At 42.1% G+C, this 121,622-nt stretch overlaps 3 protein-coding genes across 5 annotated transcripts; 1 reads left to right on the forward strand and 2 right to left on the reverse strand.

The window, feature by feature from the left end:
- Window positions 1–3,301: 3,301 nt before the first annotated feature.
- Window positions 3,302–68,201, forward strand: UTP20 (UTP20 small subunit processome component). 2 transcript variants are annotated; one of them, XM_035128257.2, is made up of 62 exons: window positions 3,302–3,515; window positions 4,459–4,539; window positions 7,101–7,167; window positions 8,768–8,900; window positions 9,236–9,424; window positions 10,048–10,129; window positions 12,700–12,837; window positions 13,557–13,712; window positions 14,180–14,326; window positions 15,125–15,259; window positions 16,010–16,087; window positions 16,190–16,368; window positions 16,670–16,825; window positions 19,384–19,472; window positions 19,727–19,832; window positions 20,348–20,498; window positions 20,945–21,007; window positions 21,608–21,766; window positions 25,395–25,471; window positions 26,468–26,547; window positions 27,422–27,665; window positions 28,426–28,638; window positions 30,824–30,914; window positions 31,658–31,743; window positions 32,194–32,319; window positions 32,981–33,147; window positions 34,022–34,230; window positions 36,436–36,579; window positions 37,668–37,747; window positions 38,641–38,867; window positions 41,592–41,736; window positions 43,146–43,233; window positions 44,202–44,345; window positions 44,933–44,983; window positions 45,074–45,226; window positions 46,258–46,413; window positions 47,821–47,961; window positions 48,455–48,592; window positions 49,693–49,832; window positions 50,424–50,503; window positions 51,190–51,497; window positions 52,317–52,456; window positions 52,661–52,817; window positions 53,201–53,302; window positions 53,849–54,016; window positions 54,294–54,460; window positions 54,887–55,028; window positions 56,039–56,155; window positions 56,813–56,983; window positions 58,207–58,335; window positions 58,573–58,683; window positions 58,863–58,942; window positions 59,650–59,719; window positions 60,873–61,055; window positions 61,389–61,520; window positions 62,201–62,333; window positions 63,063–63,259; window positions 63,503–63,574; window positions 64,906–65,163; window positions 65,546–65,672; window positions 66,577–66,722; window positions 66,871–68,201. In XM_035128257.2, the coding sequence occupies exons 1-62, from the start codon at window positions 3,471–3,473 to the stop codon at window positions 67,024–67,026; spliced, it is 8,400 nt and encodes a 2,799-aa protein (XP_034984148.1). In that variant the 5' UTR covers window positions 3,302–3,470; the 3' UTR covers window positions 67,027–68,201. The 2 variants fall into 2 exon arrangements, with proteins under 2 accessions (XP_034984148.1, XP_034984150.1); XM_035128259.2 differs by having other exon boundaries at window positions 51,193–51,497.
- A 67-nt stretch (window positions 68,202–68,268) lies between these two features.
- On the reverse strand, window positions 68,269–79,561 carry ARL1 (ADP ribosylation factor like GTPase 1). 2 transcript variants are annotated; one of them, XM_035128265.2, is made up of 6 exons: window positions 79,424–79,561; window positions 74,864–75,001; window positions 72,309–72,390; window positions 69,984–70,095; window positions 68,745–68,923; window positions 68,269–68,600 (listed from the first exon to the last, which is right to left on the reverse strand). In XM_035128265.2, the coding sequence occupies exons 1-6, from the start codon at window positions 79,425–79,427 to the stop codon at window positions 68,570–68,572; spliced, it is 546 nt and encodes a 181-aa protein (XP_034984156.1). In that variant the 5' UTR covers window positions 79,428–79,561; the 3' UTR covers window positions 68,269–68,569. The 2 variants fall into 2 exon arrangements, with proteins under 2 accessions (XP_034984156.1, XP_034984155.1); XM_035128264.2 differs by lacking the exon at window positions 79,424–79,561 and adding an exon at window positions 78,714–78,930.
- Window positions 79,562–79,865: 304 nt separating this feature from the next.
- NUP205 (nucleoporin 205) lies at window positions 79,866–121,283 on the reverse strand. Its single transcript, XM_035128261.2, has 43 exons — window positions 121,219–121,283; window positions 119,229–119,371; window positions 118,805–118,976; window positions 117,989–118,133; window positions 117,594–117,753; window positions 116,245–116,473; window positions 115,805–115,969; window positions 115,444–115,619; window positions 113,113–113,229; window positions 112,440–112,577; window positions 111,248–111,398; window positions 109,746–109,951; window positions 109,280–109,462; window positions 108,298–108,348; window positions 103,486–103,695; window positions 102,929–103,028; window positions 102,420–102,557; window positions 101,951–102,140; window positions 101,022–101,142; window positions 100,426–100,507; window positions 99,762–99,926; window positions 98,450–98,574; window positions 98,036–98,150; window positions 96,933–97,082; window positions 96,050–96,124; window positions 94,824–94,981; window positions 94,209–94,289; window positions 93,160–93,351; window positions 92,380–92,647; window positions 92,064–92,162; window positions 90,897–91,045; window positions 89,578–89,769; window positions 88,352–88,473; window positions 87,194–87,332; window positions 86,886–87,012; window positions 86,549–86,625; window positions 86,267–86,395; window positions 85,979–86,105; window positions 85,348–85,514; window positions 84,672–84,795; window positions 83,065–83,193; window positions 81,938–82,011; window positions 79,866–81,394 (listed from the first exon to the last, which is right to left on the reverse strand). The coding sequence occupies exons 1-43, from the start codon at window positions 121,244–121,246 to the stop codon at window positions 81,242–81,244; spliced, it is 6,042 nt and encodes a 2,013-aa protein (XP_034984152.1). The 5' UTR covers window positions 121,247–121,283; the 3' UTR covers window positions 79,866–81,241.
- Window positions 121,284–121,622: the final 339 nt, after the last annotated feature.

Raw genomic sequence — 121,622 nt, forward strand, 5'->3', positions numbered from 1 at the left:
CTCCCTCTTTTACTCTAGGCTTCCCTGTCTTATAAATCTGAGGGCTACAGGTTCTGCATTAAATTACCCTGTAAGGTGTTTTTAACCTGGTTTCAAGTGCTTTAGCTCCTTATGAGTAAATGATGACACCTTGAACTGAGTCCTGAAGCAGTCAGTGCAGTTCTTTGGGAGAGGCAACACCTGCAGTAAAGTGCTCCAGTTAGCAGTGCAATTGCTGTACTATTCTGCATCAGCTGTACCTTCCAAACCTAAGGGAAGCCCCCCCCCCCTAGAGCACACTGCACTAATCCAAACTTGAAATTGCCAATGTCAACTCTGGTGACAGTTCCAGTTGCACCCCATATTATGTAGCACCAGTAGCACCCCAAACTCTGCAACCATTGTCTCAAGATCTGGGAGCCACTCATTCACTCCATCCTGCTGACGATTAATCTTTTGTTTATCAGCCTTTATCCAACCTGACTCAATGAGAATTAGAGCTCAGTGTCTTTAGCATACTGATAACACCATGCTGCAAGGTACTGTAAAGGTAAAGGCTGTTCCCAATGACTCATCTTGGGAAGGAATTTTCTCTTGGCTGTTGTAATAGTGTTGAAAGATTTGTCTTTATGGGTGGGTCTGTATAAGGAAGAGTAATATGGATAAATAAATACTTATTTCCAACCTTATGAACACCTCTGCCTTCTGTGGGCAAGGTTCACTCAGTGATGCTTTAAATAGGTAGGGGTGGCCACATGGGGGTTGTTCTGGCTTTATGTGATTTTTGCTTATAGATGTGATAGCCAGGAATATATCCTACGTGTAGGATGAGATCTACCTATACAGTATTATTACTGGTAGCAGTAGTATATTGGTTCAATAAAAGCTATTGGTTTATCTATTTTGTATTTGTTTCTCTCTTCTTAAAGCAAGGACATTTAACATTGTCATAATGCCATTTTCTGAAGGTGTGCTTATAAATCTTTTGGTACATTCCACTCTAAGAAAATATATGCTTGAGAAATAAGTCTTATTATGTGCTGAAGCTGCTCACGTTCTGGGACAGAAAGAGAGAAAACATAGATAGCATTTAGTTAAGCCCATGCTTCATGCCCTTCTTAATGCTACAGGTTATACTCATCTGAACTTTATCCTTTTGGTTTTAGATCCTTGTTTGTATAAGGTTTTTAGTTTTACAAAAACTGATGTATGATTCAACAAGTTTCTTAACTCCAAGTTAATGTAAGCTAAAGAGCTGACAAATGTTCACCAGGAAACTAATTCCTTAGCTAAATGTTCACCAGGAGCTAATTAGAATCAGCAGCTCTCAGGGAAAGATAGTTCTTTCTTTCTTCACTTGACATTAGTGGTTTTCCATTCTTGCCATCCTCTGATGTCACAGCAGTTGTGTGTGTCTGTTTATTTTTTAAAAAAGACACTATGCCCTTTATGATTAATCAGAATAGAAACAGATGAAAGTACACCCTGTCTTAGAAAAATAGTGCTTCATATTTACAATGCAGTGTTTGCTGAACACTTCATGAAAATCTCCTTTGCTAAACTTGACTTTTTTACTAACTCTGTGCTGAATAATTATTGCTACTACCAACTCTTTATTTAAATTATTTTATTTGAAATGGAACGATTGTAATCTTCTAAGTATTTGTATCTGACATGTAGTAAGACCTGAGCTTTGCAATATTGGTAGCTCATATTTTCAGCAGCAGCAGCAGCAGCAGCAGCAGCAGCAGCGAACCTAGAAAATGAATGTGACTGTATTAATTATTTGTTTAAGAAATCTAGACCATTATTTGTCTATGTGGATATCATGGCAGTATACAATAAGTATGAATAAAATAAATCATGCTATGGAAAGTACAATATAAAACAATAATTATAACACAATCAGAGGCAATTAAAAGAAGTTTAACAATAAGAGTAGTTCGGCAGTGGAACAGACTCCCTGGGGAGATTGTGGACTCTGCTTCAGCTGAGGTTTTTAAGCAGAGATTGGCTGACCATCTCTGAAGCATGCTTTAGTTGAGATTCCTGCAAAGCAGGGGTTTGAACTAGATGACACTTGACGTACCTTCCAACTCTACAATTCTAAGATAAACATATTAGAATAAATGCAAGCCTAACCATTCCTACTCAGAAGTAAGTCCTATTGGATTCAATGGTGCTTTCTCCCTGGTAAGTGGAGTTAGGACTGCAGCCTTCAGGAACAATTGACCTGGTAAAGTCAGCACCAATTGTGCTCCTGCAGCCCTGTTCAGATGACTGTTTAGAAGTTGAGGTGGTAGTACCCTATAACCATAGTCTGTGGACATATTAATCTTTGTTGTGCCAGCATGGTCTCTGGTTAAACTATTTTTGCATGGTTTTATTTTTGTAGCCCTTTAAGCAGGGCCTGCTCAAGACATTTCTGCACTTGAGGCAACCACAAAACAGCTTCCTGTCCTTCCCTACCAGGGAAGAAGGGGTGAGTGAAGTTCTACATCAGGAACAAGGAGGGGAATAAAGATCTCCATGGGATCTGCTGCCATTGTGGATCCTGCTGCCTGAGATGGTTACTTCACCTTGCCTCATGAGTGGGTTGGCCCTGACTTTAAGCTCTATGTTCAAAAGGCTAAAAGTAGATTCCACAAGGGTTTACTTCTGTAACTGCAGTAGACACGTGAAGATTTTGATATGTCAGCTAGGCAAGACTCATGACTTCCAGAATATTTTTATTCAACAAACAACAATGCAATAAATATTTCTTTGCAATGTGTGCTATCTTCTCCAGAACTAGAGTAAAATTCATTTTGCACGCATGTTTTCCCCTCCCCATACAAATGTTACTCTGCCAGTAATTGTGTGGTAGCTCAGTGAGAAAGCGCAAGCAGCCTCCAGTTGTTTAGTCATTCAATATTCTTCTTTCCAGTTCTTTAAAGGAAACAGACGGGATAGCGGAAGAGCAAGGAAATGCCTCTCCTATAACAATCAGATGCAGGTTTTCCAACATAACCAGATACTGTACTCATGTAAGCAAATAATACACAACCCCCGCTCCTCAAGATGGATGGAAGGCATTAGAGGAAATACAAAACACGCGAGAGTACGACTGATGGCTATTTAGGGAAGTATATACTGTACAGCCGCAAACAGCTTTTCCGTTCCCACTTTTAATTTGTAGGACTCTTTCTTTCTTTAGCTCTGAAGCAAACTATTTTGCAGCTAAAAACTCCACCTCCCCGGGCGTCATATTCCTCCCGCCCCTTCTAGTTTCCACAGACCAATCAGCTTTCATTATTTCCATTTTCCCCATGCCTCACGTGACAGGATCATCCCAGGATCCTTTAGCCAAGATGGCAGCCCCCAGCTAATAGTGCCGCACGTGTGTATATGTGTCTCTCTTTTTTGGAAAACCGAGCGGACTTCAAGCAGCTACTTTTAAAATTTTCAATCTACATCATTCAAAAGGTAGTTTGTTGCTAATTCACGGAGGCATGAAGACCAAATCGTCCTCTCACAAGTCCGAGAACACGCACAGGGTAAGATACGGGACGGCGGGGTCGGGTGGGGTGGATCAGAAACCCGGATCATTTAAGAACTCTGCTTAGCGCTTCGGTTCGCCGAGCTGGCGAAATAGTATATTTGATATTCAGTTGCATATCACTCTAAAAAGCAATTGGAGCAGAGTGGTACAGAAGCAAAAGAAGTTGGAGAGCAGCGCAACTTTTTTGCTTTCCTGTACAAGTTTTGGAAATCTGTAGTTACTGCAAGCAAACAAACTGCACCACACAAAAAAACCTTCCTGCTGCTTATGCCCAGGGCAGTCCAAAATAGTAACTGTGTGTAGCATTTGCCACTCATCTGCTAACAAAACACCAGGAAAACTATCAGTGTTCTTAAAGTATTCTGCTTGGTTCTAAAACCTTACCTTGTTCTACTATGTAGTTTTGTGAAGTGCTGCAAGTTTTTCAACTTATTTGTGATGTGTCGCTGCTTCTAGCACACTGTAAATTGCAAATAATTCTTAACTATGAATATGGAAGATCCTGCAACAGTACAGAAAATTAGACTACATTTTCTGATTTCAAATAAGTTGTCAGTCCCATTTGAGTCAGATTTCATTCAATTCTATAGGCCAGGCACCCCCAAACTGCTGCCCTCCAGATGTTTTGGCGTACAACTCCCATGATCCCTAGCTAACAGGACCAGTGGTCGGGGAAGATGGGAATTGTAGTCCAAAACATCTGGAGGGTCGAAGTTTGGGGATGCCTGAAATATATCTTTGCAGCAAGGGTTCACAACTCAAATCCTTAGGGGATGCCTGCTATAGGCTGTACCATGTCACTATGTATGAAATATCATTGGGACAGCCATTATAGGATCTTACTCTTTGGGAACTTCTTGTAAGCCTGATGTCTCAAAGATAATTGGGGGGGGACCCAAGAAACTCCTGTTTATTTATTTATTTATTTTTTTTTACAGTTTCTCACCTTCTCAGAACGCTTAAGCAATGTAAATATTGACATTATTCATCGCATTGACAGAACAGGGAGCTATGCTGAGGTAAGATTAATGTAGTTGTTTTTCATCTGTCTAAGTGTCATCTTATTCAGTGTTGGATGTGAGTGTTGAGGTGCTGGGAGCTCAGTTACAGGATGCTGCCTAGTTCTGAGCCAGGATAGGGTCACCTGACATGGGATGAAGAGGGTGGTAGACATTGTACATCCTCTCATCCTTTTGATCTAGTTACCTGCACTGGGGTGGCTAATTTATTAGCTGCAGTGCTAATTTACTTTGAATTCAATAAAGTTGTGACCCTTTTAAAAAAATAGATCTTCTTGCTGGGAGCAGCATACTTGGAACTGAAACAGGCAGTCATTGATAGAATAGGTGCCTGATGTGATGTGTTTACAATTACCATCACTGGTTATGTCTGAACTTGTAGCAATCAATACAGGGACTGCCACATCTGAGTTCTTGCTTAAGTATCTCCACTACTGTATATCAGTTTGTTAGGCCCTGACAAAAGCTCTACGATTGCTCTAGAAAGCCCTTATAAGGAATAACAGCAATTTTCATTGTACAGGTGGGGAACTATTACAGAAAGAAATATTGTATACCATCATGCCACATCTCAGTCTGAAACAGTACATTGCATGCAGATTCTCCCTTCCGCTGCTGGTGGTTGGGCTGCTGTTAATGCAACACAAATGTGTTATATGGGGATCTTCTTCCTTTCTCTTGCTGTTCTGTCATGTTTGTGGTTTTTGAGCAGCTTTGTGGCCAGTCTGAGAGTTAGGAATTATGAAATATATAATAAAATAATATGAATAATGACCTTTGGTTTTGTCAACATTTCCAGCAAGATCAGCCCTTTCAGATTAGGCTATTGCTCTACCAGTGCTATAGTAAATATTTTTTTCTTTCAAAATCAACAATAAATCTTCTGTCTTTGTATTTGTTAACCACTGTCTTAGTGTATTGAGAGTCATGGGAACAAGGTCAAGCTCATTGGGTTGTATCCAGTGAAGTTGTTCTGTTCATGCAAGGACTTATGCTTGCACAGTGGAATTTCCCCTTCCTCCTCCCTGTGTGCAAATTCGGGTGAGGGGCACAGGAAGAGGAAAGGGAGGAAAAGTTCAATTGTGCATTTCAGTCCTTGTGCAAATGGGATGACTTGTTGGATACAGTCCATTGTACAGTATGTTGCTCTTGTCTTGTCCATTAGCCTTTTTTCTGTATTGGTGGCAGCCAGGCAACCCATTTGCTGAAACAGATCAGCAATAGTATTTGAATTTACCTAGAGTCCTTTGTAGGGGGAAAATAATAAATAGCTTTTAAACTGTATATGTAAGTCAGAGTTACTTTTATTTTCAAACATGTTTTGTTTCTGGAGATGTGAAAAGAATGATTCAAAATATGGGGGAAACTTCAATGCATACTTCATTATCTGACGAAGTGTGCATGCACACGAAAGCTCATACCCAAATAAAAACTTAGTTGGTCTTGTGCTACTGAAGGAATTTTTTTATTTTGCTTCATTTTCTTTGTTCACATTATTTGGACTGCTTGCAGTCTGTAATGATAAATATGAATGTGTGCTTAAATTAGGCACAAGTTTATACAAAGGGCAGAAAACCTTGACATGCTGACTTTCTGATGAGAGATTGTGCATTTAGTACAGTGGTACCGGTACCTCTGTTGCGGACCCGATCCGTTCCAGGGTGCCGTTCGCACCCTGAAAAGTCCGCAACCCAAGTGGCGCTTTTGTGCATGCGTGAAGCGCGCAGAATGTTTCTGCGCATGCCTGTGGGATGAAACCCGGAAGCAAACACTTCCGTGTCTGCCGCGTTCGTATCACGAAAAAATGCAACCTGCAGCGGACGCAACATGAGGTATGACTGTATAGAGATTGAGAGACTCCGCTGTGACTTAGGATGGCCCTGATTAGAATCTTTCCTCTACCATCAAATCACTAGGTGTCCTGAGATAAGATGCTGTCTCTCTACCTTGCCCCATCCCATCACCTGAAATGGGACAGTAATACCAATTTACCTTACAGGGTGGTTCTGAAGTAAGTTCAAGTAGGTTGAACATTCAAAGGTGGTTCAAGTAAGTTGAACATTCAAAAATATCCGCCCTTCTGTGGGCAGCATTCCAACACAGGATCATCCATTTGCAACTTCAAGTGGTGTAATCTTAAACAGGTCTGTTTGTCCATTTGGGGTGCTGAATGTATTGAGTTGTTATTTGCACACATCACTTCTAATCCAGAGAAGGTATAGAAAGTTATCTTGTCTGTACAGCCCCTCCCTCCAGCTCCACTGTTGTTGGATCATGGCCAACTGATTGTAATATGTGATTATCAGTTGTATAAGAATTGGCATGCTTTCACAATTTCAGTTATTTTCAAATGTTATAATTATTTCTAGGTAACAGCTCCAGTTTTGCAAACACTTGTGTAACTGTTTAAATGAAATATGGAATAATTCAGCTGTGCTTCATACCTCATAAATATTGCAGCACCCTACGAAGGCTTTTTACTTAAGCATTCCTTCAATAACCAAGCCTGAAGTTCTCCATATGAATATATATTAACTAATATACATTATTGATTTTCCTAGGAAGTTGAAACATATTTTCATGAAGGACTTGAGAAATGGAGGGAGCTGAACCTTACTCGCCATTTTGGTATATCTTTTCCCCAAAATATTTTGTATTAATACTTCTCATTGTGTGTTGTATAAAAGTGTTGCTGTTTTGTTGAAAATGTATGTAGGGAGTAAGGGTTTGCACACAATCTATCAGTTAATATACAGTTAGTGATATGTATAAATTTTGAACATGGAGTGCAATCAGATGAATATGCTGTGCTTTTCCTGTGCTGATTTTTGTGAAATTTTCAGTGCTAGATTAGAGGTGGCAGGATGTTTTGTTGATGTTTCCTGCTGTTTAACTTAACGTTGATATAAACAGGACAAGTTCTTCAGTAGCCCTATCCCATCAGTGGTGCATCAGTGCAGTATCATGACCTGTGGTCCACGTGGGATGATTAGGGGCATTATACCAGCATAGGCTAGCTCTTCTACACTACACTACACTTAATGGTACAGCATTACCTGGAGAAGAGAGATTGGGTCAGGCTTGGCAATGATGTGCTAAAGTTCTTTTGGCCAGTGCTGTACTCACAACACTAGTGCAATGCTGTGTACCTGACAGTGCAGCAAAAGTGAGACCCCCTCCGCAAAATCTTTGTGTTAGGGAAAATTACAGGATTTCAGTGGGAGATCACAGGATATGCACAGAATGGAAATGAAGCTGTTTGACAGTCCCAGAATGTTTGCATACACAAATAGGATGATCACCCCAATAACATTGTAAGCATAACCATTATGCCCAGTAAAAAGAGTTCCATATGTCTTTTTTCTCTCTCTTTCCTCTTCTTCCTTCTTGTTTCCAAAATAGATATTTTTGTTTTCTTCCTTGTGGAACAAGTATTTTCCCGTCATACCTCCCAGCCATAAGCTTTGCCACAGTTAATCCCTTGTTTGCTCACAATAATCAGAGTGTATATATGTGTGTATAAGAGACAGAGATGGAGAGAGAAATTGGCACAGAAATCATTTGACCTGACAAGCCACTTTTAAAGCTTCATGCACAGTCAGTTCCTTCTTTCCCAGAAAGGTCTAACCTTTGAGCCTCTGTTTGAATAGGCTGTTGTCACGCAAGTGAGCCATGCTAGGAACTGTGAGGGGGTGTCCCCATTATGCAATACAGGTCTTGCATGTTGGGATTGTACTCCATGGGTGTATGCTTTTTAATCACCTGCTGGCTTTGAGCCTTTTAAGCTGGGAGCCTTGTAATACGAGCAAGAGCTGGAAGGCACGGGTAATGCATGCTGGCCATTCTTTCTATGGCCTGATGCTGATGCAATCCTGTATACACTAACCTAGGAGCAATGGATTCAAGCTACAAGAAAGAAGATTCCACCTAAACATTAGGAAGAACTTCCTGACAGTAAGAGCTGTTCGACAGTGGAACTTGCTGCCAAGGAGTGTGGTGGAGTCTCCTTCTTTGGAGGTCTTTCACCAGAGGCTTGACAGCCATATGTCAGGAATGCTTTGATAGTGTTTCCTGCTTGGCAGGGGGTTGGACTGGATGGCCCTTGTGGTCTCTTCCAACTCTATGATTCTAAGTCCTGCTGAACTCAGTAGATTAGTGTTCCTGAAACTCCATGAAATAAATCATTAAGGTGTGGTTTTTGTGTGTGTGGTTTTTTTTTTTTACACAGTGACATTCTACAGGCAGGTAGTCAACAAATGCCAGTCTTTCAACCAGCTGGTGTACTATCAGAATGACATTGTGCAGAGCTTGAAAACCCACCTGCAAGTGAAAGACAGTCTTGCTTTTCAACCTCTTTTGGAGTAAGTACCTACTGCAGTATCTAAAAATACCGCCTGAGTTTCTGTTCATAGGGGAGAAAGGCCATTGGGTATCTTTGGGCAGTTAACTGTTTCTCAGGCCTAGGCTCCCTTTCCTAGAGGGGAATGATACTAACTATGCTCATCACACAGGACTGTAACAAGGTCATGTGATGAACTTCAGGAGTACATTGGGCCATACAATATACAAATACATTCACTTGTGAGCAGACCACGGGACAGTGAGATTTCCCCCAGAGTTATTTGAAATTGTCATGGGATGTGTGTGTTCGAATTATAATGTGGCACCACTGACATTTTCCTATACCTCAATACAGCTTAGTGGTGCAGCTGGCTCGTGATCTCCAGACAGATTTCTATCCTCATTTTCAAGACTTTTTTCTGTCCATTACAAAATTGTTGGATACCCAGGACACGGAGCTGCTAGAATGGACTTTCACCTGTCTTTCTTACCTTTACAAATACTTATGGAGGCTGATGGTGAAGGACATGTCCAATATTTATGGGTAAGCTTATCTACAATAATAATAATAGTAACAACAACAACAACAACAACGCCAGTACACGAGTCTTATTCTGCATCATTTGCACTCTTCTTTATTTGAATCTGGATCTTTTATTTATTTGAATCTTTATTTTATCTGAAGAAGTGTGCATGCACATGAAAGCTCATACCAATGACAAACTTAGTTGGTCTCTAAGGTGCTACTGGAAGGAATGTTTTTTTTTTTTTGTTCTTTATTTGAGTTAGACTAGAATGGGTTTTGGTCCCTTTCAGCTCTGATTCTTATAACCAGTGTGATAGCTAGTGGCCCTGATTCTGTGTGCACACAACGGCAGCATATTTCTTTCCCTCTTCTAAATTTCCTGGGAAGAAAATGATATGTTCATTGGGCAGTGTGGTAAGGGAAGCAAGAATGCCTTATCATGTTTACTATTGGTTTGTCTGCAAGGCTTTGTATATATGCTCTGCCACTGAGCTATGGCCATGATTAAATCAGTATAAAATATGTGTTAATAAATTGGCTTTGCATCTAATGATGGATTCTAGGAAGCATTGCTGGAGAAATGAATTGATCCTGCATGTTTTTTAGTTTTTTATTTGTATGTTTGAATGTTGTGCTTGCAGATTGTACAGCACCTTGTTGGCTCACCATAAAGAGCACATCAGAAATTTTGCAGCAGAAAGCTTCACCTTCCTGATGCGGAAAGTAAGTGATGTTGGGGCGGGGGCAGGAGAGTGTAAAAGAGGAGTGCCTTCTGTTCAGATCAAGTTTACTACTGCAGCTTTAATATTTAAGATAATACGAAGTGTTACTAGGCATCTCTAGGTTGAAGGAAATGACTGTCATCCATTTAGTTCAGTGTACCTATGAAACTGCTTTATAGTGTCCCACTTTGTATGTCACGGTAAACCATAGGCAAGGGTTTATCATGGGTGCACCTTTCTGGGCTGTGTTCTACCTTAGTGGAAACAACAAACCATGATCCCTGACTCAGCATTGCATCCAAACCAGGAATTATGGTTTGCAAAACCAGTAAGTCAATAACAAACCTTTGCTACCTATTCTGGGTTGTTTTTTTTAAAGGAATGAAACAAACCGCAATCCCTGGTTTGACAGAATGCTAACCCATTTGTCTCCTCCATGCTAGTTAGACCAAGAGAGGAAACAAACAGACCAGAAAGGTACAGTCGTGGTAAGCCATTAGCTATAGTTTATTGTGACATGCGAATAAAGCCAATGAGTAAGACCATCTAGCCAGCATTGTTACCTTTAACTAGTAGCAGCTGTCTGAGGTTTTGCCTATATCCTGTTCCCTGACCTTTTTAAATAAATAAATAAATAAATAAATAAATAAATAAATAAATAAATAAATGGAAATGCCATGTATTAAACATGGCAACTTTTGCCTGCAAAGAATATAATCTGTCACTGAGCAACGGCATCTCCTCTCTTGTGGATGGAGTATTCTCGGAGAAATAGGGCGAGTTCCTACTTTAGCCATAGGCTTGTTAGGTGATTTGGTGGTCTCAGCCCCTGTTGCCAGCCTTTCTACTTGTGTTCCTCTGCTGATGAAAGGCACATTGGTCCAGCTTCTGTGAGTGAAAAAACCACACACCCTTTTTCAGATCCCCCCTCTCTTCTACAGCTCTTCCTGCCCTGCACCTCCCATGCCTTGAAAACTCTGGAGCAGATTTGATGGGTGGACGGATGGTTTCAGAGGGAAGGGAATACAAGTGAAAATTGCCCTTTATTTTCTGCTTGGTGCAGTTTCTGCTGGATCAAACAGCCTTCCGTCAGCCAAAAGACATAACTAGATGCAACATATAATTTTTAGTATTTAAAATGCTAATACTGTGCTAAGGTTGCTTCTGATACATGATGTCATTAAACCTTGCAGCTACCCAATCATTATCATCTCCCCTGTTTCACCATAGGGCTGAAGAATGTGGGGCTTTGAGGTTGTTTCTTCTCTCAAGTCCATCTCATGCTTTAATGCCTCAGCTAGGGTTTGAACCAAGAGTTTCCAACTCAGGCACTTAATCACAATGCTAAGCCAGCTCTGTACTGACCTGTTTCACAGGCTGTTGTAAGGGTGGGTGAATCATCCTGCCCCAAATTAAATGGCCTTAAATTGTTATCTTTTGGATGCAGACAAAGTACTACTTCATCGCTGGTCTTTGCAGGCTTTGAAGGAGCTATGTTTGAAGATTTACTACAACACATTTAGTGGGAGGTGGTAAGGGTAATGGATGACAGGCATTGCTCTGCATTGGCTCAGAATAAAGAGTAGTCAAAACTTTTAAAGACTAGGATTGGTTACACTGAGTGTTCCAAACTGAGACATGTTTACAATGCCCAATTTTCTGTTAGGACTCAGCATAGTAGAAGGCGCTAGGTAGGTTGGGTTTTTCTGCCTGTTATAGAACAGTGACTGTAACTGTAGTGTTCTTAGTAACTGGTGCAATTTCTAACTATACCACATAGCAGAATAATAAGAAAAAGCAAAACTTGAAGTAACTTTTCTGACATTAGTTTACTGGTCAAATGCTGAACCACTTCCCCTGAAGAAAACAAATGTTTGAAATGTATTGGGAAATCTGATGACCAGTTTCTAAATAAATCCTCTTGCACCTATCACCTTCATGTTTTCTCTTTGAGATAGTGCACTCCTTTACTTATTGTTGTTAGGATGCTATTTAGGCTGGTCAGTTAATGGCTTTGGGCACCTCACTGGTTTATATTTTGTTCTGGCAATATGGTTGCCACTGGGGAGATGAACCATGTTTTGCTCTTGGCTTGCATTACTAGCTGCTCATGGGTAAAAGGCTTCTCTGTATGTGTGAACTGATAGCAACTCTGCTGGGGAACTGGTGGTTTCCACAGCACATAGCCATCGGTCTGCAAAACATGGACAGCTCAATGTAAATGTAATGTACCCATGTGGACTGGGTGTCCAATTAACTCTTCTTCTCAGCATCAGTTGTATTGTGGGGATAACATATGAACCAGCCTTGCCTCTTGGCCTGACCTGCTTAATCAGTGTAACATTAGAAGACACTCCCAAGTTTCTGAGAAGGACAGGTAAAGTATGTAACTAATACATGCTATGGTGCTTGAAATCTACTTTTTCCCATTTAGTTTGTATACATTGTAGCACCAATATAAAGCTGGGAGTGTAAAGAGGTAAGAGTAATAGCAGGGATTTTAATTAGCCGTTCTAGGTAGTATGTTTGAATTAAAATAACTGGGGCGCAAACTGTAATTTTGTTTCCTAGGTTTCAGACCAGAATGCTCTCTTAAACGTAATGTTCCATGACTTGGAAATGCACCCAGAAAAAGTAGAAGGTGTCGGACAGCTGATTTTTGAGACGTGCAAAGGCGTTAGGAACATGTTCCATTCCTGTGCTGAAACGGTAATCAATCCAGTGCATGAGGCAAATGGAAAATTATAAAATGCCTGATTCGCTAGTGAATTTTTAACTTGCTTCCATAGATGATTGGTCTAGGTTGTTTTGCCCTAAATTCCCCCTCCTTCCCCAATAGACAAATAGCAAGTCTATTTCACACACTTCAAGAAGACTTTCAGGGTATTATATCTCTAGTTCTTTTTTTCTTTTTTAAAAATTATTTAATCGGTCAATACTTGGCACAGTTTCCATAAGGAGAAACTGTGTGTGTGTGTGTGTGTGTGTGTGTGTAATATATGGGATGTGGTGTAATGGTTAGAGTGTTGGACTCTATGACCTGGGAGAACAGGTTTTAAATCCCCACTCAGCCATGAAGCTCACGGGGCGACTGTCAGTCTCTCAGCTTGCCCTACTTCATGAGGCTGCTTTGAAATAAAAGTGGAGAGAACCATGCATACCACCACCTTGAGATCCTTTGAGGAAATACAAATAAATGAGTATGTATAAATAAATAAATAAAATTTTGGATAGAAAACTTTCCTAGTTGCTTAATGCTAATCTTGCATAAAGGATCAGGTTGCCATGAAGCAGCAGTAGCCTCCTTTAAGCTGAAAGTTGTTTACTGAAGAGTAAATGAGTTTATGTTCAGGGTTAGAGTGAAAAATATTTTTTATGTGAACTACTTAAAAACATTAAAGATGTGTGTAAACCCCCCCCCCCCACAGGTTATAACATTAATTCTGAAAAAGCTGGGGCCACTTACAGAAACAGAAGTGACCCTCTCCTGGAACTTGGTTGGAGAAGCTTTCGAACATATGGCAAAATCAGCTGCTGGATTCATCTATAAAGAACATTTCAGTGTATTTTTCAGATGCTTGCAAGTGAGTTGTAATTAATTAAAATAGAAAGGGGCTCTACCCTCCTTTGAATTATGGTGGTATGTGGTAGGAGATGGGAAAGTCATGTGGTGTGTGTCATGTGTTGAGCTGGCAGGCATCTAGAACCATGTTATTTTACTGTTGTCAACACACTCTGATTGATTTTAACAATGTTGCCTGTAGAATTGGGTGGAAAAACACTGTCCTTAATATATTAAATTTATCAACGACACTTTAAAAAAGCTGCTTTTAATTGTGAATAACAAGCAAAACTTTTATTTTGTCCGAGATACCCATTCTTCATGAACTCCCATTCATGTGGTCTGAGTAAAGGGGTGGGAAATAAGGTCACAAACCACTGAATTGCACTTTCTTGGGGAACCTTTTGTCTAGTTAAGCAGCAGCAACAACAGCTATGGAAACGTCTGACTTTGGGTGCAAAACCTTTTTTTTTTAAATCAACCACACAGAAATCAATACTTGATCTGCAAGAAAAGATAACGAAGGACAACTGCTGTGAAGCTTCTGAACAGATTGAGAGGGTATTGCAAGTGTATTTGATGTTAGCAGAATATGCACAAGGCTCCAAAATTGTTCAGCCTGAAGAAGTTTGTAAGGTCAGTAAAACTTTCCTCTGCTAGAACAGATCATGTACATCTGACATGAGAGAGGATATGAAGCAAGGGGGAAGCAAAGCAGGAAGCAATGTTTAGCTTTTGAGGTTATTTCAAGGGTTTGGATCTAGTGGTAGAGAGGGTGCAGCTATGAGTGAAATTTATTAGTCATCTTCAGCAGCTTGGCAAGGATTCTGTTGATCTAGATTAACTGTTGGTCTATGACCAACAATCCATCAATGAACTGATGGATTCATTGTTGATCTTCACTTTCTTTTTTTCTTTTTTTACAATGCTATGACTATTTTGCTATATTGTTGTGCTATGTCAGAGATACTATTCAAGAAGGAAGAATGCCTTAGTGCAAAGGAATGTGGTATCAGAAAGATTTAGGGATAGGCGTGACTCCAAATGTGATGAACTGTGGCCTTAGGCCCCACTACTATACTGTTTTAGGTAACTAATGAAGACCTGGACAGCTTTTTGAAAAGGCCTTTGATTAATTCTACAAGTTTGCCAGCTCAGTTCTTATATTTCTTTGTGCTGCTTGAATGTTTATTCTGTTGTTGTTGTTTTTTACTGTCTGTTAGCAGCTTTGAGTCTCCTTCAATAAATAGGCAGGATGCATTAAAAAAAATACTGTACAGGTCACTTTTGACTAGTCTTATAAGTCAGAGATTTCATTTAAGCAAAGAACAAAAAGCTTCTAGCACTCATGACTTCAGATAGAAACAGGAATTCTAGTTCTTCTTGCCGGAATTTCTAAGTGTGTTTTTAATTGTTCATGTTTTCATTTCACAGACATTAACAAAACTGATAGAAACACCTGACCTCTCAGTGCCCTGTCGTGATACTCTGCTTAAAGTTATTTCTGTTCTGTTTCTTGATGAGAGTGTCTTCTTGCCTGATTCATTGGTCAAAGAAATTGTTGAAAAGGTAACAAAATGTTAGGCTGGACTTGGTTGAGTATTACGGACATTCTACTTTTGAGCACCTGGTCTGCAAGACTTGGTTCATACATTACCATTTTCTGTGAGTGAATATATGCAAACAGGCTCACTTTCCCCATACAAGTCTCCTGGAAATAGGAAGAAATCACTTTTCTTCTGGCAACCAATACAGGCAGATGCAGCTGGACGTAAATGCCAGAGTTTCTCTCCTCCCAGCTGAGCAGCTGAACTGCTAGGATCAAAGTAGTAGTTGGAAGCTATTTGCCATAAAATTCTGAGTCCATGTCTTGAGCGAGTTTCGTAGGGGAGACCCATAGCAAAGTGGCAGGGTTCCCCAGACCCCTCTGGTAGCATAAGAGGTCTGCCTGAGACCTTCAGTTGGAGTAGATATTACAAAGTTAGATGTCTGAGCACAGTTTCATATTGTCCCACATGGGTTCATATGCACAAGCAGCCTCATTGACAACTGCATTTATAGAGATGTGCGTGTCTGCAAGTTTTGCATGATCAGTGAATATTTTTCTGTACGCTAATGGAGTAAACACTGGAAAAGACACCACGGATAAGGTGGTTCCCCATTTCATAAGTTTTGTGTCTCAATTTCCTTTGGGAGCAAACAGAATTTTGTAGATTATCTTTCGGAATCAGAATTTCCATTGTCCTTCAAAGTAATCCCAATGAATCTGGAACCAGGTCTTTATTTACTTCAATTTACTGTTCATGTGCTTTTTAATAGATCTTCAGAGGTGGATTTGAAAGGCGTTCTTTATGGGATTTTTCTAAAGTTATGTTTCCAATGGAACAATTTGAAAAGGTAGGTGAAGCGTTTACCCCTTTTTCAGCAGCTTGAAAACTGCATCTTAAGGGACAGGAGTTGGTGTGATCCTTGTCTTGTATTGTCTCCTCCCCTTTCCAGCAATTTCTTCCCAGTCTCCTTGAGTATTCTGAGCACTGCATTTGTGGAGAAGATGCTCTGGTTCAGGAGGAGGCCTTGGCAGTTCTGGCTAAACTCATTCTAGAGAAAGCAGAACCTCCCACTGTTGGTTCGATGGCCTTTGAGAAGTATCCTTTCGTTTTTGCGGAATCCGCTAAAGGGTATGTGACTTGAGCAGTTGCTTTTGAGCTGTATCTGTGAGAAAGGAGCAGGTTGCAATGTTCTAGTCTGGTCACTTAAGTATTTAAACATACTTTGGATTAATAAAACTATGCTACTTTTAAATACCAAGGGTGAGGGAACGTGTGGACATTTCCCATTTCCCTCAATCAGCATGGATGGCCTAGTAGTCAGGGATGATAGGAGTTGTGGTCCAGCAACATCTGGGAGGCCACATATTACTTATCCCTGCAGGCAATCTTATGTATCTGTTGTAACGACATACAATCGATTTAATTTTAGATTGAATAGAAGACAGTTGCGAAGTAAAAGAACCGAAGAGAAAGAACAGAAGACTGTTTTGGATCACATTCTGACTTGCATTCAGATACCAGAAAACAGAAGCACGGCTGATCTTTCAAAACCTTGGGCAGCTCTTGTGGTACTTCCTCACATAAGGTGAATATGTGAGGCGCTTACTTACTAACTTGTTTCTATCAAAGTAGGCCACATGTAGGGTCACTGATTTGTAGGCGTCTCTCAAAGCAAACAAGTGCAGTTATTCTTCTGTATGTTAGGCTCTCGTAACGAATGAGCTGGGGGTGTCTACTGTGACGTTGGAGGGTATAGAAATAAAACCCTGCTTCTATGGAAAGCCCAAATGGCCTGGAAAAAGAACACTTTTGCATCTTCCTTCTAAAGATTCAACACCGTTTTGCGATAGGAATTTTTAAACATTTTTTTGGGTAGCACAAAGACAGAGGCAGTAACACTTCCTAAAACCTTTTGCTGGAATAAAGTGATTGTGCCAAAAGCAAAAAAGAAAGGAAGGAAGGGACCCAAGAGTTGCATCCTTTGCAACACTGCAAACCATCTTGGGGCACATCTTGATTCCACTTGCTGCTTCATTGCTGTCCCATGATATATTGCTGACTCAGGCGATATTTCCAGCATTTCCGGTCAGGCCAGTTTTAAGCTGTGGTAAAGGATTAATCAAAATGAACTCTCTTCAAATCCAATGATGTACAGTTAAAATCAACAACAACAATGAAAACTTGTTTTGTATTTCCATATCCCATTATTATTCAAGGGCATTTATGTCGTGGTTGTTTCTGTTGCCATGACAACCACTTTATTCAGGTTGCATTATTTTGAAGTATTGTGGCTAGGGCTTTTTGTGTTTTGTTTTGTTTTTTGAGGGGAGGGCGAAGAATGCCCCTAGTCACTTGGAATAGTCCTGAAAATGTTAATCTTAGTTCGCGAATTGTAGGATAAATTGAAGATGGGTAGAATTTACAGCGAAAGATAATGCTGAAACTGTAGAACCAGGTTGTCAGTTAATTCATCCCAGTTAGCCAGTGCAGCAAGCTATAGTTATTGCCACACCCAAACTTTGAAATTCTCTGTCCATGAGATCAGTTTTGCTCCCATCCTTTTTTTGGCCTTCTGCCTTTGTTCGCTACAAGGTTGGCCCAAGAGGCTTTGCTGCCTGAGGCGAAGGGCTTCATGTGCAAAAAACAAACAAACAAAACCCCAGACTGTACTGGCAGTCATACCTTCCTTCTATGTTGCTAGTAAGACAGCCTGCCTCAGGTGCAGTGGGTGATGTTCTGCAAAAGGTGCAAGGCATTTGGCAAATGGAGTCTGTTTCCCAACACTGTGTCACTGTTCTCCACCCCTCAGCACCTCCCACTTCAAGGCAGTTGCCTCATTCTACCTAACAGTAGGGCCAGCCTACTTCTCTGTTTAAAAAAGACCTCTTAGGTCTTTTTTTTTTTAAAAAAAAATATTGCTGTTTCTTCAACTGTTTTTGTTGCTTGGTCGTCTGGTTTTTTTTGACTTGGTGATTTACGCTTTGGTTGTTAAAAACTTTTTTATATGCAAAGGCGAGGTATAAATATTTTAAAATAAATGAAACCTGACTTCAAGCTCATTCATAAAGGTGTGCAAGTTCCTTCTCAAGTCGAAGTAGAAATTGAAGTTTACATAGCAATGACTCGAAGCTGCTGGCCTTACAGTAGCTATTGGGACCCTTGTTAGGGCCGAAATAGATCAAATGGCATTCACACAATTAGCCATTATACAATTGCCTTTTAAAAAGTAAATTTCAGGAGGCTTGATCTGGATTGGGATCCTGCTGTGTGGGTATGGGAGGTGTGAACCCTTTGCCCCCTCTTGTAGTCACAAGCCAGAGTGGGCCCCTGACACTTGTGGTTTGGATTGGAAAGGGGGGCGGGCAGAGATTTGCCATGATCTAGATTGGGACTGCAATGGAAAGGCGGCAAAGGATTAAAGCCCACTACCCCACTTCAAGATAGCAAACCCCATGCCTGCAAATAATGCAGTTGCTAATTGTGTGAATGGTGTCATGGAGAGTTTGATTGCATATGCTTAAATCAGCACGGTAGTAATATCAGAATAATGGAAATACAAACAAACCATGAAAATATCATGCGTCCTCGTCTTGCCATCCCTTGAGTTCTGTGAGCTTCTTCAGCCTTGTTAAGCCTTAATACATGAATTTTTAGATAAAGTTCTCTGTCCCCTGAGGAAACTATACCAGTGAAAACGGGAAAGATATAGCTGGCCGCTATATCTTTTAGGATGCATGATACATCGTAGCACTTTATTATTGGACTTTTGGCACTTTATATTGGACTTTTTGAACATTGCACTTTCTGAATCTTACTTGCCTTTTCAGATACATTGTATATGTGAAGTATATGTGAAGTTTTCTGGTTGCATATATATTTAGTATTTTCACGGTTTGTTTGTATTTCCATTATTCTAAATCATTTGTCTAGCCCTGGTTAGTCAAGACACTGGGTGTGTTTGGGGGGGGGGCTAAACCCACTTATGTGGAAGTAAATTCCATTGAAGTTAGTGAGACTTGATTCTGTGTAAACACATAGCATTTTTTTTATTTAATTAGTACTTAAGGATGCATACCTTTTTCTAGGTTTTATCTTATACACGTCACTGCAGCTGTGTTACATTTGTATCTCTGTATCTAACAGGCCGCTTGTCAAAGAGAAAATCCTACCAGAAGTTAAAGGTTACGCTGAGTATCTCTTTACTGCTCTTGAGACAGGACAGCCTTCCAAAGGTGAGTTGTTGAAAGTAATTTCTCATTATTCTGCAATGGTGGGTAAAACCAGCATTCTTTGAAAGTGAAACCGATCTCTGCAGAAGTTCTCATTGCAGCTTGTTCATGGTGCACCGAACCATCATTTAGCATTACATGGGAAAGCAGCCAGTCTTTTGCATTTTGTATAGACTTTTAAAAATTAAAGCGCTCCCCAAGGGTGTAGTCACAAAGTATGGATTAATATATAACTTATTCCTGTTTTGTTTTCCCAGGAAGCCTGTTTGTGGTCTGCCATGCTGTGAGCACACTGCTTAGTTTAGCAGAATCCTTGGAAATTCTAGATCTGTTACCAGTGGAACGCATAAAGACTTTGTTGATGTATGTAATGGGGAGATGGAGTTTGCCTTTTATATGGAGCAATATGTTGAGCTTGTGTGTACTTGTTTAATGCTGTGTTTTCCAAAGAGTGCATACATTGGCCAGTAGTAATCATTGGGTTGAAGTGTTTCTAACCATATTGCCAGATCAACAGTTTGCTTCAAGTTAAAGACAAATAACACACATTACGTATTAATATTTTACTTTACCATCCATTTTTGCTTATACAGCAGTACCTCCGGTTGCGAACGGGACCTGTTCCAGAGGTCCGGCCGCATCCTGAGAAATTCGCAACCGGAGGTGCCGCTTCTGCGCATGTGCGCAGCGCGGTTTAGCACTTCTGTGCATGTGCACGGCGCATAGAGTGCTTCTGTGCATGCGCGCACTGCGAAACCCGGAAAAATACTTCCGGGTTTGCCTGAAGGATATGTAACCAGAGGTGAACGCAACTAGGGGTACCACTGTACAGTATTTAATTATATATTGACTGATAGTAACATGCCTCTTTTCCCCAGGGCATTTCCTTCAGACCCATCTGCCTTGCTGTTGGCTGATCTCTATTGTACAAGATTGGCATTATGTGGGTACTGTAAACATCTTTCCCAAGAGAGTCTGATGGAATTGCTTTTAAAATTGCAAGCCAATATTTCAAGCAGTGTATCCAAGGTAACATTTGTTTTCTAACAGTTTCTTGCTGAATGCATTGTGTTTCCAAACAGTTACTATTGAGGTAGAATTCCTTAATGAAGAAGCTGGTCAAGGAACATCTGTCATAGGACTGCTGGCTTCTCTATCCCCTCAGCTGAGAGACCAGCCAATTTAGGAGGTTCTTCTCAATGAACTTCCATTCCAGCTGGTCGTTCAAAGAAAACGAGTTCGCTCCCCCCCCCCAATCTCTTTTACTTATGAGCCCCATGTTTTAGATTTTAAGGCTAAAAGATGTTTGTAAGATATTTGTAAGCTGCTTTGGGAGCTTATTCTTGGCTAATGAGTAGGAGCAAAATACTTTACGTAAATAAATGATAAATTAATACCTTTCAGTTGCATCCCTTTCATTATACCTGATTTTGCAGCATGAAAAATGCAATGAAATGTGATTTCCCTTTTGATAGGTACGACTGTTGACAATAAGGATTTTAAATCATTTCGATGTCCAGCTTCCTGTGGGGAGTGAGGTAATATTTCATGTAAAACAATGCTGTTTGGGTGCTACCCAAGCAGCTAAGATTGCACTGGTAGATAAAACATTGTATAGTTTTACTATTACATAATTTGTTGAATGTTGTTATGGGGTTCTTCTTTTCTAGGTAATTTAAGATTTAGAGCTTCTGCTTAGTGAGGGCTTAGTTATGCAAAAGTTTAGGAGAAACATAAGAGTTTTATACATTTGAGTTTTTGGAGGGGAGTGGTCAAGAATAGGAATATCTTGAATTTAAATGAAGAGTAGTGTGTTTTTCCTGGTTGAAAATGATTATTTGGTGTCACTACTCAGCACACTCAATTGCTGGGTGTGTTGTTTTCTTACTGTCGTGCCGTTTTTGCTGTACATTTTTTGATACCATATTTATGTGAATCTAATACGTCATCAAATCTAATGCACACCCTAATTTTTGTGACGTCATTTGTCCAGAAATTGTGCACATTAAATTCGAGTGAATATGGTATATTTGATCCTCAGCGGACTTCTAACAGCTGTGAGGCAACTCTTAAGATTCCACAAAGCCTTGTTTTACATAAATCTTGTAACACCAGCTGTTTCTTTTGCTTTTGCTAAGGATATGGGCACGGGGGAGCTGCAGTCTGTATTTGCCATATTGCTTCAAGCTGAACTTGTGCCAGCAAGCATCAATGATTATCGTGAGAAACTGCTCCACTTAAGGAAGCTGAGACATGATGCAGTCCAATCCCTGACCCCTGCGGGGCCTTTACAGGAGGTAAAATGTCCTTCTTGAAGGACATGCTACAGCTTTTCCCTTCTTGCTAAAGGTCGTGTGCAGATTGAATTTCCTTTTGTACTTCATCATAATAGGCTTGACAACATGTGGGCGGTTTAATAACTGGTTTCAAGAAACAAATTAGCTGTAGTGGCTGAGATCCAGTCCTGCATTTCATGCACAGAACAAAGGTGGCCCTATTTTTCTCCTTTGTTTAAGAACACAGGGGATTCCCTGCCTATGTAAAACTGCGGAGACTGAATTATGTTTCTGAATTGGCTGTTGCTAAACAAATGAAAACTATTAAGGGAGATTTGTTTCTGTTAGCAACTGTACTTTTACAGCTGAAGAGGGTTCTCTCTTGTTTTTCTTTTGAAGACAAACCGGTTTCCCTTTACTGCTCTCCAAGTTTACTTTTTGCAGTTGTAAAAGATTAGTTTGTCTTTCTGATCTGTCCCAAATGTTGTCTTTAGTCCATTAGCATAATACCACGTGTTATACCTGGCCAGATGCTTGCAGAGGGAGGGTCTGTATATTGCACAGAGTGCAAGGGGTGGGTTCGATGCAGTGCTTCACTAGATCTATCCTTGCCTATCCTTCCTCTGTAAGGCATGGAGGGGGGAAGCAAGATCTCCATAGGTCTCCTGGACCCACCCTCTGACCTCCACACATTTTCAGAGGAACTTGCACAATTACATGTGCATCCAGGAAACCTGATGCAATAGAATTCCCAATGGCTAGTGCAATCCTATGTACTTGCAGCCTGTTTTCACCGTATGTACTAGTTTTTGGTTGGAGGATGGATGGCGGCTAACAGATTGAGGTTGAATCCTGACAAGACAGAAGTACTGTTTGTGGGGGACAGGAGGCGGGCAGGTGTGGAGGACTCCCTGGTCCTGAATGGGGTAACTGTGCCCCTGAAGGACCAGGTGCGCAGCCTGGGAGTCATTTTGGACTCACAGCTGTCCATGGAGGCGCAGGTCAATTCTGTGTCCAGGGCAGCTGTCTATCAACTCCATCTGGTACGCAGGCTGAGACCCTACCTGCCTGCAGATTGTCTCGCCAGAGTGGTGCATGCTCTAGTTATATCTCGCTTGGACTACTGCAATGCGCTCTACGTGGGGCTACCTTTGAAGGTGACTCGGAAACTACAACTAATCCAGAATGCGGCAGCTAGACTGGTGACTGGGAGCGGCCGCCGAGACCACATACCGTGTTTCCCCTTTTTTAAGACGTAGTCATAAAGTAAGCCATGGCAGGAGTTTTAAGTATTTGCGAAATTTAAGACATACCCCAAAAATAAGGCATACCTTGTTGCTTTCCTTTAGAGCCTCAGAGAGGCTTGAGACCAGGTGGGAGTGGGGTGCATGAATTGAGCGCGTCGCCAGGCAAGCCGCGCTAGGAGGACTCCCCCCCCCGCTCTTCCCAGGACTTTTTTCCACTCCGGCGGAGTGCCTGGATGGGGAAACCCCTTGGTGTCGGGAGGCCTGCTAGCCCCTTCCGTGCCGCCGGAGCGTAGTGGGCTGCATGGCCCAAAGCTGAGCGGCGGTGGGAGTCCCGCGGGCCCTTCCGCGCCGCCGGGGCAACAGATGGCGACGGGAGCGCTGCTGGCCCATTCCGCACCGCTGGAGCGTCATGGGAAGCATGGCCCGAGGTAGAGCGGCGGCGGGAGGCCTGCAGGCCCTTCCGTGCCACCGGGGTGACAGATGGTGGCGGGAGCGCTGCTGGCCCCTTCTGTGCCACCAGAACGTTGTGGGCTGCATGGGCCAAGGCCCGCGCGATGGACGGCGGAGGGAGCACTGCTGGCCCCTTCCGCGGGCGAGTTGGTGGCTGATTGACAGGCGGCCTCGCCAATGCCTGGAGGGAGAAGGGCGGCGAGGAGCAAGCGAGGGAACCCCCACCTTGCTCCGGCTGCTAATGGAAATGGCCCGGGGTGGGGAGGCGGGAGTGCCTCAGGGAGCGCGGCTACGGCGCTGCTAGCTGTGCCTCAGGCACCGCCGCTGCCGCTTTGCCCAAAAAACCCTCGGGGGTGCTCGTCGGGTGGGCCACGACGAACTCGCCCCGTTCCCTCTGGAGTCAGGGTGCCACCGCCGGCGCCTCCTCCTGGGGCAACTCCGCGGGACTTCAGTGTATCAGTGTAAAAAAAGCGCGCGCGGGGGCTGGCTGGCTGGCTACTCGACCTGAGTTTAAGGGCGCAGAGGAATCCGTGCGCGCTCAAGCAGGAAAGGAAGTTTAGCTCCTCGAGCTGCCGCCCCTTATGAATGCGTGTTTCGGTGGTGTGGACAAGGTGTGGACACGGGTCTCGTTTCCCCCTCACGGGACAGGGCGTACACAGGCATCTTTCAGACGACCTGCTTCGCGTCTCTCTCATATCCCCCCCCCCCGCTCTCACGCCTCGATTTCGTGCCCCTCGGCTCCCATGTTAGCGATGGGATGGATGGCAGCACCCCGAGCCAGTAAGGTACCGGACTGTAATAAAAACCTAATAAAAAATTAAAACATCCCCTGAAAATAAGACACCTTGTGTTTTTTTGAGGAAAAAAAGTTATAAGACGGTGTCTTAAAAAAGGGGAAACACGGTAACACCGGTCTTGAAAGATCTACATTGGCTCCCAGTACGTTTCCGAGCACAGTTCAAAGTGTTGGTGCTGACTTTTAAAGCCCTAAATGGCCTTGGTCCAGTATACCTGAAGGAGCGTCTCCACCCCCATTGTTCTGCCCGGACACTGAGGTCTAGTACCGAGGGCCTTCTGGCGGTTCCCTCATTGCGAGAAGCCAAGTTTCAGGGAACTAGACAGAGGGCCCTCTCTGTAGTGGCAACCGCCCTGTGGAACGCCCTCCCATCAGATGTCAAAGAGAAAAACAGCTGCCAGACTTTTAGAAGACATCTGAAGGCAGCCCTGTTTAGGGAGGCTTTTAATGTTTAATAGATCACTGTGTTTTATTTTTCTGTTGGAAGCCGCCCAGAGTGGCTAGGGAAACCCAGCCAGATGGGCGGGGTATAAATAATAAATTCTTCTTCTTTCTTCTTTCCTCCTCCTCCTCCTCCTCCTCCTCTTCTTCTTCTTCTTCTTCTTCTTCTTCTTCTTCTTCTTCTTCTTCTTCTTCTTCTTCTTCTTCTTCTTCTTCTTCTTCTTCTTCTTCTTCTTCTTCTTCTTCTTCTTCTTCTTGAAAAGACAGAAAGATTGATTCCAATCCCCCTTTGTGTGTTTCTTCTATGTGTGATGGGGAATTGAAAATACACCTTGTGCGTCTCCATGCACAGAGCACCTATTGAAGGCCAGTTCATGCTTTTCCTTCTTTGCAGTGGCACCCACTGCTATAGGAGCAGACGGATAATTCATTTACATATTGTTACAAAACACAAGGGGATGTATTTTGGAAAACTATTGCAGTGAAGCAGGCCATTGCTATTGCTCCAGGCTTTTCTCCTTTGTCACAGTAGAATGAGAGGAAACATTTTGATTTACTAGAACAATTGAGTTGCTAGAGCTTACAGGGACCAGGTAAATTAACAGGTTGTAATTGTTAAATGGAATTGTTTGGTTTTGTGAGAATGAATACCACTAATAAATGTATTAACGATGGTTTAAAGATACAAAAAACCCATATTGAAATATTATCCTAGGTGCCTCTTCGGTATTTACTGGGAATGCTTTATATCAACTTCAATCCATTGTGGGTTCCTGTGATTGAGCTTATAGCGTAAGTATTTCCTCCCTCTCCTGAATAATAAAAAATGTATAAACAAATAAAAATGGATCTCGGTGAGAGTTTTACATGTATTTTGATAGGTGGGGAAATTAAATTAATTGCAAGGCGTATTTCTGCCTGGATTTCTGAATGTCCTTTTTTAAAAGTGAATGGTTTGCATCTTCATGCATTTGGGTCAAATTCATTCCTTATTTTAGAAAATGTCCTCCCTGTTTCCTAAGGCTTATGGTGCAAAACATTTCTTTATCTTATTCATAAATATAAGTTTGCAGTATTTTCATTTTACACATTCTTAACTGAAGCTGAGGCAGAGTGGGCTGTTGAAGGCCGCTAGTAAAGCAATGAGCTAAAATTTGATTCCAGGCTTCCCATATAATGAAGAGAATGACTATCCCATATAGGAGTGTATATTTATGACAGGAATAGGAGACCTCTGGCTTTCCAGATTTTGTTTGACTACAGCTCCCAGCATCACTGACTATTGGGTATGCTGGCTGGGATTGAAGGGAGTTGGGGCCTATCAACATCTGAAGGTCCACCTCTTGATTTACAAGATTTTGCAAAGCACTTTTGGATTCTCACATGACCAGAAGGAAGCCCTGTAAACCAATATCAGAAAACTGTAAATCCTTAATAGTGTCAGTGAACCAAACAGGACAGCTTTGTTTTTATGCACTATCTTTGGTGGACATAGCCAACCAGGAACTGCAAGCAGTAGTGCATGATATTCCATGCTGGGGAGTAAGTGGGCCAGCAGAGGAGAAATGGAGTACTTTGGTTTCTATGCTGGGCACAGAGGAGGGATCAACAGCACTCTCGTCTTTGCCCAACATAGAAATGCAGTGCTATATACTCTTTTTTTTTTGCCAACTCCTAGTTGACTGGTATTATTTTTCTTCCTTTATCCTAGTAATATTTTGTTGTTTTATTTTATGGGCTGCCATTACCTAATTTTACATCCTCCCCCTTTCTTTATTTTTTAATTAGCTCTCATGCAAATGAAATGGAAAACAAACAGTTTTGGAAAGTTTACTTCGAACATTTGGAAAAGGCTGTCATTTATGCTGGTAAGAGAAAGCAATTTTAATGGTTTCATAATAGTCCAGCCAAGATCAGAGCTGCTCATGAACCAAGTCTAGGGGTTTCTGACTTTGTACAGTTCAGGAGAGTTTTTTTTCTTCTCTCTTCTCTCCCACTTCATTCTCAGTCTCAGAATGAGAGGTGTTCCAAATGTCTCAAAGTTGTTTCCTCTCTTCCTGTTGCTGCTTTTGTTCTTCCTAAGAAAAGAAACTAGCAGTTTTCACCGGTCCAGCTTAGAACAACTTCTAAGGCTGTGGTGGGAGCAAGACTTCTCCTTCCTTGACCATTGGCCATGCTGATGGTAGCCCCACAACACCTGGAGGAGACCATGTTAGCTACCTCTGCTCTATACAAATGTTATATCTGCTTAAAGACATCCAGCAAGCTTTATACATTGGATAAAAAGCTGTTGGTCTCTCAAGGGGCTTCAGAGCTTGCTCAGCTGGGGCCAGGAGCCTTTCCGCCCGCTATCAGAGCAGCAGGTTGGGGCCAGCTCTATTGAGATGAGAGCTGCGGCAGTTTCACCCGGCAGGTGGGGACAATGCAGCTTTTTGAAACATTCCGCTATACGGTATCGCCAAACCACGATGTTTGGATGGAGATATGGTGCAGTGTTGAAAACCCAACATCGCCCAGCCCTGGCCTCCACTTGTCTTAACTATAGCTGCATCATCTTGTTGGAACAATTTCTAATAAATCTGTTCTCCCACTTTTTATGACATACCCTCCAAGAGCAGCGGGGTACTGTATTAGCTGCAGTGCCTTCAAAACAGTAAATAGAACTTACGGCCTTGTACTAATACATCATCAGACGCCTCTAAAGAGTAATAAAATAGAATTTTATTTTTGCTTTTTCTGTAGAGAGAGAGCTACATAATGAGCTGGAAGAAGATCAGTGGGACATTATCGATGCTCAAGGAGAAGAAATCCATGGAAGAGATGTCAGAACTTTGTATCTTGAGCAGCTGAAATGTCAGACATGCTGCCATGAGAGGACAGATCACGCGAATTTTAGGCTGCTGCTTTGGAAGGCAATGTCAAAATTTCCGGACAGAGTGGAGCCCAGGTCTAGAGAACTCTCTCCACTTCTCTTAAGGTTTATTACGTGAGTATTTTCACCGAGGGTGGGCAAGAGAGGGAATAATTTTTGAGTGTACTGGTTTTAAATGCTATTGAAAGTACCTGCGTAATTTTTAAGACAACTTCAGGGATCACTCTATATTTGTGTGCAGACATAATTCTCAAAACTTAGCGAGAAATTAGCTTAGCCCTAGCCATGATCTGCACATAACTGCTGGGAGGTAAAAATTGTTGGAGAAATGGGAGGTTGTTTGGGAGGGAATTCCAGGCAGAGGAAAGAATAGAACAACAGAAAATAGAAGGTTCTAGTAACTTCCATGAGTTGATGAGACAGAAAGACAGACAGACAGGGCCTACCTGGCTGGGGGGAACTGCAACACTAGCTCCCCAACGGGTGTTTTGCTATCACTTACTGGGAGGCATGATGGTGAGATGGTGGGGAGGTCAGTGGGTGAGTGGCAGCAACACACCATCTGGAAAATAAGCACCATGGCTCTGCGCCACCAGGCAAACAACTTCTGGAGAAAGGCTATAAAGATAGCTAAATGTCAGTGTTAAATATAAGCAGTAGGAGTTTGAGGTTGGTGCGTAGAATAACAGGGAGCCCGTGTGGAGACTTAAGGAGAGGGAGGTGTGAAGTAATCACAACATGAAATATATATTTTTACCGAGGCATTTGAATAAATCGAAAAGAGAGAAGCGACAGGCAGGAAGGCCTAACTAGAAACAGACTGCAGGAGTTCTAGCCCATCCCTTTTTTTGTTTTCTTGCTTTTCTTTTTACAGCAACGAATACTATCCTGCAGATTCACTGGTAGCTCCGGCCCAAGACCTTAGAAAGAAAAGTGGTAGCAATGTAAAACGAGACCTCACCGTGGAAGGAGATGCAACAACCATGAAAGATGATGAGAAGGATGAGAATGAGGGAGAGAAGGAGACTTCTGAAGAGCCAGTGATGGAAGAGATGCCAAAAAAGAAGACTAGGAGAGCTGCGTCAAAGTAAGCTTTGCTTAATTACAGGGAAGGAAAACTTTCTGTCCCACAAATATTGTAGAAGATCAGGTTGAGAAGAGGAGGGTTGGGGTGGTGAAACTTACATTCTTTTACATAGTGTGTGCATAAGGTGAAGAATATCACTTTTGAATGTAATTTGGCTTGTGGTTCTTACTCCCCCATGAATGGCCCATAAAAAATTGGAGGTTGAAAGGAGCAGTCCAAGGATGCTCCCAGAGGACTTTCAAACAGCTCCATGATATGGCCCACAAACTATAAAAAGATCACCACCACACCTACCCACCCCACCCACACATGAAAACAAAGACCATCATAGCCAATCACAAATCCCTTGGCCCAACCCCAATCTCTCTCACCACCAAAAGAACACAAGCAAATAAAGGAAAACCTACACAAACAAAGCTGACATCAAGCCCTACATATACAGTATTAAGCAAAACAGAAACATCGTCACCTAATCCCACCCCCATCTACCCTCCCGCCCCCTATCTACCTCGTTTCCCCTCTTTCTTCTTAGTGTCTTAACAAATGAAACTGATTTGCAAAAATGATACATGTAAAAATATGAGAGACACTGCACACACCTTTGTAATTCAAGAAATCTTTAATAAAAAATACTTTAAAAAAATATCACCACCTCTTACGTAATGAGAGAACATGCTAATCACTCTATGAAACAAAGAACAAAAGCTCTTTCAGTGATGGAAAGATTGCAAATCATGGTTGGTTCTGGCTGATCATTGCTGTAGTGCTAAAATTCTGCATTTGTTGATTAGAGCATGGTGCTGATAACACCAAGGTTGCATGCAGGTTTGATCCCCGTATGGGGCAGCTGCATATTCCTGCATTGCAGGGGGTTGGACTAGATGATTCCTAGGGTCCCTTCCAACACTACAATTCTTTGATTCTATGATTTTATACTATGAGAATTGCAGGCCAGTATTGAGAGAGTCTTGTGTGTGTGCGTGGAATGCTGTTCTTGATTGTGACAGAACTTCAGCCTCAAAAATTCCTGTTCCTCAATGGAATTTTAAAAATACCTATATCAGTAACTCAAGAAGTAAAAGATTTATGGGCCAAGTGTTAATGAATCTTTAGTGAAGTTCCCCCCCCCTCCTATTGACCCTGGGGTCATTTCTCTGTCAGTGTCCTTCCACTATTGTTTAACTTAGAGCATAAATTCTTTACTTTCTGGTGCAATAGATTGTGGCAGATTTATGACAGAGACAACCAACTCCTGTATTCTTGAGGGGCTGTTCTATCCTAGAGATAGTGGCCTGTTACACAAAGTGAGTAAGTCTTCATAATTAATTTGCTGCTATTTAGCACTAAAGGTTGTGCTGCAGTTGCAGAGCAAATGTATGCAGCCATAGCATTATATAAACATAACAGTTTTTCTATGACATGCATATTCTTTAGATTCAGGCTGTGTTAACTCATCATGATAAGCATGATTTCTGTCTTATGGTTTAACACTATTGCACACTGTCTAATAGGTCCTGTTCCACTCCTCCTTTGGCGGGAGCAGAAGAAATTAACCAGGAAGCCACAATAAAGCTTGACTTTCCATTGCATCAGAACCTGGGACTAGCCACAATCCATGTCAGCAACAAGCCATGGTTTAAGACTAACTGGAAGTTGTCATGTACTTGGATGTAACAGGAGGCCAAGCTTAACAGTGGCCTCCTAGTTGTTCCGCTTGTGACAGGGGATGAGTGAAGCGGGAATGATCGGTGGTGTACACAAACATATTGCTTGATCATGGTAAACCATGGTAAGCCGCAAACCATGGTTTATTGCGATGTGTGAAGAAGTAAAGATCATCGGGTGAGGATAGTATGAGAAGCTGAGTCAATTTGTGAATGGCTAGAAGCTGGGGATTTGGATCAGTTCTGTCTTCTTTTATCACTGGGATGACTTATTACAACTTCTCTCCTCCTCTCCCTAATTTTCCTCCTCCTTTCAGCAAAGGGAAGATGAACTACTGAGTGATACACTTGTGTCGAAAACCCTGGTTTTTATTAGCTTTCAACAGCCTTTGAACTTAAAGAAAGTGCTTCAGTAGACTTCCTTCTATTTAATTTTTTTTTACCGAAAATCAAATTTTTAAATGATGACTCAGAACAATTGCTTTCTGCTGTTAACTTCTGTGTTCCAATTTGTTTTTCAGACAGCTCATCACCCACTTGCAACTGTTTGCCCAATTTTCAAATCCACGTGCATTGTATTTAGAAGCAAAATTGAATGAAATATACACTCAGGTGAAACTTCTGAGCTTCTTTTTAATTTTGTTTAGATGTGTGTGTAGTTGTTTTCCTGCAAGGACCATGCCAATTTCAAAATGTCTTGTTAGAACTTGGTATTTTTTCCCATTTGCAAGCCTGCGCAAAATATATGTTATCTTTTGAAGCAGTTAAGTTTGCCGATGTGGTATTGTGGAAGTCGTCGCTGATTAACCTGCACCAATGCTTGCTACTAAACTGACTTTCTGTTGTTGTTCTTGAAAAATTCTAAATAAATGAGTTTCTTAAGCTTTTTAACAGAGTTAAATTCCTACAGTTGGAATGGTGGGCAATGTTAAGGATTAGTGGAAATTGTGTTCTGTGTTGTATCTCTGCGTAAGGCCAGGGCTTCTCAAATTTTCTTACTGTTTGTGGAGAGGCTGCTCATCTCAAGCCTGTCTCCTCAATAATCATGTATTTTATTATTTATTTATTGCACAAAAATTATATACTGCTTGATTGTAGAATAAACCTCTTAAGCATCTTGCAAAATTGAGGCAAACAACTGCAGGCAGCTTTGTTTACCTCTCTCCTGTCCTGTTCCTCTTCGTCAAGCCAGCCAAAGCGATGAAGTGTGACTGGGCACAAGATTAGTTACATCATTGAGAAACCTCAGAAAAATAAAAGCCTATTGGGGAGGGGATTTACTAAAGCAATTTAAGATGGAATCTGGCCTGTGTGTGCTTTCTTCTGACTTATTTCTTCTCAAACATTATCTTCAGCTGCTGTCTCATCAAGACCAGAGTGTGCAAAAAGTAGCTCTTGACTGTATCATGACTTACAAGCATCCACACTTACTGCCATACCGGTAAGAAGTTCTACGGATAGGATTCAGTGGGTCTTGCTCTGCTGATGGAAGACATTAGCTCCTCCCTCTTAGCTCCCCAAATTTTGCTCCAGGGGTTCCTCAATCCTCTGGAGCTGGTGGGGAGGCAGGGTGATGCAAGGAGGGCAGGGGAAGAGTTGCTGGGAATTCTTTCCATCCCTGTTGCGCTAATGGATGCCTTCAGTCAGTGGAGGAACACTCGCTAGATTGCATCCCCAGTTTGATTTTGGCTGTTTGTTTTGCTTCAGCCATCCTATAGGAGAAATATTTCATGGCCAGAGCAAATGGTGCGTAAATGTTCACACATGCATGTTCTTGACAGGCGCTCTCTTCGCCAAGCATAAGCATAATTTGTTTCCAGGATATGTGTCTTCGTTTTCTAATGTATTGTGTAGATAATCTTTTTCTTAATCTTGCATTATCTACATACAGAGAGAACTTGGAACGGCTACTGGAAGACAAGAGCTTTAAGGAAGAAATAGTTCATTTCAGCATTTCTGAAGAAAACACCACCGTAAAGGCACTGCACCGGCCAGAGCTTGTTCCTGTTCTAATGAGGTTGAGGCGCTTCTGTATATTATTAACTTAGAAATCAAGTCTGTATAGGTTCCTTATGGATCTTTACAAATGAAATACTGTATGACAGTGTAAGGGCCTACTTCAACAGGAAGATGGTTGGGTTTTTGGACCCGTTTCTCAGGTTCTACTGTGAATGTACTGCCATTCCAAATAATATATGGCTTACTTAACCCACTTTTCTTTTAGTGGAAAACTGTCTTCTGTAAGTTAAGTGAGTCCTCATTCATTGTAGTTCTTCCAAATGGTTAAGAAACTGGGAAATTGCATCAGTAATTATCTTGGTGGGGAGCCAAACTAGGGCTAGGATTCAAATCTGGATTCAAATACCATGTCTGCCATGAAGTTCATTGGGTAGTCTTGGGCCAGTCATCCCCAATTGGTTTCACTTACCTCACAGGGTAGGACAGGCAAAAATCAAAACAAAATGGCAGGAGCGTGTGGTTTGTGATAGCTCTAGTTTTGCAGCCAAAAGTATGTTTGCAAGTCTGGCAACTTGGAAGCATTCTCTAAGTCTGTGTAATAGTTCTTTTCTATAAAAAAATTAATAAAAGGTCAACCGGGCCAAAGGACCAAGTCTTTTGTATGCAGGCTGGTCACCTGTGAAAAGCTAATGTAAGAACTTTCTTTTTGGTATTGGAAGGATTCTGTATGGACGGATGAGAAATAAAACTGGAAGCAAAACACAGGGGAAGTCAGCCGCTGGGACACGCATGGCTATTGTTTTGAGATTCCTTGCTGGCTCGCTACCTGAAGAGATTAGGATGTTCCTGGATCTGCTATTTGAGCCTGTGAAGCACTTCAGCAATGGTATGGCTTGTACACGAATAACTTTTTATCTAATGGTGAAGGCGGCTAGTAAGAGCCCAACAGGATTGAAGCTAGGAAGGGCCCAATGGTAAAGGAGTATGCCAGGTGACAATACACTGCAATATTTTGTTGCTTCTTCGTAGCTTACAGCCTGAACTGTAAAATATAGTGGCATATTTTGCATGTCTAACTTGCTTCAGTGTTAAAACCATGTATCTGGGCATCATGTGTGATAATGAAGCAGCTTTGAGAGTTGGCTTGAGAGTTTTAAGGAGAAATGGATTGCTGATTTTGATTGGAAAATTAGGGGGAAAGTTGGGAAAAGATTCCTCGGGCAGCTGATAGATAAATGGGTACTGCTGCAGCGGGAAGGTAAACGGCATTTCCGTGCGCTCTGGTTTTTGTCATGGTGTTCCGTTGCGCCAGAAGTGATTTAGTCATGCTGTCCACATGACCCGGAAAGCTGTCTGCGGACAAATGCTGGCTTCCTCGACCTGAAGCAAGATGAGTGCCGCACCCTATAGTCTCCTTTGACTGGTCTTAACTGTCCAGGGGTTCTTTACCTTTACCTTTTACATATAGAGCCCTCTAAACCATATATTGCTTCTGCTCCTTTTCAGGGTTTTTCTTAAAATAGAAAAAACACCTTCCTTAGAATTTGGTTCTTAAAATTGGGTGTATAGCATAGCAACAGAAGCCTAGGCATTATTGATTTGCTAATTTCTGTATCTTTAGGAGTGGGATATTCCATCTAGAAATGCACCTACCAAAACGGAACAGTACCTTCAACAGTACCTGTAGCGTTATTACCAAGACAATACTATTGTTACCCCCTTGCACCCCTCCACATTCTTCTCCTTTTTTCTTTTGGTAGGAGATTGCCTCTCTGCAGTGCTCCAAGCATTGGAAGAAATCGATTTATCTAGAGTCTTGCCTCTAGGTCGGCAGCATAGCCTTTTCAACAGCCTGGAAGTAGTACTGAAAAACATGGGGCATCTGATCAGCCAGTACCTGCCTGAGATTTTGCAGATTTTACTTTGCATGATGGCAACAGTATCCCACATTCTTCAGGAACGGGAAAAGGTGAGAGGTTTGCTCCTGTGTATGTGTTCTGTTCTGTTTCTGATGAGAAGCCCATGGGGCATGATAGAGCAGGCACGTTGCTCATTTCAGGACCAAGGAGAGTTACTCATGAACCATTTTCTCTGACCACACTTAGTCTTTTATACTTTGACATCCACTGGCATTAATTCAGATTTTAACCAATTAATTGTATACCTTAAAATTGTTATTAATTCTGACATAAATACTAGTTAAGAGTAATAAATAGTCTGCATATAAAGCTAATTTAAATTCTACTTGCTTGTAAACGAAACCATAAATCGCCCTATTCTGTTCCAATTGCACATCCCGGTGGTTCCAAATATAAATCAAATATTGATGAGAGAGAGGGCAATCCTGTCTTTTACCTCCCTCCAAACCAAAAGGACATGAAAGAATTTCATTTGTCCTTACGTGAATTGACGAGAGGTATAAAATTTTAATTCTTCACTGCTCCTGCTACTGCCATGTTGTGTACAAAACAAGCCAGAGTCTGGCTTGTGACATTTGAAGCTGGGCTTGTGGTTTGTAACCAAGGTTTAATTGTGACTTAATACTTGTGGTTTGTTTGGAGAGAAACAAACTATGAGCATGGGTTTGGCCAGTGGAACAAGCCAAACTGGTTTCTTTCAGCCAAAGCATGATAGCAGCAGGAGTGAGAAAGGATTACCATGGAACTTTTTGAGTAATGTGCACCTGCATGCTGCTTTTTCACATCTGACTATAGTTTGGCTTAATGTGACTTGCAAGCCCGCCATTGCCTCTTCCTGCTGCAGCAGTAGCCAGGAAGTTCAAAAAGAGCAACACCCAGAAAAGTAAGTGCAAGATCTGATGTACAATATTGCACTCCATGGACATGCAGACATTCAGACTGAGCTCAAAGTAATCATTTTGACAACAGTGTTGCTGAAATTCATGGTAATTAGTTTTGCACATGAAGTTATTCACTAACTCTTGAGACAAAAAGCTGTAATTCAGTAACTCGGGGCTTCACAAATTTTTTTCAGCATTGCCATTTGTTAAACTTAATTTAACACTTCATTATCTAGCGAGGAAGTAAATGCCAATTAAGAGCCTCATTTATATTCTACTGGGTCTTTTCCAAAACCCATTAGTCATTTATTGCCTACTAATACAACTGTCTGTGTTAAATGTTAACTTTGTGTAGTTATAAATGGAGGTGTGGGGTTACTATTTCCTACGGTTCTCATTTGGGGTAGATTTTTTTTCTTGTGGACACAGGGCTGGCTAACAAATTGCCACTTGAGGTTAAGGTGCTTCCTCACCGTGCAGATCTCACATATGGAAACTAGCAAGGCTGGCTGTTGAATCTTACATTCATACTCATGATGGTCTCTCAGCACCTGCTGCTTGAGGCAGCTATCTCACACTACCTAGCTTTCGGGCTGGCCCTAGGTGGGCTTGTCATCTCCAGCATGCTTGCTTTTTGCTCTCGTGCTATGCGAACAGATCTCAATATCTTTATTTGCTGTGCATTATTTTATGTTAGTTTTAGGAACATCCTCTGCTAAGGGACCTGATTTAGAGCTGACTGACATGTTCTAGCCCTTGGTGGGGATGTTGCTATAAAGCCCTTCCCCTTAGTGACACATCATCTGGAGGATGTAGTGGTATAATGTTAAAATGTGAACCAACCTGGACTCTGCAATCATCATCTGAGACCCTTCTTTGTGTGTCCCCTCCACAAGAGGTCTGGAGGGTGCCAACACAAGAACAGGCCTTTTCTGAGGTGGCTTCCCATTTGTGGAATGCTCTTCCTTGGTAGGCTCTCCTGGGGCTTTCATTGCATATCTTTAGGTGCCATGCAAAAATATTCCTCTTCAACCAGACCTTTGGCTGATTAAACCATCTATGGACTTTAAAAATGTATCAGGGTTTTGTTTATTCTTTTGCTATTATTTATTTTTGTGCTCTTACGTTACAAACCATCCTGTGATCTTTGGATTAAAGTTCTTTATATAAATTTACATTAATGCTCCAGAGACAGGCAGCATTAGTGTAACTCGCACAGAGGCAATGCTGACATATGGGTACTGCTTGCAGTTCAGAGGACACATTCAGTAACTAGTCTTTTAAGTCTTAGGTGTTGCCCTTTAAATGTTTTGCTTAAAAAGAAAGAAAAGGGGGGGGAAGAATCTCACATGATTGCTATGATTTGTTTTGCAGATTCAACTCAAATTAATTAACCCACTGAAAAATTTGAGGCGACTTGGACTTAAACTTATAGCAGACTTTTTCTCTGACTTCAAAACTTACAACTTTAGTGTGGAAGAGATTGATGCAGTTTTTCATGCGGTGGTTTGGCCCCAGGTAAGGGCAGCATGAAGTTGGAGAGTTGCTTGCTTTCCTTCACTTAGGCGCCTGTCTCAAGTGTCCTCTAGCACCTTCCAAACTGCACAGGTGACTTGCTTTGGAGTGAAAGTGGTATTTGGGGCGAAGCGCAGAGGGCATGCTAGGAACAAAACATCTAATTTTATTATGTATCGGTGTATCCACTCAAGCTACAGTCCAGAAGTATGTAAATTTAATCCAAGTACAATATAAACTGGTTTTTCCCTTTTGTAAACAGCACTAGTTTTGTTGAATCTAAAGGCTTTTGCCTATAACATCTCCATAAAACTTGAATGTGACTTCATGTTTATAGTTCACAAATGTTAAGTTTCAGTTTTGTTGGGTGAGATATACATGTTCTTAAGTCAATGCCACATCTTTGTTGGGAGAAATTGTGTCATTGAGTGGCACCCGCCACCCCTCTCTGTTACCATACTGTGGCAGTATGCATGCCACAACAGCTAGACCTACTGCCTGAGGTCCAAGCGAGTGGGAACAGATCATGACAGGAGCCCTTTCATGCCACAACAGTCTTAAGGTCATGGAAGCTGTCACCCAGCTACACTGCAGTAACTCTTTGGTCAAGCCTCACAAAGATAATGAAACATAAAGCAAATATTGGATACTTCTTTTTAGATAAAACTAGAAAGAAGTCTCCTGTGAGCATGTGCTGGCTCACCTCTTAAGTATGTAACAGGAAAAAATGATGGTTGTACTTCCTTCAGATTATAACCTGCTTTTTTCACTACTCTACCTCTCAGGTACTTGGAGATGGTCCCTTTAATGCTAGACTGCCTTAGCTGTGGTGGGTGTAGAGAAGCCGTAATGGCAACATTCTTGGCTCCACTCATCATTACCATTTTTTTTAATATATATATATTAGTGGGGGCAGAAATACCTGGCTTAGTTCTTAGTGTTGTGGTGAAAGGAAGATAAATGCAAACAGTAAATTGTTCCTTCAGAAGCAAATCGTGAGCATGCTAATGCTTCTTCTTTTGCAAACATCTCTACCAAGACAGCCTCAATATTTTGCCCCAATTTTATTTTCTCCTGTTTTGTTCCCTCAGATCCTCAGGTTGGCCTCTGAGAGCCAATATTCTCCTACTCTCTTACTCAAAATCATTCACATATGGAGCAGAAGCCCAAGGTAAATTACTTTCTTCTTAATGAAACAATAAATCATGGTATATAACTTTACTTTACTCTACTCAGACGTGTGTGTTTATGTATATAGGCCTATATGTGAGCTGCACTTTTAATCTAATTACGCTCACTGTCTTAAAAGTTTATGTTGGTTGTTTATAGGGACCCTATATGGTCATACCTCCGTTTAAGTACGCTTCGGTTTGAGTACTTTCAGTTTAAGTACTCCGCGGACCCATCTGGAACGGATTAATCCACTTTCCATTGCTTTCAATGGGAAAGTTCGCTTAAGGTTAAGTACGCTTCAGGTTAAGTACAAACATCCGGAACCAATTGTGTACTTAAACCGAGGTACCACTGTACACAGGTACAATGATAAGCACACACATTTATTTAACACAATTTATATACTGGTTAATCGATGGCGACATCCTCTTGACATTTTCATTTTCAAGTTAGCATTAGGGCTGACTTGGAATGGGGCAAGGGGCATGTTCTCTGCAAATGTTTCAGCCCCTGAAATATGCACCTCCTCCTGTTGTTCATCCTCCTCCTTTTGATATTTTTTTGAGACTGTGAACAGTGAAGAAGCAAAAAAAGGTCGTGAGTTGTAGGAACTTAAGAGAAACATGACAAGGACAATCCCAGGAGCTTCTCTTACCTTGGTTCCTACTGTGACCTTATGGAACGTCCCTTCAAACTTGTGAAAGGGGCATCTCTACTCCCCACTCCCCGGCTTTAGTATTAGGAACGTAAGCCTGCTGGATCCTTTTTCTGGATCACTGACTTAGACCTTACCTGTTGGGAGCTTCATTCTAATGTTGTCACTAGTCATTTTGCTAGAGTTAGATATTGCTGCATCAGTATTTTCCTGCCTGTTTCTTGCCTTTCCCTCAGGTATTTCCCTTTGCTGGCCAAGCAGATGCCAGGACATCCGGAATATGATGTGTTATCCAATGTGTTTGCTCTGCTTTCGGCCAAAAGCTTGTGTGAGGCAACGGCTGGTGTTGTGATGGACGTGGCTGACAGTCTTCTAAACACTCCTGACTTGGAGCCCGATGACCATATTTGCAGCTTGACAGTGACAGACTGTGTCTTCCAAGAAGTTGACGAAACGACAGAAGGTACGGATGGTTAGGCGCCCGAATCTATCGCAAGTGAATATTTTCGAAACTGGTTGTTCCACTTTGCTTGTGTGGTAGAATTAGAAACTAATTTGTGAAAGAAAATATTCTCAGCACGCTTACTAGGTGATGCATTGTATATATGCTCTGTAGACTTCTTATAGTTTCATTTTTACTTTTTTTATTGCCTCTCTTAGAAGTACATGTATTAAAGGGTGAGATGGAAATTCATTTGTAAGAACTCATAATAAATAAATGGGTTGTTGGTGGGACAGAGTGACTTTCCTTGAGAGCTGCATTACCAACTTCTCTCATGGTGTGTCTCATGTTTTTCCTCCCAATGTTCCCAGTATTGTTTCACACAGATTCTCACTGGATATGTTTTTTGCCCTACCCTCAAGATCAAGTATCACTTGTAAATGATTTCAGTTTGTAGTTTTGGCCTATAACAGTCAACAGTTGAAGAACCCTCTTATACTAGTAATTTCATCTCCAGATTTATCTTTCACTTTGTCCTTAGAGCAGAAGGTGCAATGGCACCCAATGGCCATTGTACAGGTCAGTCTAGACTAAATGCTGGTTTTTGTGACTTCCAGCACAGTATTCCGTTCATAGGCCTATCTGTCAGAAAAGGAATGGAGCAATTCTGAAGCTCACACCTGCAATGTTCCTTTCCTCTGTTCCTTTCTTAAAGCATTTCTATCTCACCTTTCAGTAATAAAACCCCCAAAGTAACTTAACATCACTTAAAGCACTCAGATATAATAATAATAGTTTTGGGAAATATATATATAAGATAAGAATAATATAGGAGAAAACTGGGTATTGAAACTTGCTTAATCTAATTTCGTTGTTCCCGCAAGGGGACAATGACAATAAAGATATCTTAAATATATCCCAGTTTCCAGCGGCCCTTTAAAGTATGCTTCACGCAGAGTATACGCAGTCAGAAGTTGACCTGGCTAAGAAAACACCACCAAGAGCGTAGGGAATTATCTCCCTTATATGAAACCCCTTACTAGCTGCACACTTGTAAAGGTATGCAGATGAAAATACAAACGGTTGGGTTTCTTTAACTGAAAAACAAACTGACTCTAAAGAGACTTTAAACTAAATATAAATGCTTTCTCTCTTAGCAATGTTATCTACCCACATTCCAAACCTCCCACAAACTCCCACAAAACTCCCATTAAACTACCCGAGAATTAACAGCAAACTAGCATTATAACTAAGCAACTCTCATACTAAGATTCAACTAGGAATCTCTTAAACTGAGAGTCTCTCTTACTAAGATTCAACTTGGAATCTCTTAAACTGAGAACAACTGAGAGAGTGATCTACTAAGAGATGAATCAAACTGAAAGATCTAACTAAGAGATACAGAAGGCTTTCTGGCAGAGCCTTATATACAAGAAGCAGAGCCCACGCCTGTGAGCAATTAACAGAAACACCGGCACCTGTTTCTCTTAAACAGACACTATTTACATTAGACCTGCTCTAAAGTAACTTGACTATTCAAAAAATCCAACAAAAAGAGCAGTAAAAGAGCAGGGCATAGGGACAGTTGAAAACAGCACTAAAACCATAGAAAAGCATGGGGACATGAAAACTGTATTCACATACAAAAACCATCAGATTTGGTGCCAGGCAACCGCATAAGGGAAGGGAGCTTTACAACTGAGGTGTTGCAGACACAGAGCTGGGTTTCCAGTGAACAGGAGTTCTGATGGAAAGGGTATATTGTCCCAGAGAAGCATACCAACAGAAACTCCTAGCACTTGAGATAAAAGATGGGACGTTTTTAAAAGTGCTGCATTGTGGTAAAGGACAGTACACAGGTGTTGTTTTTTTCCAGGCACCTGTTTATATCCTGGCTTGAAGGATCTCTGTCAGTTTTCAGCTTGCTGGAGATAACAGATCCACTTCAAGAGCAACGCCCAGCAAATATTATTGACTAGTGTGTTTTTGAGCAGCAAACATATACATTTCATGTTGGCTAAATAATTTAAATTAAAGCATCGTTCAGTAACTGGATAGCAATTTCCCTTGTCTCCTAATTAATCCCTTTAGTAGCAGCTTCTACGGTTTCCCAGGAAATGTGCTAGTTTCCAAACCAATATTTTCCCACGTTTAGCCATAATGATAGTATTTCTGGGAGCCGTATAATATATGTTAACAAGCTGCATTTTTAGTTGTCAAACATTTTATTATGGCATATAGTTTATTGTTGGCTGATATAAACTCCTATTTCATCAGGTTAGCCAAGTCAGGAGGCCTTTTCATATAAAATATAATATGAAGATATGGCCAGCTTGCCCATCTCTTTGATGTCGTTCCATCATCATGTTGAGGCTTGTGGAAATTGCTTCCACTCAGGGACACACAAACACACCACTTGGTGCCACATCCCATCAGCAGGATCCCTCCATCCTTGGGAGAGGCTTCTGCGTGGGGTGCTGGGGGGAAGGGAAGGGAAGGGAAGAAAGAGCACTTCCACCAGCCCACTTTAGTGCACTGGAATCTCTGGATTCAACTCATTGCATTTTTATTATTATTTCTGTTACCTGCTTTGGGTAGTATATGCAGAAAAGTGGGATATAAATTTAAATAACCACAAAACAATTGTTATACTATTTGTGAGGAATTGGATGACATTCTTTAGTTTTTCTGCTTGGAGTACTTAACGTCTCTGAATGGTAAATAAACTCACTGCCTACCTTGCAGATGTTCCCACCACGGGTGTGAAGCTGATTCTTCCCCATGTGCCTGCAATCCTTCAGTATCTCAGCAAAACTATGTTCAGTGTGGACAAGATGAAGAAGAAGAAGTACAGAGCACAAATCAGCAAAGAATTGAACATCCTTTCAAAGTAAATAGTTCCTTGGTATTGCTAAGAGTACTGATTTATATAGGGTCACTTAAATTTTTACTATATATATAGAGAGAGAGAGGAATAACTTTTTATACAGTGGTACCTCCAGTTGTGAACGGGATCTGTTCCGGAGGTCTGGCCGCATCCTGAGGAATTCGCAACCGGAGAACCGCTTCTGTGCATGCGCACGGTGCGGTTTAGTGCTTCTGCGCATGCGCAGGGCACGTTGAGCACTTCTGCGCACGCACGTACGGCGAAACCTGGAAAAATACTTATGGGTTTGCGGAGTTCACATCCCAAAATTTACGTATCCAGAGGCATACGTAAGCGGAGGTACAAATGTACTCGCCACTCACACAAAACCACAAGGAGGTGCGCAAAGTAAAAGACCATAAAGCAGTATAAAAATAATAGTTAAAAACGACTGGTTCCTTTTAAAACAGGAAATTAAACAAATGAATAGACTTGTGAACCAAAAATGTTTTCAAGAGAACCACCTGCAAGAAGCTTGAGCTTCAGGGTGAGGCAGGGTGGGGCTTTTTGATGGGAGTTCACTCTGGAAGCTATTCAGGCAAGGGAGGCTCTAAATCTTAAGTTTCTTGGCTCCGTATGCAGCCTCCTCCCTGCATGTCTCCATAGCATATGCCTTATAACGGATCAGACTGTTCTGATTGGATGTCCATCCCAGTACTGTCCACTCTGATTGGCAGCACCTTGGACAGGAATCTTCTGATCCATTCTGTGCTGGGGATCATGAACTCTTAATTCATATATGTGTATTTTACCTATACATTGATACGTATACAGTGTATACCTGTTCTTTGACTTGCAGTTGTCTATATTCATTTGTGTGAAATAATGTGTGGACCAGAATTATAATGTACATCATGCATCTGATTATGTGACTGCTCAGATTCCCAAGATAAATACCTTCCCCCTGCTTCCAAAGAAAGGGAGCGATCAGAAAAGGTTACCAATATTTTTTCAGTGTAAATGCAGGTTAACGTGAACCCAGGGACCTTTCCACATAAGAATACCATTCGCAATACCTGCTATGCCTCATAGTTAAGTCTCCATGGGCACCAGCCACTATATATGTGAATGGTGGCTGCTTTTAGATCTGGAATTCCTTTTCTTGGGAGGTTTGCTTGAGTCTGGTTGGTTTCCATAGCAAGTCTACTAAAGACAGTTTCATAGCTGGATAAAGTGGCCCTTAGTGACCAGGGGCAAACGATTGTAGCAATCAAACTATTGACCTGTTGCACTTTGGAGATTTAATTGCTGCGTTCATGTACTCTTTTGTAAGCAGAACATCGGCAGCAGTTTACATTGACAGATGGTTATATCACAGGCAATTGAATCATTCTATCAGTGCAGGGCTAACCTCTTACTTCTGTTGGATATAGAATTAGCAAGTTTATAAAGGACAAGAGTCAGAGCTCCATCCTGATTGGTCTCCTCCTCCCTTTCCTCCACCAGAGTAACATGATGCAGGTAGGCTTCGTTATTTACGCCTGTGGGAAATCACATTTTCTTTCAAGTTTGGCTGTTTTCCCGGTGAACTTCTAAACTATTTTTCCAGGTCATCATGATCTGCTGCTAACTTGTTTGGGTCACTGTTATTCAATGTGCTCTGATGTGCCTTTGGGATCCCCTCCCCCCCCTTTTTAAAAAAGAGCAAGTATAATGGAGTGGTTTTTTTAAAAAAAAAAAAAGTTTGAAAATGGGAAGTCCCTGGATCAAATTTCAGTTAACCTATCTTCTCGGTGCAAGCCACTTCCCGTGTTAGGATGTGAGGCTACGCCTGGGGTGAGGAAGCTGAGGGACTCCAGATGCCATTGGGAGTCCAGCTCCCATCAGCCCCAGCCAGCATGACCAGTGGTCAGCGATGATGGGAATTGTAGTATGGCAACGTCTGGAGGGCTACTGGCTAGCCATTGCTGTTCTAAAACATAGTTTAGTATAAAAACGAACAAACCAGGGTGAGCCTTGGACTTGCACAGTTCCCTTTCCTTCTCTGTAGCCAGGAGGAGTTTAAAAGCTTCGATTTTGCTTAATTGTTTTGTTATTTTTCATCTAAACCAACAAACAAGTTAACATTAGCTGTGGTTTGATTGAAACAAGCCAAGTTGCAGTCATGGTCATGGTGCATGCATTGATTAAGCAACAGCAGCAAAATGAACTTCTGATCTGCTCCTCCTGCCTGTGGGGCAGGAAGAGAGGGGAGGGGAGCATGCAAGGACAAGGCTTGCCGAGTCTTGTTCAGGCTTATTGATATTGTGCTATGCTGTAGTTTATATACAGAGCAGGGTTCTTTTTTTTCAAATATTTTGCACAGTGGAAATATGTAAGTTGTTTCCTGATAAACTAAATCTCTCTTGACAACTCTGAACTGGATTGCATTATGTTATTTTTCAGTGTAAGTGAGGAATTCTGTCTTGATTTATCTGGTTTTTCCCCAGGATACTGAGATTGACATCCTGGAAACGGTACAAAATCTACTGAAGCATTGTTTGAATCCACCAAGTTTCCTCAAACCACTGGCAAAATTGTTTTCTGTTGTTCAGAACAAATTGTCTCGTCAGACGCTCTGCATGGTTTTTGAGGTACTGAATAGTAGCACATTTATAGCATTTTTGTTAGCAGTTGCTCAACACTATTTTAGTTGTGATGTGAACTTGATGCATAATTATTTCTCTGAGTGTCCACTTCATGCTATGACCCTGCCATGCTCTTGAGGATGTCATTGGGACCATTGAGGTCTTCCCAGTCTCAAATCCCTCTGTAGTCCCTTGAGAGGCTATCCAATCCCTTTTCCTTGACTGCTTCCTTTTTTCTTAGTGGTTGGGCAATGGACTTTCAAAATGGCCTCCTGAGCCTCCAGGAACTGTGGGAAATGTAGTGGATGGTGATGAGTTCTAAAACTCAAAATGTTATGAGTGGATAAGAGCTGGTTAGATTCTGGTCAAATAAGTACAAAGTGTGGTAACGCTGGAACGAAAGAATGGGGCACCTGAATTTTGAATACTGTGGCCACTTCTGGTTGTTCTCCTATTTTTTAAAAAGTAAAATGCAGAACTGGAGCAGGTTCAGAGAAATGCGCTATTAATGTGACAGTAGATGATACGTGTGTGAAATAATTCTAGGTTTGTTAAATTTTTCTTTTAATTATTTTTTTCCCCATTTTTTATAGACTTTATCAGATTTGGACAGTAATCTAAAATACATTACAGATACAGTTAAGGTATGTAATGTTTCACCTGATTTACTTCTAAGAAATTTTCTGTCATCATTTTGATTTCTATATCTTTATTAAACATCTTGCCCTTTGTAGCTGAATGCTTTTGATCCACGTCATCTTGATGATATCAATTTCGATATCCGCTTGTCAGCATTTCAAGACATCACTTCTCATATCAAGGCAATGAAAACAGTGGATGTCGACTACCTTATTCCAGTAATGCATAACTGTTTCTATACCATACAGGTGAGCCCATGCCCATGTGGAAAATATCTGTCCTTTATGGTAGAACTCCTGGAAATGTATTCTCTCTTTTGGGGAACTGAAAAATACATTTATCTGCATATCTTTCCCCTTACACCATCAATGACATTAGAAATTCCTGCTTTATTATTTAGTAAAAAAATAAAAATGGAATTTGCCTTTTGAACCCAAAAGGAACCTCCAAGGAAGTTATGCATGTTTGCAAAACAGCCATAAGCGTATTTTAGGTGAGCATTATAATTACCTTTTGGATGCTATGTGAGTAAAATACCTGCAGCAGCATAATGATGATGATGATGATGATGATGATAATAATAATTTATTATTTATACCCCACCCATCTGGCTGGGTTTCCCCAGCCACTCTGGGTGGCTTCCAACAGAAATATTAAAATACAATAATTGATTAAACATTAAAAGCTTCCCTCAAGAGAGACAAGACAGTTAAGGAAGAACCACAAGTAATCCTACATCTAAGATGGTGGCAGCTTTCAGAAGCTCTGCTTGTTCCATTGCCTCTGCCTGATGCTCACCAATTCTCCCCACCCTCCGAGTATCTCCCCCCCCCCCCAGTGCCACAAATCTGGCTTTTTCTGAGGGTTCCCAGGTGCCTAGGAAAATACATTTTTGGCAGTATTAGGGCACGGCATAGGAAATCCCTGTTTGTGTGGACTTTGGCTGTGTTTTAAAAGATAATAAGCATGTGGGTTATCGTTGCCGGCGCTAAAATAACAAAAAAGAGAGATTTTTTTACTTCACAGGAAAATATGACTATGTGATTGATTCATAGTGAGCTTCGTAACATTTTTATGGTACTTTTTGCCTTATGGCTTTCAGATGTTTAAAGCTTCCAGGTCTATTGCTCCCATTACAACTGCTCTGAGTTGTTGTCTGAGGAGCTGATTTATGTTTTATCGATGATTATATTCATGCATATTTCTGAGTATTTTTTAATCTACGGTTTCAGGGTCTTCTCTTGTAATCTCAGCTGCCACAATCTTTTTCTTTCTTCAGTTAGGAGAGATGTCTCTAAGTGACAGTGCCATCCTCTGCCTGAATGCTATTATCAACCTGTTTGCTGAAATCAGTCACGCAGAGGAGGAATACAAGGAAATCATTCAGCACACTCTTCTCGAAGCTTTGAGAAAAGGGCTGAAGAGCAAGACTGAGGTAAAAAGCTGGTTATTATTTTTAATGATATACTGTTTAATGCCAAAATAGGCTTCTTGGTGAGTTGTAGAATATAAAACCCAGTTATATAACACGATGGAAGTGTTCCATAATTCCATTTCCCTTGAAACGACCCCATTAAAATGCAACAGTTAAAACAAGAAACTCTGGTCGAGAGATCAAGGGAATGCCTGTGTGGACAGGTGCATCTTCAACACATGTTGGGGTGCCTCTCATATTTCAGCAGAGAGTGCGTTCTGTTGGTGGAAAAGCCCACTTCTGCATCACACAAGCTGATAATCATCAAGCTGACTGTTCTCTGACTGCTGTTACATTTCAGGAGGAAACGTTACTGTCAGGGGACCTTCCTACAGGGAGGCTACCCCCCCCCATCCTGCTGACCAGCACTTTGCCCAGTCAGAGCAGCAGCAGTGGGTCAGGTGGGGGGAATGAGGAAATTAGCGAGATGGAGGAGTCGAGGCATAGCGATGTAGGAGAGCCCTTGCGCCGCCTTGACCAAGAGGTGGAGGGAAGCAGGCAGCCCCTTCCAGCGCCCAAATTAAGGCGCGCCTCTAAACATAAGGCCGGGAGGAGGCATTTCGGGGTGCCTAAGCTCTTAAGCTGGCCACGCAACAGGAAACGTCCACTCCCGGATTCTGCGAGTGACTAGGAGGTCATGTTTTCTGCTACCTCTGCACTGTAAACATTATGCACAATAAAACCTTTAAAGACAAGTACGGAGTTGGGCATCCTTACTCGGGAGTAGCCGCAACCACACCGTTACAGTTACTGTGAAAGAGAATTGTACAAGTGATGCCCTATTCTAGTATTTTGAAATGAGACAGGGCCGTGGGCAGGCTTCTCATTGAACAAAGCAATGATAAGATGCAAATACTTTTTTAAAAGCATAAACAAAATGCTTCTGTATTGTTCCTATTACCTTAGCTACCTACCTACCTTCCTTGCTCAGCATGTTTACTCCAGCCCAACATGTTGATGAGTCCAAAATATGGCAAATAAGCTAAATTCTAGGGGAGGGGTTCATACAATGGTGTGGAGGGGATGTGGGGCCACGTGAGATGTCTTGCCACGTGCTACCACCACACTTCCCTGACATGTTCATTCAAATAACAGCAGGAGTAGTTCAGGTACCAATGTAAATATGTAGAGCCCCTGATCTAAACAAAAATCTATGTAGGAATGCTTAATATGTGTGGATGTCGGTCCCAAAGGGAGAAAGCTTCAAAAGCATCATTCTGGTTTTTGCGTGTGTTTGTGTGTGTACTGGCACGATGGTTATTGCTCAGTGTATTTCTAAAAAAAGAAATCACCAAAATGCTGCATTAAAAAACACCAAGCCACACATTTTTACATTTCCCTTGGTATTTTGTTACTTGCTGCTTTCAGAGTATTCAGCAGGATTACACATCATTGCTCTCCAGCTTGATTCGAGCATTTTCAAACCACTCGGAGTTTCAGGACTTGGTGCAGCTGACTGACGTCCATGATCCAGAGATGGACTTCTTTGAAAATATGAAGCATATTCAGGTATAATGCAATCCTGTTCCTGCCACTGGACAGTAGTTGTATGATAGGGGAAAGATGGTAGATACTTCATCTTCTGTGAATGTAAATCTTTGCACGTGCTGCCTCGTTTTTCAGTAGCAAATCATTGATCGTGGTGAGAATAATAGCTCTCTGCGTGTGTGTTTTGATTTAATGGCTATAATGTCATTTACACTATTTTAGCACATGCTAAAGCTTTGCTGTTAATGTCACATTTAAAAGGTAGCAGCTAGAATGGTGTGTATTTAATCAGAATGTATTTTCTCTTATTCAGTGTCTCAGTTTGAGAAATAGACAGAAGTGTGTTGTAGTAAGATGCTCATCCAAAAAGGTGTCGGTTTCTCCCCCTCCTGGCTGTTAAGAGCTGGTGAAACTTTTAATAGATAAAGACACCTAAACCTCCTAGGTCTACAGAATTAAATATGGGCCCTCACTCAGTGAAAACAGGCTTGGTTAACTTTTGTATCTCTCTTAGATCCACAGAAGGGCACGTTCCTTGAAGAAATTGGCTAAGCAACTAGCTGAAAGCAAAATCACACTGTGTTCCAAATCTCTTCAGAATTACATTATGCCTTATGCAACTACTACTATTTTTGATGAGAAAATGCTTAAGGTAAACTTTTAGCATGCAATGGTGGGAACTACTTTTATTTCATAGCCCTTAGTGGCATATTTCTGTAAGTGCAAGAGAGCAGGCATCCCCAATCTGCGGCCCTCCAGATGTTTTGGCCTACAACTCCCATGATCCCTAGCTAACAGGACCAGTGGTCAGGGATGATGGGAATTGTAGTCCAAAGCATCTGGAGGGCCGAAGTTTGGGGATGCCTGTGCAAGAGGATGGTTTCCCTTTTCATGAGGAGAAAATAAAGAGTGTTGGGATTTGAGTTGAGATTTTTTGAAACAAAGTACCTCCCCTGCATGGTACTTTTTGAAATGTTTGTTAAGGCTCTTATTTCGAGCTGCCCTTTTAAAGAAGGAACAGCGCATAGCAATTTCTGGGAACTAAACTTTGCAGAGTTCTTCTTTGTCTGATAACTTCATAATACATGTACATGTATTTATTTATTTATACATACATATCCTGTTGTTCCTCCAAATAGTTCAGTGAGGGAGAGCTACATATTTCTCTGTACCCCTTCTCTTCATTTGGAAGACTTACATTCATACTGCAACCCTGTGAAGTAGCTTAGGCTGAAAAGAATGTGACTTCCTCAAGGGCACCTGGTGAGCTTTATGGCTGAGGGAGGACCTGAACCAAAAGCTCCCTACTTTTCGTCAAAGGCTAGCAGGGACAGATAATGTGGTGCCCTCAAGATGTTGCTGCACTACAAATTCCATCAACCTGACCATGGGTCATGCTGGCTAGGGCTGATGGGAGTTGTAGTCTCAACACTTGAAGGACACCACAACAGCTATCTCTGCTCTACTACACCACACATCACACAACTTCTGAATTTAATAATGAGGGGGAAAGCTTCTGATAGGTCTGTGAATATTGCAAAGCATGTTGCTTCTTTGGGTTATTTTGATGTGAAAGTGTTGGGATAGGTTTTCTTCTTGGTTCAACAATGCAACTTTCACCATGATTTTAAGGGAGTGTTGGGGATGTGGAAGGAAGTTTCTTCTAACCTGCATGGGCTTTGTTACATCTAGGCAAGGCTTTTGCGCTGCTTGAAAGTGGGAAGACCCTAAGGGTTGTTTTCTGTTCCTCAGTATGAAAATATGGTAACTGCTTCGGTTGAAATGGTAGGAGCTGTTTGCAGACATCTTTCCTGGTCAGCGTACCTCTATCACTTGAAACATTTCATACACGTCCTGCAGACTGGACAGATCAATCAAAAACTGGGCGTCAGGTACTGTAAATGTCGGTTTTTAAGGTTTATCCTGTAATCCTGTGTGCACTTACTGAACAGCCTAGTGGGACTTGCTTCTGAGCAACCTTGCAGGGGTTTGCAATGCCAGTCACTCCTACTGATAGCATCAATAAGGAAAGTCTGTGGACTTTTTTAGAGCTGCCGTTTTAACAGAGCTGATGACTGTGTTAATGGCAGCATTGAGCCTCTGTCTGCGTGAAAAGAGAGCTTTATGTTCCAAGCACTTTTAATTCACTTTGGCCAGATATCAAAGAACTACTTTAGGTAAGCTCTTGTCCAAAGTGATTTTTGCTTGCGTTCTTTGAACACTAGATTCCACTCCTCCCCCAGTGCTATATTGGCAAATCTTTAAAACAGAGGGTACACTCAAAAAGCAGAGTGCACCCTCTGTTTTAAAGATTTGCCATGCAGCCTAGGGAGCACCTGTTCAAGAAACTCAAGCCCAGTGCCCCCATAAGTATTCATTTGAGCAGTTCTTTTAGTCCAGTCCTTTTACAAATAGAAAAGTTGTGCATTTTTTGGATTTTAGCACCTTTTATTTCTCTCCCCACCCTTTAATCTGTTTGACAGTGTGCTAGTTATGGTGCTGGAGGCTTTTCATTTTGACAACGAAACTCTTGAAAAGCAGCTTGAGATGATTCAAAAGGAAGGTAAGGTTCTGATTCCTGCATCCAGGTCCTGTAAGGTCATGTTTCTCATGATAAATGTTGGTAGGCCTATAGTGCTGTGACTTTTCACAACAACGTGTTAACGCTGCGCCCTCTTTAGCATCTAATGCATTGTAACCCTGATCGCTGCTCACCTAGATGGCTATGTTCTACTGCCAGCTCTGGAGGCCGTAATGCTTCTGAAGGCCAGTTGCTGGAGAAGAAAGAGTGCTGCTGTGCTCAACGTCCTGCTTGCACACTTCTTATAGGCATCTGGTTGGCCACTGTGAGAACAGGCTGCTGGACCAGATGGGCCACTGGCCTGATTCAGCAGGCTGTTCTTCTGTTCTGATAAAATAATAAATAAACTTGCATGACCTCTTTGAATGCAAAACACAGGACAATTATTGGGTTTCTAGTTCAGAATACCTACATAATGCCCCAGTCCTAAACCTGTGTGGAGTTATAAATAAAGCAGGGCCAGGCCTGCTTATTTTCCATCTCTGCTCTGTACTAATAAGGAATCCTTCTCTGAGTGTGAATCATATTCATTAGGCACAGAATTCTGGCTAACAGTTGGGGAGAGTGGGGATGGAATGGGGAATCCTGGAAGAAGGCCGTGGCCTGCTAAAATCCTAAACAGTAGCGCTCTAGATTACAACACTTTGTTGCCTCTCTATTATGCCTAGCAGATGCAGAAGCCATGGACACTGAAATGGAAGTGGAGAATGAAACAATGGAAGTGGAACTTAGCGATGGAGAAGAAGACCAAGAAACCACCAAGGACCTTTCTAAAGATGCCAGTGAACAAACAGAGCCTGTTTCATCTTTGCCTGCTCCAACCACTAATGAAGAAGACAAAAAAACCCAGATTGCTCTGAAACCAATTTCCTTCCTGCCTAGGGATAAGGAAGAGTTGAAATGCTTGATAAATCATATTCAAGAAACAGTACATGGAAACATCTTGCCCAAATTGCACAGATGTCTCATTGCAAAGGTGCATTTCTGAGTCTTCAGGGTTTGTTTTTAAATAGTGTTTGGTACATCTTGATTCTGGGAGCTAAACTAGATGAATTGTCATTCACCAAAAAAGCAAGTGGATTTTAAATTGTGTGAATGGTCCCCACGTGGGGGACCAGTCCGGAGTAGGACCAGGGCGGGGGGCACCATTAACATTTTGTCCCCTCCACCTCCTATTTTGCATTAAAAGAAAAGCTCCCATTTATGCCAATTGTGGTCCTTGGTACCAAAGAGATGCTCTGAATACCCCTTAAAAGGTAAAGGGACCCCTGACCAATAGGTCCAGTCGTGACCGACTCTGGGGTTGCGTGCTCATCTCGCATTATTGGCCGAGGGAGCCAGCGTATAGCTTCCAGGTCATGTGGCCAGCATGACAAAGCCGATTCTGGCAAACCAGAGCAACACATGGAAACGCCGTTTACCTTCCCGCTGTAGCGGTTCCTATTCATCTACTTGCATTTTGATGTGCTTTCGAACTGCTAGGTTGGCAGGAGCTGGGACCAAGCAACGGGAGCTCACCCCGTCACAGGGATTCGAACCGCCGACCTTCTGATCAGCAAGCCCTAGGCTCAGTGGTTTAACCACAGCGCCACCTGGGTCCCTCTGAATACCCCTTAAAGTATACCAAATGAACCTCACTTTCTCCTCATAACAACCTTGTGAGATAGGTGAGACAGAGTGTCGGCTCCAGTGTTGTATTCTCTCTGGGTGCAGACGTAAGATCACTGTCTTAACAGCCAGCAGTTGGAAATGCTATTGAGTAGCTTTGGAGATGATGTGTTTCTGTGCCCTGCAGGTCAAAAGAGATGAAGAGCACAAGCTTGTGAAATCTAAGGTTGTGAATGATGAAGAGGTTGTTCGGGTGCCACTTGCTTTTGCAATGGTCAAGCTGATGCAGACTCTTCCCCAAGATGTCATGGAAGAGAATTTGCCAAGGTATGTACCATCTTTTCTAGTGAATATTAAGTTCCGTATGGTGAAAATCACCTAGGGATATATATAGACATCTAGATAGTGCATATGGGGGGTGGGTGGGGGTGGAATACATACATACATACATAAGTACTGTACAAACCTGTTGGAGTGGTCATTTCAGCTTGTGTTTGGTTCTCTTCTGTTTTGCTGCTTTGTTGGCTCCAGCATCCTCCTGAAAGTCTGCTCCCTTCTGAGGAACAGAGCACAGGAAATACGGGACATTGCACGCAACACCCTGATGAAAATAATGGAGGCTTTGGGGGCACAGTATCTGCAATATGTTTTAAAAGAGATGCAGTCCACCCTCGTCCATGGTTACCAGGTATAGTGCTGGCTTTCTTTTTCTTCTACCTTCCTGTTGGATAGATATCCTCCCTGTTAGATATGGGCAGTGGACATTATAGCTCCTTAGCCCTGCTCCCTAAACTCACAATCTGCAGTGGGCTCTCCTGCCTAATTGACAGCAATGCCGGGGAAGCAGAAAGCAGAATCAGTTGAGAAGTTGGGTCCAAGCTCAGGCAGCTGGAAAAAATGCTGGATTGTATCGAAGATTAATTTATTAGGTAACAGTAGCGGGTGGGGACTGCTGAAAGCACTATAGCCACCTTCTAAATACCATTCCAGTTGTGTATCTGTGTCACTCTTTTATTAATTATCCTTTTAATTGACAAACACAGAGTCACTTGATTTCTTTTGCTCATGTAGGTCCATGTGTTGACTTTCACAGTCCACCTCTTGCTGAAGAGCCTTGCCAGCAATCGACTTAAAGTTGGAGACTTAGATCCCTGCGTAGAACTTATGACCGAAGTAAGTTCTTTGAAAGGGACGTTGCTGCGTGCGGAAAATGCCAAGTACAAAAGGAGCTCATTTCAGAGATGTTACTCCAATTGGGAACTTACAGCTCCAGTTCCTGTAATACTCGGATGGAGAGAGGGTGGTGGTTGGTTGGGCGATACCAAACCGTTGCCTTCATGAAGGAGCCCAAGTAATACTAGGTCCTCTTCCTTCTTGACTAGTTGCACATTTTATCAGATCTTTTGTTTCTTAAAGGGAACACTCTTATGCCTAGTCAGATCATGGGTCCGTCAGCTCAGTATTGTCTGCACTGACTGGCAGCAGCTCCCCAAGGTATCGACCAGGGAACTCTCCTAGCCCTATCTGTCAATGCTGGGGGTTGGACCTGAGAACTTCTGGGTGCAAAGCAGATGATGTAGAAACTGAGCTCATCCCTCGCCCCTAAAGAGGAACTTTCTGGACCTTTCGTTGTTCATGTCTGAAAAGGTGGATGCAAAATTATAACTGCTGCTCTACAGCTACTTACTTTTAACACTTTCCTCCGTATCTTCTGAAAAGATATTCAACCACGAATTGTTTGGGGAAGTTGCAGAGGAGAAAGAGGTGAAAGGCATAGTTTCCAAAGTCATGGAAGCTCGCAGAAGCAAGAGCTACGATTCTTATGAAATCCTTGGCAAGTACATAGGGAAAGACCAAGTGACTAAGCTCATTCTTCCATTGAAAGAGGTAAGATACATTTTCTCTCTCCGAAAGAGTAATTTGGCAGTGGCATGATCAACTAGTAAAATATGGAAGAATAACGGGAGGACAGACTGTTGACACAATGAAGCATTTCTATGGGATCATGCTACCGATATAGAAACAGATGTGTTATTTTAGCATGGTAAATAGACTTTGCAAACATAATGATGTGTCTTTCCGAAATCAACAGCATATGGTCTAAGAAGGATCTGTAACACCAGGGTTTCCGTTTTAAGGTGGCTTTTCTATTGTCTACTTGCAGATTTTAGAGAATACTACAAGCCTAAAGATGTCTCGGAAGGTACATGAAACTTTACGCCGCATCGTGTCTGGATTGATAATGAACACAGCAATGAGTGCAGAAACCATCCTTCTACTCAGCCATGGACTGATTAGTGAAAATCTACCACTGTTAACAGAGAAAGCAAAGTGAGTTTGTAGAAAGTTAATTCAAATCCAGTTGTCTTTTCTTCTGCTTGCTAGGATGGTCCAATTGGCCACTTCTGAAAATGTGTTTACTCACAGAAGTAAGTTGGGCCCAGTTTTCAGGATTGCTCCTCTGTCACAAAGACTGCTACTTGCAAGCCATATGTTGTGAAGTAGTGTCATTAAAGTCCCAGGCATGCCTTGATTTTCAGTCACTCATGAAGTTTCAATTCAATGTAGTTTTGAACCAGCAGATCCACGTTACAAGAAAGGAGATTCTTTGCAGGAGGTTGGACTATAGATGACCCTTGGGGGGTCTCTTGCAACGCTACAATTCTAAGATTCTCCTCTTTGCTCAGTGTGATGTCTGTCCTTGGCCCAGATGAATTAAGGCCTTAATTCTAGCTGAAAAGTTTGTTTTGTTTTCAGAACCAAAGCTCCTGCTCCTCCAGATCCTCGTTTGCAACCAAAGAGTTGCCTCTTGCTTCCACCAGCTCCAGTTCGAGGAGGGCAGAAGGCACCTGTGAGCAGCAAGACAAACATGCACATTCTGGTTGAATCAGGGCTACGGGTATGTAAGAGATGCCCTGTGTGCTTAAAAATGAAATCAAAACATATTTCTTTATGCTTCAGTGCAGGAATATTTTTTTTGGGGGGGGGGACATAGCTGTGCTCTAGTCAATTTAATACTTCTTGTTTCCTTCATCTGATTGGGGTGGGGAGTATAGAATATACTCCTCTGACCACTCTAGCCATGCCCAGCATCACTTCATAAGGGATGGCAGGAATGCTCATCTTCCCCTCATCTCCAGCTTGTGAAAAGTTTGAGGCAGTGGGTCAGTTCAGACATAATGTTCCTTTTTGTCCAAGCTATGGTTGGGAGGATTAGGACCATTTTTGTTGTCCTCACATGTTTCTTCCAACCCTTGCATGTTCTAACTTCATTCTTTATTATCAGTTTAGTGACAAACCACACTTCACCATTATATCGAAACTGGGTAAACTATAGCTTGCAAAAACTGTAGTTTGCCAGTGCAGGTGTTTGCTGTTAAACAGGAAGTGAGAGGAACACAGAGCACAGAGGAAGGTTGGGGAGAGGAGTGAGGATGAATGCACTGGCTTATTTCACGTTGTAGAAAAATGTGGTTATGGAGATTTACTGCTTTATAGCGCACTTTTCCCATTGGGACTGTAGGGAGATTTTCTTAGTTAGGTAGAGAGGCATGAATGAGGAGCATAGAGTTGACATTGAGGGGTGGTGAGAATCTTTTTCTCCATCCATTTACCCTGTGCCTCTGATCCTTCATGTGTTTCTCAGGTCTTAATTTAAAAGCTGTATTTCTAAGATATCACTGAAATTGCATAGCATGTTAGTTATCTTCTGAAGCCTTTGGCTGCTAATAATCTGAGGTTGCCCTTGATATATGCTGTAAGCTGCCCAGAGTGGCTGGGAAAACCCAGTCGGATGGGTGGGGTATAAATATTATTATTATTGATCTTCTTTTAAACAATTTGGTTTTTCAGATCTATTACCCTTTTTAATTTATGCACTTAATTCCAAGCACTTATTTTCTATTACAGCTACTGCACATGAGTCTGAAGAGGTCCAAAATAAATTCCTCAGATGATCATACTTTAGAAATGTTGGATCCTTTCGTTCAGCTGCTTGTCGACTGCCTTCAGTCCACAGATGTTAAGGTAGGATTCTGAACTCAGTGCAATAGCTCTAACCTCTTCAATGCTGGCAGATGGCAAAGTTCAGCCTGGGCCAAAATTCTTCATTCATTCTTTCACTAAGATCAATAAAGGAATTGGGGGAAATTCTAACTTTCACATACTGATTACTCAGAATCCAGTCAAGATCATTGAGACTTATTTTCCTGGTTTCTTAGCTGACATCAAACCATGTTTCCGCAGTGCAGGTGTAATAGGGAACTCTGGTTTAATTCAAACAAGTCTTTGCACCAAAGCAGATGCATAATAGGAGGTGGGTGAAGGAGTTGACCTTGACATTGACACTTGTTCCTGGCTCTTGAAAGACTGTCCACATCAATGCGAATTGCCACTCTAGCATGACTTCAAGGCAGTCTTGCGCTTTTGCACCTCTTTTTATAGCATTTCATTGCTAGATTTGCTCTATAACCGGTGTGTATTTTACTTCTCTGTGTTAAAATTGTGGCATTAAACATCAGAGGGTTCAAAGTGTGGATTTTGTGGAGGGCTTTGGGAAATGTGGCATCCCTCACGTGATCAAAAAGCTCAAGAATTCCAGTTTAAGGGATTTGTAGCTGGTACAAAACATTTCCAAGGACGCACCTAGCTTTTAAAAAATTAATTCATTTGTTTTCTTTGCAGGTTATCACTGGCGCTCTCCAGTCCCTTCTGTGGGTCTTAAAGTTCCCGTTGCCTGCAGTAGACAAGAATATAGAGCAGCTAATCGAGCGGCTTTTCGTTCTGCTGAAAGACTTTGCCAAGCCAGGAGCTGCTAAAGGCCAGAATTTTCATTTGGTTGTCAATTGTTTCAAAGTAAGTTATAACTGGTAGAACAGCTCAGTGTTGATCTTGCAGGGTGCTTGCCCCCCTCCCCCCCAGACTCCTTTGTCTGTGTGACATGGATGATTGGTGTGATAGAAAAGGGACTTCAGACACCCTATCATATCTGCAAATTGTTTTGAAAAATTGTGTTCACAGAACTTTTTAAAAAACCTTATTTATGCAGTGATCCTCAGAAGCTGGGAACTGCACAGCTACCAAATTAGGATACCCAAGGGGAAGTAGGTGGAGACGATCCATTCTCTGTAATGGTCTGACCCACACATTGTGTAGAAGTTCAACTGCTCTGCGGATTCTGAGATTTCAAAATCGCACTGCACAGACACTTATCCTTGGTAACAAAATGAGACAGCCATGTAGCATTTTGTCACCACCCATATTTTCAGTAAAAACAAAGGTTTACAAAACTTGCAGATCACTTAATTCTAAGGTCCCAAAGTAGTTTTATAACAAATACCATCATGCCAGGTAAAACCATATGTTGGTAAAACAAGTACATTGCTGCAATAAATGAAAGTTTGTTGTGAAATGGTTAAAAGTCTAACATTTCCTCCCCCATAAAGTGGTTCCCACCAATCTGACCTCTTAGTAGGGGAACAGTGAGCCCAGAGCCTTGTCTACAGATTTTACAGCACAGCCCTATGAGGTTCCATTGTTTTTTAATGGGGCTTATTCTCTAGTAATAAGGGACCCAGGTGGCGCTGTGGGTAAACCACTGAGCCTAGGGCTTGCTGATCAGAAGGTCGGCGGTTCGAATCCCTGTGACGGGGTGAGCTCCCGTTGCTTGGTCCCAGCTCCTGCCAACCTAGCAGTTCGAAAGCACGTCAAAATGCAAGTAGATAAATAGGAACCGCTACAGCGGGAAGGTAAACGGCGTTTCCATGTGCTGCTCTGGTTTGCCAGAAGCGGCTTTGTCATGCTGGCCACATGACCTGGAAGCTATACGCCGGCTCCCTCGGCCAATAATGCGAGATGAGCGCGCAACCCCAGAGTCGGTCACGACTGGACCTAATGGTCAGGGGTCCCTTTACCTCTACCTTATTCTCTAGTAAATGTTTTGGATTGCAGCCCAAATGGTTAGGGAGGTGATGATCACACAACACCTGTAGAGAGCACCCTACAAACTCTCAGGGGACTCTGAATCTTGTGGAACATTCTGTAATGGTCATGTTCATAAGGCTAAATTTTAATTACAGTGTGTAACTCTGCTTGTGAGGAATGCAAAGAGTCACATAACAGAGAAACAACTACAAGTGTTGCTTGGATATGCTGAAGAAGATATCTACGATTCGTTACGACAGGCCACTGCCTTTGGCCTCTTAAAGGTATCGCTTGCACTGTAACAAGTTGTCTTTTAAGAATCACTTGTTGAAATGGAAATGGAAGTCTCGAATCTTTTTCCGAGTGTATAAAGCTGGTAGTTTTGTTTTGGGCAAAATTGTTTGGGGCAGATATGTAGAAAGCTGATAAAAAACAATGAAAAAACTTCAGTTTCAAATTGTATTTAACACAATGCAGAACACAGTCATGACTCAGTCATACGTTTTTCTCTTTTCAAAAAGGCGATTGTATCCAGAAAACTGGTAGTTCCCGAAATTGATGGTGTTATGCAGAAGGTTGCAAAGTTTGCCATCACAGGCCAAAATGAGCAAGTTCGAATCCAGTGCAGACAGGTTTGTAGAAATTAAAGCTGGGGGGGGGGGGACGACAGGCGTGCTCCTGTCCTTTCATCATAGCAACTGTTTTTTGTCCCCTCCCATTTTATCAATTATTTTATAGCTGGCAAGAACACAAATTTAGTATTTTGAGGTTTAACCAGTTTCTTGTTTTCTTCCACTACCCACCACCCCAGATTTACCTGAAATATATTCTCGATTATCCACTTGGTAAGAAGCTGAAAACCAACCTTGAGTACATCTTTGCCCAGCTCAAGTAAGTGCACAGAGATTATTGTTTTTATTTTCTCAGTAAAGGAAAAAAAGAGCAACTACAAGGCTGGGCTTTCCCCTCTGGTCAGAATGGGGACCCTCTGCAGACAACACAGTGTTCGCAGTAATAGAGCCATGCAGGGCCCAAGACATTAGGATAAAACCTCAGTAGAGTATTGGAAGCAAATTATATCCTCTGTACACTGCACATGTTTCCTCATTGGTTATGAAGTTTTGTTCTATGTTCCTGCTGACTTCCCCCCCCCCTCTTTGTATATGAACGAATAATCACATTAGGAGCACAGGAAGCTGCCTTTTACCAGATCCAGACACTTTACCTAGCTATGTGCTGTGTATTCTGACCAGCAGTGACTCCCCAGGGTCTCAGGTGGAGATCTTTCACAAGAAAAGTTGTATGGAGGAAAAAAGTGGTTTGTCACATATAGCATCTCAGATCCCAGTGAGGACCATCATATGTATTTAACTTCCTGTTCGCATTCAGCTATTAAAGAAAGACACATGAACATTCTTCAAGGCCAGGTGTTTGCAAAAGCAAGGTGTAATATGAAAATATATGCTATGCTGTGTACTTTTCTTAAATACAGCTCCTAAATCCCATTAGATGCAAAGGAACTTCTGATTAAACATGTGTAGGATTGTGCCAAAAATTATTGCAAGGACACTGACCATACTGTTCTGTTGTTGCCCTAGTTATGAATATGAGACAGGGAGAGAATCTGCTTTGGAAATGATTGCTTACCTCTTTGAAATGTTCCCCCAGGTAATGTATAACCTGCATCACAAGCTTCCCATCTTTACCATATTTCAGCTTGAACCCTAAAATATGGCATTTCATATAAGGCATTATGGCTGGATAGGAATTATTCCCATTGAATTTGGCAGGATTTACTTTTGAGAAAACATGTATAGGATATGGGGAGCTGTTCACATACATTTTTTCCTGAGCGTGTTGCTGTGTTGCCTTTTCAGAGTATGCTGGCATTGCTGCATGGATTGAATTTCATGTTTATTTTTCTTTCTTTGTCACATTTATAACTGCCCTTCTTACGAAGAGTATGAGGAAGCACGCATGCTGCTCCTCCACTTTAACTATCGTAACAACCCTATGATGATGTAGATTAGGCTGAGGATTCAGGCCTGGATGGATATACTTGGAAAGTGCCTTGTACCCATGTGATCAACCCTCATATTGCCCCTTCCCTCTTTGCTGCACTGTGTTTCTGAGTCAAGTAACTGCCGTTTCCCAATTTGTCCAACTTGGGAAATGAAACAGGACCTAAAGCCATGGTTTGAAGTTTCAGAGTTTGTAATTAACAGGAAACTGTGATTAATCAACCCAGGAAGATTTCAGTCACAGGGCAGCAAGGGGGTGGAGCTCATGAGCCCCAAGGCTTGTACATACCTTGGCTTCAGAAGCTGTGGGACACCTGGACTGGCCACAGACTAGGCCAGAGTCACCCAGTGAGCTTCATGGCTGGATAGGAATACAGTGGAACCTCCGTTTATGGAAACCTCCGTTTACAAACGCCGCGGACCCGGAAGTGTTTACATCCGGGTTCCATGGCGTCGGATGCGCAGATGCGATCTGTGCAGCTCGCGCACGTGCAGAAGCATGCCTTCGGTGAGCAAATGCCTCCACGGAAGGTATTGTGTTCGCAAACCGAGGTACCACTGTATTATTTGCAGTCTCCCTTCCCCCTCTCCCAACCTGCATTTCAGCTCAGTATTGTACACCACCCTCAACACTTGTCTAGACAAGCAGCTGAAACACCTCTAGCACAGAACCAGAAGCGGGTTTGATTGCTTTGACAGGTTTACAGGGTTGTGTGGTGGTTGGATACCAGCATTCTTCATGTAGTCTAGAGATTGCCAACAAACAAGCTTGCTGACTTCCCCTTTCTTCTTTTCTTCAGGGTTTACTGCACCAATTTTGTGGGCTTTTCTTTGTCCCACTATGTATGATGATTGTAAACGACGATTCGGCAAAGTGCAAAAAGATGTCAGCTCTGGCAGTCAAAGGTCTCCTCAGTAAGATTAACCCTAAAAACCGAGACCTGATGTTTTCCCTGCTCACCTCGTGGTTCAAGAGTGACAAGGTACTGCTTACAGCAGTAGTTTGACTGCTGTCCTGTACGGACGTTTTTGCTAGATGAATGAAAACGAGAAGGTCAAGAGGTGAATCCTTTGGAGGAGAGATTGTGTTCCGTTAACCTTCCTTTGCTGGCGGAAGAATAGCACTGTTATTTATAGGGCCTTCATAGCTGGGCCAATTTATTGTGGGGTTCAAGAATTATGGCTGGCTGTGTGGTTGAGAAGGCAGTTGTGCCCACTATCTTGAGACATCTCTTCCGCAGAGATCCTAACTTACTTACTTACTTACTTCCATCCACAAATATCTCCACTAATATGATGTTGCTCCTTCCTGACAGCGTGTGCACAAGAGGCTAGCTGCTCATGCCTGTGGAACATTTGTTGAAGCTGAAGGAATCGAATTTGAAAAAAGGCTTGGGGCCATTCTCCCAATTATCGAGAAAGAAATACATCCTTCAAATTTTGAAGACGTAAGTCATTAATTGGGGCTGTTCCTGGTAGGCTGCCAGTTTGTAGAGTGAAAGTCGAACTTCAGACCCATAAGTATGTCGATGGTCTCTCTATCCTTTCCCCACCTACTCAGTGGTGCAGTGAAATAAATTTATAAGATTATTTCAAATTATTTTTATAACTAAAACCATTATATGTGGGAAAACCTATACATTTTCATATCCTGCTTTTCATAACAAGATTTATATACCAATAAATGTTTCAACATTTTAAAACGGGGGGGGGGGGGAGAGGGATTAATACTTGAATAACAAGGTGTCTTTGCAGTATTTTACAAATTCATTTTATTTTGACTATTCCACCACTAAGTGGTATTCAAGATTTGTTTTGTAGTAGCTTCAGCTACACAAATAAAAAATAAAAACAGTTCCAACTCAGAGCAGACCCATTGAAATTAATGGACCTAACTTAGTACTGCTCATTAATTTCAGTAGGTTTGCTCTTAGTAAAACATAGTTGAATACCACCATCTATTTCAGTGCTGTAAAATTAGGCAGTTGACTGTTTGCAAAGTCAAAAAGAGCAAGTGTTGTTTGGTTGCATTTTATATTTAGCCACAATTATTTAAATTGAAACCTCTTCACTGTTCATACGCTGATGGCTTTTCAGGGTGGCATTCTTTCACTGTCCCTTTTTGAAGGTTGCAGAAGAGACTGAAGAAAAGGCTGCCGACATACTGCTGTTCAGCTTCCTAACTTTGATCAACAAACTAATCAAGGAATGCAATATTATTGAACTAAACAGACACAATGAGATTCTGAGCAACATTTGGGGTTAGTAGTTCTGTCATATTGCATTGCTCTTGAAACCTTTGGCACTTGATGGATCTGTAATGCCTGGGGCGCTACTCACATGAAGGAAAATGAGTTGTGTACAATGGCTTTTTAGTTTGTATTCCTAACTTCTGTTGTCTAACCTCTAGGTTAGATTTATGCAGTGCATTATATGTAGGGCTGCCTCTGAAGACAGTTCAGAAACATCAGCTGGTGCAGAATTTGACAGCCAGGTTGCTCACTGGGGCAAAACGGTTTGAGTATATCACACTGATCCTGGCCCGACTGCTCGGGCTGCCAATTAGTTTCCGGGCTCAATTCAGAGTATGGATTTTGACCTATAAATCCTTAAACAGCTCAGAACAGCATATGAACAGACCAACACAAGAATGGGCCTTTTCTGCAGTGGCTCCTCATTTGTGGAACGCTTTCCCCCGGGAGGCTCACCTGACACCTTCTTTAGACATCTCTAGGTGCTAGGCAAAAACATTCCTCTTCAACCAGGCCTTTGAAGTGTGTTTGTGGGAGGGGAGGGTTATTGGTTTGTGGGTTTTTTGTATTTTGAACTGCCCTGAGATATTGGAATGAAAGGCAATATACACATTGATTGATTGATTGATTGATTGATTGATTGATTGAACCAAGAAATGAATGAATATGAATGAATAAATAATAGTACTCTGAGAATGAATAGGTACAGTTTAAGCCTATTTCTCTCTATTTCTGAAGGTCATGTGCAGTCTCATTTATGGTACCCTCACAGTTGGGTGTGGTTGACGTCTTCTCAGATTTTTGGTTTGCTGTTTGCTGCTCACAAGCCAGAGGAACTTGTTAACAAATGGAGTAAAAGAAAGCTTGAAAAGAGTCAAGAAAGTACTACAGAGCCACCGGCAACTACCTTCTTAACAGAAGAACTAGACAAAAAGGTTAACATTACCCTCCTAAATTGCCTTTCTTGCATTGATACACATTTCAATTTCCCATTAGATGTCAGAAACAAAAATGAACATTAGTTTCAATGTCATGATAGATCTTCACATGATTGTGTCTCTTTCTGTCTCTTAATATTTATACTTCTTAGGGAGAGCAGTTTCTTCACACAATGAGTTCAGCCCTTTCATGTTTCACTGTGTTTCAGAATGATTGTTAACTTTTATTTACTTTTACAGATGAAAACACTTGTTTTAGCATTCTGCCATCAGTTGAAGTCCAAATTTTTAGATCCATGTCTTGGAGAACAGGTGAGTAACTATGTAAGGTTTTTGGCAGATTTCCCCCCCACACACACACACATTTTGGGATACACGTGTTGAAATAGCACACAATTGAAAGAGGCAGCTAAAGACATTCTGGTGCCTGGAGCATAAAATCAAATCGGCACTCCCTAAAGCAGAGGTTTTCAACCTTTTTGAGTCCACGGCTCCCTTGACCAACTACATTCTTTCTGTGGCACCCCTATGGGGCTCAGGAGCCCAGTTATGTCACCCCTTGCCTGCAGAGCTGGCAGCCTCTCACCTTTTTTTGAACACCCTCCCTTCTGGACTGTTCCCTCAGCCTCTTCTCCTCTCCCCTCTTCTTGGGAGTCCTCCAGGCAGCCCCTGCTCCTGCCCCCTGAGATGCCCCCCCCTGCCCCAAAGAGGGGTGCCTGCTCACACTGCCCCACAGGGGCCTAGGAAGAGGATGCCCCCAGTCTTTGTGGCCCAAAGGCGATTGGCCAAAAGTGAACGTGAGGCCAGCACCTTACCTTGGGAGTCAGCAGTGGCAGCATGCCATGACTGGTGGAATGTCACCTTGTGATGTCGTGAAAGTGGGCCTTCCCTTCTTAAACATGTACTGAAAACTAACTTGTTTAACCAGGCTTTCACTAACATTACTGATCACACTGCTCAGTATTTCTCGTGTTTTGCTTGGATTTTTATTGCATTCCGATATTACATATTTACTTTCTATGAATGGTTTTAAGATTATAATTTGTGCAAAGCTTTTAAGGTACATCAGTACAGAGCAGCTGAAGCTATAATTATGCAGGCATACTGTGCATCTGAAGACCAAGTGGGGGCTACTGTTATTCCAGTCATTTATTTCCGCCACGTAGAATTGGGGTCCTCCTCCATTTGAGACTGACAGGTGCTTAATTTTGGTGTTTGTGTGATGACGCATATAAATGACGCATCATGTGCCTCTTTCATTGGAATGGCTCTTCTTGGTGCTCTTTTCCTATCTTGTGTACACATTCTTGGCTATAGTAATTGCATATAGATCAAGTGCCATCGTGGCTGTATATTAGTTAGGGCCACCAGGCATAACTGTCAAGTTTTCACTTTTCTCGCAAGGAAGCCTATTCAGCATAAGGGAATTTCCCTTTAAAAAAAGGGAGAACCTGACAGCTATGCACCAGGGTGTTGAACCCTAGGCTTTTGGGGGGCCACACTTGAAGGGATTTTCAAAAACCTGTTAAGTAGTCCGCAGTTACATAGCAAATTTTTTTTTGAAATGCCTCATTTTAAAAACCCTTTTTAAAAAAATAGTCTTCGGATAACTTTGTATTTTATATCTGTGCTTTATATTTAAGGTTGTGAAGAATCTACTGTTTGTGGCCAAAGTACTGTACCTAATGGCTCCTCCAGAAGATGGCAGTGAAATCAGTGACGAGGTGGGCCAGGAAGCTGAGGATCAGGAAGACTCCGGAGATGTTGAAAATGAGACTTCAACCATGGAGGCAAAAGAAGACAGAGAGAAAAGCAGTCCAGCCACACTGCTGTGGGTGATGAAAAGACTCTTGGCATTAGCCTCACGTGAAGCTGCATATGCACCCAAGGACCCTTTAAAGGTTTGTATGTTTTTCGGAGAGAACCATTTTACTTTCACAAATAATGCCTTCCACTTTGACAATAGTTTCAGGATCTCAGACAAGTGCAAAGGCGTCAATGCAAATGGTACAAAAATGTAGCCTGTGAACTGCACATCCCAGCTTAAATGAAGTAGAGCTATGAAACTGCCAACTTTGTTAGGCCTAAACATGAAAACCAGGAGCAGAGATTATTTTCTTTAAAAATAACCAAGTGTCAATGGTTTGTAGAGTTGTGTAACACGTAGTAGGCTTTGAAACCTATTTTCCAAGTTGCTGGAAAAAGTAAATCACTAGTAATTAGGTCCTTACAGTATTTTTCTTTGCAGACTGGTCATGTGACCAAATGTATTTGTCTTTTCAGAGAACCTGCATCTTTAAATTCCTTGGTGCCATTGCAGTAGATCTTGGGAAAGACAGGGTCAAACCATACCTTCCTACAATCATAACCCCTCTATATCGAGAACTCAGCAGTACCTATGCAGATCAAGGTAAGAGAGTTGTCAAACTCAGCTGTTCGGTGAGACTGTTCCCCCCCCCCCTTTAAGTTGGAGGTCTTCCTGTACCAAAAGGTCAGTTGCCTTGCATCATCATAATTACACAGCATAAGAAAATGAAACAGAAAGTGTTGGCATCCATGATAGATGCTTTAGGTCAGGGGTGGGAAACCACTTGGTCCCATGAGGCAGATTATCCCAAACTGCACCAGCCCACCATGTGCTGATGGTAGTGAGAGCAAGCCTGCTGGGGTTAGCTGTGCTACTGAGTTTCCCATGGGAGTCACAGTAGTACAGCCAACCCCTTGCCAAAAGCGCGCCGACACGTGGGATTCCAAGCCCAACAGATTGGGAGTGGGGGGGGGGGTCACACAGCTGATCCCTGCAGAAAGCAGGCTTGGGAGTAAAGTCTTGCTTGGTTTGGCTTATCTTTTATAGCATGGTTTGCCAGTTCCCCACCCCTGCTTTAGGGACTTAAGGTGGCGTTTCAACTGTGCAGTGTTTCTGTCCTACGCTTACCGGAATGGCCCCTTCTGAATGGTGGAGTGGGCATGTGGTCCTCATTTTTCTTTGGCACAGTTGGAAGCTTTAGCTTCCATTTTAAATTAGTTGCAATTTGCTGTGCCGACTGAAACCTGACACAACAGCTGCTAACCTTAACTAAGTTTTCTCCAAACAAACCAGCTTGTTTCAACTAAGCATTTAACTGTGGGTTTGGATGACATGTTAATCTAAAAGCAGATGCTTCCAGTGTCCCAACAGGAGGGGGGACTTGCACATGCCTACGTATTGTTGGAATGCAACATGTGTGCACAAGAGAGAATGGGGCATTATAAATAGACTTTCTGTAGCACTTGAAGACACTTCCGAGTATTCAGAATCATGTTATCTTTGCTAGATCCAACTCTGAAGAATCTTTCCCAGGAAATCATAGAGCTGCTGAAGAAATTGGTTGGGTTGGAAACCTTTTCACTTGCGTTTGCTTCTGTGCAAAAGCAAGCCAGTCAGAAGAGAGCTATCCGGAAGAAACAGAGAGCCCTGGAGGTTAGTGTTTGACTTTAGTTTTACTCGCATTTGCTTTAAAATGTCCAGCTTATCCAGTGGCAGGGAAACTTTTATTGAAACCAGGCAACTTCAGAATATATAGGGGAAATGTGAACAACATGATGACTTTTATTTGTTTTCTGATTAGGCTGTTGCTAATCCTGACATTGCGGCCAAGAAGAAGTTGAAGAGACACAAGAATAAAATTGAAGCAAAGAAGAGAAAAATAGAATTTCTGCGACCTGGTTACAAAGCAAAAAAACCAAGAAGCCATGCGTTAAAAGACTTGGCGATGGTGGAGTGAAACACCATCACATGATTCCCATTAGAAATGTTCCATGCTGTACAGAACATGAGACAACAGGTGCTCTTCCCTGCCAGACTCATTTAGAGGATGTTTCAACATAAAATAGTATATACTAAAAATCACAGCAGGGAAGAACAACCTCTTGCAGAGCCAAAAAACCAGCTCTTATGAATGACTAATTATTTATTTGTAATTTTAATCTATACATACCCTATTCAACTGATGCCTTAAAATTTCTCTCCAAATGTTTATTTAAGAGGATACTTTATTAAGGCCGAGCCTTTCAGGGCTTTATAGTTCACTGTAGAGTGATGTACAGTTTGTGGTAATACAATTTTTTTTTCTAATGAAATGTGTTCGAGACTTGAGATATTTTCTCCTTTGTGTGATTAACTTGAGCTGGGTGATTTGAACCCTTGTTCAATCCTCCTCATGGAGATGCATTTTTACGTGTTGGTATCATGACAAAGTGCTGCTACTCTTTCCATTGGCCCTGTAGCGGAAGGCCTATGTTTTTCCAACCTTGTGTTGATTGCTATGGAGAAATATAGCTTAAAAAAACCAAAAAACTGAACGATTGCTGAAGGAGATACAGTACCTAATAAGGTGAATCATACCATGCAGGCATGTGGTAACATCCCTCTTTCTCCTAGTTTTCTACAGGCTTCATTAAAAAAACTCAAATTAGGTTTTTAAAAAGCCACTTGGTTGTCAAATACAGCGATTCCTTCTGTAGCTTTCGACTAGCAATTTATAGGAAAGTCTCCAGATCTAAAGTGAACCACTGGCTTAGGTGCTTTCCACTGGCCTCACTTAAAATATTTCAGGATACATAGCTTCCCTCAAATCACAACTGAGTCCATGCAGCCCTCAATACATTAAATAAACATATTCAAATACCTGCAGAACTTCCTTGTTAACTCTGAACCTGCCTTCTCTCCACAACAGCTCCATTTCCAATCATATATATCTTGAGCACATCAAGGGTTTCCTTCATAGGTTACACTGCAAGCAAAATATTTAACTGCCCAGGATTCCACTATTGGTTGTAAGACAGAAAGAGCTGTATAAGCAACATCAAAAAGGGTCCCCACATTACAATCAAGTATTGAGGCTTCATCTTGCAACAGTCCTGATCATTTGGATAATGCCACCCAGACTTACTTATTTAAGCTACTCTTAACTTGAAAAAGAAACACATGAAAGGCAACAGACATGAAATAGAAAAATCTAGATAAATGATAGTTAAATATATTTATTAGTGTTAAATAGTTTCAAACACTTAGAATTCCAAGTAGCAAATGTTTATTCCAATTTATTCTCATGGACTATCAGTTATATGACTGTCATAAAAATTGATGTTACATAACTTACACAAGAAAAAAGAATGGAGTATTTTAAACATAGTATACAGACAAACATTCAGTTGATTCAGTGTGATTTACAATGCAAAGAAGCCTCATTCCTTTCAAAAGTTATCCGGCCAGTCCTATTTACAGAATTGCATTTCATTCAGCTGAAGGAAACTTCCAAGTCCAATTCACTGTCTGCTCTTCAAAGTCTCCACCAACCTAGAAAGATTCAGCTTTGTGATTACATGTATATATAATGTTAAATCAATTATGAAGACTTATTTACAGCAAGATGCCTTGTAGCCCAGCAGGCTCTATACTACATATACACAACCTTATGAATTTAACACCAGTGGTACTTACCACTCCATTGCCTCATCAAGTCCAGTGCCTTTGGTTGCAGATGTCTTGAATATCTGCCATTTTCTATCCTTCAGAGCTGGAAGTCCAAGTGCATTTGCCATTTCTGTTGGAGTCATAGCCTGTTCCATATCTTGTTTGTTTGCAAATACCACTAAAATGGCTTTCTTTAGTTCTTCCTCCTAAAAGAGGTGGCAGATTATGTCACAAAAGTGTATCATTCAGTCTCACCTTGAGTCATGCAAAATACCTAAAGCACAGTAGAGAGGCTGGCTGAAAAACTAGTTTTGCATTAGAAATCATTATATGAGAAATTTCATTGATAAGGCTGTATTTGATGTTACAGTATTAAGTGTGAGCACTTACATTCAGATGCTGAAGGTTCAAATCAGGCATAGGCAACCTTGGCTCTCCAGATGTTTTGGAACTACAACTTCCATGATCCCTAGCTAACAGTGCCAGTGGTCAGGGATCATGGGAGTTGTAGTTCCAAAACATCTGGAGAGCCAAGGTTGCCTATGCCTGGTTCAAATGTATCATCCTTAGCCATGCATCTAAATTGGGTGGGGACCTTGGGCCCTCCAGATGTTGCTGAACTACAACTCACATCAGCCCCACCAAGAATAGACAATGGCCAAGGATGGTGGAGCAACACCTGGAGGACCAAAGGTTCTCCACACCTGCTCCAGGTGTATTCTATGTGCAGTTGCCTGAACAGCTAAATCTTCCATGGCCGCTAGTATATACCCCCTGTAAAAGATCAGGGGGTAGAAAAAGGCATTTAATGGATCCTCATGGTCTTAAACATGCTTAGGAGTGAAAAAATTAGTAAAGGCTAGTGGTATATAATCTCCTGCAGTGCCCCTAATCCCTTTGCACTGTTCTTAACTGAAGGCAGCCAGAAACTCGAGCAAAATTACAAGAATCATCCCAATCCTTACTCTTTGTTTATGTGGTACAAGTACAGAAATTGAACACTGTATTTGCATATGACTTATGAAACGCATGTGAAGTTCCAAAACTCCAAGGGATGATACACAGATGCTGCAACAGGTTGGGTGTGAAAATTATTTTCATCAATAAATACATGAAAACTTGCAGAAACAGCAGTACAAATCTAAAACCGTCTCAAGTTCATAGTAAAACAATTATGAAATGGACCAATCTTGCTAAGTTCACTGAGGTATATCTAAAATTATCTTTAAAACAAAAACAAGAGAACGAAAACCTCATGTTTCCTACCTCCAACATGGCAACAAGCTCAGACTTTGAAATTCCAATTCTGTCCCTGTCACAGCTGTCAACTACATAAATGACTGCATCTGTATTGGAATAGTAACATCTCCAATATGGCCTGGAATGTAAACATGTTATTTAAATTGTATCAGGTGAAACAATCACAGCTCAGTCATAATGATAGGACATTTCCTGGCTACCCTTTTCAAGCATAACCATAGATTAAATTTAGGATGATTATAAATCTGATAAAGGAAGAAACTAAACTCTGACATACAATCTGTAATATCTACTGAAAGACTGTATTATCGACTAATATCTAGTAGCTAAAACCCTAACACTATTTCCCATTTCCAATTTCTGTCACAAGCGGTCATAAACTGATCCCGTAACACTTGTGTGCCTTCAAAAATCCTGTCTACTTTTCATTGTGGCAAAAAGGGGAAATAAATCTTAGGCAGGGCACATAAAGTCAAGTTCAGGTTAAGCAGATTCAAACCCACAAAGGAATTCACCAAGTATGCTCAGTTCTGCTGAAGTAAGTAAGTTGCCTGCATGGGAAGTTACTTTTTCAAACTGGAATGTCATAATAAACATTTTAGAAATTAGATTTTTAACTGTTTTGACAATTAGCAGTACCGTGTTTCTCATATTTTAAGTCATCCCTACAAAATAAGACATGGCAGGATTTTCCTGAGTTGAAGAAATATAAGACATACCCCAAAAATAAGCCAAGCGCCCCAGCCAGCCAGCGGGACCAAGCACGACGGCCGCGGCAGGAGGAGGAGGCGGCCTGCCGGGTCGGTGCTCAGCAGCGCTGCGCGGAGCGCCCCAAGCCTCCTGCCCTGTTGCTGCTGCTGGCTCCAGGAGGCTTGGGGAGCTCTGCGTGGCGTTGCTGGGCGCCGACCCGGCAGGCTGCCTCCAGGAGCCAGCAGCAGCGAGTCCGAGGATCTCGCTGGCTTCCTCCGTCCCCTTGATTTCTGGGTTGAAGAGTTGGTTTGGAGAGGCAGACGGCAGAAAGAGTGAGTGAGTGAATGTGTGTGTGTGTGTGAGAGAGAGAGAGAGAGAGAGAGAGAGAAGAAAACAAGCCCTCCCTTTCTGGTCAGGGGATGGGAGAAAGGTCCCAGATTCTCAAGGTTCCCCCTCCTCCCTCTCCGATTTTAATGGGTGTTTGGCTGCGGCGGCGGCATCCCCAGTCTGCCTATGTGAACAAGAGGGGAAGAGCGAGGGCTGTGGAATGCCATCCTGCAATGCTGAAAGTTTTAAAGTCATTGTGTGCAAGGCAGTCCTATACATCCTCTACTCCAAAGTAAGCACCACTGAGTTCAATGGAACTTACTCCCAGGAAAGAGGAGTTAAGTTGTGATTTCCGCTCCCTGCTCTGTTGCCTCACTCGCTTTCTCACCTCCGCGAACCTCCCCCGCCCCGTCCTTCTTTCTTCCTCCCCCTCCCCTTTTCAGCGATCCTCTTTTCCTCCCTGCCCCCCCCCACCTGCACTCCGATGTCTGATTAAACGAGAAGGAAGTTTGGGAGTGAAGGCTGCGAAGCTCTCCCTTTAAGAGGCAGCCTGCAATGCCGAATTGTTGAAATTGCCTTTGCAGGCTGCCTCTTAAAGGGAGAGCTTCACTCCCACACTTCCTTCTCATTTAATCAGACACCGGAGCCCGGGTAAGCGAGGCAACGGAGCAGGGAGGAGACGTTTGTTCAAGCAGAGCGGGGAGGAAACCCACCCGATCACTTCTTGGAGTGGTTTAAAGCCACAGCGTCCCCTGGTAAAAGGCTGAGATTTCTTCACCAGCCCTGTTTACCTGCTACAGCCTTTCACCTTCTTCCCCCAGTCTTCCCCCAGTGTATTTTAAGACATCCCTTGAAAATAAGCCACATGCTTATTTTTCTTGAGTAAAATAAATATAAGACGTGTCTTAAAATAGGAGAAACACGGTAGAATACGTTCTCCTTAACTAAAATCATGCCAAAACAAAAAAATAAAAAGAATTCCTTCCAGTAGCAACTTACAGACCAACTAAGTTTGTCATAGGTATGAGCTTTCGTGTGCATGCACACTTCTTCAGATACACTGAAAGAAAAATCACCAGACCCTTAAGGGTAGTGGGAATGGGTGATTGGTTGATAGGAGTGGTAAACTTGTTGACGACTGTTAACGACTGCAATTGGTCTTGCAGGAAAAAGCAAGGGGTGAGATGGCTAAAGAAAGCTTTATGCCATTTTTAATGGAATTTCTTAAGGACCTCAAGCACTTAGTTAAATACAGTATTTCAGAAGCCATGTCTTGGGTTTGCACTCCTGTGCTTTTTTCCAGATGTGCTATACCTGATGCTTGTCTGTCCTCCTAAGTCCCAGACTTGGAACTTCAGATTCTTGTAGGTTACTGTCTCAACATTGAAACCAATTGCTGAAAAAGAAAAAAGTAATTTAGCAGTGCATTTTTTTTAAAAGAAATGTTGCAATCCAAATCATATCGTTGAAATCTGAATATACACATCTTTAATAGTACATATTAGTTTCTGTTCCAAGACATTATTTTATGAGTCAATAATGCACTCTGTACATTGAAGGTTAAACCTGTCATTCATACAAAGCAAAAAAGTTGAGTAAAATAATATTGGATAGGGATTGGACAAGAGCCATCCTGTGTGTCTGCACATCATGAGAAGCCATAGTTAAAGATTTACTGTGAATGCACAATCAGTCCTGCTATGTTCCTCCTCACTAGCAAGTGCGAACAATGAACCATAAACCTTGACATAGCATTACATGTATGCTGGGGGTCATGGTTTGTTTCACTCAAACACTGATTGATAAGCCAAGAACAAACCATGTCCCCTGTGCCCCAATTCATATGAGATGCTAAGCTGAAAATCATGGTTTGTTGCTAGTGGGAAGGAGCAAAATGGGAGCAATCTACGCATTCATGATGAACCATTAACTATGTCTTACCACAATGTTGCAGAACCTCAGGCCCCCGAGCATAATCAGACTTGCCAGGTCTGCCCATTTGACCCGCGAGGACACTTATGTCATGCAGTGTAAAGCACTGTGCATGGGGCATTGTTGGGGTTTGCAAAGTGCTGTGCACTGCACTTTGCAAGCACCAATCCTGAGCTGATCACTGAGAGCTGCAAAGTCCTGTGCTTGTTTCTTTGGGTGCTCAGTTTGATTTACAACATGTGGGCAAAAATGGTTCACTGAGAAATGTGCATCCAGGGATAGGGGAGATAAGGATCTAACCTGCCAGACATTCCAATCCCACACCCCTGCATTACAATGGCATAACACAGCAAAAATCACAGGGTGGAATTTCAATGTGCTATTATGAACATTCTGTGTGCACAAGCATTTTGGCTTGCCAGTTGGAATGACCCACCCTCTCTTCCTTGTGCTGCTCTGGGATTCTCTCAACTCCCTTCTGAGCTACTTTTGGGGTGGGGGGGAGGGACGGACCCCATTACTCGGGGGGAAAGTCCCTGCACAGGGCTTCCACTGGCAAGGCTTCTTAGGTGAAACCCTCCTACAACCCTGATTTTCTAATTAGGACAACCTAGAAACAAACCATAGCAGGGGTCAGCAAACTTTGTCAGCAGGGGGCCGGTCCACTGTCCCTCAGACCTTGTGGGGGGCAGGACTATTTTGGAAAAAAACATGAAATTCTTATGCCCCACAAATAACCCAGAGATGCATTTTAAATAGAAGGACACATTCTACTCATGTACAAACATGCTGATTCCCGGGCCATCCGTGGGCCAGATTTAGAAGGTGATTGGGCCGCATCTGGCCCCCGGGCCTTAGTTTGGGAATCCCTGAACCATAGGCTCATTTAGCGGGTACAGTCATACCTCGGGTTGCGAATGCTGAGGGTTACGCAATTTCGGGTTGTGGACTGCGCCGAACCCGGAAGTACTGGAACGAGTTACTTCCGGGTTTCGGCGCTCGCACATGCAGAAACACAAAATGACGTCATGCATGCGCAGAAGCGCATCACGTGCGTGCGCAGACGCAGCGCTGCGGGTTGCAAATGTGCCTCCCGCACGGATCACGTTCGCAACCCAAGGTATGACTGTATCTGTTCTGCCCATATTTTAATACACATTTCTTTAGTATTAATGTTAGATACTCAGGTTGCAATTCTATAAACATTTACTCAATAATAAATCCCACTGAATTCAGTGGGGCTTACTTCTGAAAGACATCAATAGGATTGTACTATCAAGGAATTAGAAATTTGAATTTATAATTTTTAGTGATTTAAGGGAGTGACCCCGGGAGGAGCACAGACAGACTAAACACCATGGTGCATACGCAGCAGCGCAACCAGACACCTTCATCTGCCCCAGCTGCAACAAAACATATCTTTCCCATAGGTTGCAGGGGTAGGCAACCTAAGGCCCATGGGCCACAAGCAGCCAACGGGGGTCGTTTAACCGGCCCACGAGCCATCCCCGAACTGAACTGCCCTAAACTGGCACAGCGCAGGGACTCGCTTCAGCAGTGTCAGAAACAGTGGCTGCGCATGCGCAGACACCAAAAATCACATCTGTGCAGACGCAAAAAACCATGTGCGTGTGCAATCTGGCCCATGGAGGGATCTCTGCTGGAGTGAACCAGCCCAGGTGAGGTAAACCTTGCTGAACCCTGCTCTACAGCCACAACAGGCACAACCTTCCAACAGTTTGACTTTACCTCCAAAGCTGCACCCCTCCATTATGTCCTGAGACAGACGGATGTCAATCAAATTACATCTGTTTTAGGTGCATTTCAGTAATTTGAGCTTGCCACATTTAAACCTTATTTAACAATGGATTAGTGAACAGAACGCAGAGCATTGCATTACATGTGATGTATTGTGTTACATTTAGAAGAACACTTACTAGGAATGGTAGTCACAACTTCTCCAACTTGCAACCTGTAGAGGATTGTTGTCTTTCCTGCTCCATCTAATCCCAAAATTAGAATTCTCATCTCCCGCGTACCAAATAAACTGGAAAAGATGCTTGAAAAAAACCCACCTACAGAAAACAAGAATAATTGTCAAAAACTGAACTGCATTATCATAGACTATCAAATATTAATAGCTTGTTTCCAAAGTTCTTGTGAGAAGCCCTATATGCTTCCAAGAATCAACTTATGTCAATGCAGAGACAAGACAGATATTTGGGGAAAAGGTCTTATTTGAATAGACTCATAGGTCATCTGCTCCAGTATTTTGTCTCAGCTTCAAAATGTCAATGTCCAATGTCTTTAAGAAGTCAGCACACAACAAAATGTTGCAATATAATTTTATCTCTTAAGAGGAATTGCTCCTGTTCAGGGTTGGAAAGCTGGCCATTCCATACCCCCTTGCTTTTCCGTTTCTCTTTTCTAACTGACATTCAACAATGAGGCAGCCATTTCTTCTAGTTGCAAAGCAGAGAGAAGAGAAAAGAGAAGCATGGCTATTTTTACTACTTTTATTTTTTTTAAATGTATAGAGCACTTTTTATTTCAAGATACAACTAAAAGCCATAGCTGCCAAGTTATCCCTTTTTTAAGGGATTTTCCCTTATGCTGAATAGGCTTCCTCGAGAGAAAAGGGAAAACTTGGCAGCTATGCTAAAAGCTAACAAAACAAAGAATAAAATACAGCTACATGTAATTAAAATACATAGTAAAACAACCACATTAAGACATCTATTGCTTCTGCTGAGTGACCAGCTACATTTGCCCCTCCCACAACTGTCACCCAACAACAGTCATTCGATCAGGCTTCCTGAACTGCTTCCATCCCAGCCGGTCAATATAAGAAGTTAACTTTTGGAACTGATCCCAGAGCTTTCTCCTTCCCCCTCCCCTTCTTTTAAGAAAGTTCAAATATCAGCAATATATTTAAATTAAGATATACAACTATATTAACATTGCGGGAACCAGTCTGAGCTAAAGATTTCTAAATTATTGATTGTTTTACAATTATATACAATTAGAAATGCTTCAGACTACAAAAGTTAAAATCTTTCCCATCTCCAGAATTGTTTTAAGATTCAGGAAATGGATGCCTGGTCATCTGTCCAAACACATCATAAGGAAGTAATGTGGTTACATAAGGTTATAATCTAACTCAAAACTAACCTAAACACATTTCTTTCTTCTATGCCAGGCACAGGCAAACTCCGGCCCTAGATGTTTGGGGCTACAACTCCCATCATCCCTGACCACTGGTCCTGATAGCTAGGGATGATGGAAATTGTAGTCCCAAACATCTGGAGGGCCGGAGTTTGCCTATATCTGTTCTATGCCATTCCCATGTTTAAAATATAAACTTACTAGAAGACTGAAGGCATTTTATAAAGACTACTGTATGTTATGGTTTCACAAAGCACATTTCTATTTGCCTATTATTCTGCTAAACACTGTTACTACAAAACTCAAACACTGGCCCCATTTGCATGTAATGTTAAACCATAGTTTTGAAAAGCCTATGGTTTATCTAGCATGCACACTTTGCTCCTGCCTCACTCTGGACTGTAACCTTGGAGGAGGAAACAAGCCTGAAACAAGTCAGTCTGCCTTGTTTTGACATACAAACCCAGACTCATGACTGGTTTCCTCTAAACATTCCATTAGTAAAGCCAAGGTAACAAGAGAGAGAGAGAACAAATCTTATTGTGGTTTGCTGGGAAGAACCAAACCATGAGCCCATATTTGTACCTCAAAACAAGCCAGGCTTGTTTCCTCCCCTTCACAGCACAGTCTGGACGTACTGAAATATTAGGCAATGGACACAAAATAATATAGGAGAGAAAAGAAAAATAGGCACTGAATGCAAAGCTTCAAGTTGATAGGGCCCTCAGAGGATCCAAGCTAAGTGATTTTCAGTTTGACTTCAGTATAAGAGCATACAAATTCTTCTCCAAGAAGAACAGAATGTAAGATTGTTCAACACTTATTTTGTATAAGGCTCCTGCAAGTGTGCCCTATGCTTTCTGTAGCAATACTATAATCTGGACAAAGAATCAGAGCTGAAAGGGACCCTGAGGATCATCTAGTCCAACCCCCTGCAATGCAGAAATATGCAGCTGCAACCGTGGCGTTATCAGCTACATGCTCTAACCAACTGAGCTATCTTGTCTACATGGCGAGGGAGACTCTCTATTAGACTTCTGTTGTAACTTTAATTTCTCCCTCTGGAGAGTTTCCAAAATAAATAAACTTCCTCAATAGCAAAGTCACAGAAACCTCACAGAATTGTATAGGTAAAAGGGACAACATGGATCATGCTCTACCAACCAGAACCGTCTTTCCCATAGGACTTAGTGGATTGTTGCGCCAGGGCGCCGGCTTCTCAGGGGCGCCCCAGCGAGTGGGGGAGCTGCGCAGCTTGCTGGCAGCCTCCCCTTTCCCTGCACGCCACCAGCTGCACCCTGCCAACCATCTTTCCTTCCTACCCTCCTCGGCCCGCCCTCCACGGGAGGGCACATTGGTGCTGCTGCTGCTGCTTGTTCTGCTCCCATAAGCACTCTGCGACGCCGGCGCAGGCTGCATTGGATGAGGAGCCGCTCCTCATCTGAGGCGAGGAAGGGGCCGCGGGAATCACCTCAGCATCTGCCCGATGAGCCGCTGTTGTCGTCTGAGGAAGCGGTGGTGGCGGGAGCGGCTCCCGAGGGGCCTCCTCTACGTCACCGGTGCCCGCTGGCCCCCCCCACTCCGCAGGGCATAGATGGTGGGGGGGCAACCGTCCCCTGCTCTTTGGGCCCTCAGGCCGCTGGGCAGCAGCGAGAGCGCTGACAGCGGGCTGTCGTCAGGCAGCGGAAGAGGAGGCGGCGCCTCAGAGCCCCGCAAGCGAGCACGGGGTTCCAGCAGTCTGGCCAGCTGCACCGCGTCCACCACACTGGTGGCGTCTTCTGTGGGTGATGGCTCCCGGGGCTATGAGGTGTCTGCAAGTTGGGCCCTGAGTTCTAAATTCTGCAAAAGGGAAGGGGGCGCTGGAGGGATATTTGCACCACGGTGCCGGATATGCTTAAGATGGCCCTGCTACCGAGCTATCTCAGTGTCATATGAATAAAAGGACCCTACCCAAGAAGCCTACAATCACACCCTTGCTAATTCAACCACCACTCCAACCACACCCACACCCACAGAGTATCATTCAGATTTCACAAAATTACCTCTAAAGAGCACACATACTGGCCACGCTCTTAAATCATGGTAAACCATAAACCATGATTTATTGTGTATGAACAAAATCACATATCACTCCTCCTGAGCTGGGAAGAATCAAATCATGATCCCCAGTGTTACATCTGAACATTTTGCTTCATTCCAACTAAACCCTATTCTGTAACTAAGATTTTTCCTTAATTTAGTAATCGTAGCCTGCTGGATCAAAACAAACCATTTGGACATAACACCGTGCCAAGCATCAAGGTTTGTTTTCTCCTAGCATTAGTTGGCAGGAGTGCAGCATCCCTTACTGGGGCCTATTTCTTTCCACTAAAATCGGCTTCCCCCAAATTAAGAGCACTATAGAAGAAAAGCGGTCTTTCATTATGGAGCGGGCCACACAGGTACCTCAGAAGGCTGATAAACACACGAAGACTCAACAGGCAGCACCTTAGCAATTATTTATTGAACAACAGCAATCTACAAAATCTTCGAGTACATTTCTTTTTTCTTCCAATCATCAGAAATAGGAAATTACTTTGGTGAAACCAGACAGCCCAAGAAAGCAAGCCTTCTGTAGGGTACCGTAATCATCCCTGAGCACTGGCCAGACAGGCAGGGGCTGATAGCAGCTGGAGTCCAACAACATCTGGAGAGTTACGGGATTCCCCCAGGAACGTGGTGCGTGTGCTGCTCCCAGGTCCTTCCCTAAAGCGAAATGGCTTCGGGTGGCGCTGGGAGAGGCGAGGCAGCGCGCGCACCGGAGGAAGGCGGAGCTGGCACAGGAGCCCAAGCGAAGGACCAGGTGGGCAAGGACCCCGAAGGATACCGTCACGCTGGGGAACCTCCCCACCCACTGCAGAGCAGCCGGGCGAAGGAAAGCCGGCCTCCTCAGCAGCGGCCGGGAGAAAGGGCTCGAGGGGAAGGGAAGCGGGGAGAATTCCGCTCCGGGCAAGGCACCCAAAGGTGCATCTCGCCGTCTGGCTCAACGAGCGGCCTGGAGTCAAACAGCTGCCGCGAGAGAGGATTTTCCCTACGGCCCCAGCAACTCCTCGTGACGGGAAAGCTCGCCTGTTGCGACAAGGTAACGAGAACCATCCCAGGGAAACGCAGCGCACTGAGTGGCCTCCCTCGGGGGGAGAGAGACAGGCTCGTCCGGGCGGCAGACACGCTCCTCTCCCTCGCCCCCGCAGTTTCCAGACGACCTGCTTCCCGCTCGGCCTGCATCTGCGCCACAACTTCACCCGCCCCACTTCTCCCTCAGCAAACCGGCCGCCTCTGGGCCCTTTCCTCACCCATGGCTGAGGCGCTTTCCCGCGTCGCTTCCCTCTCAGAGAAACCGCGCCGGCCGCCGCCGTTAACCCGGAAGTTGGCCGCGAAGCTGCTGCTTCCACGTCGACCGCCTCCCTCACAGCCGCTGGCTGGGCACACGGAGAGCAAAGCAGGGGCAGCGCTCGGGTTAGGGCTTTCGACACGAGGCGCCGGAGCGCGACGCCGACGGGGCTGAAAAGGGCTTCCGCCGCCACTCCTGTCAGTTGCTAAGGGTGGTGGGGATCGTGTGGCAGTGACACCATTAAAAAATATATTTCCACGATTTAAACAGCTACGTGACGAATCTGCCGTTTCGAAACTAGCTGCCGCTTCCTTGCTGGTAAGTAGCAACAGGAGGCGGGAACCGCTGAAGGGGTCACGTTGGGCTGCGGGGGGCGGGACGGAGAGTTCTTGGCCCGCGTGGAGCCACAAGGCGATTCACGTGGTAAGAAGGATGCGCGCCTCTGTTTGGCTGAAGGGAAAAGCCAGTGGACTGCTTAGCGCTTTCATGTTACGGGAGCAGCGTCTGGATCTTCCCTTACAGATAAACATTTGGTAGGATTAGTCCCCGGTGCGCAAAGGATGGTGCTTGACACGCCAGCAACTTGTTATAGGAAGGTAGAGTAGGTTGCTGTAAAATATGCACACTAATGCATATTTCTCTGTAATCATGCATGACAAGCAAAAATTAAACTGCAAAGAAGTCCGTTTCACTATTGGCTTCCAGAGGCGATTCAGGAATCAGGATACTGCTTGGGCACAACATTGCCCTCAGCCAAAGTCTTTCATGATAAGCTTTTGGGGGCAGAAAAAACAATAGCACTCTACTACGGTATTTATGCATCAGGTTAAAGCTCCTCAAGGGTGCACACAGGGATAACCTGCAGCTGCCGAGTCCCCTGGAAGTATCTGGAACACCCTTGTAATTAAAACATTCAGCTGGTAATTAGGCAACATGGAATTGCATGCAGGTGATTCAATCACTTCTTTGTGCCCAGCAAAGAGAACAAGTGGTTTGAGTTCTTCAACGGCCAGCCCACAGCAGGTTGAACTTTTTTTTTTTGTCTGCTTTTGTGGCCTTATTTAAAAGACTGTTCTGGAAGTAACCTCTCATATTTCTCTCACATTTTTGATGAACAGGGATAGAGTGACATGAGGGTTAAGTTTTAAAATCAGTAAGGATTTTAATGGTTTAAGCACATCATCCACTTTTGAATGGAGAACTTTTCACAGTGAATACGTACACAATAAAATCTAAGTAAAATCTGGTAACCTAGATTCCCCAGGATACATTGCTGTCCCTTTATATCCCTAACTGCATATTATACAAAACTACAAAACTATTACTACTTCTCTTTTGGAAGCAGTAAGGCAAGAGTACAGCTGAGGTGGAGGGTGGTTACTTATGAAGCGGGTTAACTGGTTTTCTACTTCTATTTTGGCAGTCATCAAAGAATTGAATCCCAAAAAACAATCTTTATTCCCATCGGCATAGTTTGTACTTGTTACAGCTGTGAAAAATCAGCCAAGATCCCATTTCTGATCTAATTTGTTATTTTAAATTACATCTCCTTTCCATAATAGTTTTGTTTTTTGCTTCTACTCAAGTTGATTGTATGTATGTTATTTTTAAAAATGTTTATTCCCCCTCCCCCGCGCCCTCTTCAATAGGTGGAAATAGAAAGAATTACACAAAACTGATTATTTGAATGAAAAAATATAGCAAAATAGTTTTGACCATAATTTAGAAAATGACACGTGTACAAAAAAAAACAACTTCAGTGAGGCAAAAGCATAAGTCCTCAGGTCCTTGATATCCTCAGTAGTCCACGGATACGTCTAACGAGTGCTTGAATGAAAGTGTAGCGTGATCGGACCTTCGAATAGAGGCTTTCAATGTCAAGGAGCTTCTTCTGCAGTGACTCCCCAAAACTATTGATGGCTTCAATCTGAAGCTGGAAGAGTGGAGAAAAAGATCATGTAATTTCTGTTCATTACACACTGCTTTTTAAACAAACAAACAAACATTTATTTCTTATTTAGGAATACCAGCTCTCATATAAAGTCTAATTAAACTTATGTGGCTTTGTGAGGGGAAGGCATATCTCAAACCCCTGAATGATAAAACATTGGTCTCAAGGAGTTATTTCTCAAGCTCAATGAGTTATTTCTCAAGGATCAGGGATAACTGCAATCTAACAATGTACTCCTTTTAAATTTTATTTCAGAAGGATCTCTCATCCAGAAGTGGAAATGCAACTTGTCATCTTCAGTAATTACGTAAGATATGTAAGATATAATGGGAAGCATGAATGATGTTCTACAAGTTCATCAGGATTTATTCTATGTTTCTTCCCAAATAGAAAAATGAACTAGGTTACAGCTTGTTTGTCTGGAGCAGATAAAGTCAAAGCAGCAGCAGAAAACAAAGGTTTAGCTTAGCATTATGTGTGAACTGAGCCACTGTCTCCTGAAAAGACGTATCCGAAAGATCTTACCTGATCTATATCAAGTTGGCTCACTCTGCTAAATCCACTTTTAAAATCGAAGTTAGGATCAGAACTGAAGGAATCTTGTAATTGAAAAAAAATGGCAATAGTTATTTTTAGGTACAAAACAAGCTTTCAAAATGTGTAACATAAAACAATTTATAGGACTGTAGCCTAAATTAAGTGCCACTGAACTCAAGAACACTTTCTGCTTAGTAGATTTGATAGGATTGTGCGGTAAGATTTCTAGCTTGTTTTGTCTATAATCGCCTCTCTATACATATCATCTTCCTTTCCTAATTTTTCACCAAAACATACAGGTAGAAGGGACTTACTTGTCGCAGGCAACCAAACTCGTATTCCTTTAAGTCAACCTCTAGCTTTCAACTTGGCGAAGCCACGACCTGAATTTCTGTGACTCATATGCAGGTGCAACAGTAAGACACCTGGCTTCAGCTGGTGGGATCATTAAGCTTCCACAACCCACAAATCAGTGCCATAAAGTATCTGAACACATGGGGGCACAGATAAAGATTCCACACTATATAGGAAAAAGGTAGTCAACTCATTCTTTCTTTTGAACTGAGAGGAAACATGACTTAGGAGATCTGAACCTTGCTGGTGGAATCTCTTCCCATCAAACTCCCTTATGAATATTACCTGTCCCCCATCTACCACCCCCAGAAAACTATTTGGCTGGTCCCCAAAGGACTCCTCCTGAAAGGCCCTATTGAGTCCACCTCTTCTGGAGGAGGTAACTCAAAACTTTACAACATTCAACAAGTTTGCTGAACATAACAAAATAAGAAAGTACTTCAGTATACGTTTTGTTGAAGAAGAGACATCTATTTTTAAGGCAAATGTGTTTGATAATTCAATTAAAATCAGTCCAATCAATGCAAGAAATCCCTCACCGCACTACTGTGGTGCAGCAATAGCCAAAACTGCATTCAAACACATACTGCTTGCACCAGACAAAAGTAAAGTTTATGACTGAATAAAGAATTGTTACCGCTAAACTTACTAAAGCAGGCTTAAAAACCATTCAGAATTCTTAATGACACTGTCATAACCTAGTGTGTAACTTTAATCACACAGCGTAATACAAGAATCTCTGAAAGTCTGAGGAAAACTACCTTGTAATCTTCTGCTCTTTATCCGATTCCTGGAGGCCAAAAGAGAATCTTGAGAATCCGTAGGGGTACAGTGTAGCAGGTAGTGTTCCAGGTGCCGCCAAAGAATGAAAAGGCATGTTTCTATAATATCTGAAAGCATTTCTAGTAAAGGAAAATGCATATATATACACAGAGAGAGAGAATTTGGAAATGAGCCCCTATACTGCCACAATATTGTTCTAGAAAACTTAACCATCTTTAAGTACTAACACAAACAAGACCGCATTTCTCCAGGGCAGGTCTTTCCCCACAACATTCATGCATATTTCCAAAACACAGGTAGGAGACAAGACTGTTGTTGATACTGTCCTGTTGTTATCACCATCATAAACAACATCATATTTATACTCTGCCTTTTTCCTTGACAGGACTCAAGGCAACTTACAGATAAAACCAAAACCACTAAAAACAGAAAAAAATTAAACATTGAAACAGATTTTATATATGTAATTAGCTTGAATTCTATCAAACATACACAAAATTACAAAAAAAGCAACAGCACAGCACTAGTCCTTTAATTAAAAGCAGTCAATTCCCAAAAGGCTGTTGGAACAAGAAGGGAGGAAGCCTGTCTAGTTTCCTTAGGGAGGGGGGTTCCAAATTCACAGAGAAGGCCCTACACTGGTAATTTCCCAAACAAACACATGTAAGAAGAAACTGCAGGCCGCCTTATCACCAACACACACTACTAAAGCATTAAACAATTTAATAGTTTTGCATATATGTCCAACAAACAAAAAAAGAAATTAAGAAACCCTTAAAACCAGAAACTACTTCTGCCTTCCCTCTTACTACATTCCACTGTTTTAATAATGATTTTCATATCAGTAACCAAAAACAGGGTTTTGACATTTTCTTGTGTTACACCAGGGGTCCCCAAACTAAGGCCCGGGGGCCAGATGCGGCCCAATCACCTTCTAAATCCGGCCCACGGACAGTCCGGGAATCACCATGTTTTTACAGTAGAATGTGTCCTTTTATTTAAAATCCATCTCTGGACTATTTGTGGGGCATAGGAATTTGTTCATATTTCCCCCCCCCCCAAAATATAGTCCGGCCCCCCACAAGGTTTGAGGGACAGTGGACTGGCCCCCTGCTGAAAAAGTTTGCTGACCCCTGTGTTACACTGTAAACTTCATTCTGATAAACTTGAAGGGCATTGGAGCTAGATTCTGGACCAGTGATAATGCAATTTTGTGATATAAATTATTCTTTGCTGGAAGAAAACGCGTGAACCTCCATTCGGAGGTTCTGACCCCTAACTGACAACATGTACATAGCACTGTTCTGCACTGTAAATAATCAGCACTAAATAAAAGGATGAAAAGACAACGCTTTGAGGAGTCGTTACTCTAGAGTAGCCACTACCGCGTCTGTGACAGATACCATACCCTGCAAGGTTTCACGATCTAGAAAAGTTAATATTTAAAGTGTGAAGATTGACGAATAAGCCCCTCTCTCCCTCAGATTTCATGAACAAGTTCTGAATTTCCAATTTTTTAAAAAAGCTGTCTTGGAAATTTCACCAGTAAAATCTTCAGTGTCTCATCATAATTATCAAAAGATACAGCAACACAGAGAAAGCAACTTGGCTCGATTGTTGATCAACTTCACCAACCGTCGCTTTGCCAAGATGTATTTTTGGGTAGTAGAAATTTTGTCTACTCCAGCGAGCATAACTGACTGGCACAACTGTGAAAAGAACAAACACACATATAAAGACATACTAGACATACTACCATGTAGCTGTTCACTAAAGTGTGTAGGAGCCCTACAGACTCCACTACACACAAAGCCTGACTTTATCCTATTTTACAGAAAACTTAAAAACATGTTAATGGGAAGCTTTGGATTTATGATGACTACTTTTGTTCTTAAAAGAAATCAACCTACATATTTTCAGGCAAACTAATCCCTAAGTAACTTGATAATCTCTGCAAAGTTTGATGGGGGGGAAATAGTTTAATTATGTCATCTTATTCTGTCAGGGAAAGTAAAAATGTTTAGATTTGTCCAAACACAGAATGTTTACCTCACACACTAGCCCTTCTGAGAGTTAGTAAGTGTGAATATAGACGTTGAAAGAAAAACCCAACAGGATGCTTTTCTTGAATCTTAGAATAATGTTATGGCCACTGATACATTTATTAAGCTTTCCCTTCACCAACTGGTTATTTACAATAACGATACATTCTTTTGCATAATAAATCTGAAGGAGACTCAAAGAGAACAGAAGGTGGTTACCTCCTTTATCTCATCTGGTGGCAGTTGCTCCACATTCTGCAACTTGCTAACACTCTGACGATGGCTGTCGTAGTAACTGAAGAAGTCATTGGCACTCTGCTTTAACAGATAGACAATTATACCCAATCCAGGCAAACGCCAATAAGGAACCACTGCTGCTTGTGGATCTAAAACAGATTACAATCCAAGTTTTAAAAATTAGCTTAGATTCCCAAGGGGTGGTAGTTAAAGCCTAAATTTAGAAACCTTGGAAATAATTAAATAAATAAATAAACAAACTGAAAGATAAATTCATGTAACTACATTATTTATTTTGTGATAGATGTTTCACGCAACCAAATACGGCTATCCGGGCAGTATTTTCTAAGCCTAATTACTATTTCTGTCATATAAAACTGCTGACAAGATATAAGACATAAGATACAAACGAGAGAATAATAAATAAGCTCTTTAAAAGCCTAATCCGCCATAGAAAATTTCTCAAACCTTCCTGCAGCATCTTATAACATAATGTAATGGGAATCTTCAGTATATGAGAAAGAACATGCCGAGGTTCGCTAACTTCTTGCCAGTGTTAACTCAGCTTCTGGAATACAGTCCCTGTTCTACACCAGTAAAACTGCAAACCAACCTTGCCGAGGTCCATCTCGATTAGTAGACTCGGACAAGCTAGGAGTGAAGAGGCAAACCGTGTGCTCAAATGTGGGGGCACACTGCATCATCAACAACTGGCAGTATTCCATCACATTGGCACAGATCTGCAGAGGAAGATAAAAAGCAAGTTAACAGCAATCAAGTACAAAGTGCAGGCATGGTCACTTCTACCACATCCTTAGGATAATGGCAGAAAAAAGAAGAAACAGACATTTTACCATTGTGAAAAAGGGCCTTTTAGTTGTATTACTCAGCTGAGGCTCACCTGTTGCATGGCCAGTTCAATTTCATCTCTCTTGTTCACTTTGTCTCCCTCTGCTTGATCATCTTGCAACTTGAACTGACGCAATCTATCACCACCACCAAACCTTGTTAGGAGGCCCAAGCACTGGCGCTGAAAATCAAAGGAATGTAGAGAAACTGATGACTGTTTCCGCCTGCCAGGTATAGCTGCTTGTTATCTATTGATGACTGTCATGCCAGGGAGGAGGAAGTTCAATTCAAACCATTAACACGAAACAGTTGCTGTGATCATAAAATTGCGTACCTGAAATCGGCCAATATGTCCTTGCAGTTCAATCTGCATCCCTTCAGTAACATCAAGGTCAAAATCACCTAATGCACCTAATGAAATAAAATACAATAGGGGCTAAATACTTATTTTTATTCTTCTTCTGGTTAGAATGCATAATCAAATAAGCGACACATAAACATTAGCCCAATAGTTTTTGTGAACTTTCCACGTCTATTCAGTTCTATGAAAGTCAAAAGTTTGCACACACTTTTACGAAGATAAGTTAGTTCGGTGAAAGAGATATTGCTTCTTTGTATCTAACAAAGTTTATGATTAGAATGACTATAAACTGGCTGCCAAAGCTACCCACCAGGCAGAGCAGCTTTGCTGATTATCCCAGTCAGCAAGGCCAGTTCTTGCAACGACCCCACACTGACTTCTTGACACCGCAAGATTGCTTGGATAGTATCTGAATGTGATATCAGGAACTGCAAAACCTATAACAAAACAAGAAAGTATATGCAGAAATAAAATCAAAATACAATTAAGAACTTCAGGACAACGTATCAGTAGAGGAGGCTTGGGAATAACAAAACAAAAAACAAGCAGTCTGCTGTGGTAAGGAGTAACAGTAATGAATAGCCAACACCACTAGGAATTTCTTGCATTTTCCATTACCTGTCCTGCAGCTTGTGCATGTTCTGCCATACTAGATGTGAGGATGACCTGGCACAGCCGGAGAGCTGGCAGAAGAATCTGGCGATAGCGTTCTACAGGAGCAGGAATAAAGACGGGAGTTTCTCGCATTCCAAATATTCTGAAGAAAGGAGATATTAAGAAATGAGAAAGTAACTACCTGGTAGATTTTTTAAAAAATATCACAGCAACTCATCACAACACAATGTTATGAAAGTTGGGCACTGCCCCCACTCTCTGTTGAGTGGTAGCAAAAGTCCAATGGGTTTCAGGAGCTCCCCAGGGTTTGTGCTCCTTTGAAGAATCAAAGACATGGAGGAGACTGACATAGCTTTAAGAAATATAATTTATTCACATATTTATACCCTCAGTCTGCATGGAGGGAGTCCAGATCTTATTGCACGGTCATCTCAAGAGAGGCTTGTTCCTATCAACAGTGCAGCACTGGGGTCAAAGGCTGCAGGGCTACTTTTAGTGAAATAATTTTGTACCACATCTCCAGCAAACACGCACTATTACTAATACTGTATACTTATGCCTTCTTTCTTCTTCTTCTTGAAAGAAGGCCATAAAGAAGGCTGATCGCCGAAGAATTGATGCTTTTGAATTATGGTGCTGGAAGAGACTCTTGAGAGTCCCATGGACTGCTAGAAGATCAAACCTATCCATTCTTAAGGAAATCAGCCCTGAGTGCTCCCTGGAAGGACAGATCGTGAAGCTGAGGCTCCAATACTTTGGCCACCTCATGAGAAGAGAAGAATCCTTGGAAAAGACCCTGATGTTGGGAAAGATTGAGGGCACTAGGTGAAGGGGATGACAGAGGACAAGATGGTTGGACAGTGTTCTTGAAGCTACGAACATGAGTCTGACCAAACTGCGGGAGGCAGTGCAAGACAGGAGTGCCTGGCGTGCTATGGTCCATGGGGTCACGAAGAGTCGGACACGACTAAACGACTAAACAACATACTTATGCCGGTTTGGATAGGATCATTCCTGACACAGCAGCATGAATTCAATGAAGGCATATAAATGTTAATCGCTGTAAAACACAGAGTGGGGCCTCAACATTGAGAGATTTTGTTCTCGGGATGTGTTCACAACTTGGGACATAACTCTGAGGAGAAGTTGTATGACACTTACCCCTGCTGATCTGTTTCCGGTCGCATGTCATATACCTGACACTGGGCAAGCTTCACAATCACTCCAGATCTACGTAACTCTAGTGCTCCCTGCTGTATTTTGGCCACTTTGGTCAGGAATGCCTGAAACATATTGTAAAAAATAAAGAAAATTAATTTTAAAAAGAACATAGGACATATATATATAATGTGGCGACTAAATGCTTTTCTGTCAGCAACCTTAAAACATACCTTCAAGGTAAAACACAAACACTGAATTATATTAGTTTATTTAAACCAGCCAATGGGCATGATTTAAAATACACTTACTTAGAATTCTAGGATCTAAAAGCAACTTGGACTAACACATGGCATTGCACTAATCTAATAAATTCCTGAGAGGTTTTTTTCTATGAACTGATCCCCCATAACATGTCCATAAACTGCATTTGAAATGCTTCTCAGCCTTGCCATGCAGAACTGGGTGGGGGTGGAAGAGCTGCAGGTCAAGAAATGTAATTCTAAAGCATCTGCCACCTGTGGAATTAGGCTTTCAGATTTTGGATACTGGCTAATTGCTGAGGAGCAGAAAGGGAAACCTTGCCTGATCCAGTACAGCAGAGCAGATCCAGAACTTGCTATGTACAGAAGTGGAGAAAAGACTAGGATGGAAGTAGGAATCCTAGCCCAGCAACCTGTCAAACCTTCCTTTCTTCAAAGAACTTTCCTCCAAGTGGAGAGGAAAGCATTTTGTGTTTTGTACCAGTAAGCTATAAGAAGTATGAGGATAAGACATCTCTATCTAGTTAATATTTGTAATAGGAACCCTGATGTGACACAACACTTATTAAGCCAGGTTATGCATGAGGTCCATGTACCCGCACACAGTTTATTTTGCTCTTGCCCTGGTCCCTCCTGCCATACAAATAGAGAAACAAGCCAGGAAGCTACAACTAAGCATAGCTTTCCATTATGCACAAACTGGGAACAGTGGCTCCCAAATATGCCATGATATGAAACCATGTTTTAAAGTTGCCTTACAAACCTCGGCATGTTTAGATGCCATACACCACAATTCCCAGTTTGTATGTAACAGGAAGCTTTGGTTAACTATGGTTTCCTTGCTTGTTTCTTTACTTGCACAAAAGGGCTGCATGGAGATTCATGATGCTCATGCATATCTTGGATCATTAATCCAGGATTTGGCTGTGTGGACCCCAGGTCACTGAACAGTTATTAATATCTTACCATTTTTGACTCATAGGTGTACAGTGCTTTAAGTAGAGGAGGCTGGGGTGTAAGTAAGCTTTGCAGCTTGAGGTCATCATCTGCTAGGCTATCTACAAGCACTTTTAGATAGCCACTGTTGGAGAGATACAACAACCATTGCTGCTGTTTATCTACAGAGATGATGCGATCAAGTAAGGCTAGTGCTAGCATCTGAAAAACAAAAATGAAAGATTAAATTCCTCAAGAAAGGATACAAAAATGATCTAATCTCTGCTACAAGTTATTTAAAAACTGTGTATTTCTGACCTAAATAGCCTACTATGTTGAAACAATGGGAATGTACAATATCTGCAGACTAGCTAAGATGATGCCGGCTCCTAATACTAAATGTTTTACATTTGCAAGCATGTCAACAAATATTGTACTATAGGAAGTTATTAGTCTACAGTTGCAGCTGCACATCTTGCTAGAATGCAAGATGAGAGAAAAAATTATGTCCCAGTTTCAGAGGTGCTCTATGCCTATGGGGCTTGCTGCTGTGCTAGTTCCAAGAAATCTCCACATAAGCGAAAACTAGTGAAATTTTCTTCTTTTCAAATGACATTATTTTAAAAGTTCTGGTAGTAAATAAAATTTGGGAATGGGCCACTAATCTGCAGATTTAAGAAATTACTAGGAAAACATGCATTTAACCTACCCCCACTCTAGATCACTGACTGCTGTGACATCAAGAGTTGGGTAGACATTTTCAAGGGGGGTGGCAAATGTAGGTGCTATTTTTAGTGGCAAAAACCTTTTTTATAATGTCCAGTTTGGTTGGTCGTGATTATGTGCATGCTATTCATCATTAACCGTGTTTTTTCACAAACTGGCGAATTACATTTAAACTATACGGACTGCTTTAAAAAGGAAGAACAGAACAAGAGTAAACACTGGGCATTCTTTCCCAACCTTCATAGTTTACATTATGTTCGCTCTTCATTATCTACTACCTCTTTTGCTACAGAACCAGCTTTAAGTACAGATGCAGTCATTTTTTCCAGATGTAAAAACTGAACGATGTAACAAGGAAAGCAGGCTAACAGCTGCATTACTCAGGCACAGGTAATAAATCTTTACCACATTCCACCTGTATTATTACTTGAAAATAATTGTCAAAAGCAAGTATGTAAGATACAAAAGACTTACTGAACATCTTTTTTAAAAAATCCTAAACTGACAAGTAATTCTTTAATAAATATTTGAATGTTCCAAAATTAAAACATCAGTGTGTTTCTCCCCAAATTGTGACCTGAACCTGTTTAAAATTAAAATACAAAATATCTTATTTTATTTACCCGTCCAATTTCATGACCATCACATGCATCTCGGCAGACCACCTCCATTAGGGCAGAACCATAGCTTTCAATAATTGCCATGTTTTCTCTCTGCAATTTACTGTAAGCATCTTCAGGTGCTGTTAAACGCTCCCACGTGGTCTTCTTGGCTATCAAAAGGAAGAAAAGGACAAAATGAAAGGGCAAACGATGTACCAGAGCATGCAAACAACTTCATATGCCTTTATAGGGAAGGGAAGAGAGGAGTATTTTAGTTGGAATGTTCAAATGAGAAAATAGATCCCTCAGCAAAAAATGTTACTTTGTAACAAAATACGAACAAAAAAGCTGCTTCGGCTCCGGGGCTTGCGCAGCACTTCTCCGAACCCCGGAATCTGTCCTTGCTGTCGGCGGTGGGGGGAGAGGAACGAAGGAAGAGAAAGGGCAGCTTTCTCTTCCTTCGTTCCTCTCTCCCCCTCCCCCCCCGCCAGAGCCGGCATCTGACGGGGATTCGGAAGCCCTGTCAAATGCCACTCTTCTCCCCCCTTCTTCCCGCGCTAGTTCCCCTTTGTGTTCCGTTGGTCTCTGCCGGTTGCCTCTCACTGCTCGCGGCAACCGGCAGAGACCAGCGGAACACAAAGGGGAACCAGCTGCAGCGTGGAAAGAAGGCAAAGGAAGATCAGCTGACAGGCGCTGACAGCTCATCTTCCTTTGCCTTCTTTCCACGCTACAGCTGGTTCCCCTTTCGCTAGAGGAATACCCTGTAGGTTTTGTGATCGGAGGTTTTTATGGCCACGCTTCGCAAGACGAAGCGGCGGCCATAGAAAACCTTGTCTTGCGAGGCAACCTCCGATCACAAAACCCATTCATCTAGCGAAAAATTCGTCTACCAGGGCATTTGTCTAGCGAGGCACCACTGAATTCACGCTTTTGGGTCACTGCAGTCTATGAACATAGAAATCAAAGGCTGGATTAGGGGCACGAAATAAAACTGACCAGTCAGCTTCATACATATATGGGACTGGGAAATAATGGCTTTGGGAAGCCTGAAAAAAAACAACCCAGAAATAGAGTTATTATTGCTGATGGAGAATGGGGGGAAGTATATAACTCTGGTCATATAAAGAGATCCAATATAGATGCAAATGCGGCACATGTTCTTTTTTTCATCACCATTTTGTATTCTACCTGCTTCTAGGGTGTCTGGTTCATCTGGCCTCTGAGCAATCTGCAAGTAGTAAAGCAGTGCTCCATACAGATGTGTTCTCACTCGCTGGAAGCCACCACCTGCCCAGACAGAAAGAAAAAGGGCATTTATACTGTGGAAAAAGACAGCACACATAAACCATTCTTCTGTTGCTATCCACCTCAAGACTCAACTGATTTACAGAATGCTGGCTTTTTTAATGCACATGCCAATCTGTTTCCATAGAATCTGGGGAGCACATCAATGAACTGCTTCAAAGATTATGGAAACTATTTTAAAGTGGTCATTACAAATTACCTGTTTTCAGAATGAAATCCAGAATCTTTTTCAATATGATATGTAGAGAAGAGTCTCCGATAGAGGCGAATCCCACCATGCCTTCAGAACCAGGTGGTGTTGTGAAAGAGCCATCCAGCATCAAGACAAACTGCGAGTGCCCAGGCAAAGGGACGGCAAATGGCTCCTTTTGCTCTGTTCGCACACATTGACTTAAGTGGGCAGTCAGTGTGAACACGGCTGCTGCCACAACAGGCATTAACTCCTGAGCAGCATCGTCATTCAGGATCTTATGGGAACAAAAGAAAGGGTTGCTATTTTGGTATATGCTCGTGACACACGTCTGCATAATTTCTACAGCCATCTCTAATACAAATTACTATAAGCAGAATGTTCAATTTTAAATAGCAGTGAGACAAATGCAGAAGCTGTGTGTGGTAAAGAAACACTGATCTCCTTGCTAGACCCCACCCCCAACTCTCTACTTTGACTGGATCCAAAAGGTACAGCTATGACAATCCAGAAACATTCAAAAGCCCATATCAAGCCTCCCAAAACTCCCTTGAGAAAGTACTGTATTAAAAAGTCTGCAAAGTGTTTTTGGGAAGCAACACAGTAACGAAAGCTAAATAAGTGGCATAGCTGATTCAGAACACATAGATTTTGTTAGGGGAAATTGCTGGTAAATATGAATGGATTGGAAACCATTATATATATATATATATATCTTTCATTAAAAAAACCCTCAAAATGGACATCCAAATTGGCCGTCACCACACCATGTCATTTCAACGGGCTTACCTTGTCATGCAAATCTTGTAAGAGATCACGGATAATAAGCTGCCTATCTTCAGGTTGTATAAGGTCCTGTGGGCAGGCAGTTAATATGATTTCCACCAACTGCCTCCAGGACTCCAGAGCATGCCGCTTAGCATAGAGACACTGAAGGAGCTTGTTCCGTTCCACAACATACTGGAGAATTGTGTTGATTTCCTGGACGGTCAAGGAAAGGGTTAGCTAATAGACCAAAAAAAGGCTCTATTTTTAAACAAAGTTGCAAAGGACGTACCTAAAAAGTAGCTTCTGAGAAAGTGAATTTATATTATATCCTTGGCCTATAATCAAGCAGGGCGTGTGCACACATGTTTGCGTTCTCCTCAGTTGCCCAAGGAAGACTGCCTTTCAAACCCTAAGACTGCCTTTCAAACTCAGCCAAGTTTCAAAAGCAGCTTGAGGATTTTGCCAGGGAGCTGCTTAAAAAAAGGGGGGGATGCCATCAGAGGAATGTGGGTTGTCTCCCCATTGAGATTCTCTTTAAACAGCAACTCAAAATGCTTTTGAGAGTTTAAGCTGATAAGGGGAAAAATGGAGAAGATGCTGGATGTCTATGCACCCCTTCTGGGCAGCAGAATTCTCAGTCTCAGTTTTCCTTAGAAGTGATGCTCACAGTCACTGGGTGGCCTTAGGTAAGACAAGAAATGCCAGCACTACCTACATCCAAGCCCTGCTGAGACAATAATTGAAGTATTGCAAAGTAATTTTCTGAAAGCATTTATAAAATGAAAAGAGCTATATAAATGAATGACAGATATCGGGCTCTTCAAAAAAAACAATTACGTAGTAAAATAATCCATGCAGCTGTTTTTCAAGAAATGGCCACAACTGTGGTTGAGCACAAGCTATGCATGCCAAAAAAAGTCCTGGGTTTCATCCCCAGCATCTCCATGTAGGGCCCCTGCTTGAACTCACGTCAGTGTCAACAACGCTGAGATAAATGGACCAATAAATGGATTCTATATATGGCAACTTCCCATGTTTCAATCAAGCTTACACATTTTAAGTGGTCTTACCTCCATGAGCAAAGGTCTCTGCCCAAGGGCTGCCAATCCTTGTAGGGCATTAACTTCAGCAATCAGAACTTTGTGGAGATGCTAGAATTGAAGAAAGGAAAGTGCTGTCTTTTGTTAATCTATTATGTGTAAAATTTGGAGACAATTGTGAACATGAAAACACTGCTAATTCCCTTTACGATTCACTTCACTCATTTCACATTTAGGTCCACAATTTCATTTCCACCCCAGTTCAACTTAAATGAAACAGGCCAAGGAAAGTACAACAATGTTCAACTTGAAATGTCAGCTTTCCTTTTAAGACATTGAATATAAGGCACTATGTTTTGTAAAGAAGCTGGCACAACAGAGGTATGAACCTTAAGATAACCATATCACTATTAGGTATTTAAGTAAAAACCTATAAAAATAAATAAAACCTTAACTTTCACATGGAAGAACATGTTTGAGAGGCTACTAATGTAAATGACATACTGAAGTCAGTGGGAGAATTAAGGTTTTATCTAAAAATCTTCCACGGAAATAAAAAAATGTTTGAATATACATAATGTTTGCTGCACTGCACCCTTAAACTAACTGTGAAGCCAGGTTCAGAGGTTTCCAAAAATTGCTCACCTTGACATTGCAGATAACTGGTCCACGTGCACTTCTGTTCTCGCAGTTGGCAATGACCTGCTCAATTTGAGCACGGTCAAAAAAATCCAGCTGCAAAGGTTCTGGGATCTCTTGACTGAAGTCAATTGAGTCTAGGATGCTCAAGATCTTCCTGCGTACTAAGGAAGGAATAAATCTATTCAGTAATGGAAGAATCAGAGTTTAACTGAATTCTGAAGACAAAAGTTAAAGCAGCTGTAATGGAAAGAGCTTTCTGATTATAATTAAATTTTGTTCCTAATGGTTTCCTTAAATTCTATATACAAGAAGGGAAACATTTAAACCTGAAATGTCAGATGTAGGCACAAATATCTACTTACAGTAGGGTGGGGAAACCTTTTGGCCTGGAGGGCCAGATATTTCATTCCACCCTCAACTTCTGGGCCAAATGACATCAAGTGACGGACAGGGGGATGGTCCTGCCCACCTCTCAGTGTTGGCCTAACAGTGATGGGGAGAGCTAGTGAACAAGCAGGGCTGAACTTCCCACACAAAAGCTGATGTATGGTGAATTCAATCCTGCTTTCTGCAAGGTTGGAGCGCACAAGTGCCCCATAGGAGATGTCTTCTGTGCACCTGAACCAAGCAGAATTGAACTCCCCATGCACCAGTTGATATAGAGGAAGTTCAATCTTGCTTTCTTCTGTCACATTTCTACTTGCTCCACACTTTACATATGGCAGGTAGGCACGGTTTGGAGAAAACAGCCTGGTGGGCCAAATGGGGAGACTTGACGGGCCAAATCTAGCCTGTGAGACAGAGGTTCCCTACCTTTGACATATAGTCAGATCCTGGACTTGTACAACCCTATCTGACCAAGATATTGTCATGCAAACAGCAATTTGAGTGCACTAGTGTTTGTTGAGGTCCCCACCCCTCCGGCCAGGAGCTCTGTCACACTGATCATATAAAGGGTTATTTGAGGAGTACAAAAAGACCCCAGGAGGTGCAATAAACAGCCCAACAGACTACAAATTAGTATACAGATTTCTAGCTCATGGCTGCTGTACATGAAACAATTGTGTTTTAGATTGCTGACACAACATTTAAGCAATAGTTTAAAATTAATTCACCTGGCTCATAGCCACCCATTTCTCAACATAAGCAAAAGCAAAGACAGGACACAGACTGCACAGGTTCTAATCCAGAGTAGAAGGACTGAGTAAACCAGCCTCAACGAGACTTACCTTTGGCAGCAGTATCAAAATGAAGAAACCCACTAACAGACCGGCTTTCATCTTCTGTGCCTCCTTCACCATCAGCTAAGAGGATTGAAATTTTGAAAAAGTTTACTTAAGAAATTGCCTTGCCCCATGCGGACCTAATTGATCACTTTGATCTATGGATCTTGCACTTTTACAAGTGTCACATGTTCTCCATATGAGGCATTAGTGTGATCTCCATTAGTGTGGCAGCACCTGTGGCTTGGACCTCCCTGCTTATTGACATTAAGCAGTCACCCTCACTATATTGCGTTAAGATTGCTGCTGAAAACTTTCTGCTTCAGCAAGCATATTGAGACATTATTTAGTTACCAATATTTTTTGTTAAAGTTTTCTTAATTTTATCTTTGCTTTCAATTATGATAGTTTAATACATATTTGTTTTAAATCGGTTTATGGATTTTAGCCGTGTTTCATTTAAAATTTTATTTGTATACTCGTTGGAGAGCTTTTCCCAAATGAATGAAAGCAAAGGTGCACAAATTCAAACTTAGCAAAGGACTTTTAAAAATTAAAAATGCTGCTTTCTAGGGAAATTCCAGCCTAATAAATGCATTAAGATATTGTAAGGTTACAATGACTTCATTGTGTGTGTGGCATTATGCCTCAAGTGCTTTAAAATATATAGAGTGCACTATAAATGCTTAGTACGGCCCACAGCAGGGCTGCTAATTTATGTGGTCTGAAACCTTGGCTTATATTTACATCCAAAGTTAGCCACTATAAAGTGTAAGGAAAGCATTATATCATTCGGCTATGAAAGTGGAAAGTAATTCAAAAATGGAAAGGAGCCCTTTAGATATGAGCAGTCTTTGATTCTTAGAGCAGCCTTCCATGCTCCACTTACCTAAGTAGGATTTGACAGGCATGTCATCCAGAAGGAGGTGCAGGAGTCTCTGTGTGTGAGAACGCTGGCGGTTCAGTGAAGTAACACGCAATTCTATAGAGGCTGTCTTCATTAGCCAGGACATCTGGTTCAATGCTGGAATCTCATGCTCTGAAAGTCAAGACAGGGCAAGAATGGGAGCAATACAGACACTTCAGAAGAGCCTACCATTGCTGGTTGGACTCATGTTATATTTGTTACATATCAGCTGCTTGGAAATGTAAGCAAATGGGGCATTGTTCTCTGTGGGGGAAGTTGTTTATGTAAAGCAGCTTTCCACCACACAATGTAATTAGCAGCAAAGCCCTGAAAAAGAGGAGCCGCTTTTGAAATGTATGTTCTCTTGGCCCTCCAACTGCAGTTGCATGGACATTAATCACCTTATCAGAAAAAATAATGTACACAGAGTGGCTCTAAGAAGGAAAAATGACTTCTCTCTCCCTGCCAGGAAAAGAATGTGCAAATCTTGCTAAGACGAGACTTTCCAAATTCTGTTAAAAAGGCAAAAAAAGAAGAAGTGATTCTTCCAAGCAATGAATGAGAATTGAAAAAATAATGTAAGATCACTGGTGTCTCCTCAAGTTGTATTCAATACTATAGGAGATCCAGAATGCCTCATTCTTCAATACTTTTAAAAGGGCCTTGAAGATATTCTTTATCATGGACTTCAGTGATTAGTTGTAGACTGAGAGACATAAATGGTGTTGTAATTTGTTTTTTTTTCTATCCAATGCTGAGCTATTTGTTGTTTTTACTAGTTTTATGAAGTAGATGTTACAAATATTCTCATTGCTACTTTTCGTGTATATTTTGCAAGCCACTTGTAAATAATGTTTCTTAAATGCAGATTCAGGTAGGTAGCCGTGTTGGTCTGATGCAGTCGAAAGAAAAAATTCACAAATTCTCCAGTATCTGAAGAAGTGTGCACACACACGAAAGTTTATACCCAAAACAAACTCAGTTGGTCTCTAAGGCGCTACCGGACAATTTTTTAATTTCTTAAATGCAGGTTATAAATAACTTGCTAAAAATAAAATTATGGGACTGTACTTGAAAAGTCTTACCTTTGACAGAAAATGGTAAATGCTGCAACTGAGAGAACAAAAAATCCTGGCTGGTCCTCAAATATCTCATTGTCGGGCCTGAAGTGTCTGAGCAGGCACACAACTGATAGATCACCTGTTTGAACAAGAAGGAAATCCAGATATTAGTTTCCTTTAATATTAGCCAAAATATATCTAATTAAGTATTGTATTTGAACTCAGATCTACTCATCCAATCCTATACACTTTTACCTGGAAGTAAATCCCATTCAATTCAATGAGACATACTTCTGAGTAGAACTGCAATGTTAAATGGTTTTTTAAAAACCGAAACTAGTAAACTGCAAAAATCAATTCCCTCCAAATTGAAAGCTCATTGGATTTATTCAGAGCACCCCATTTTAGCTTTCCTAAAACAGGAAATATCATGTATACCTGGTAACACAATTCTGCTAGATGAGGAGATTGTTGAACCGCTGTGGGACCAGACCTTGTTTCGGTACCATTCTCCAGTATGGTCAAAATGGCATGTAGGCAAGTTCTAGGGCAGCCCAATACACCTTGAAGATACAACATTCATATTTAGGGGGAAAACTGTACATGATGTATAGAAACGAAACATCACCCTGTTTTAAAGATTTACTTCACAAAAAAAGCAAATTTTTTACTCTAATTTAACAATGAATTTTTTCAAAACTGGACTATGGCAAGGATCCAATTATTCATTCATTTTGTCAAATTTATATATACTTTCTACAGCACACTAATGTTAATACCGCTTACTAATTTGAAAAGATAATTAACAAACAGAACAGCAAGTAGATTGGGGTGGGCAGCCCTCTGCCTGTGGGCCAATCCTGGCCCTCCAGGGGGTCCAGTTTGGCCCTCCAAGGGGTCCATTTTCCCCAAGCCATGCCCATTCATGTCAGCTGATGGCCGGGAGAGTGGGGTTTGCTGCATGCCTGTTCCCACCCCCAAAGCAGCAGGATTTAATGCCCCACACATCAGCTGATGAGCAGGGCTATGTCCCCAGTCTGATTCCTCTTGCTTCTTGCCGGGTTTGGCAAGGGCTCTGGCTTTTGCAAGACTTTTCACTTGCAGCTGGCCGGCATGAAACATGTGGTCATGGCTGCAATCACTCTCAGTAAAGTTTCAGCTAAAATGGGATGAAGAGAGATGCATTAACGCTCTTCTGAAAAGTGTAGTTCCTGGCTTCTTCCTCATGTAGGAGGGCAGCAGCAGTGGAGCAGGGAAAAGAATCTTCTCTTCCACCCCACTACTCCGCAAAGAAGCATGAGAGCTCCAATATGGAAAGGAGGGAAAGCCTTTGCAAGCCTCCTCCAACCCCTCCCCTTTTAAGGTCAGGGCAAAAGGAATTTTCACAAATGGGTGGCCCTGCCCACTTGTCAAATTTGGCACAATAAGGACCTGGGCTCATGGAGCCAGCAAGTTTACCCACCCTTGACATAGACCAGGCTTCCTCAAACTCGGCCATCCAAATGTTTTTGGCCTACAACTCCCATGATCCCTAGCTAGCAGGACCAGTGGTCAGGGATGGTGGGCATTATAGTCTCAAAACATCTGGAGGGCTGAGTTTGAGGAAGCCTGACGTAGATCATTTTGTTATATCTACTGAGCATGAAACTTCTGCCCATTCTGGGCAAAAATGAATTCCTTCTACTACTGAGCTGATTCTTTCCAACACATGAACAGCAGCTCCCTCACCCTGCCCTCTTCAGCCATGTACCTGGGTCTTGCAAGTTTGTGTTGCTCACAGGCTTCTTGAATTCATAACCCAGAAGATACAAGGCAAGATTTGGTGGGCTGCACTCCAAAGAGGTGATGAGAAGGTTCAGGATGTTAATCCTTGTTTCATGGTAAATTGGGGCCTGCTTCCTTTCAGCTTCAAGTTCTGGGAACCAAAAATACACATCAGTGATACAAATTCATGAAGTGCTCAAGTCTAATATCCAATAGCTTTTAATGGAAACATACATGATTTGCAATAATGTACAATATTTTTGTTACAACAGGGTAAATAGTCACTTGCCTAATCACTTGTGTTGACCTATCCAGGCAGGGAAGTGTACATTTCCAAGTGTCAACATGCCTCAAAGAATTATCAGCTGTATAAATTGCCAGTCCATCCACATGTAAGTATTTTGTGGAGCAGTGACTTTTATAGAATTGCTTTTAAAACTAGCTTGCAAATGAGTGCTCTGCCTTTTGCCCAAAATGTTATAAAAATAAGAAAAAGGGCACATGATTCTGAACTCAATTATAGGCCAAAAATATATTAATAAAATGGTTTTCAGTTCTGCAAATAGTCACATTCTGAGGATCCTTGATAATGCATTCTCAGTTATCCAGCAGCTTATTTTTATGTACAAAAAAATGGACTACTTTCATACCTTCGTCAGAATTAATGATTTCTTCAGCAGCTTCATTGTCCAAACATTCCACAAACCCAGCCATTAGTTTCTGGCTGGTATTCTGGATTTGCAACCAAAGAATGGAAATGAGAAGAGAGTGAGGTATTATACGATGACAGATTGATTTAGGACCTCCCCTGCCTATCTTGAAGCCCAGACAGAACAATATGGGGAGAAACAGTCTTTCAGGAAACCGGGTCCTGAGACTTTAGGATTTAATACATCAAAACTAACACCGTGAATGGACCTTGTGTTGAACAGGTAGCCAATGCAGATCTTTTGAGTTATATGGTCCTGTGCAGACCATAAAACAGTATAACTCAAAAGAGCTGCTGACTCCTCCTCCCAGAAATCAGTTGTAGGGAGACTTGGGAAATGATCCGAAGTTACATGAAGCAGCCCTCTTGCTAAAGTTAAGTGAGATTTGATTGCTGACTAGATGGGAAGGTCCTGAGACCCATACAAATGTAAAACAACTCTGACCTGGTTAGAAACCATTCTAACAGTAAAGCCATGTGCTGGCTACATCATTCTTCCCTTCCCATGCATAAAAAAACAAATGTAACAACAGTTACCTGGTCTTGTGTGAAGTCTCCAATCAATTTGACCTGAATATTAGAATTACAAGAAATGCAACACAGGATCTTGGAACTCTCAAAAGCCAGTTCAGGATTGGTATTGCCATGATAAAGATACCTTGAAAATTACAAGAACATAGGAGCTGTCAATTCCAACCAGAAATGCCAGAGAAAAGAGGGAAAGGGAGCCTTAATAATGGTTCCATGCTGGAAGCTGCCCAGAGTGGCTGGGGTGGGGTACAAATAATAAAATTATTATTATTCATAAAAATTAGTATTAAGGCTAAACGTATGTATGCAGAAACAGGTGAAGGGAGGTGAGGGCAGCAGCATTGTTCACTGTGACAGAGATGGCAGGACGCAGCAGCAAGGTCAAGCTCTGGGTTGCCATCAGTGCTGTGCACACCTGTGGGCTGTCATTGTCAGCCCTGCCACTGCTTTGCCCTGTCCCATCGATGCAAACGCAGCACCACTGCCACCAGCAAGGTGATGCTACTGCTCTCCCCACCCCACCCCTGATGTAGCATGTAGCTACATCAGACATGTATAGATGATACTAAATCATATACACAAATAGCTCTCATTTGTTCCGAGTGCCAGCCGTTTATAACCAACACACAGACACACACACACACACACACACACACACGCACACACACAGAAGGAGGGCATCAGCAGACATAGGGGAAACCCCAAAGGTTTTCAGACATATGCAACTGCTCAGAACAGATTCGTAATTTGGACCCGATCCTTAAAATCAGGTCAGTACAGAGACATTATTTGATTTCTTTGAAGTGAGCTGAGTAGTGATAATCTGTGTAAGGAGCAGAGCAAGCTGTAGGAACCTCTCAACAGGCACACAATGGTCTCACATTATGCCAGTCTCTCTAGAACCACATCTGTCTTTCTAAATGCATTGGTTCTACCTGGCAATATTCACCACGTGGTCTGCCTTTTTAGTCCGAGGGTTGATTCCTTGCAGCAGCTGTTCCAGTGATGTAACAATCAGGGAGAGGTGACTTTCCCTTAACAAGTCCATGAAAAGGTTCTCTTTCTGTAGGGTCAGATTAAGCAGCCCAAGGCAATACTGTACAGCTTTCTCTAAGTGCTTCTTTCCTATGGAAGGAAAGGAAAGAAAGACAATCCCACTTCCATGCCTAGAACGCTTATGAGGGAAACAAATAATGCTGCAGTCAATCTACATATGTGCATTAATAGAGCCATAATAAGTCACAGTTTGTATTAAAAGACCCCACTCAAGAATGGCCAATTTTTATTCAACAGCTTTCCTTTGCAGTGGATCTACATGATGAAGAATTCAGTTCACTGGCTATACAGTAAGTAGCATCAAAATATTTTTTTAAGTTGAATTTTTAATTTATTTTTGCTACATACCAGGGAAAGGAGCGTAGGTATCTAGTTGTTTAACCCCTTCTTCCAGCAAGCTAAGGCACAGTTCCAACATTGGTGACTCATTCAACAGATGATACATCAGGTTAAATCCAGGTGGTTTATAAGCTATAATTTCTTCTCCTAAAAATTAAAAGCACAATTCAGTAATATCAGCATTACAGTTTGTAAAAAAAAAAAATTCATTGCTTTTTTCGAAGCAAATCTAAACACAGTCACCACCCCTTCTTCTCCTATACCAGCTTCAAAACAATTGCAAAATCCAGCTGCTTTTGACACTGTAGTACTTTCTTCTCTGAATTTATAACTTTATTTGCTCATTCTGTCTGCCTGTTAGACTACAGTCAATTCCTCCTTGCTAGCTTTGCCCAGAATTATTATTCTGAGTCTGAAGGACCAGTCTAAAAGCCAGCAGGAGAACTGGTCACCATTTTGCTTTCTTCCCCAAACAAGATACAAAAACGGAGCTAAAGACAAACCAGGAAAGAGCATACCTTGTAACTCCACATATTGGTCCACAAAATCTTCAAGCTGAGGTTCGTAATCTCTCAGCAGTTTGTAAAAAACCTCTAGAACTGCTTCCGCTACTTCCCACTGTCAAGAAAACCACACACAAAATATTATTTTAAAAGTGGACATCTCAAACCTCAGCTTCCCCTTTTAGTATGATAAAAAGATGCCTTACGCAGAATCAGGCTATTAGTCCAAGTAGCTCAGTACATCTATGTTATCTGGCAGTGGCTCTCCATGCAGTCAGACAGAAGCCTTTCCCAGCCGCTCTTGGAGATGGCCAGGAATTGTACCTGACTCTACCAGTGAGCTACAACCCTTCTGAAGTATCGCTAATCTTCTAATTCTGAGCATCATGTTATGGCAGTGGAATACATGGAACCCAGTCACTAGCTCAATTCATATTTAATGTGATTAGCTATAAATCTTAGGGGCAGAAATTAGCAAAACATCACATCATTTTAAAAAGTCAACATCATCAAGTTAAGAAACATCTATAGAAGTTATTTAAAAACAATACATATTTAGAAGCAGACGCTACCTTCTCAGCAGCTCGCCGATAGGCCCTTGTACGAAATCGAAGAAACACAGAATCTCTCAGAAATTGCAGATATGGATCAAAGCCTGGTGGGCGCAAGCCAGCGCCCAGGTTAGAAGGAAATGAACTCTCCACCAGTGTGCTAAGGAGCCGGCAGAAGGCACGAGTTAAAGGATACTCCTCACACCGGGATTCAATTTCATTCAATTCAACCTTTGCAGGAAAACAGAGAAACAAACATTATTAAAAATGTAATTCAGTGCATCATAATGTCAGAATGTATCTATAGGAGTTTTTTTATTTTTTTTACACAATTACAATGTTGTTGTTTAGTCATTTAGTCGTGTCCGACTCTTCGTGATCCCATGGACCAGAGCACGCCAGGCACTCCTGTCTTCCACTGCCTCCTGCAGTTTGGTCAGACTCATGTTGGTAGCTTCAAGAACACTATCCAACCATCTTGTCCTCTGTTGTCCCCTTCTCCTAGTGCCCTCAATCTTTCCCAACATCAGGGTGTTTTCCAGGGAGTCTTCTCTTCTCATGAGGTGGCCAAAGTATTGGAGCCTCAGCTTCAGGACCTGTCCTTCCAGTGAGCACTCAGGGCTGATCTCCTTAAGAATGGATAGGTTTGATCTTCTTGCAGTCCATGGGATTCTCAAGAGTCTCCTCCAGCACCACAATTGCAATAGATTCTCATCTTTCACCACAACCAGATGGATAGCACAAGGCATGTTTGCCTTCGAAAAATGACTAAAAGGGAGTAGGGCATTTAGTAGGTTTTTAATTTGCCTATTGCTTTTCAATGTCTATGACCTCAATTAAGCTAAAACTAGTCACAGCCACCCCTTCATGGATCAATGCCTTGTCGTGGCGAAGGGGCTTGAATAACTCAGAGAAGCTATGAGCTATGCCATGCAGGGCCACCCAAGATGGACAGGTCATAGTGGAGAGTTTTGACTAAACGTGATCCACCTGGAGAAGGAACTGGCAAGCCACTCCAGTATCCCTGCCAAGAAAACTCCATGGACAAAGACAACAGGCATATAAAAGTTATGACGCTGGAAGATGAGCCCCTCAGGTCGGAAGGCGTCCAACATGCTACTGAGGAAGAGCGGAGGACAAGTACAAGTAGATTCAGAGCTGATGAAGCGGCTGGGCCAAAGCCGAAAGGACGCTCAGTTGCGGATATGCCTGGAAGCGAAAGGAAAGTCCGATGCTGTAAAGAAAAATATTGCATAGGAACCTGGAATGTAAGAACCATGAATAGAGGTAAGCTGGATGTGGTCAAAAATGAGATGACAAGAATAAATATCGACATCCTGGGCATCAGTGAACTAAAATGGAAGGGAATGGGTGAATTCAGTTCGGGTGACTATCATATCTACTACTGTGGGCAAGAATCCTGTAGTAGAAATGGAGTGGCCCTCATAGTCAACAAAAGAGTGGCAAAAGCTGTAATGGGATGCAATCTCAAAAATGACAGAATGATCTCGATACGAATCCAAGGCAGACCTTTTAACATCACAGTAATCCAAGTTTATGCACCAACTACCGGTGCTGAAGAAAGTGAAATTGACCAATTCTATGAAGACCTACAACACCTTCTAGAAATGACACCAAAGAAGGATGTTCTTCTCATTACAGGGGATTGGAATGCTAAAGTAGGGAATCAAGAGATAAAAGGAATAACTGGCAAGTTTGGCCTTGGAGTTCAAAATGAAGCAGGGCAAAGGCTAATAGAGTTCTGTCAAGAGAACAAGCTGGTCATCACAAACACTCTCTTCCAACAACACAAGAGACGACTCTACACATGGATATCACCAAATGGGCAGCATCGAAATCAGATTGATTATATTCTCTGCAGCCAAAGATGGAGAAGCTCTATACAGTCAGCAAAAACAAGACCTGGAGCTGACTGTAACTCAGATCATCAGCTTCTTATAGCAAAATTCCAGCTTAAACTGAAGAAAGTAGGAAAAACCACTGGGCCAGTAAGATACAATCTGAATCAAATCCCTTATGAATACACAGTGGAAGTGAGGAACAGGTTTAAGGATTTAGATTTGGTGGACAGAGTGCCTGAAGAACTATGGATGGAGGCTCGTAACATTATACAGGAGGCAGCAACGAAAACCATCCCAAGGAAAAGGAAATGCAAGAAGGCAAAATGGCTGTCCAACGAGGCCTTACGAATAGCGGAGGAGAGGAGGCAAGCAAAATGCAAGGGAGATAGGGAAAGATACAGGAAACTGAATGCAGATTTCCAAAAAACAGCAAGGAGAGATAAGAGGGTCTTCTTAAATGAGCAATGCAAAGAAATAGAGGAAAACAATAGAATGGGGAGAACCAGAGATCTGTTCAAGAAAATTGGAGATATGAAAGGAACATTTCGTACAAAGATTACCATAATCAAGGACAAAAGTGGTAAGGACCTAACAGAAGCAGAAGACATCAAGAAGAGGTGGCAAGAATACACAGAGGAATTATACCAGAAAGATATGGAGGTCTCGTACACCCCAGGTAGTGTGGTTGCTGACCTTGAGCCAGACATCTTGGAGAGTGAAGTCAAATGGGCCTTAGAAAGCACTGCTAATAACAAAGCCAGTGGAAGTGATGATATTCCAGCTGAACTATTTAAAATTTTAAAAGATGATGCTGTTAAGGTGCTACACCCAATATGCCAGCAAGTTTGGAAAACTCAGCAATGGCCAGAGGATTGGAGAAGATCAGTCTACATCCCAATTCCAAAGAAGGGCAGTGCCAAAGAATGCTCCAACTACCGCACAATTGCGCTCATTTCACACGCTAGCAAGGTTATGCTTAAAATTCTACAAGGCAGGCTTAGGCAGTATGTGGACCGAGGACTCCCAGAAGTGCAAGCTGGATTTCGAAAGGGCAGAGGAACCAGAGACCAAATAGCAAACATGCGCTGGATTATGGAGAAAGCTAGAGAGTTCCAGAAAAACGTCTACTTCTGCTTCATTGACTATGCAAAAGCCTTTGACTGTGTCGACCACAGCAAACTATGGCAAGTTCTTAAAGAAATGGGAGTGCCTGATCACCTCATCTGTCTCCTGAGAAATCTCTATGTGGGACAAGAAGCTACAGTTAGAACTGGATATGGAACAACTGATTGGTTCAAAATTGGGAAAGGAGTACGACAAGGTTGTATATTGTCTCCCTGCTTATTTAACTTATATGCAGAATTCATCATGCGAAAGGCTGGACTAGATGAATCCCAAGCAGGAATTAAGATTGCCGGAAGAAATATCAACAACCTCAGATATGCAGATGACACAACCTTGATGGCAGAAAGTGAGGAGGAATTAAAGAACCTTTTAATGAGGGTGAAAGAGGAGAGCGCAAAATATGGTCTGAAGCTCAACATCAAAAAAACCAAGATCATGGCCACTGGTCCCATCACCTCCTGGCAAATAGAAGGGGAAGAAATGGAGGCAGTGAGAGATTTTACTTTCTTGGGCTCCTTGATCACTGCAGATGGTGACAGCAGTCACGAAATTAAAAGACGCCTGCTTCTTGGGAGAAAAGCAATGACAAACCTAGACAGCATCTTAAAAAGCAGAGACATCACCTTGCCGACAAAGGTCCGTATAGTTAAAGCTATGGTTTTCCCAGTAGTGATGTATGGAAGTGAGAGCTGGACCATAAAGAAGGCTGATCGCCGAAGAATTGATGCTTTTGAATTATGGTGCTGGAGGAGACTCTTGAGAGTCCCATGGACTGCAAGAAGATCAAACCTATCCATTCTTAAGGAAATCAGCCCTGAGTGCTCACTGGAAGGACAGATCCTGAAGCTGAGGCTCCAATACTTTGGCCACCTCATGAGAAGAGAAGAATCCTTGGAAAAGACCCTGATGTTGGGAAAGATGGAGGGCACTAGGAGAAGGGGACGACAGAGGACGAGATGGTTGGACAGTGTTCTCGAAGCTACGAACATGAGTTTGACCAAACTACGGGAGGCAGTGGAGGACAGGAGTGCCTGGCGTGCTATGGTCCATGGGGTCACGAAGAGTCGGACACGACTAAACGACTAAACAACAACAACAACAGTCACAGCCAAGTTAATTAGTAATCATTGAAACAAGTTAAGTCACAACAACCCTCATTGCTTCCAACAGTGCTTGCAGTTTGAGAGTCAGGCGCATCTAAGTCAATTGACTTCAGTAGGTTTAGGCATGCTTAAATCTGCACAGGATCAGAACGCTCATCACAACCAATTCCAGGTGTCTACTCATCTTGTACTCCTGCCAACCTAGCAGTTCGAAAGCATGTCAAAGTGCAAGTAGATAAATAGGTACCGCTACAGCGGGAAGGTAAACGGCGTTTCCATGCGCTGCTCTGGTTCACCTTAGTCATGCTGGCTTAGTCATGCTGGCCACATGACCTGGAAGCATAGCTGCCAAGTTTTCCCTTTTCTCGCGAGGAAGCCTATTCAGCATAAGGGAAAATCCCTTTTAAAAAGGGATAACTTGGCAGCTATGCCTGGAAGCTGTCTGCGGACAAATGCCGGCTCCCTCGGCCTATAGAGCGAGATGAACGCACAACCCCGGAGTCGTCTGCGACTGGACCCAATGGTCAGGGGTACCTTTACCTTTACTCATTTTGTAAGGGATTTTTTCCCTTTTGACTTTTCTGAACAATTTGACTTTTTTTTTAAAAAAAATAAGGAGTATGTGCACTATTATTACTATTTTTAAATATGCAAGTAAAAGACTCTGAAGCTCCTATTTGCTGAAGCAGTCCTACAGCTTTTCACTTTATACAACCATGTAGCTAACTAGAAACAGATTTTACCTCAATGCCAATGGCTTGTCTTTGGCCTGGAGTTCTGACAGTTTGTAGTATCTTTCAAAACAAACAAGAGAGAATGGAAATGACTTTTCATAATCATCAAAAGAACATGAGAGCTAAAAAATGAGCTACGCTGTTTATCTCGCACACTCTTTTTCAAGAGCTTCTACCCATATGAAAAGGTATTGTCACCCTTCCAGAAAGACCGATTAAACTCTATCCAACAAGCTTTAAATGCAGCACCTGAAAATCCCCGACCCAGTAGAGAACAACGGACTGATGCAAATGTAACACTTCCCGTTCCTTAACCACGATTATGGGGTTGAGTCACATGCTCCCTCTTCCCACCCTCTTCCATTTAGTTTGCAAATTCACACAAAGTGCAAATGTAACAACTAACCACAGCTAACACTAGTGATGAAAGGAGAATGGAGAACCTGCACAAGAAAGGAGGAACTATGGGGAAGGAGTACAAAGTCCTATTGGCTTTTCCCTTCACCAAGGGAATGAGCACACAAAAGTTACAAGTCTGCCAATGTTTATAAACCTGCTAAAAGGCTACTAGCCTAAATTTCCATGTTGGCCACAGAACAGAAGCAGCTCCCTTCTGCAGCTAGCATAGAAACACAGGATATTAAGAAAATTGCTTCTACTAAAAAGCAGTCAAGGAGGGACACAGCAATCCACTTCTCTACCACCAACTTGCTCATTTGCTTTATTGAATACCTGGTCACCTAGGATTACCAGGAAAATTATTAAATATAAGGCTGCATTGCATCTGTGCTGGCTCTCATTTGTAGGCAGCAAGATTTTGTTGATCGGACCTAAAAGGACTAGAGTGCTAGTGTGATCAGCTGTCTTTACATCAAGACACATTCGGGGGAAAGCATAAACTTCTACTATTCAGAGCATACATTGCTAAATAGTGTCAGAATACGTACAGGGTTGCACTAAGGGTTAAACTGCCATGGAAAAGCTAAGATACCTGGGTGTATTCCAATGACTGCCAGAGTGAAGCAGCAATTTCCGGAGATTTCCCAAAGGCTGAAAGAGTCTCTAATAACTCTGCTTTCAAAATGGGATGGATGCTACATTGCAGAAGTCCCAAAATTATAACCACGGGTGTCCACTGAGGGTGTTCACAGAGAGCCAAGCGAGCATTCTCACTCTAGAAAGGAGAGAAAGAGCACCAATGACCTCCGATGATTCAAACAAAAGCTAAGTAATGTCATTATTAAGAATAAGTATCCAGGACTAATATTGCCCTTACTTTCTTTGTCCCAGTCAAGATGAACTCCAGTTCAAGTCAATCAATGGCTATATCATTTTTCCTCTAGTACATCTGACTTTTAATATAAAATGTGCCGAGTTTGTAAAGCCAACTTAATTAATAAAATAATGGACAAATGGAATCCTGAATGCACCAACCATTAAAGGGAAGGCCTGTTTACCCATTTCACTATAGTTTCTGTAAGTTGCAGAAATGAAATCAATCCATCCTGTTCTTTCTGGGTGATGCCTCTGAGAGGAAGGTGACGATACTGAATGCTCTCTGCACTAGGCAAATCTTTCCGCAGGTGCTCATGGTACAGCATCAGAGAGTGGAAGAAATGCTCCCAGGAGACAGGACTGCCACCTGCTCCTTGGATGTTTTCAGCTAGAAGGGGGGGGGGAAATATCTGCATGAGTACAGATTATGTTAATTAAGCACACATGTAAAAAATAAGACCTGCCCTTAATTTAAGATTAAACATTTTTATTGTCTATCATCTGAAAAAACATGAGCAATCCTATATTCTAATATTAAAAAACAAAACAAAAATCTTCAGTGGAAAAACCTACAAAGGGAAACCAAAAACAACTGAGTATACTTAGTGGGCAGGGAAAGCAAACTGATAGTTTTTGGGGGTGGGGGGTAGAGGAGGATGGAATGCAGTACCCTGGAAAGGGCATAGCTTCCTAGAATCCTTAACAGGAGCACTCCACTCTGCAACATTTGGTTGCGGGTCCCATTTGTTTATACCATGGGTCGGCAAACTAACGGCTGGGGGCTGGATCCAACCCAATTGCCTTCTGGATCCGGCTGCAGGTGGTCCAGGAATTGCCGCGTGGATCGGCGTGGGGATTCTGATCGTTCAGGCTGCACCATTCACCCACACACATACACACACTGCGGCGGCACCTCCTCCCTCCCTCCCTCCTCCTGGCTTCTCCTCGTCCTGCCTAGAGGAGGAAGGGGGTGGGCTTTGTTGAGCTGCGGTTGGCTGAGCGCCATTTTAAGCAGCCCCTCTCCAGAGCCAGCCCTTTTTGTGCCACTCATTGTCCCTCTGCCGCAGTCAGCCCCTGCCACTCACAAGGCACAGGTAAGCAGCCACCGGGGCTCGTCCGGTGCTGTGGAGAAGGGAGAGGAGAGTCGGGGATTTATTCCCCCCCGCAATATAGTCCGGCCCCCCACAAGGTCTGAGGGACAGTGGACCGGCCCCCTGCAGAAAAAGTTTGCTGACCCCTGGGTTATTCCATGATACTCTGTCCCTCAAACACAAAGAAAGCTGCCCAATACTGAATCAGACCACTGGTTCATCTAACTCAGTATTGTCCACACACGAACTGGCAGTGGCTCTCAAGGGTCTGAGGCAAAAGTCTTTTCCAGCCCAACCTGGAGATGGCGGGTATTGAACTTGGAACCTTTTACATGTGCTCTATTACTTTTGTTCTTTTCCTAAAAGGCAGCCACAAAGTTTACACTTAGAAACAAGTTATAGTGAACACAGATAAACATCAACTAGAAATATGCTTAAGAACATAGCATAATGAAATATGAAAAGCTTAAGACTAAAGCATTCACTTCCTTGTCTACTTCAGGATAGGCTGCCTTGCAAATAATGCATTAGTACTGCAACAGATTCAAGTGAATGGGAAAGTATGTTGGCCTATTTGAGGCCTTATTTCTTACCATGGCTGCTGCCGTTGCCCTTCAGCAAAGTAAAGCAGTAATGTGCGCATTGGGGCCCATTGGCTAATCCCCGGAGCATTTTCAGGTAAGGAATGTAAATTGTTGAGGGAAGGAGGTCTCCCATTTGTCTAACAAATTTAGACAAAACAACCTACAAAAAAAAGTATAGAAACATTTGCCTAGGAAGAAATATATGCCAAAAAGCCAAAGGCCCCCAAAGTTAAAGTTTTAAAATAACTTGTAATGTACAGGTAGGTAGCCGTGTTGGTCTGGCGTAGTCGAAACAAAATTAAAAAATTCCTTCCAGTAGCACCTTAGAGCACCTTTTGCATGCACACAAAAGCTCAAACCAATGACAAACTTAGTTGGTCTCTAAGGTGCTACTGGAAGGAATTTTTTTATTTTGTAATGTACACAATCTGTTCAGACGCTAACAACTAAAATCAAATCCCTTTTCTAGCCTTGATTTTCTGAAAACTGGGATTGGTAGGACAAGAATTCCCCACCCCTTCTAAGGCACTAGGGCAGGCTTAGAGAACTTTTGGTCCTCCAGACATGGCTGAACTACAACTCCCATCATCCCTGGCCATTGCCTATGCTAGCTGGGACAGATAGGAGCTGTAGTTCAGCAATGTCTTAAGGGCCAAAAGTGTCCCATACTTGCACTAGGTGAATGATCCAGTTAAAATGTTAAGTACATTTAAATCCCATCAATTGCAGTGGGGAAGATTTAAGAATATTTTTATCTCTTGCACTGAATCCAATGGGACTTGAAAATGGATTTTTGCTGGATTATGCCCCATGGCATACAGTAACTTTAAAAAACTTGAAGGAAACATGGAAAACTTGCTTAGCATTTAGAATGCTCAATATAATCATTTCAAATGCCCAATACAGCAAGTCAGTATTGTTATGCACAAATGCAGAGGGGAGCAGGGGGTGGGGTGGGGTTGAAAATCAACTAAATCTCCTTTATCCACTTTTGCTGTCACTATCATTTTAAGCAGTTGTGCTGTTTCAGACAACACGTTTGGTGCCGCAGAAGGACAGCTGGGTGTGCCCCAGCTTGTCGCCTCTTCCTATGAAATGCAAGCATCCATAGCCTTTGGGGAAATACGATGTGCTACTAATAAAATGGCTTTCAAGAAAACCCAAGACGAAACAACAGAGGAGGGAACTGGCATTTTCTCACCTGACGCTGAGGTGGTCTTTGATGGGCTATCCCAATATATGATCCTATGATGGTGGAACTCTGCAGGGGCTCCGAAGGACACCAGTACTCAAGAGCAAGCTCCAAATTAAATGGATCCTTCTTGTACAACTCGGCAATCTGTAGAACAGAAATAACGTGAGTCCTATATACCTATAAATATATATATACTATAGCCTATCATGATCTTTAGGAACATTGCCTTTCACCTGATTATCATCCGTGCACCAAATTCAAATACCAAACAGATTCCATTAGCAGCAGCCCCAGCTATGTTAACACCATTCCCTTCCACCGCCACAAAACTCCCTGGGGCAGCTTTCAAAACTTTGGCAACTTTTTCCGACTAAAGACTAATTTGCCAGCATTAAGAAGAAATATAGTTACTTTAGCATAGCTTACATCACGTCTGGTATTTTTTAAGTGGGATACAAAAGTGCTATTTTTCTAGAAAAAAAGTTGCCAGAACTCGCCATGAATGCTTCTCTTATAATTGCAATGGAGCCCACCAGAGAGGTGCCAGAAGTGTATTGAATATACTATTTGGCATTCATGTTCTTGGCATTCCAGCTGTATTATTTTTAACCAATGTACCAATGTTTTCTAAAAAATGAAACTATGAGTTCTCAATATTTTATTTTTAAAAAGTACTTACTAAAAACATCAGATGCTCCAGATCCCGTCTAAGAGAAAGAGGTGGCTCATTACCCAATTGTATACTCATGTGTATCATGCGAGCATCTTCATCAGCACGGCTTCTGAGCTGTTTCACCTACACAATTTGCAAAGGAAATACATTTATTGATAATTAACTATGAAGTGAACAAGAGCAGACAGCTTTTACAGGCATTAGCATGTACTGTATTTATGAAAGGGCCATTAGAATCTTTTTTTTAAACGTTTCCTTAAAGCAGGTATGTCCAAAGTCCGTTTCGGGGGCTTAATCAGGCCCTTTGGTCGGCCCTCAAGGCCCTTCACTTCATCAAATCTAGCCCTCTTTGAAAACAGTTTGGACACCACAACATTTACCACACTGTAAGATTACATGAGGAACTGGTTCTTTACACCAGTACCAAAGATGCATATGAGATAAGAGAAAACTGTTGACATTACTACTTACATATATTTAAGACCCACTGATTTCAAAGGTACAAAATTGATCACGTGCTTGTCTCTCTCACTGAAATCTATGGGACTGAAACATTTCTCATTCTAGCTGAATTGTGCCCTCTATTCCCCAAGTTAGTCACCATGTAGAAAAAGTGCAATTTTAATTGTATCTGTTTCATATAACAATAGCAGGCAACTGAACAGAATAAAAAAAAGCATGACTCATTCAAATGAAGCTCAGACCTATTACTAGAATTCTCCAGATTGGAAAATTATATTATATACCGTATAATATAAAGCTAGTCAGCAAACATTGAAGGATGCCTGTGCAAGTACTTTGGTTTAATTCAAATTCACAGCTGAACAGCACAATCCTATGCATAAACCCACTGAATTCTATGAAGCTTCCTCCAAAAGTATAACGGCAGCTTATGTATATTTAATATTGGAGTAAGTAAAGCGAGATGAGCGCCACAACCCCAGAACCGTCCGTGACTGGACCTAACGGTCAGGGGTCCCTTTACCTTTTTAAGTCCCATTAAACAGAATGTGAGAATGACTTTCAAGGAGATCTATGTAAGATTAACATGACCAAGTTGAGAGATTGTGACTAGAAAAGAGAAGTACCCCAGCAAATAGTAAAGATGATGAGCGAACCAGACAAAATAGCATTACTAACATAAAATAATTTGTATGTGCACAATCTGGAAGAGGGCAAGGACCACAACAGCAAGTACAGTGGTACCTCTGATTATGAACTTAATTCGTCATGGAGGTCTATTCTTAACCTGAAACCGTTCTTAACCTGAGGTACCGCTTTAGCTAATGGGACCTCCTGCTGCCACCATGCTGCCGCCGCACGATTTCTGTTCTCATCCTGAGGTAAAGTTCTTAACCCAGGTACTACTTCCGGGTTAGCAGAGTCTGTAACCCAAAGTGTTTGTAACCCAGGGTGTTTATAACTCGAGGTACCACTGTAGTTGCTTTTTCTAAGAAAAAAACTATTAAATTACTTTAACTGGTCATTGGGGCTTAAGACAGGATTTAGACCAGGCTTCCTCAAACTCGGCCCTCCAGATGTTTTGATACTACAATTCCTATCATCCCTGACCTGCTAGCTCAGGCATCCCCAGACTTCGGCCCTCCAGATGTTTTGGACTACAATTCCCATCTTCCCCAACGACTGGTCCTGTTAGCTAGGGATCATGGGAGTTGTAGGCCAAAACATCTGGAGGGCCGCAGTTTGGGGATGCCTGTGCTAGCTGCTAGTCCTGCTAGCTAGGGATCATGGGAGTTGTAGGCCAAAAACATCTGGAGGGCAGAGTTTGAGGAAGCCTGATGTAGCCAAACAATGTGCAGTATGCATGCAACTTACGTGCATTTAACATGTGCAATTTCATCTTTAGGTGGTTGAAGGCTGGCTAGCTGAAATCTCCAAGAACAGAAAATTTTTAAGCACTCTGCCTTTTGGCACAATAGTTCCAGAAGATAAGATTGCTTGTGCAGGCAGGGCCGTCTCAAGCATGTCGGGCGCCCTGGTGCGGATATCGCTCCGGCGCCCCTGCCCCGCCCCGCTTCTTGCCGGGCCAGTGCCCTGGCACCCCGCGCCACCCAGCCTACCCCTAGAGCCGGCCCTGTGTGCAGGGGTGGTTCAAGTATATGTGCCATCCTTGGAACATAACCCCCATGCAAGGACCCGTGTGTCAATTGGACAAGCACAAAATGGTCGCCACGTATATTTTAAAATTTCACACATATACGAACACAAAATGCAAGACATAATTCCCACACTGAAATGCTTATATTAGTCTGCATAAATAGATTGCAATGAAATATTTGTCCTACTTATATCCAGTCCAGAAAAAATACAACTTACCTTCATTGGCATGAGAGCAAGAAAGTCGGTGGTAAGGTTGTGGATTCTACGTATGTAAAATTCCTCTTGGTAGAAGGTTTCAGCTCTCACCACAGATTCAGTAAGGAACAAGAAAACGTTGTCTGCAATTGCTAACTCTGCCATTGCTTCATCTGCCTCAGCAAATTCTGAAAGTGCTGAAGAGAATGAAGAAGAATGAATTCAAGAGACAGTCTAATAAAGCTACTAACTGTGCATATATTTCATAAGCAGCATGCTTAAGGGTTAGCAGCTTAAACAAAGGAATATGCACGATGGATAGGCTTCCTCCACTAAGCAAAGGAAAAGGTGGGGTTGAGTTTCTTGTCTATGAATCAATTACCTGTCACATCAGTGAACTGTGAAATTCCACGCAAGGCTAGAGCCCAGGCTAACCTAACAGTTCCTTGAAGTCCTGGCAGTTTCCAAGGCCGAGCATCCTGAAGGCGTGTATGGATTGCAGCTATATATTGTCTCTCTGTTAACAGTGGCAGCTGGTGCATTAGTTCTACATTTTTTTTAAAAAAAAGCAAATACAAAATAGAAGTTTAATATGGAAAGAAATGTGGTGAAAATAAAATGGGTGGCTCAGCAAATACAATAACCTCTTTCACCTCTTTTATTTTGTAATTCAGAGCTAAATAGTTCCTATCAAACTTTGTGCACTATTCAGTTAAGTACTGTGAAGAAGCAATGAGGAAGTCTGAGAAATGACAGAAATTTAACACGTCTTAATCTATGTGAATGACATATCTTTTGGCATAGCCAGAAAACCACTTTTACCTTCTCGATCTTCAGTGGCCTGTTCTAGAAAGCTGACATCAAAGCAATAGAGGAGTGCCATAAGAAGTGCCAAGTTTACTCTGTCCAATGAACCGTCAGCTTCCACAGTCACTTTCTCTAAGTAAGTAATCAGGATTAAAGTATCATCCCGGCTCAGCGGTGACTGGCAAGCCCAAACAAATAAGCTCTCTGCCAGTGCCTGCCTACACTCCTTGATGAGATCAGAAACCTAAAAAAATAATCAAAACCAAGTTACTACATATGTAGCTTCAAAATATGCTATTTATCATATACAAAACAATACTATCCATGTTTGTCCAAAGGTCAGCCCCACTGATTTCAAAAGGACTTGCTCTTTATGAAAATGCATAGAATTAGTCAATCCCAAACAAGTTTAAACAGAAGGAAGCCTTTTGTGTTCAAAGAGGCTTACGCCCTAGTAAGTACATCTAGGATCACAGCCTTAATCAATAACATTATACAGTGGTACCTCGGTTTATGAACACAATTGGTTCCGGAAGTCTGTTCATAAACTGAAGCGTTCATAAACTGAAGCGAACCTTCCCATTGAAAGTAATGGAAAGTGAATTAATCTGTTCCAGATGAGTCCGCGGCGTTCGTAAACCGAAAATTCGTAAACCGAGGTGTTCATAAAACGAGGTTCTACTGTATATCAAACTCATTGCATACAATGAAGTTTGTTCTAAAAAGTTATTTACAAAAACTACTGTAATTTTTTGTAACCAAAAGCAGGATTTTAATGTGTTTCTTAGCATGACTAATATTTGCAAATACACCATGAAATGAACAAAAGACTGGACACTGATCAAGTTCACATGTAATGTCAAACCATGGTTTCACATTATACGAATGAGCCTTACGTTTCTGCACAGCCTGCTTCCCTCGCTTGCTCCAGTCCCCACCATGACTTCCTTGTTTGCAGCAATGCATACTTTGATGTTAACATCTGAACTGCCAGACAATGAAGTAAGTGTACGTGAGCTCAAGACTCACTGTGCAATGACAAACCACAGCCTCATGCTACATGCGAACTTTGTCAGTGTCTTCACACTTGGAAGAACTTAAACAAATTTTACTGCTCTTACTTCTTATATGGCAATACCACTTGCCTGTTGGAAAATCACATATACATCATCACACATGTTAAGACTGCATGCATTTCTGCACTCATATACACATGATGAAAAATGCATATGTGCTCATCAGTTTCTTTCACAGAAATTATATCCCATGCCACATGTGAAGCAGTCACCACCATTAACATTTTAGGAAGCAAAGGGGAGTAGAACATCAAGTACTTACTGTCTCTGAACATCTTAAGCATTTACCTCTTTGCGATGTTTCTCACTGCCCAATCCTCGGTCTCTCTGCAGTTTCTCAAATTCAGTGTTTACATCAATTTGAGACACCAAAGTCAGAATTTTATGTGTGAGACCCTGCTCCATCAGTTCATCTGTAAAGCGTGTTGTTATGGATACCAATTCAGGACTGAAATCAAAAGGAACAAATTCCAGAAACACCATTAAAACAAATGTGAAAAACAGAAGCTTCTGTGATGGAGACAAAGCAAAATGCCAAAAGCAGAATCATAATTTATAGGGGGAAACAGGCAAATCTCTCCCTTCTGCAGTACTTCAAAAAAAAAAAATCTAGGTTCAACATAGAAATATTTTTACTGTTTTAGTTTAGGTATTTTTAGAAGCTGTTGCTTAAGAAGACAGACCTGAGTTCCAGCGTCCAAGTCTTGCCTCGCCGAGACTGGATGAGTGTCCGCAAGGAATTTGCAATGCATCGCTTTCCATCCCAGTATAAAAGAACAGCTACTAAACCCCTGGATAGCCCAGGAAAACGAGGCTGCTGATGCTCCCCTGGAAGAAAGTTACAGTCATAAGAGAAGTCCCCATTTATGCCACCTCTTGCTTTTCTATTATTATTCTCTCTCCCTCCCCTGCCACTGGTGCTCAAATCATGGGTAGAAAGGTAGATGGGCCCTTAATGAAATGCAGAAAGCAATCCCTTCTCTCTCTCTCCCACCATTTCAGCCAAACCATGCCCCACCTATTCTAAGAACAGTAGCTAAGGCAAATAGATTCCCTCTGACCTCCATATAAGTCTTGCACCACCTCACTTTGCATTGGAACATAAAGTCGATAGCAAAAATATTCCATATTTTTTCTAGTAATCAGAGTGTCTTAGACTACATGTATTCCAAATTGCATCTTACTATTTTAATATTAATTTAATATTTTAATATGTGTGCAATTAGCCTGACAATTTTACAGCCTCATGAGCAGGTAAGGTGTGTATACGGTATATACAAACATTCATACAACATTCTGCAAGAAATTATTCCAGTTTTAGTAATTAGGAAAATCTGCTGCTTTTGCTTATTTTGAATCCTCTATTCTACTTCTGGTAATGGTGTAAAGGGACAAGAGCTATGGAGAGACATAGACATACCCCCAAAACAGAGGTATGTCTCTTCAGAATAGAACAGAACAGAACAGGTAAGCTTGTTCCCATTCCAATATCACATTACCTGCTAGAAGGAGTTCAACAGCTGCCAACTCCCCAATATCGAAAAGATCACTCAGAATAAAGGCCTCTCTGATTAGCTGCTCTGGTAAGAGTCTGGTTCCTTGTTGGCCCTGGATAGCAACTCCTTCTGTACTTGCTTTCTGAACCTTTTCATGCTGTTGGGCATTCTTTGGCTACAAAACAAACAAATTAGAATTGCCAACTCTGAACAAAAATGCATAAGAAAAATGAAATGACATTTCATATGTACAGTATGTCGTCGTACTGTCAATTCTCCAAACCATGAGAATGAGCTCAACAGCATTTCCCCATTAGGTGCAGTCTTAATACAGTTACCATATGAAATATGATTTAAATAAACAAGTGCAATACCTAGTAAACTTTTTACCACCCATCTCCCAATAGAGCAAAGGTTTACTTTTTACCGGATTTCTGAAGAGGGATATGAAGTCAGACTTGTATTTCTTTAAGATCTGGTCAAGAAGATGTGTTGCTTCAGGTTGCCTTTTCCAGATAGCATTAACCACTGCCTGCCAAATGTCTTTGTAGGGCCCCCACAAACTGGCAGCTAAAAATAATATAAACAATACTTTCACAACAGGAGATTGTGACAAAACATTACAAAAACATGATTAAATCAAATGAATTACCTAAAAGGTGCAGCAAAACCAGCAGTCCTGCTGCCATGCAGATAGTAATGCCACGTTTACTGTATTATAAGCAGTAGTGGCTGCTGCAGTCTTGAAGAGGTACACACTAGATGGGGTTTCTTGCATTCACTTTATATAAAACAGAATAATTCAACCCCCAAGCCAGATATGCTGGAGCAATTGAGGTTCAGGATGGAGAATGTTCACATGCATGCACACACCCACACACACCCCAATATGATAATGGTACCCTTCATCCAATATTCAGATGCATTTCTGCTGATTAGAGGAACAAAGGGTGATGAAGGGGAGTAAAAATGAGTCCTCATGCAAGAGCTGGCACAGACTTCGGGTTGCCTTTTATAGTAAATATCCTAAACAGCTGTTTTGAACAGGACATAGCATAAAACCTCTATGCACACTCAAACGTGTGAAGATCCCAGACAGGAGCCACTGGGCACACAATGCCTCAGTCTGCGTGAACTGCTAAGTTAAACTATGACTTAGCACAAATATGCAGCCTTCCAAAGGGGAGATTACAGCTGCTTTGCCCCTCCTCCTCTGGTCTTGCTGTGAGCTACCCCATGGTTTAGCTTAGCATGCCATTAGAACCCGTGCTCATGGCTTGTCTCCTCTAGGCAAACCACAAGCTGTAAACCAAGGCAAAACATTGGTTACAGCTTATGATTTGATTGGCTGAGACAAACCACAAGCCCAAGTTTGGACGTGCTATGCCAAACCATGCCTTGGCCCACAGCTGACAAGCAGCCATGATCTCCACTCTGGGAGCACTCACACTTGTGTATTTGCACTACTAAGCCATCACTGAGCTTAGTGTTTTTGTATGAACCAAGTTATTCTGATGGACGTGGGAGTTTCTTCCACTTCCTAACCAAAAGTGTTTCCCATATAGAAAATCTGCAACAAATGAAGCATCTTGACAGTTACCGTAAATGCATTAGGAACTTGGAAATGAAAAGTAGGCATACACAAGGAAAGCCACAGCTTCCCAGGCAATTATAGTTGCCATTCTAGCTGCATCAAAGTGTGCTTAACCAAGTGAGATTAGTGTTCCAAGTATGATGAAAGTTATTCTGCCAGATATACTGAAGCCTCCAAAGCAGGCTTCAAAAAACCTTTTCGTTAAAAGTTCCATAACGTCATTATTTTACTGAATGTTTTATCAGTGTAGCCAAATGGATGAGATCAGAGGCTACCAAGCAGAAAGCACAGACAATTCTGAATGAATCAGAAGCGGACCACAAGAGCTCTATGATAAGTTACATTGCCATAGCAGTGTTGGCGCGAGGGGAGGGAGGGGCAGCATCCCACTAATCTAAAAACCTCACAAACCGATTTATTGCCGGTTACATTTATGTACGGCACCGAGATGTAAAAATTGTATGGGCGAAGCCAATTGACAGGTGCTACAAACTGGAAGGACCGGCACGATGCAGCTGTGGGATTCAAGCCTACATCCGTTTACCGGGTAGCAAATCCCATTGAACTCAACGGGACTTACTTCCGAGTAGCCACATGGAGGATTGCAAGGCAGGAACGCCGTCAGTAGTATGTTGCAGTGGAAGATAGGAGGAGGCGCCACGACGGGCCGCATGATGGTCCCTCCCGCCGTGAAGGGAGGGGCGCCGGCCAGGGCGCCAGGAGCCCCTCGCTCCCGAACTTGGGGGGGGAGGGAGCGGGGGTCACACTGCGGGACCGACACCTCCCTTCATTGCCTCCAGGCCACACACGGGCCTCCCCATACCTGAAATTACCGCCAACGGCGCCGACATCTTGGACGCTCACTGACTCGAGCCAAAGCGCCCTTGCAGCCGAGAAGACCCCAAAACAGAAAGAGGCGACTAAACCAATGCCTGATCAAGAAATAGCCCTCGGAGAGATGCACACATTTAGGCTGCTGAATAGCCGGACTCCTCTGTTAGCCAGCATTTACTACATCGAGCCCCACCCGGCTCTCAGTTCATTACAAAAACAAAACCGTTCAGCTTGAACATTTGGAGCACAGGCACAGTGTGGCCACTTAATCGGTAAAATCAGGACCCAGAAGCAAAGGATGCTGGGAATTCCGGCTCTTGCTCTCCTTCTGGTAGATAGGCGGGAAAGGGAAAAGCAGCCTTTAAGACTAAACGCTCCTCCTAGGGAATAGTA

This window comes from Zootoca vivipara, chromosome 10, assembly GCF_963506605.1.
Source record: "Zootoca vivipara chromosome 10, rZooViv1.1, whole genome shotgun sequence".
In the NCBI taxonomy this organism is placed as follows: Eukaryota; Metazoa; Chordata; class Lepidosauria; order Squamata; family Lacertidae; genus Zootoca; species Zootoca vivipara.

Excerpts from the sequence above, each read along its gene's own strand:
- UTP20 (XM_035128257.2), top strand. The coding sequence starts at position 3,471 with ATGAAGACCAAATCGTCCTCTCACAAGTCCGAGAACACGCACAGG. Across the intron at positions 3,516-4,458 it reads AGTCCGAGAACACGCACAGG|TTTCTCACCTTCTCAGAACG; the intron begins GTAAGATACGGG and ends TTTTTTTTACAG. Across the intron at positions 32,320-32,980 it reads CTTGTTCCTGTTCTAATGAG|GATTCTGTATGGACGGATGA; the intron begins GTTGAGGCGCTT and ends TGGTATTGGAAG.
- ARL1 (XM_035128264.2), bottom strand. The coding sequence starts at position 78,777 with ATGTTGTTGGACTCCAGCTGCTATCAGCCCCTGCCTGTCTGGCCAGTG. Across the intron at positions 75,002-78,713 it reads AGTGCTCAGGGATGATTACG|GTGGGTTTTTTTCAAGCATC; the intron begins GTACCCTACAGA and ends TGTTTTCTGTAG. Across the intron at positions 68,924-69,983 it reads AGCTTGTTGCCATGTTGGAG|GAGGAAGAACTAAAGAAAGC; the intron begins GTAGGAAACATG and ends CACCTCTTTTAG.
- NUP205 (XM_035128261.2), bottom strand. The coding sequence starts at position 121,246 with ATGTCGGCGCCGTTGGCGGTAATTTCAG. Across the intron at positions 103,696-108,297 it reads GACAAGCCATTGGCATTGAG|GTTGAATTGAATGAAATTGA; the intron begins GTAAAATCTGTT and ends TTTCCTGCAAAG. Across the intron at positions 103,029-103,485 it reads ATCGGCGAGCTGCTGAGAAG|TGGGAAGTAGCGGAAGCAGT; the intron begins GTAGCGTCTGCT and ends TTTTCTTGACAG.